The 144,179-nt window shown below is 36.7% G+C and overlaps 1 protein-coding gene and 2 long non-coding RNA genes across 6 annotated transcripts in view; 1 reads left to right on the top strand and 2 right to left on the bottom strand.

Annotated features, from left to right (window-relative positions):
- Positions 1 to 981, bottom strand: part of LOC116896900 — a 4,967-nt gene extending 3,986 nt beyond the window's left edge. Inside the window, exon 1 of the long non-coding RNA XR_004387377.1 lies at positions 809 to 981. This is a non-coding gene — a long non-coding RNA (uncharacterized LOC116896900). The remainder of the gene's footprint in view (positions 1 to 808) is intronic.
- Positions 982 to 70,186: 69,205 nt separating this feature from the next.
- LOC116896899 lies at positions 70,187 to 82,793 on the bottom strand. Of its 2 annotated transcripts, none has more exons than XR_004387376.1 (4): positions 82,690 to 82,793; positions 72,403 to 72,629; positions 71,195 to 71,318; positions 70,187 to 70,257 (listed from the first exon to the last, which is right to left on the bottom strand). It is a non-coding gene; the product is annotated as an uncharacterized LOC116896899 (long non-coding RNA). The 2 variants fall into 2 exon arrangements; XR_004387375.1 differs by having other exon boundaries at positions 71,195 to 71,333; positions 72,421 to 72,629.
- A 166-nt stretch (positions 82,794 to 82,959) lies between these two features.
- On the top strand, positions 82,960 to 142,137 carry Pcdh10 (protocadherin 10). Of its 3 annotated transcripts, none has more exons than XM_032898444.1 (5): positions 82,960 to 86,413; positions 87,996 to 88,054; positions 88,563 to 88,669; positions 97,092 to 97,397; positions 141,726 to 142,137. In XM_032898444.1, exons 1-5 carry the CDS (start codon positions 83,783 to 83,785, stop codon positions 141,794 to 141,796), a joined length of 3,174 nt encoding a protein of 1,057 aa, XP_032754335.1. In that variant the 5' UTR covers positions 82,960 to 83,782; the 3' UTR covers positions 141,797 to 142,137. The 3 variants fall into 3 exon arrangements, with proteins under 3 accessions (XP_032754335.1, XP_032754337.1, XP_032754336.1); XM_032898446.1 differs by lacking the exon at positions 141,726 to 142,137 and adding an exon at positions 123,842 to 125,306; XM_032898445.1 differs by lacking the exon at positions 141,726 to 142,137 and adding an exon at positions 104,368 to 104,650.
- Positions 142,138 to 144,179: the final 2,042 nt, after the last annotated feature.

The following is a 144,179-nucleotide window of genomic DNA, read 5'->3' as shown; positions in this document are numbered from 1 at the left end:
TCTCCTACCACTAATGCCACATAAGGCACCTTCAGCTCCTTCAGTCCTTCCCCTAACTCTTCCATTGGGATCCCTGTGATCAGACCTATGATTGGCTTCAAGCATCTGCATCTGTATTGCTCAGGCTCTGGCAGAGCCTCTCTGGAGACGGCTGTACTATGCTCCTGTCGGTAAGCACTTCCTGGCATCAATAGACTGGGTTTGGTGGATGCCTATGGGATGCATCCCTATGTGGGGCAGTCTCTGGATGGTCTTTCCTTCAGTCTCTGCTCTACTCTTTGTCCCTCTACTTCCTTTAGACAAGAACAATTCTGGGGTAAAATTTTGGAAATGGGTGGGTGGCCCCATTTCTCAACTGGGGGAGGGAGGGCTTGTCTAACCTTTGGATATGGTCTCCACAGGTTCTACCTGTCCTACTTTGGGTATTTCAGGTAATGTCATCCCCATGGGGTCCTGGAAAGTTCTTATTTTCCTGGCACCTGGGACTTTTCTTTATTACAAAATATCCATGGTTCACAAGGCACCATTGTTGATTCAGCCCCGCCGATGACAGAATTAGAGTCTGTTCAAGTTACTCCTTATCTACACACTAAGTTGCCTTCTGTGAGCAACTTACTCCCATGGCCATGTTGGAGGCTTTAGCCAGGAAAAATGCAAAAGTAGCTTTGTGTATGTGTAGTTGCACTGTGTTAATACAAGCCAAAGGCATACATTGCCTGCCATTGGATGTGGCCTTGAGAAATAATAGTGAGAAAAAATGTATTTCACAAGAAGAAACTGGAAAAGGTGCACGCAGTGATTTACTTACTGTGAACTCTGAAATCTTCAGGGTGGAAGTAAGTTATAAAAGCTTATCCACAATGCTGAACTGCCTGGCTGTTTTTATAAAGCACTTATTGGAAAACTCCTGTAAAATATAAACAGTATAAACATGTGGATGGGGTGATAGGTAGATGGATGGATGGAGACATGAGTAAGAATAATTCTGAATCTCATATTGTTAATAACTAGAAGATTTACTGTAAATTATTCGAGTAGTTGTCAGATGAATACACATATTTAAAAAGTAATTTAACTAATACTGCTACTACCTAAGAGTTGGATTCCATTCATTTTCTCCACCACTGAAGAACTGAAAAGCAAGAGAGATGCACAGGTACACCTCATAGCCAAGGTTTATTATAAACAAAAGTAAGCATAGCAAAGAAAGAGAAACTAACAGGACATGATCTGAAAACTAGAGTCCATTTTACTTCCTGGAGAGTCGAGGGTTTCACATTTGTAGTATAATAAAGCTCCCTTTCTTTTCTTTAGATTAGTTGTTTGTGGTTGTTTTGGTGGATTGGTTGATTCAGACAAAGACAGGGAAGTTTACTGGTTCCTGCCAAGAATAGTACAGCAAGAACACTGAAAGATCCAAACAGCAGTTTCCCATAGGCTGAGAAAGACCTATAAGTCTTTGTCTCAGGAAATAAGAACCCAGAAGACAACCATCTAAGTGTGACTTGAAAAACAGCTTTGTCTACCTATGACTCTCTTCTCATCACTCAAACTGTTCAGTCACTAACTGACTTCTCAATCATCAATACCAGATGGCCAGCCATAGACCATTAAACTTTTTCTCAAAGAGTAGCTTATTCTAGGTATGGCTTGCTTTCCAACGAATAAAGCCTAGCTACGCACACACACACACACACACACACACACACACACACACACACACACACACACACCCCTATGAAGCTATGGAGAACAATATAAATGAATGATATGAAGGAAAGAAGGACGAAATTGAGGTTCATATTATTACATGTATAGCAATCTCAAATGTATGTTACATGGTACAAAAGGTACAAGTTCACAGAACATGAAACTTTACTGTTATATATTTAGGAATTGGGGTTGAATCACTATTAAATGATAAATCAAAATAATAGGTAGCCCAATAAAACATAAAATTATGACAAATTAATCAAATTGTAAGATACAATATTTATAGATCATGAATTTGGAATGTATGTAAGATTTTAAGAATACAGTTGTCATGCCTTATCAAATACACACTAGAAATGTGTCTATGTCTGAGATTTTTGTATCCAATTTGAACATATATATATCCTGTAACATATTTGAGAAAATCAGTTCTGTCTTGAATAAATTCCAAATTCAATATTATACTGAATACACTTTATAAACATTGTGCAACTATTTTGTAAGCAGAAAATTAATGATATAAACACTTTTAAATTCCTTATCTGTCATCCAAAGAAATAATTAAAAATTCTAATTAAATGGATCAATACTTTGAAAAAATGCCCTCAAATTTAGATACAAAAAGAAACTTACAGGATGTGCTTATATTAATATATGAATGTGAGGCATGGTGGTGCATGCCTTTAATGCCAGCAGGCAATAGGCAGAGACAGGTGTAGCTTTGTAAGTTTGAGGCCAGGCTGGTCCACATAGCAAGTCCTAGGTAAGCCATGACTACACAGTGAGCCCTGTCTGAAAATATAAAAATTCATAAATAAATTAGTAAATAATTAAGTAAAAACGGCATTTTAAAAGTTTAAAGATGAAAAATCAAGAAAATTAAGAAAAACGCAGTCAATATAACTGAAACAATTGGTAAAATGAGCATGAAAATGTTATATGATGAAATTTAGAATAATATGTAGACTATAAAATAAGTAGAGTACAATAATAATAATTAGACTATTTTAGAAATGAGATGTGATACAGTGAAGGGATTCAAAAATGCAAAGTTTTATTTCATTCAAATAATCAAAGAATAAAAATATTATATTATACTTCCAATTAAAATACAAATAAGACTATGGGTATAGCCAATATTCAAATAGTCAATATGTAAAAATAAAGTATTGAAGAAATTGTATAAAAACCAGAAAATTATTTGCAAAAAGAATTATGAATTAAGTATGGCCAGGTGGTGGTGGCATGTACCTTTAATCAAATATTTGCCAGATTTTCTTTTTGAATTTTTAAAGTTTTGACTATAGTAAAGGTCATAAAAATTAATGTATGTAGGGTCAGGAGAAAGAGCTAAGAATTTAAGAGTACTGATTGTGCAAGCATGTGGACTGGATTACGGATCCCAGCAGCCATGTAGAATCCAGGCAAAGACTAGAGTCTACTGTGGTTCGAAAACATGTGTAAGTAGAAATCTTACTTAACTTATGCATCAAAAGCCAATAGTCCTGCAGGCATGTGCAAATAACATTACAAAAATAAAATATGTGGGATTATGTAGGTCCATGACTAATGAGTGTGCATACATAAAATACATTTAATGAAATTTTTCTTTATCTCAGGATCAATGATAATTTTCTGGTACATGATAAAGTATATTGTTTAATCATGGTCCTTGTACTGTAAATAACATATTGAGGATCTATGCTTTCTACAGCACTGTTTAAAGCCACAAGAGTAATTTTTCCCTTCATTATTTAAACATTCAAAAATATGGCCTATAGAATAAGTAGATAAGAACAGGACAGTTACAATTAAATTTATCCTGTATATTATATCAGTCAACGCCAACAGTGAAATAATGCCACATCAAAGTGCAAGGGTGAAAGAAAAATCACTGGATTTAAAATATTTGGCATGTGAAAATGCTGTTTACTCCTTTCCTTTGGAAGAAAATGAATCGTTTCCATTTCAGGTGATGAAAAGGCAGGGACATTCTTCTTCCAAGTAAAATTTAATAACCCCGTTTAGATTTAAAATTTCTCTTTCTAAATAGATTTAAAAGAAAGAAATAGTTTGTAGCAGCTAACACTATGGCTAGAAAATCAATGTTGCAATTTATGCTTACATGACAGTGTGTTAATTAAGTGACAATATGTGCACAGACATATGTGTATATGCATATGTACCTGTACAGAAATTTAATAAAAAACAAAAATCCACTCATCAAACTTTAGCTTTCCTCTCATTTTAAGTTTAGTACTCTACTATAACAATAATCACTACCACAACAAAAACAGCTTCAGTTAATGGCACTATTAACTCAAGAACCTAAAACAGCAACTACATTAATTATATCCATTATACTTAATTGAACATAATCATCAAACCTAACAATTCTTTGTACACTAATTAATAAAACAGCATGCATTCTGATATATATATATATATATATATATATATATATATTTGTGCAAAAACTACATGAAACACAATTTAGTTTATAAGAAGATATTAAGTCAAATATTAATATATTATATTTAGCAAGCCTTGGTGTCTCTGGTCTTTGTGTTGATAACTTGAGAATATGGTAATAGGCTTTCTCAGATGTGAACAAATGCATTCCAATGTTGCATTTGACTTTGAAGGTTTTTAATTTTCTATTATGACTTAGTGAGAAAGGATTGAAAGAACTGAGGAAATTTGAAACCCCATAGGACGAACAATAATATCAACTAACCAGACCCCGAGAGGTCCCAGGGACTAAACCACCAACCAAAGAGTTCACATGGAGGGACCCATGACTCCAGCTGCATATGTAGCAAAGGATGGCATTGTCAGGTCTCAGTAGAAGAAGAGGCCCTTAATCTTGTGAAAGCTTGATGCCCTATTATAGGGGAATGTCAAGGAGAGTAGGTAAAAGAGGTGTGGGGGAGCACCCTCATAGAAGCAGGAGGAGGGGGATGAAATAGGGAGTTTCTGGAAAGGAAACTTGGAAAGGAAAGGGGATAGCACTTGAAATGTGAATAAATAAAATATCCAGTAATAATGATAATAATAATAATAATAATAATAATAATAATAGTAATAGTAATAAAAGAAGTTCACAACTTGTACAGTGATTCCATGGTCACCTGGTATGCCAAACACATAACTAACACTTACCTTCAACATTCCAAGTCCTAGATTTCTGCCAGAGTCAAGAAAGCATTTTCTTCAGCTATGTCTCAACAAGGAACAATCTTGGCTACCAATGGCCCACCTCCAAGATATCTGTGCCAATGTAACCATTCCTGGAAGGTCAACAGTGACTGCCAAGATTGTTAAATATTCCTGACAGGATCGATTCCTTTCTTCTCCAATGATTTGTGGGTTTTCTTCTCAATCTCCTCTCTCTCTCTCTCTCTCTCTCTCTCTCTCTCTCTCTCTCTCTCTCTCTCTCTCTCTTATTATTTTAAACTGTCCCTCCTTCCTATTTTTTAACTCAATCTCTCCCTTTTGAGATCTATTTTCTGTTTATCACTTATTTGTAAATTTTGTTGCTATCATAAAACTTCCTGCCAATGACCAACTAAAAGAAATAGTTTACCTTGGCTGAGCTTGAGAGACAGACAGACAGAGAGGGGAGGAGGAGGGAGGGGAGAGAGAGAGAGAGAGAGAGAGAGAGAGAGAGAGAGAGAGAGAGAGAGAGAGAGAGAGAGAGATTTAACTCCTTTGGCTTCCTTTTATTTACATGTCCACCCCTGTATGAGACAGTGCAGATATAATTGCTCCCAGTTGCATGCGGACAAGAGAATTAAGAGAGACAACTTCACTCTCAGCCTGCTCCCATTAAGCACAGCACCAAACTATTGTACTTTCCTAAACTACAGCTTAGCCAACACTATGGCTAGCCCTGTGAATTCCAGTTCCAGGTAAGCTCCAAAAGACCCAGCCCTATGCTTTCCCGAAAATAAGACCAGTGCACACAGATTAGGCTTCAGATGAACTGTATATACTCAAAGAACAGATCTTCATGACAAACCCATGTACACAACTCATTTAATGCTGAGCCATGCAGCAGGAGAGCCTGGTTGAGAATACAAGAGCAAGAATGCCAATGGGTCCTGCAAGTAGGGCCACTCAGAATTTCTAAGTGAGGCATTTGCCTTTTTTTTTTTTTTTTTTTTTTTTTTATAAATCAGCCCATAGTAACGTGTAAAGAAAATAAAAATTTCAACTGAAAAAGAGAAAATCATTAAAAAATTCTATGAGACAGCTATCTAAAATAAATCATGGGTAGATATTCAAAAGAAATTCTATAAGCATATAAAAGAGATACATTCACTCCCATGTTTACAGCAGTACTGTTCACTATAGCCACAGTATAGAATCAATGAACTGTCCATTGAAAGAAAAATGGATAAAGAAAACATCTTTTGGTCTTCTTTGAAGGTCTAATAGAATTCTGCACTAAACCCATCTACTCCTGACCTTTTTTTTATTTTTTTATTTTTTGGTTTGGATATTTTAATGACTGCTTCTATGTCTTTGAGGTTTATGGGACAGTTTAGATGGTTTATCTGATCCTGATTTAACTTTGGTACCTGGTATTTGTCTAAAAACATTGTCCATTTTACTCAGATTTTCCAGTTTTTTTGAGAATTGGCTTTTATAATAGGATCTGATAATTTTTTGAATTTCCTCAGTTTCTGTTCTTATGTCTCCCTTTTTTACTTCTGAATTGTTAATTTGGTTATACTCTTTGTGCCCTCCGTTTAGTCTGACTAAGGGTTTATCTATCTTGTTGATCTTGTAGAATTTTCAGGTGTGCTGTCAAGCTGCTAATGTATGTTCTCTCCAGTTTCTATTTGGAGGCACTCAGAGCTATGAATTTTCCTCGTAGCATAAGTTTTGGTATACTGTGCCTTCATTTTCATTAAATTCTAAACATCTTTAATTTCTTTCTTTATTTCTTTCTTCTGAAGGAATTGCCATCCCTGACCTCAAGCTGTATTACAGAGCAATAGTGATAAAAACTTTGTCGTATTGGTACAGAGACAGGCAAGTGGATCAATGGAATAGAATTGAAGACCCAAAAATGAACTCACACACCTATGGTCACTTGATATTTGACAAAGGAGCTAAAATCATCCAGTGGGAAAAAGGTAGCATTTTCAACGAATGAGGCTGGTTCAACTGGAGGTCAGCATGAAGAAGAATGCAAATTGACCCATACTTATCTCCTTGTACAAAGCTCAAGTCCAAACAGATCAAGAACCTCCACATAAAACCAGATACACTGAAACTAATAGAAGAGAAAGTGGGGAAGAGCCTTGAACACATTGGCACAGGGGAAATTTTCCTTAACAGAACACCAATGGCTTATGCTCTAAGATCAACAATAGACAAATGGAACCTTACAAAATTGCAAAGCTTCTCTAAGGCAAAGGACACTGTCAATAGTACAAAATAGCAACCAACAGATTGGGAAAAGAACTTTTACCAATCCTATATCGAATGGAGGGCTAACATCCAATATATACAAAGATCTTAAGAAGTTAGACTCCAGAGACTCAAATAACACTATTTAAAATGAGGTACAGAGCTAAACAAAGAACTCTCAACTGAAGAAACTTGAATGGACAAAAAATACCTAAAGAAATATTCAATCATCAGGGAAATACAAATCAAAACAGAACTGAGATTCCACCTCACACCAGTCAGAATGGTTAAGATCAATGGCTAGGATGTAGAGAACAAGTTGGTGGGATTGTAAACTGTTACAACCACTCTAGAAATCTGTCTGTCAGTTCTTCAGAAATTTGGACATAGTGCTACCTGAGGACCCAGATATATCACTCCTGGACATATACCCAAAAGATGCTCCAACATAAAACAAGGACACATGCTCCACTATGCTCAGAGCAGCCTTATTTATAGTAGTCAGAAGTTGGAAAGAACCCAGATGCCCTTCAATAGAGGACTAGATACAGAAAATATGGTATATTTACACAATGGAGTACTACTCTATCAAAAACAATTACTTTATGAAATTCATAGTCAAATAGATAGAACTAGAAAATATCATCATGAGTGAGGTAACCCAATAACCAAAAGCACACATGGTATGCATTCACTGATGAGTGGATATTAGCCCAAAAGCTTGGATTACCCAAAATACAATTTACAAACCACATGAAGCTCAAGGAGAAAGAAGACCAAAGTTTGGATGATTCAGTTCTTCTTAGAAGGGGGAACAAAATACTCACAGAAGGAAATACAGAGACAAATCGTAGAGCAGAGATTGAAGGAAAGGCCATCCAGAGACTGCCACACCTGGGGATTCATCCCAAATGCAGCCACCAAACCCAGTCACTATTGCTAATGACAAGAAATGCTTGCTGAAAGGGGCCTGATATGAATTTCTCCTCAGAGGCTCTGCCAAAGCCTTACTAATACAGAGGAGGATGCTCGCTGCCAATGATTGGATTGAGAATGGGGTCCCCAATGGATGAGTTAGAGAAAGGACTTAAAGAGTTGAAGGGGTTTGCAACCCCAAAGAAAAAACAGCAATGTCAATCAACCAGATACCTCAGAGCTCCCAGGGACCAAACCACCAACAAAAATGTACACATGCAACAAATGATGGCTCCACCTGCATATGTAGCACAAGATGGCCTTGTAGGTCATCATTGGGAGGAGAGGCCCTTGGTCCTGTGAATGAGCATTTCCCCAGTGTATGGAAATGCCAGGGCGTGGGGGTGGGGGGTAGAAGTGGGTGTTTGGGGGAACGCCCTCATAGATACTGGGGAAAGGGGTTGTGATAGGGTGTTGCTGGAGGGGAAACCTGAAAAGGGGATAACATTTGAAATGTAAATAAAGAAAATATTCCATAAAATAAAAAAAGAAAAAGAAAAAGAAAATATGTGGTACATACACAATGGCAAGAAAAAAAAATCAATTCCTGTCATTGCCAAGAACTTCAATGGCACTGGAGAATATTTTGGTGGGAAAAACAAACTAGAAACCGAAAGACAAATATTGTATGTTTTTATTTTGGGGTAAAAAGATTTAAGATGAATCCATAAAAGAAAAGCGTACCATAGTGATCCCTGGAGGCACGGAAGGGTACTAAGGACAACAGAAAGTTGATGAATAACAGATATCAAAATGATGTCAGGCAGGACAACCAAATTCTAGGCTGCTAGAGCTTAGTATGGTAATAATAATTTATAACAATTTGTCAATTTGACAAATTGACAAACATAAAAGATAAATTTTCAAGGCTACTTAGCGAGTAGCATTTGGTCATACAGAGTACACATGTGGATCAGTACAGAGCTTACTTCTCAATTGCACATTTCTTTTCTATGAGAGGCTTAGAGATCGCCAATAGCAAGGCTAGCTGAACAGAGAGAGCCAGATCCGATGGCTATGTTTTCTCATCACTGGAATTACAGATACGAACTACAATATATGCAGCATTTTTGTGTAAGTTCTGAGGATAGAACTCTGGTTCTCATTCGTATGCAGCAAACATTTTACCAACTGAACATCTTCCTAGCCTAAGGCTTGTCTGGGGGAATTCATAGTTAAGCACCGAACAGCAGCATGTGATATATTACAGGCACTTTGACTGGATGGTGTGCAGCATCATGTGAACTATTAATAGAAGTTCTCAAATCATTTAAAACTGGAAAAAGACCCTGAGAAGGAGCCACATTAGATATAATTTGAAACCTGTGTATAATTTAAGGTGCTGAAGAAATGGCAGCAACAGACAGAAAGTCTGTAAGTAAGATAATAACTTTCTTGTTCTAGGAACTACAAGGATAGTTTAGGGGGACGGTTTAGAGTTGTTAGAGAACAAAACAAAGGAGACAATGATATCAGGCCAAATGATTTAGGACCCCGTAGGTCATCCTAATGGTCTGGAGTTTTATGATGAGTGTAATGTAAAGTCTGTGAATAATTTTTATTCAAGAGGAACAAAAAGATCAGTCTTCATTTCTCAAAGTTCACTTCAGTTGAACACCATAAATTATTTGGAAATTATATATAGATTTGAGGTGCCTAGTTATTAAGTAACTGCAGTGGTCAAGATAAGTTATGTATGTTGGCATTGAAGGTACAAAAATTGGAATGTTTTCAGGGATGCCCTTGCAGGAGCCTAAATCAGATTTGGTGGTCAATTAGATGAAAGTTTGACATGGGTAAAATAAAAGCAATTAAGAGCAATTACTTAAAGTTAGTAAATATGTATCTTTGATAAGAAGTGGTTTCCCCTGTAGATTGTGATGGACATCGTACAGGAAGAAGGTTTAGGTGCAGTGACTTTAAAGTATTTGTCAGTTTGCAGTTTTTGCATGAAGGAGAGGGAAGGCCGTGCAGCCGGTAAGTATAGATGTATTGATTAAACAGCCTACCATTTGTACTTTTACACCATTACAAGTGTGGGAGATCAAAATACCACTGAGTCACTCAGCTGGTAGGGACCAGCAAAGGGATTGCAGGGACAAGCAATTGAATTAGTCTCTCTAGTGTATTACAAGTGGTAGTATTGGACTGAAATAGGGGCTTCCTAATTGAAATAATGTAACCAAACTTCTTGGGATTTTTTTCTAGTATGTTCCAAGTTTAAGTCCCAAAAATGTCTTGAGTCCAGAAGTTACTCAGTCCAGAATACGCCTTGATGATTTATCAACACTATTGTCTAGAAAATATATCAAAAAAGGGAAATAACTTTGTGATATCAGAAGAGAAAATTGATTTGAGAACCCAAACTGGCTAGAAATAACAACTTTGAGGACTAAGTAATATAAAAATGCATGTGTATGTGTTTATGTGTATGCAGTAATAAAAGAAATACTTAGCGAGAAACACTGTGATTTATATTAGTGTGTTAATTCTGAAGCTATGGACAGTACATACTAGAGTACTTGTCAGAGATAAACTGTTAGATGTATGAAAAGCAAGGACCTGAAAATTCAGACTATTGGATGTGTTAAAGAGTTGGTGTCAGTATTCTGATCCATGAGACATTTGCTCAATAAAAAGAGCAAGCACCTCAGGTGCATGGATATAATGATATTTAATCTAGTGACATGAGCCCTGAAAACCACGAGTTCTGTAAATGACTGCATACAGGCACCAGAATGGAAGCTGCTAGCCAGCTCAGGACCATACATTACATATTTCTTGTCAGTGTCATTACTCAACAGCGAGGAATACTGAACTCACTCCATCAAGGTGGGAGGTGGACAACAATATTTCTCAAGATAGAATCAGGAATTTTTTATATGTGAAAGGTTAGTTGAACATACAAAGGACACAAAAGCCTTCAGTAATCTTGAAAATTAGTTCTCAGAGGAAAGAAGTAGATCTAATTTGTTACCAGATTTAGTTTTCCCATTGCATTTGTATCACAGCAGGTAATATACTTTGTCAGGAAGAATATAACAAATCTCAGATGTAAACACCTTCGTATAAAGGAAAAGTGGGACTATATTGCTATTTTCTATAAAAACAAAATCAAATTTCTTTTCATATATAACATGAGAAACTATAGATCTTATGCACAAGTAAGAAATAAAATTCACCTCTATAAATCACAAGTAATACCAGGGACAGAAACTTCATGGTTTAACTTTAATTTAGTCAACTGTCAATAAAAAATAATCTGTTCTTTTTCTTATTCTAAAGAACTAGTATTAAGTTTAACATGTTCCTTAATACATAAAGTTGGGGTTTCCCCTCTTGTATAAACCAGCATTTAGGTTAGAGATGGGTATCACTTTTTTTTTTAAGTTAAAGTGTACTGTCTCCTATAGCAAGAATGATTACATGGTGGTTTACTACACCAGCTCCAATTGGAGAAGACCCTGATTTTACATCCAGCTCTATTGTGTCAGCTTACAGCTTCTAGAAGAATTCCAGTTCTAGGAGATCCAGTGTCCTTTTCTGGCCTCCTTGGGTATCACATGCAGATGTATGTAGATAAGAGGAGACAATCCATTTACACTGAGAGTCCATTCTATCAATAGCCTGGAGCTCCAGTCTCTGTTCTATTGTTTCCTTTCCTTTTCTCTTTCTTTCTTTCTCTCTTTCTTTCTTTCTTTCTTTCTTTCTTCCTTCCTTCCTTCCTTCCTTCCTTCCTTTCTTTCTTCCTTCCTTCCTTTCTTCAGGAAGGCTAAAAGTGTGTTTGAGTCACAGGGCATAGAAAGCAGTCATAAAACACAGACAAAAAGAAGCAAAAATTAGTAGAGAAACTTAACATTTTTGTATCATATAGCTTATATTACAGTTTCTACTGATGATGAATTTCACATGAAAATCACTTGAGAACAAAGGGAATTTTATTTGTTTTCCATCTAATCTTTCCATTTCATTGTCTTGTTGCGCTAGGTAAACCTTCCAGTATACTCTTGGGTAGAAGCTTGGAAGGATGATGTAATGTCTTCTTTCTGGTCTTAGGGACAAAATACAGGGGCTTATTAAATTTGATGACTGCTCTAAGATTTGTTTTTAATGATTCTCATCCTGCTATGGATGTATCCTTTATCCTAAGCTTGCTGAAAGATTCTGTAGTGAATAGATGCTGAATTTGTCTTGTATGAACTAACGTAAATATTTAATCATTCTTCTTAAATCTTGAGTGATGAAGTAGTATTGATTTCCTGAAATAATTCCCACTTGATTATGGCATAAAATTATCTTTGTACACATTTTCAGTATTTTAAAAATGTGATCATGAAATAATAATGATTATGGTGTAAGTAAGTAGAGTGAAGTCCTACTACCATTACTTTCACATATACTGCATAATTAGTCATGCATATTTCAAGCCATTACATATGATATTTTGGAAATATAATCAAGCATATTGTAAGTACAAAATAAGTCAGATTACTTTTCCTCTCATTAACAAAATAAGTCAGATTTCTGTTGTAGAAAATTTTAATCCCAATCCAGGGTTTCTATTCCACCTTTGATCTTTCAGTTCCCAAATAAAAGATACATAATGTATATTGTTTACCATAACCCTTAAAAAGCACAAGAGTGGGGCAGATAACCTACCCTCTATGCTATTAGAATCTATTTTCCTATCAAAAACCAAGTTGTTATTTACTGTGTTTCATTTGTGCTGCTCTTAACTCTAATTGGCCAGTCTGCAAGATCATGTTGGTGTCTTTCTCGTCTCTTCACCCTTTTCTCCCTTTGTGGTTCTCTTTGGACCCTATACCCCACCCATGGCTCTTATTCCCAGCAACTTTGTTTACCAATCAGAAATTCTTAAGGGCAGGGGGGGTCAAGGTCACATAGAGTCACTTGGGTCTACCTGGGGACGCTCCAATCTCTGGGGCAGCCAGGTCTTGGGAACTAGCACATTGCATTATAATACATAGCTGCATACAAAACCTCAACAGACTCCATTTCCTTGGCCTTAACATAAAGGCTGAATGAAACTTCCACTATTATTTTTATTAAATATAAAAACAAAAACCATAGAATGAAATTGTTTCACAACAATAATATCCTAGTATAAGAAAATAATACTTAAAAAATAAGTCCATGATGATTTAAAATATGTTTTTAAATATCTTCATTTATCTAGCCCCTCGAGATATCATAAAACATAAAAAGTTTTAAATATTATTTAAATACAAACTGTTACATATCTTCAATTTTGTGAATTTTAAAGTATATAAAATCTAGATATAATAACTGAAGATAACACTCGAAATGTATATAAGAAATATTCAAGTTAATAAAAAAAGAATGCAGAAATAATATTTGCAAAATGGAAAAAAAATAACTGAAGATATCTAGAAGAAATTTTATTTCATGACAAGAAAATATAATCATCAAATCAATTTTTCCTTAAAACCAATACAATGCAGTATCATAATACATTAGTGTAACAGTAAGTTAAAATTGGCTACAATATTTTTAGCAGTTTGTCCCCAAAATAAGTGGTCTATTTCCCTTTCTGTTAAGTCCAGTCTCCATCTACTTTTCTTATCAACATAATACACAGCTGAGCTACTAGCAATGAATGAATAGGATGAGTCTTAAGAGCTATGCATTCCTTGCTGGTTTGTGTTAAGGATGTTTCCATAAGAAAATTTAAAATGAAGCAGGGACACTATCTGGAGGATGCCCAGATTCCTTGAAATGGCAGTCCCATATATGAATCCAGCCAACAAATCCAGCCAGTAAGGACTGGGCCTGTTGAAAGAGCCACTTTAGGTATCTCTTTCTAGTCAAGAAGCTTCCAATTGTAGTCCCCATTGGTACCACATAAAGAAACTCAAACCAGTTTCATCTAGTTACTATCCTACAAACATTCACAGACTCAAAGAACAAATAAATATGGTTCTATTTAAAAACCCCTTAGGGCTGGTTCGCTATGCAGAAGGAAAAGTAGAAACAAAGGGGAAAACTTCATTTTTATTTTAAGTGGGTAGTAATTCTGGACTGGTATGGCCTTTGATCCTTAGTCTGATAACAGCTCCATGACCTTTGGCAATTCAGAATTCACCCTTTGTCCCAGAATCTTGGTTTCAATAGAAATAAGGTTGTTGTGGGAATTGAGCAGTTCCTGCTATGCTCTTTCTCAGAAACTGGAGCCAAGGAAAAGTTCAATGAATGGAGCTGTTGTAGTACTGGTGCTCTTGAGAGAGTTGTTCAATTGCTCTGTGTTTATATCACATGAAGCTTTAGTCTTCGAAGGGGTAAGGGTGTTGAAAAATCAATGGAGATGAATAAAATGTCTAAGAACAGAGCTAGCCCCGTGAATACATTTTAAAGGAGAGAGCAGAGCTAGCCCAAGTGCAATGAATTCATTTTAAAGGATAGGATATCCTTTAAAAGTAATAGCAATACTTTTGGAAAACACTGTAGTTGTTAAATGAATAACATTTGACATATTCTTACAAGTTATTTTTTACACAAAGTATTTAACTTCTGCCTATCTTTCAGAAATGTTCAAAGTCATATGTTTGTCATTATGTTAGTGTGCAGCTAAAATACCTAAGATTAGTTACCTATACTTGAAAATAGGGGAATTGATATTGCTGTTTGCCTAATAAAAAAATATTGATTACCCTATTTACCATAAAACTGAAGTAGCTTCCTGAAAAAAAGCCCGACATCAATATCGGAAGTTATAGATGTTTCTCAATCATATTTCATTACATGTCTCATTTTGGTCTTCATTACTGAACTTAGATTTTAGCTTCGGATAAGAACTCTCGTTTGTACCAGACAGCCTAGCTTCCCCACTTAATTATATGTTACAAATTTCCTGATGGTATTCTCAAGCCAGCTCTCAATTTGACTTCTTATTCTGAATGGCTTTTCTATGCCCTTAAGGGAGAATTAACTCTGGATTGATAGTGATAGTTAGTATCTATTTATGTTATCCTAACAATAAGTATTTTTATCTTTATGTTGGACCAATTGCATATCCTAAACCATCAATTTCACTTGCAGAAGTCAAACTCTTAATTTCCTCAGCATTGGCTCTTCCTATCCCAGCAGGATATGTCTCCTCTCTCAAGCCTCTATCATAGACTGATATTGTTTAAGAGAGAACTGCAGTCATTCTGACATGCAGGCTGATGTCTGCTATTTCTGCTACTGCTTCTTATTAATGTGTACATAAAATCCAGTGGCCATTGCCCTCCTATAAATAAGAGGTCTCTTATTTTTTTGACTAGTTTTTCTAGGATTTGTGACATCAACATAAGGCAAACTTATTTTTAACTTAATGGAAGAAAAACAAAACAAAATTAATTACGAAAAAAAGTTCCTAGAGATAACATTTTATTCACTGTATAAGGTACATTGTTTATGATTTAATTTTTTTTAACTTCCAGCAGTTTAATAAAAGATAAACATAAATAAAAAAGTAAAAAAGCAAGGGAAGTGACCCCTATGTCAGGGTACTGGGATCCCTACTCATGGCACCAGACCTGGCTGCAAGGTCCCAGAATTGCTGTTGCTATGGGGTCAACCATTTTCATGTTGAAGCCAAGGTCTTCTGAATCAGGGCCCTTACTTGTGGGGTATGCTCAGCTTCTGCATGCCCAGGACAGAGACAAAGGCCTCAGTTGATTTATAACAGTCAACTGACAGATCCTTGACTCTAGCAAGCCTGGTACTAATTGCTTTCTGTATTCAAGAATCCATCAACCTCTGTCTCAAGCTCTGGAATCTCCTCTTCGCAGCAAAAGACATTTCCACCAGAGCGTTCTAAGATCTAGTTCTCCAGGTTGCAGCTCTTCCTTGGCTCCTAGCTATCTTGCCCACTACCCCCACCCTTCTCCCCAATGTCATTCCTTTCTAAAATTCAGTTTAGCTAGGACTTTATTTACCTCTAAGATCTTGTATCTGAGCACTTAAGTATCTAACTTGTTTATTTGTTCTCCACCATGTTTTTTTGATACCAATCCACCCGTCCTATCTCCAGCAAAAACAAAACAAAACAGAACAAACAAACAAAAATCTTGCTAGACAGGTTTATATAGACCTCCCCTGGTCTTCAGTGTTTCCTCTTTGTAATCCTCAATTCCTTTCTTACTTTCCTGTTACTAAACTATAAAAGTTAATTAACATATAAATGGAAATGTTTATTAGGCTATTGTTCGAGGCCTGGTTCTAAACCTGGCAGGTTCAGTGCTTTCAGACTCTGGGGAGAATGACAGAGAGGTGATGCCCTTGAGTGTATGTTGAAGCAATCTTAGCTCATGAGCTAGGAAAGAAAATGAGCAAAAAGGAAAAGGAAAAAATTCAAAACTGAAAATCCCATTTCATTGCATATCACACAAGACCAAGAACCCTCAACTATCTCCCACCATCAGACGTTTATACTACCTTGAACTTTGAAGATAGAGTTTAACCCACATAGTTCATTTCCTATTGTGATTAAAATACCTCCCAGAGGCAAGTAAGGAAGAAATTAGTTTAATTTGACTCACGATTCCAGATTATAGGGTAGGCATGGTGGCAGTCTCCTGAAGGACCTAGTCACGTCACCCATGCCATAAAAGGAGAGAGCAATCAATTATTACATTCCAGCTGTTAGCCAGATTTCTTGTTTTAATCTACTTCAAAACTTTAAGAACAAAGCAGAATTAAACAAAACAAGCAGAGATACACACATGAGCAAACAAAGAAATCTCATAAGAACACAAAAGAAGAAACCATGAAATATAAGTAAAAGGAACGGTAAAAGTAAAAAGAAAACAAATATTCAGACAAAGCATTATGAGACAAAACCAAAAATACAACTCCAAATGTACCATTGAGTTTATTTGTGTTGGCCATCTACTGCTGGGTGTGGGGCCTGCTCTTAAGTCTAGTTTGCATTCCTAGTGGGATTTTGTTGAAGAAAACAAATGTTTCTTTCATGAGCAGTCATCAATTGGTCATAGATTCTGAGATAGGGATGGCAGCTCCTGTCCATTTTCCCTCTCAGAGCTGACCCCATCTGACTTAGACCTATGTTGGTCCTCTGTGTGCTGCCACAGTCTGTGAGCTTATAGGTGAGGCTGATCTGTTGTATATAGAGAGCCTTGATGTCTCCCATCCCCACTGGTTCTTACAGTCTTTCTTCTTCCTTTTCTGTTGAGCTCCCTAAGCCTGAGGAGAGGGATCTGATGGAGACATCCCATTTAGGACTTTGTGTTCCAAAGTTTCCCATGCTCTGCACTTTGTATAGCTGTGGGTCTCTATGTTTGTTCCCACCTATTATATACGGAAGATTCTCTGAGGATGACTGAGCAAGACACTGATCTACCAGTATAGCAAAATGGTACTATGAATCGTTTTATTGCTATGTTTGCACTACCTTCCAACTATTTAGAAGAACTGTAGTATTGAGTTTTACTCTAATACCCTGGCCTAGTGTCTAGTCCCTGGTTCTTGGCAATGGAACAATGTTGGGCAAGGGTTCCATATATAATGGTGTGGGGCTTAAATTACAATTATATCTCAGTTGGTTACTTATGCAAGTTTTGTACTACCATTTTAAGAATGTATCATGTACACAGATCACCACTGTAGATCAACAGATTTTTTTAGCTGGGTTGGTGTTTATCTTTCTCTCCTGGTAGCAAGAGAATTTCTTCTAGTATTATGAACACTTATTAGTAGAGGTGGAGGTTTTCAGTAAGCATCAGTTCTACTTCTCCTTATTGAGTGAGATGTGAAAGTGTTGTTTTTAGTCATAGAACCTTGCCATCATTGTGGAGAGTAACTAAGAGCTTTGGTGATATCTGTATTAGTTGGGAGTTTTTGTAGGTCTCCTTTGACCAACAACTCTATTAGAAGTAACCTATTCATGAAACTGCAACTTTAATTTGGTGCCAAGAAGTGTCTGGTTGTGGCTTAGGATCCCCCAAAGTCTTATGATTTCATGTACATTTCTAGTAAAGTAGATTACTGTACGACCCCTCAAATGTCCCTTAGGGGTAACTGTTACTCCCTATATCCCCTCCTTTGTCCTTTTCTTTTGCTCCTGTTTCATACCTGAGTCATCCATCCAAGCCACTACACACACACACACACACACACACACACACACACACACACACACACACACACACACACGGTCTCGTTCCATCTATAACTATTCTATTTCCCTTTCCTAGAAAAATCTTTCCCTCCCCTCAATCCTTCACTCTTTACTAAACTTTGATAAGCAGACTATCGATGGCTTTTCTAACACTTAATAGCCAATATCCACATATAAGTGAAACATTTTTGTTGTTTTGGTTCTAGGTTTCCTCACTTGGGATGAATGCTTTTCTACCTCCATATATATGAATGGTATGTATATGAATTAATACTTCATGTATATGTATCACAAAAATGTATTCTTTGAATACATGAACATTTTATGTATAAAGTTTTTTGTTGGGAAATAGGTGTATATTCGGGTTATGTTTTACAGGCCTCATAACAAACCTCATAAAATTAATTCATAAAATATTTCCATATCTTTAAAAATAAATCAGTGTGAAAATGTTATTATGTGTTAACAAAATGGCTATTCAAACTTAATTCAGGGTTCTTTTTATTAGTTTGAAAATGAGAAAAGTTTATATTTACTAATGTGGCAGGACTATGAAACAATTATCAGCCAGTAAGATCCATTATAAAAATGTATAATTGAAAAGCAATAACACATCATATCTAATTATGTTTAGTAATGTATTAGCTATGAATACTGCTTTTGTTTATTCATGTCTGGCTGCAAAACATAAATTCAATTAAGGTCAAGAAGGCCCCTTTCTTCTTTTGATCTTTTGGATGAACTTACAAAGCCATGGGCATGGGGGCGTTTTTTTCATATTCTGATGTCTCTTTCAATTTCTATCTTCAATTTCTTATAAAGCTTTTGTTTTACAAGTCTTTCACTTGCTTGGCTAGAGTTCTTTCAAGTTTGTTCTTACTGTTGTTATTTGGTTGGTTGGTTTTTTTAGGCTATTGTGAAAGATACTCTTTCTCCAACTTAGGAAGACTGTTGAGTTTTCTATGTCAATTTCATATCCTGGTAAGTTACTGAAAGTGTCTGTCAGTTTTACTGTGCTTTTCAAAGGAGTCTTTAGGGTCTTTTATATTACAAAAAAATCTTATAATGTTCAAATAGATACTTGATTTCTTCCTTACCAACTATCACTCCCTTGAACCCTTTCATACTATCTTGTTGCTTCAGCTAAGATGGAAAGTATGATATTGAATAATGTAGAGGTTCTATACCAATATTCTGAGTTATTTTATAATTGATTTTAATATTGTGATGACCTGGATTTCTTCTTTATCCTTAACTTAGAATACACCATTGAACATATGACTTAAAATTTAATTTAAAACTCAAGTGAATCACTTAACATTTAAATTATTACAAACATGTTAAACAATACATAAATAGATCCTATTCAGTAACTGACTTTTTCCTGTCCATCCAATGTGTCCACACACACATGCATGCGCGCGCGCGCGCACACACACACACACACACACACACACACACACACTTAAACTTTAATAACAAGAACATTATTTGTCAATGAGCTACTTATAAATTATCCTAAAAGGAAGTGAGTGACTGACAGGACTTGTAGTCACTACAAACACAACAAATGTCAATAAGGCTTAAAATGGAGATCTTAGAATCTTAAAGACTCTGTAAAGTTAAACATGGACATTCTCTTATTTATAACTCTAACCACACACTTAATCAAAATAATGTAGCTGACAGATATCCTTCACAGAAGTACAAAGAGGTGATGCACCACATTCAAGTTGTTCCTATGGATTATAAAAAATGAAGATGTAAGAGATGGAGAAAGAGACAGACAGAATTGTATTACTGCAGAGAGACTAAGTCTTGGGACATTGCCTGTTTGTTCTTTACAAGTTGAAGTATTGTTAACAATATCAGAATTATTTTAAACTCTTTGATATACAAACACGCAACCTTATATATTGGTCCTTCCAAACTCAATAATGCAACTTACAGACTTTTTTGGATCTGAACTTAATTACTAATTTTTTGCAATTCAGAATCTAATTTAAAACAAGCCCTGACTCTGATTACATACTGATGCAAATTAGTTTGCCACAATTATGAGAAAATATATGCTAATCTATAGGCAAAGGCTGATGGGCTGATGTAATAAACATACTATTTTAATGAGTATGGTGTGAAATAGTCAATAAATAGTTAATATGACAAGAAAACTCTCTGGTATGTTTTTCAAATTTCAACACAAAAAAAAAAAAAAAAATCAATGAATTGGGAAAGACACCAAATGAAAATTTACTTTTAAAATAACAGCATTGCCAGTATATGATGAGTAATTATATTAACTATAATGCCTAAGAATATCTAACATTAAAAAATTCAGTTTAGAAGATGGTCGCTGGTTAATTCAAATTAATCAGTGTTTTTTTTCTTGGAGCTGGAAGCCAGAAGTTGTTTTTTTGTTTTGTTTTGTTTTGTTTTTCCCTTTCTTCTTCTTCTTCTTCTTTCTTCTTCTTCTTCTTCTTCTTCTTCTTCTTCTTCTTCTTCTTCTTCTTCTTCTTCTTCTTCTTCTTCTTCTTCTTTTTTTTTTTTTTTATTAACTTGAGTATTTCTTATTTACATTTGAATGTTATTCCCTTTCCGGTTTCTGGCCAACATCCCCCTAACTGCTCCCCCTCCCCTTCTATATGGGTGTTTCCCTCCCCATCCTCCCCCCATTGCCGCCCTCCCCCCCACAATCATGTTCACTGGGGTTCAGTCTTAGCAGGACCCAGGGCTTCCCCTTCACTGGTGCTCTTACTAGGATATTCATTGCCTACCTATGGTCAGAGTCAGGGTCAGTCCATATATAGTCAAGTTGTTTTTACTCTTGTTATTTACATTGCCAAGAAAACTACAATTTTTTAAACAGAAACAACAACAACAACAAAAGGTATCCCAAACTTAAAGAGAAATTGAGATTTTTTTTTCTTTTTTCTTTTTGACACTCGAGATTTTATTCCCCTCTTGGTCCATCCTGTCTCTTCCACATCCCATACCTTCTCCCCACTTCCCTGAAACCAAGAGGATGTCCTTACCTCCCACCCCCACCCCATCAGACCTCTAAACTCCCTGGGGCCTCCAGTGTCTTGAGGAATTGAGGGTTTTTATAAAGATGCCTGCCTCTTCACACTACCAAAGTATAGCAAGATAGTTAAATGTAGGTTGGGGAAAAAGCCCCAACTACATAAAATAGGTGGATGTTAAATGAACACTGCTCTAAGTCTTCTGAATATAATATTGATGTAGTGAAAAATTCTGTCACCAGTAGAATGTTTCTCACTCTGATAGGTTGAGTGGTATTTCCTTAAATCACAGTAAATGCAGCTCTTGTGTATTTAAGGATGTCAGCAAACAGCTAGTTGACAATATTAATAGAGTAGAAAATTCTTGACACAGAAGCTTCCCTGTCAAGGGCCTATGATGCCAACAGTCTAATTTGCTTATCATCCTTGGCCAGTGACATAAGTTAAGCACGGGTACAGAAATAGAGAAGTCTCAAACTTTCAGTAATATTCAACAGCATACAAATCTTGGAATGTAAGCACTCCTGCTAAGGAAAGGCGATACAGGCAGTCATCATTGCTGTGGTCACCTAAGAAGGAAAAGCATATTTATTTCAAGTCCAGAGAAAAATATTGCCAACACACCCCCAAGTTAAACACATGTACTAATTCAAATAGAGGTAATTAGTACCTGAAAATAACTCTTTTTAGAAAAGATGCCAAATAATATAAGTTCAGGGAGAGTAAAGCAATAGAATTTGTATATGGAAATTTTAACTCATTTCCTGAACTCAACTGTTAATTCTGAGTTTCTGAAACTGGAAAATGAATAAGGAGAGTTCCATGATACAATCCATATAGTATGTGGAACAAATAGAACCTTCTGTTCCTTGTAGCTATATAATACTTAACTCTGTGTTCTGAATTCTGTATATAGAAACACAAAAGCAAACTAAATAGTTCTAGGGTACTTATGACACACTGTATATATACAATAGCAGTTAGTGGTAAACACTTTGCAGTTGATTCAAATACATTAGTGTGTATATACTATACCTTGGACTACATGTTTTTTTTTCAGTATTGAGGAATGAATCTTTTTATGAGCAATTCTAGGTTGAAAGTATAGTTATTATTCCTCTCAGTGTCTTACGAAAGAACATGCATTGATATTCAGTGAACATTCCTAGTTTATTAAAAACTTGTTTAGTATATTAAAACCCTTAGAGAAGGTCATCAATATTTTATCTGTGGTCTTTAGTCCTTGAGTTCTATAATTCAAATCATAAAGAACAAGAAAGCCCATACTCTTTTATCAAAAAAAGAATTAAGATAGAGTAAGTGCAATGCTCCTTAAAATACTTTAATCACACTTCTTAGCTTCCTAGATGAAACATTTATAGAGGTCGTGCTACATAATGATCACTGTTCTTGGTACTTGAACCTTCTTACATCAAGGTTGGACTATTTATAATTGAGGAAAGGAGTGCATCCCTGTAGGTGTGCACTTGAACCAATGAATGGAGTTCTGTAGGGTGTAAAGGAAGCTCTGAGTACTGAAGTTCTGAGTGAATGTGTATTATTGACGTAGGTGTGGCCATGTCAAGGACTCTAATGTTCTAAGGGAATGACAAAGTCTTACCAGGGTAAGGCTGGAGAGGAATAGAAAGTTTTCCCTTGACAGTTCCAGTATGTATGGTTATGAGTAATGATTGGTGTATACAAAAGAAGGCAAGCACAGTATCCTCCTCCTGGGTATTTTTAGATTGAGACTGCTCACCTACAGACACTCTCTACTCAGACTAGCTAATCTATAGAAGTGTCTTTTATTCTCATAATAACTATCATCTCCCAGTCTCACTGCTTCTGCTTGCAAATCTAGGCCTAGTACTGGAAACTTCTATCCTTTGTACAATCTTACTTAGGCCTAAAATGTTTTCAGCCTCTGAGACGTACTGCTGAATAAGCTCACCCTTTCTTGTCCTTTCTGGCCTGTGGCTGGCTTATTCAACTCAGCTGTTCTGGATCAAACTCCTCTCCCAGATGACTTATTCAGTTTGGCTTTTCTCTTGGCCTCAGAATTTCTCTGCTTGCCCTTAAACTAACTCAAGCATTCTTTCCTAGTCTTCCAGCTCTCTCTCATTCTCTTGCTCATTTTGTTTTTTAACTGTGCCTAATTTGTTCTTTCTTCCATCTTTCCTTTTAAAACTCTCCTGGATAAAACTGCCTCCTTCTCCTTCTCTGTGCTGCTCCACTCTCCCTCTTAACTCTACTCTCCTCCTCTCCACAAATACTACTGCATTTCTATTCTGTTCTCTTTTCTCCCTGAATAGTCTGAATCTCCCTTAAGTAGTTTCTCTTTCTTCTCTCTTCTCCTGAGAGTTGGGCATGATCTTTTCTGTCAATTATTTTGTCTTCACCTTTCTACCACTCAGTTAGAGATCACTTTCCAATATGGGTACTTCCTTCTACGAACTAATATTATCTTTTTGTTTGGGATGAAAGGTGAATAAGAGGCCATGTCTCTATTTCAGCCAGGAGGATTAAGGGTGTGTGCTAAAATGAGCCACACCCTAACCGGAATCAGATTCGAATATCCTGTAACAGTAAACCCTGTTTCTCTGCTCTGCATAATAAACATGCTGAGGTTCTGTCTTGCCTATGTAGCCAAATGTGTATCTGTATGTCTATCCTGTTTTCATTTTCTATACACATCTATTGAGAATTCTAAGACCCAAGCCATACATTTTGAGAAAATACAAAATGGTTAAAATACAAAATAAAGTAAGTAAAAGACATGTGCCCAGTGCATATAGGACTGGATATTTTAGTACAACTCAGTGTTATGGTTTCTCTTTCTCTCTCAGCTCTGTACTTTCTGCTGCCTTTCCAACAAGATAGAAACATGTCCTATACGTCAAGAACTCAGAATGGTCCTAATGCCAGAAATAAACTGAAAAAAAAAAATAGTTTACCAGTAATTTCAATTTTGTAAGTCCGACTTTTCAGAAAAATGGCTTTTGCAACAAAATTACTGGGAACGTTGGAAAGCAGGAAACATATTGGAAATGCTCTTCAGTTTTTCCCCCATATAAGTAGAGGCCTAAAACTATTAACACAGTGACAGGAGAATTACCAAAGTGTTCTAAAAATGACTGTAGGCAGGTATGCTACTCTCTCCATAGAGACCCTAGCACTCAAGTTGGTATAAGAGCCCATGACAAGTGCCCAACTTAAGCAGACATTAGAATGAACGTCACCAAACAAGAGCCAACATCAGAAAGTTGCACCCCATTCCTAGAACAGTAAGAATTTCCCCAAATTCTAGAAAGAAATCAGCATCAGGGAAGAATGCTTAATAAGCCAGACATGTGTTTTCCAGTGAATCTGAATATCTAAAGGAAAAATAACTTTTGTTCAAAGAGAATAGAGTACTATTTTGTTGCTATCTTGCCATGCAGGTCGTAATTAATATCTGTTTGACTGTGAGAAAAAAAAAAACAACCAAAATTATGTGTGAAGCACATCAGAAGGAAACTAAATGAGTGACTAATGTGTCACAGGGAAGGTGGCATTTGAGTCAATGTTTGAAGATAAATAACAGCAAACACGGCAGCAGGAGGAGCATTGCAAAGTTGGAGGTAACACTAATATAATTATTTGGCCTGGGTTTTATCAGCAGTTCAGCAGTAAAGTGAAGAAATATGAAAATTCACAAGCAACTAGAGATGCAAAGCTGAGAAATGAACACAAACACACTCAGAGATGGTGTCCATATGCCCGGTACCAAAAGCAGAGACAAAATATTTCTAAGGACTTCAGGTTCCCTTCAGAAAGATCATGACACTGAAGTGTTGTTGTTTTGCATTGCTTTGCTTTTTTATTTTTAATAAGAACTGTTTATTTGATTGTTTTTAGTTTTTCTACTATAAGATCATAATAGAAAATTTCAAAGCTACAGGGTACAAAATATCACATCAGCCTGAATACGTAAGTCGGTATGTAAATTTTTCCTTTTCTTGAATCAACTGCACCACACTGACAGAAATGGAAAACAGTATCAGTTGTGCACAACTTTTCAATTGCAAAATTGATATTACTTTTTACAATATTCATGTGAGCCTTCTGTAAAAACAGGTTGATGATGTTTATTTTAATTTCTATTTCGTTAGATTCGGTAAGAAAAAGAGCCAATAAACAGAAACATCTTCAGGATGTTCTCAATAAGATTTGATAATGTGAAGTAGATTGAGAGCTACAGGGTAAGAACTCACACTGGAGTTTAATAAGGTCTAAATATATAGGCTCTATGTTTTGTAACCCTTAAATAAGTCCCATGAAAAAGTACAGGACATGAACAACCAATAGCAATACTAATCATAACCCACAAGAATGTAGAAGGGCTTCACAGAGAGTTGAAAGAGATTTAAGATAACAAGGCTGTGGAAATAGCTAATAGCATGCTTGCTGAGCATTTGTAAATCTCTGACTTTGATGACAAGTACCACACAAAACTGAATGTGGAACACACTTGTAATTTTAAAACTTGGGAAGTAGATGCAGGAGGATCAGGTCGAAGTCATGTCTGGCTGCATATTAAAATGGGGGTGGGGGGGAGTCCACACTAGCAATCTACTCTAAATAATAGCAATAAATAAATAAATATAAATATAAATGTAAAATGGAGCCTATATAGCATAAGTAATATTACTTTTAAGACCTGTAAAATAATAAAGTAGTTAGGAGCATTCGCAGTTTACAGTAGTATTATATTTTGTGTTACATGGAGGTTAGTTTGGTTTTGGACTCACTGCTAGTAATTTTGTTGAATGAGAAGTCAACGTGCAAGTTTCTGTGTAAATCGTAGGTTAAGTGTTATAAAGCCTTCACATAAGCAAGAAACCATCTAGTATTTAGTGTTCTGAAATGCATATTTTTACTCAAGATACAATCCACAGACCACATGAAGCTCAAGAAGGATGACAAAAGTGTAGATGCTTCACTCCTTCTAAAAAGGGAGAACAAAAATATTCATAGGAGGGGATATGGAGGCAAAGTTTGGAGCAGAGACTAAAGGAACCACCATTCAGAGACTGCCCCATATGTGGCCTATATATATATATATACAGCCACCAAAACTAGATAAGAATGATAAAGCTAAGAAGTGCATGGTGACTGGATATAGATGTCTCCTGAGAGATACAGCCAGTGAATGTCAAATACAGAAGTGAACGTTAGTAGCAAACCATTGAACTGAGAACGAGACCCACATTGGAGGAATTAGAGAAAGGATTGGAAGAGCTGAAGGGGCTTCCAACCCCATAAGAACAGCAATGCCAACCAACCAGAGCTTCCAGGGACTAAACCACTACCCAAAGACTATATATGGACTGACCCATGGACCCAGCTGCATACATAGCAGAATATGGTCTTGTTGGACACCAAACGAAAGAGAAGCCCTTTGGTCCTGTGAAGGTTTGATCCCCAGTGTAGGGGAATATCGGGGGGGGATAAGGGGGGTTGATGGGGAGGGGAACACCCTTATTGAAGAAGGGGAGGGGGAGGGGATAGGGGGCTTATTGACAGGAAACCTGGAAAGGGAATAACATTTGAAATGTAAATAAAAATTATATCCAATAAATTTTTTTTTAAAAAGGCCTTTAAAGCTTAGGAGAAAAAAATGCATGCTTCCAGTCAAATTAAAATGAGCAAAACAAACAAACAAATAAATAAACAAACAAACAAATAAATTAGCTGTGCACAGGAACCCAGTAGAAGTAGGGGTAGGCCCTTCGGGTGCCCGACCACAGGCACATCTGAAGGTCAGTGGACAGGAACTACTACACATTTGAGACCAGAATACTCTGTTCTCATAACTGTCTGAAAGGAAACAGGTCTACAGCACTCTTATAGGCCTATAGGAAGGACAAGCAACTGTCCAAAAAAGCAAAACAAGTAGCACCAGAGACAACCTGATGGCAAAAGGCAAGTGTAGGAACCCAAACAACAGAAACCAAGACTACATGGCATCAACAGAGCCCAATTTTCCCACCAAAGCAAACACTGAATATCCAAACAAACCAGAAAAGCAAGATCTAGATTTAAAATCACATTTGATCATGATGATGGAGGACTTCAAGAAAGACATAAAGAACTCCCTTAGAGAAATGCAGGAAAACACAAGTTAAAAAGTAGAAGCCCTTAGGGAGGAAACACAAAAATCCATGAAAGAGTTACAGGAAAACACAATCAAACGGGTGAAGGAATTAAAAATGGAAATAGAAGCAATAAAGAGAGCACAAAGGGAGACAACCCTGGATGTAGAAAACCAAAGGAAGAGACAAGAAGACGTAGATACAAGCATCACCAACAGAATACAAGAGATAGAAGAGAGAATCTCAGGAGCAGAAGATTCCATAGATATCATTGACACAACTGTCAAAGATAATGGAAAATGGAAAAATCTACTGGCCCAAAACATACAGGAAATCCAGGACACCATGAAAATATCAAACCTCCAAATCAGTTAACCTAAGGATAATAGTATAGAAGAAAGTGAAGATTCCCAACTCTAAGGAACAATAAAAATCTTCAACAAAATCATAGAAGAAAACTTCCCTAACCTAAAGAAAGAGATGCCCATAAGCATACAAGAAGCCTACAGAACTTCAAATAGATTGGACCAGGAGAGAAACTCCTCCCGTCACATAATAGTGAAAACATCAAATGTACAAAACAAAGAAAGACTATTAAAAGCAGTAAGGGAAAAAGGTCAAGTAACATATAAAGGCAGACCTATCAGAATTACACCAGACTTCTCACCAGAGACTATGAAAGCCAGAAGATCCTGGACAGATGTCATACAGACCCTAAGAGAACACAAATGCCAGCCCAGGTTACTGTATCCTGCAAAACTCTCAATTAACATAGATGGAGAAACCAAGATATTCCATGACAAAACCAAATTTACACAATATCTTTCTACAAATCCAGCACTACAAAGGATAATAAATGGTAAAGCCCAACATAAGGAGGCAAGCTACACCCTAGAAAGAGCAAAAAGCTAATTGTTTTGCAAGAAAACAAAGAGAAGACGAGCACACAAACATAATCCCACATCCAAATACAAAGATAACAGGAAGCAATAATCACTATTCCTTAATATCTACCAACATCAATGGACTCAACTCCCCAATAAAAAGACATAGATAACAAACTGGATACATAATGAAGACACAGGAAATACACCTCAGAGACAAAGACAGACACTACCTCAGAGTAAAAGGCTGGAAAACAACTTTCCAAGCAAATGGTATGAAGAGGCAAGCTTGAGTATCCATTCTAATATAAAATAAAATCGATTTTCAACTAAAAGTCATCAAAAAAGATAAGGAAGGACACTTCATAATCAACAAAGGAAAAATCCACCAAAATGAAAGCTCAATCCTAAATATCTATGCTCCAAATACAAGGGCACCTACATACATGAAAGAAAACTTACTAAAGCTCAAACCACACATTGCACATAAACTCACACAATCATAGTAGAAGATTTCAACACCAGAGTCTCATCAATGGACAGATCATGGAAGCTGAAATTAAACAGAGACATAGACAAACTAACAGAAATTATGAACCTAATGGACATAACAGATATTTATAGAACATTCTATCCTAAAACAAAAGGATATAGCTTCTTCTCACCACCTCATGGTATTTTCTCCAAAATTGACCATATAATCAGGCACAAAACAGGCCTCAACAGATACAGAAAGACAGAAACAATTCCATGTGTCCTATCAGAACTCCACAGGCTAAAGCTGGTCGCCAATAACAATAAGGAAAAGAATGCCCATATATGCATGGAAGTTGAACAATGCTATACTGAATGATGACCTGGTCAAGGAAGAAAGAAAGAAAGAAATTAAAGACTTCTTAGAATTTAATGAAAATGAAAGTACAACATACCCAAACTTATGGGACACAATGAAAGCTGTGCTAAGAGGAACATTCATAGCTCTGAGGCCTGCAGAAAGAAACAGGAGAGAGCATATGTCAGCAGCTTGACAGCACACCTAAAAGCTCTAGAACAAAAAGAAGCAAATACAACCAGGAGAAGTAGAAGGCAGGAAACAATCAAACTCAGAGCTGAAATCAACCAAGTAGAAACAAAAAGGACCTTAGAAAGAATCAACAGAACCATAAGTTGGTTCTTTGAGAAAATCAACAAGATAGACAAACCCTTAGCCAGACTAATGAGAGGACACAGAGAGTGTGTCCAAACTAACAAAATCAGAAATGAAAAGGGAGACATAACTACAGAATCAGAGGAAATTCAAAAAAATCATCAGATCCTACTACAAAACCCTATATTCAACAAAACTTGAAAATCTGGAGGAAATGAACAATTTCCTAGACAGATACCAGGTACCAAAGTTAAATCAGGAACAGATAAACCATTTAAACAACCCCATAACTCCTAACGAAATAGAAATAGTCATTAAAAGTCTCCCAACCAAAAAGAGCCCAGGTCCAGATGGGTTCAATGCAGAATTATATCAGACCTTTATAGAAGACCTCATACCAATATTATCCAAACTATTCCAAAAAATTGAAACAGATGGAGCACTACCGAATTCCTTCTATAAAGCCACGGTTACTCTTATACCTAAACCACCCAAAGACCCCAAAAGAAAGAGAAAGAGATTGGTATCTCCCTTATGAATATCGATGGAAAAATACTCAATAAAATTCTTGCAAACGGATTCCAAAACACATCAAAATTATCATCTATTATGATCAAGTAGGCTTCATCCCAGGTATGCAGGGATGCTTTAATATACGGAAAAGTAATCCACTATATAAACAAACTAAAAGATAAAAAGTACATCATCATTTCATTGGGTGCTGAGAAAACATTCAAAAAAATTCAACACCCCTTCATGATAAAAGTCCTGGAAAGAACAGGAATTCAAGGCCCATACGTAAACATAGTAAAAGCCACATACAACAAACCAGTAGCTAATATTAAACTAAATGGAGAGAAATATGAAGCAATCCCAATAAAATCAGGGACTAGATAAGGCTGCCCACTCTCTCCCTACTTACTCAATATAGTTCTTGAAGTTCTAGCCAGAGCAATCAGACAACAGGAGATCAAAGGGATACAGATTGGAAAGGAAGAAATCAAAATAACACTATTTGCATATGATATGATAGTATATTTAAGCGATACCAAAAGTTCTACCAGAGAACTACGAAACCGGATAAACACCTTCAGCAAACTGACTGGGTATAAAATTAACTCAAATAAATCAAGAGCCTTTCTCTACACAAAAGAGAAACATGTTGAGAAAGAAATTAGGGAAACGACACCCTTTATAATAGTCCCAAATAATATAAAATAGCTTGGTGTGAAAGATCTATATGAAAAGAACTTCAAGACTCTGAAAACAGAAATATAAGATCTCAGAAGACAGAAAGATCTTCCATGCTCATGGATTGGCAGGATTAATATAGTAAAAAATGGCCATTTTACCAAAAGCAATCTACAGATTCAATGCAATTCCCATCAAAATTCCAGTCCAGTTCTTCATAGAGTTAGACAGAATAATCTGGAAATTCATCTGGAATAACAAAAAACCCAGGATAGCTAAAACTCTCCTCAACAATAAAAGGACTTCTGGGGTAATCACTATCCCTAAACTCAAGCAGATTTACAGAGCAATAGTGATAAAAACTGTATGGTGTTTGTACCGAGACAGACAGATAGACCAGTGAAATAGAATCAAAGACCCAGAAATGAACCCACACACCTGTGCTCACTTGATTTTTGACAAAGGAGTCAAAACCATCCAAGGGAAAAAATACCATTTTCAGCAAATGGTACTTGTTCAACTAAAGGTCAGCATGTAGAAGATTGCAGATTGATCCATTCTTATCACCCTGTACAAAGCTTAAGTCCACCTGGATCAAGGACCTCCACATCAAACCAGATACACTCAAGCTAACAGAAGAAAAAGTGGGGAAGAATCTTGAACACATGAGCACTGGAGAAAATTTCCTGAACAAAACACCAATAGCTCTAAGATCAAGAATTGAAAAATGGGATCTCATAAAACTACTAAGCTTCTGTAAGGAAAAGGACACTGATGTTAGGACAAAATGGCAACCCACAGATTGGGAAAGATTTTTACCAATCTTACAACTGATAGAGGGCTTATATCCAAAATATACAAAGAAATCATGAAGTTAGTCTGCAGGGAGACAAATAACCCTATTAAAAAATTCAAGTGGTTTGGGAATTAGCTGGTACTGTTATAAGAGAAAATGAGGCAGGAAGAGAAAACACTATGATAAGAAAGATTCTATAAACTGTGAAGTAATTAGGTTCTTCTTTCCTCCTACCTCCATCTTTGATTTCTAGGTGACATCCCTCCCCTTTTCCCACCTGAAAGCTGGTTTGATGGTTTGCATATGCTTGGCCCTGGGAGTGGCACTATTAGGTGTGTGCTTCTTGGAGGAAGTGTGTTACTGTGGTAGTGTGCTTGGAGACCCTCCTCCTAGCTGCCTGTGGATGCTCAGTCTGTTCTTGGTTCTCTTTGTATGAAGATGTAGAACTCTCAGCTCCTCCTGCACCATGCCTGCCTGGATGCTGCCATTGCTCCGGCCTTGATGATAATGGACAGAACCTCTGAAAGTGTAAGCCAGACCCAATTAAATGTCGTTCTTTGTAAGACTTTCATTGTTCATGTTGTCTGGTCACAGCAATAAAACCCAGTCTAAGAAAAAAAGTGGGGTTTAGAGCTAAGCAAAGAATTCACAGCTGAGTAATTTGAATGGCTGAGAAGCACCTAAAAAATGTTCAACATCTTTAGTCATAAGGGAAATGCAAATAAAAACAACCCTGAGATACCACATCACAGTCAGAATGGCTAAGATCAAAACCTCAGGTGACAGTAGATGCTGGCAAGGATGTGGAGAAAGAGGAAAACTCCTCCATTTTTGGTGGGATTGCAGACTGGTACAACCATTCTGGAAATCAGTCTGAAGTTTCCTCAGAAAATTGGACATTGCACTACCTGAGGACCCAGCTATACCTCTCCTGGGCATATACTCTAAAGATGCTCCAACATACAACAAAGACTTATGCTCCACTATGTTCATAGCAGCCTTATTTATAATAGCCAGAAGCTGGAAAGAACCCAGATGCCCTTCAACAGAGAAATGGACAGAAAATGTGGTACAGCTACACAATGAAATACTACTCAGCTATCAAAAACAATGACTTTATGAAATTCATAGGCAAATGGATGGAACTGGAAAATATCATCCTGAGTGAGGTAACCCAATCACAGAAAAACACACATGATATGCACTCATTGATAAGTAGATATTAGCCAAAATGCTTGAATTACCCCAGATGTAGAGAACACATGAAAATCAAGAAGGATGACCAAAATGCAAATGCTTCACTCCTTCTTTAAAAGAGGAACAAGAATACCCTTGGCAGGGAATAGGGAGGCAAAGATTAAAACAGAGGCAGAAGGAACACCCATTCAGAGCCTGCCCCACATGTGGCCCATACATATACAGCCACCAAACTAGATAAGATGGATGAAGCAAAGAAGTGCAGTCTGACAGTAACCAGATGTAGATCTCTCCTGAGAGACACAGCCAGAATATGGCAAATACATAGGTAAATGCCAGTAGCAATTCACTGAACTAATAATGGGAATCATGTTGAAGGAATCAGAGAAAGGACTGAAAGAGCTGAAGGGCCTTGAGACCCCATATGAACAATAATGCCAACCAACCAGAGCTTCCAGGGACTATTCAAAGTCACTACTCAAAAACTGTACATGGATTGACCCTGGTCTCCAAATTGATAGGTAGCAATGAATATCCTAGTAGGGGCACCAATGGAAGGGGAGGCCCTTGGCCCTGCCAATGCTGGACCCCCAGTGAACGGGATTGTTGGGATGAGGGTAGTAATGGGGCAAGGATAGGGAGGGGAACAACCACATAGAAGGTGAGGGAGATGGGTTAGGGAGATGTTGGCCTGGAAACCATTTGAAATGTGAATAAGAAATACCCAATTTAATAAAGATGGAAAAAAAACAAATAAACAGATGAAAAATGAAAAAAACTAACAAGAAAAAATAAAAAATACATTAGCACTATTAACATATTCTCAAAAATTTGAAAAAATCCAATATAAAAACAAATGATATTTACATGATTGATACTATTGTAATATTCATATAATTTCTCAGTCAACTAAAATATTACAATGGATATCACAAAATTTACAGATGATAGTAACTGATGGTAATGTTTACCAAATGAGGGATTGGTTACTTTTCTCGTGGATGTAACCAAATATCTGATAACAAGCAATTTGCATTAGGAAGATTTAACTTGTGTATAATGGGTAATAAGGCATGGGAGTAGAGCAGTTCTTGGCAGAGGAAGCAAGAGCTATGGACAAAGAAGCAAGGATCTAACTGTGGGTAAGCCAGACTGTAAACTACAAGTACCATATGTCCAGTGGTATATGTCCAATTGGATTCTACCTCTTATAGATTTTGCAAGCCCCAAAATAACTCCCTTCTGGGGACTAAGTATTCAAATACATGAATCTAAGGAGCAGGAACTACCTTTTTGATTCAAATCCTAACACTGTGGCCTTAGCCCTATAGTTTCATGGACATCTCTTAAAGCAAAAATCCATACCACTTAACAGTTTCAACATATATTCATGTATAAACTCTCTTTCAATATCCAAACAATATATTACCTGTGGTCCTCTATAAAATCAAAACAACAAGCTTACATACAATGACATGAAGCATATATTTCCTTTCCTAAAGGAACCAATAAGGTGAAGCTATAGAATAGAAAAATCAAATGTGAACAATGTTTAACTCTAGAAGGATGAAGACTAAATCTTGAAACTCCATGTCCAGCATACAGAGCTGCTGGTGACATCTTCTGGGCTCTAAAAGGCTTGTGTGGTCCTACCTCTCCAATACTGGGACTTCAAACACATTTGACCTCTTCCTTTAATCAGTTCAATATGCCATAAAAAACACCATCTTTCCAAAAAAATAGGTTGACAAAACTTGACTTTCACATGCATTAAAATCAAATATAACCACTGCATTCACAGGTTTCAAAGTCAGCCTAAAATTGTTGAAGACTAAATATAAGCCCTAAAACTATGAAGTCTGTAGAGCACCTATGATGGGAATTTCAAAAAAAGTAATATTAGTGTGAAATGCTGGGATAGCAGTAAGGAGGGAATAATATGACACATTTATTGCCAGTGGAACCTAACATTTTCCTATGCCGATTATTATCATTCTGACAGAGTTTCAATTAGAATGAATTTTACAACATATCATAGGGAGAGTTTTTCTTTAGCTACTGTTCATAAAATACAAAGACGCATACAAAATATGAAGTTTTCCTTTTAAAACTTATTTTAATTTCAACATGTTTCTTATCTGCTTTGTATTTATCTGTATTCTGTGACACACTTCTCTCTGTATAAGAACTTAGTAATAATGTATCCCTAAAGTTCAATATCAGGAAACATATAAGTTTGCAACAATAATCTAACAATCTTTCAGGTCTTTTAATGTTTGTGAAAGATTCTTGTGTCGACAGATGACAGTTTTGAGTATTAAAGAACCTTGTAGAGTCATCTCAGGAATAGAGACTCCCTGGAGATGAAAGACAGATATGGGCATGAAAGCCAAGAATACATATTAAATTTAAAGCAAATTAGGTATATAAAATATACAATGCAACATGATATTATGTTTTTCTAAGGAATGTAGGCAGTGGGAATTTTCTTCTTTGTAACTATAAATTACTACCATTTTTTATAAGTATATCATACTACAAACTTTGAATGACACAGAAAACTCTGAAAACTGTTACAAAATTCTGTTGTAAGGAGTTATTATATGTTTCTTTTTCTGACACATACACTGACTTTAAACTGTGATTGGCAGGCAGCAAAGCAGAGACTGTTGGTTATCAAATACAAATAAATCCCCTTCCTTTCTGCCATAATAGAAGTGCCATTTGTAACAAAGTCCCCTTACACTGTAGATTCTCTTACCACTAGACAGAGAAATAGGTAACTATTTAACTATAGCACACATTTGAATTATTTCAACTGTTTGAATGCAAAATAAGTGTGTGTCGTTCCAAACCTGTACACCTGTGTTCACAATCTCCTATATCTTCCTGGGATACTGTTCACTGTGTACGTCTAGATTAGATTTTGGGGAAAAATATGTGGGTGCATGTACATTGATCTACTTTTTTATTTATATTCGTGTGTATGGACTTCTTGCTATAGCCACTATCAAAATTTAGTTCAGCTGAGAGAAACAGAGTCTCTCATCCTTACATTAGTTTCTCTGATAATAACTAAGCAGAGTTAACACATATTTCTTTCAAAGTACCATGCACTGATTCTCAAGTGATTATGGGATTAAGAATTGGATTTGAAAACACAGGGTTGTGATTCACCATAAATCAATTTACACAATAATTAACTAAATTTCACTCTAGTTCTAGCTTCCTCTCCTCTTCTCACACCTCTTCCTTTACTTCCAACATTAGAGAGGGTTGGCTTTCTGGGTGGTCTGTCTCCCTCTTTTCCCCTTCTTTAATAGCTGGCCAAGTGGTAAGTATTCATATTTCCATGGCAAAGTCATCAAGAAAAAAATCCTTCATGATCTTAAGTAAATAATAGCAACCTCATATGCCTTTAATGACTGAGAATATAAAGACAACCAATTAGCACACATGAAATGGAATAGAGAATCATCTGGTGTGGAAGACTTGTTTTGATTTTATTTCATTCTTAAAAGAAGTAACTAAAAACATCAAAAAATGATAGGCTGTTGAAAGCAATGATAGACTTTTGAATTAAAAATCGTACACAACTACTGTATAATGAACAATACTTAATATATTTTAAAAATTTAAGTTCCTTGGCTGTTAATTCAGTCAGTAAACCTAGAGTTATAAGAATCATCATTATAATTTATAAAAATATTTTCAGAGTGAAGCCTCTAGGACCAGTGATAATGTCATCTCAAGAAAAAAAATCAGTGTAATGTTTGCAAATCTGGGGATATAAAACTTAAAAAGGATAATATCCAATGACTACATTAGATCTCTTCCAGAAAATTCATGCTGTTTTAACATTAGCCATCCAATCTTAAGACTGTAAGAGCTTAAGACTGTAAGAGGGGAAATACCATATGGACATGCTTATGCAGATAGGCAAAATCTTTTAAAAATTTAAAATTAATTTAAAAATGTTAGAAGATGTTAGGCAAATTCTTTAAAATTTAAATGCATACAGAGCTGCATATAAACACTCTGACTTATTTGAAAGTGTTCCCTCTGAGACCCAGAACCAGGAATGGTATCTAGACTTGCTTGAAATGGGCAATGATATAATAGGTCATTTATATAACAAGGGTATAGTACGACTCTATAGGTTCTAATAAAGGTGGCAAGAACAAAGTCCAAAGAAAATACCTAACAGTTTGTATTGGCAAAAAGTTAACGATGTTGTAAGACATAGAAAAGAAATCAATTGAATTTCAGATTATTTCTAATAAATCACCAAAAATAATTTTGAGTATCATTAAAAAAACTGTCATAAGTTTAACTAATATATCACAAACTGTGACAAATTGTACAGGATTTTATTGAGTGATATGACAGAACCATATAAGTGTTAATGTGGAGTATAAAACCAATACTAGAGAGATCAAAATTCCCTCTATGTGTAACCTCAATTCATTTAGTCATAAGCCAAACATTCAGCTTTGTGGTAGCATGTGATCATTTACCCCACATAATTATATGGACATCAATGATTGAAAATGTTTAAATAATCATGTACATAGATATTAGAATATTAGGCCTCAATAATTAAGATAGTCTGCCGCCCAACCAACCAGAGCTGCCAGGGACTAAACCACCATCCAAAGACTACACATGGACAGAGCCATGGCTCCAGCTGCATATGTAGCAGAGGATGGCATTGCTGGGCACCAATGGGAGGAGAAGTCCTTGGTCCTGCCCCGGTGTAGAGGAATGTCAGGGTGGGGAGGCAGGAAGGGGTGGGTGGTTGGGGGAACATCCTCATAGAAGAAGAGGGAGGGGGATAGGATAGGGGGATTATGGATGGGAAACTGGGAAAGGGGATAACATTTGAAATGTAAATAAAAAAATTCAATAATTTAAAAAAAAAAGATAGTCTGCCGCAGAGACAAAGACAGACAGTGACCCAAGAATCAGACAGTCATGCATATGTGGATATTTTAAATGAAAATGTGAATGAAGATTACTATAGAAATAATTATAGGAATGATTAAATTTCTCGAGAATTAGAAAAAAGTAAGTAGAAAAGTTTAGTATAGGTATGTGAAAAACGATTATTATATAACAAACACACTATATAAAAAGGAACACTGGGGGATTTTAGACTTACATAGTTAAACCCTTATGAGAATAAGCCATATGAGAGTAACATACACTGAATCTCCTTGAAGCCCAGCCTAGCCTCAAATTTGCAATAATCCTAATATTACAACAATTCCCCAAAGCTATGAGTTTGATTTTTAATGGACTTCCACACTAGAAGTATATGTTAGTACTTTTAGAAAAAAAGTCTAAATATATCACAAAAAATCACTTAAATACTCATGAGTCTTTTGCTCTTTATTTCTTAAAGGTAACATAGAAAAATGGTTGTCACAGGATATAGAAGAAATATAATGCCAACATGTGATACTGAAATGAATCAGGACACTCACACACAACACAGAAAAAGTAAAAAAGAGGAAAAAGACTAGGAATAGGCAAATAGGCACTTCATAAAATACAGAACACAAGTGTCTAGAACATCAATCGTACCGGCAAACAAGGGACTTACAGAATAGTATCATAGCGACAGGCTACATCTACTAGTATTTCAGGAAAAGGAGGGGTTAGAAACACAAGCTTGTCCTGTTTGTTATGGCACCCAGGGATGCTGTAACTGCTGTGTGATGTGCAAAGGTCTTTAAAGTTCTTTAGATGTACACCATTGATCCCAAATTCCACTGGTGCACATATACAATGGTAAAGTATCTGTGAGAGCATACAAAAGAGATGTGTAGAGAAGGCTGCAGTGTGGTATTACTGCTTAATTTTCCAAAGCTAAGCAGTTAAACTGTTGTGATATCACTGTAGAAGAAAATAAAACACAGGACTAAAAAGGAGAAACAAACAAACAAACAAAAAAGGCAATAAAGCCATATGTAATAGTGGGCTTGAAATAGTAATCAGTCAAACTACTAATACACAAGACCATTCATTCAAACCACAAATTTTAAAGAGTCTAAGCAGATCAAACTGAACTATTTTATTGAACATTATTTCCTGATTTTTTTAATGGAAGATAATTCTTGCTAACAAATCTAAATTTAAAGAAATTCTTCTTGGGTTAGAGAATATATAAAAATCCTGGTACTGATAAACCTAGACACAGAGCCAAGCAGGTGCTGCTCATCATGGTCCCCTTCTGGGTCCTTTGATCTCTGATTGTCATCACTGGATTCAAGGCCCATAGTATTGAATTTGGAATCTCCATATTTAAAGCACTTCCCTTCCTTAATCTGCTATCCACCTCTGGGAAGGGGCACCTATCCCACCTCTAGGAACTGTAGCAACAGACAGATAGGTTAGGTTTTGTTGTTTTTGAATCTCAAAGAAATTGCTATTTAAAAATAAAACAAAAGTGACTCTGGAAATTGCCTTCAGGGCACTTCAAACCTTTCTTTCAACTAAGAAGAAAAAGATTTCCTAAAGTAGATTCTTTTTTTCTTGTCCTGTTTCAATGAGATCTTACATAAAGTCTATATGGAGAGAAAAAAGTACTAAAAGCTATGTGTTTCTTTTGTTACCTAAAAAAATTAAACATATCTGGGGCCTCTCTCAATCTCTCTCTCTCTCTCTCTCTCTCTCTCTCTCTCTCTCTCTCTCTCTCTCCCCACCCCTAACCCCCCCGGTTTCTCATGTCAAATTTTCTTTAAAAAATGTTTCATAAAAGTGCACAGAAACTTAATCTGCTTCTGATTATTGAAAAATGAAATATTTACATTTTGTGAGGTACCTTAACAATTGCATAGTTCATATGATTTCTTTGATAGTTTAGGAAAATAAATACATCCCAATACAAACTAAAAGATGAGAAGATTATAGTACCATAGAATTGGATTTAATTTGATGTTAGATAGTGTGCATGCAGCTTAGTAAGCAGGAGTTCCACCAATTAGAGGGATGCAGGCTTTGCTCCTAATTATTTTATTATTTGCTCTTCACATAATTAGATGCTGTGTTTGGACATCTAAGTTTTCTTATTTTTCCTATAGCTGTATATGTTTACCTATAAACCCCCTTCCTCTTTTTTCTTTTTCTTTATTTCACACACAAAAAAAATCCGAAAAAGCACAAAGCACATTCATACAAAACATAGATTAAAGCATGCATTTTCTCTTTTGTAAGTAAAATTACTATTCTTTTGAAGAAAAATTACTTTAATACATATGATTTTGTCTCCTAACATAATCCTGGTCTTGTCTATAAAATTTATGATAGGAGAGTTTGTTCTAAAACTTACACTTAGTTTTGGCATTCTGTTAGTAAATTCTTTTTTGAGTACATCTCTTTCCCCCTCTTTCCTTTATGTCACATCCACCCCCGGCCCCTTGTGGTAATATGATTGAACTCAGATTTCACATATGCTAAGCAAGCAATTTATCTCTGGTGCATAACCCTAATCCAGTTTTGCTTTGTTTTTGTTTTGTTCCTTTGGGGGATTAATAGTGCCTAATACTTGGCAGGAAACAAGTTACTAGGCTGAAAGCAGTGGATGCTGTTAACTGTGGGTAAGAGTATCCTTGGGGGCTTTTTCTGAAATGAGAAGCACTGTTTGGTTTCTTAATGAAAGACTGCTTTACTGGGTGGGTGTGTTATCCTTTACTTTCACACATTGTTTCCAGTAAATATTGAATAATTCATTTTGCTGTATTGACACCTATAATAAATAGTTTACAGGCAGTTTTGGAAGTATTTGCTACAATTTAGCCACAAAGATTAAGCTAATTAAATACTGTTCATAAACAAAAGTGTATTGGTAACTACAGCATGTCTTAAATGCTGTGGAAATCAGTCTATTAGTTCCAAAAGAAATGTAGTGTGATATTCATGTGAAACAAGTGACTTTATATTGACAGGATGAGAAACAGGAAGCTCTATTATCTTATAACAATAAGAAAATTGTCTAAAAAGTTATATAACATAGCATATAATTTTAGATACATTTGAGGTGATTGCAGTTGAAGTGTTCCATTTATGTTTTCAAAACTATTAAACAATGATGCGCTTTCTGAGTTTTCTGTGGGTTGACAACCTAGCAACTGCAAAACAGTTTCTCCATTAAACTGTAATTCCTGTACAATATACCATGAACTTGCACCTACAAAGAACAAAGTATGAGGTCCTATTGAGTTTAAGTCTTAGAATGCTTTTAGAAAATACATTAAGTCACCTATGTTATTACAGAAAATTTCCTGAAACATTTCTATGAAGAAACAAGTCTGTGGAGTGTCCATGACTTTATGTCATTCAAGACTATGCACAAGATGTATATGCCTGTGCTTTCTGTGACATGCACCCATACTGTGTGTTTGGGTGCTAATGACAAAAATGTTCAATGTTTGGAAAGCAAAGTGAAACTGTAAGTTTATACACATGTGGAAATCTTAGCAGACTCATCCCTGCAAGTACTCCCTGGAAGAGAGGGGCATTTCAACATTTCAAGAACGCCCACCCCCAAAAGAAATTAATATTTATAAAAATCATAAGAGTTAAGACTCTTTCACATCGATATAAAAATAAAGACTCTATAAAACATAGTAGCATCTAAAACCAGAGTTCTACATTTTATGTTCCTTGTCTTTCAAAGCAGGATATGGAAATGGCCATATTTGCTCTCACAGTCTAGGCTTCCAATAACATTCTGGAAAGAAATCAACAGTCTCTAGCAGGAGAAGAGCTGTTGCCTCATGATGCCACGACCTTTATTAATTATGTTCCCATAAACCTGAGAGTGCCAGAGCTTTAAGGCACTGAGTGAATGTTTTCTCCCTCCCCTGAATGACTCATTCCTTCTTTCATCCAGGGATCTGCCAAAGCACACCTCCCTCATCATAATGGCTATGTCCAATTTCTGCACTTAACTTGCCCAGCTTACCATTCCCTGTGCACTCCCAATTTCACTCTTAGCTACCAGATATTTAATAAAACATTTTGAAGATTTTGTAACTTTTTATCCTCATTGGCATGGATTCTGGTGGTGACAGCAACTTTGTTTTTCCTGACTAATTCTAACCCAGATGGTGTTTGAGGCAAAAACTGCCTAGCATGTAAGGTGTTAAATGATGCCTGTTTGTTGAGTTACTGATGCTTTTAACAAGTCACCCCATTATACTGAATCAATGAGGTAAGAATATCCTGGAGAAAGAAGATAAAGTAACTAGTCAGGGTCCTACTTGTAGAAAGGGTAGGACATGGATGTCATAGAGGACCTTCTATGATAATAACCATTTCTGTGTCAGTACTATCCAGTGAAGTAGTCATGAGCCATGTATAGCTTTTGTGGATATGAAATTCTGGTGCCTTGGCCAAAGGACTTATTCAATGTGTTTACATTTCTATGGAAATTAAAATACCCGCATTTGGCTAGTGACTATTGTTGCAAACTATCCCAAATAAGTGTGACGCTTACTCTAAAACTAATGGGGGACTTCATAGTACAATGTGATAACATAAAAAGTGATATTGAAATCTGCCTTAGAACAAGCTGATGTATAGAGGAATTGTAAAGCAAGGGGGACCAAAAACTTGCAAAACTCCCAATGCAATAAAATAAGGACCTGAAATTCAGGTAATGTCAGATTGGGTGATGGGAAAAACAGTGAGTAAGAAACATTAACCAAGCAAGTGAAAGATCTGTATTACAAGAACTTCAAGTCCCTGTAGAAAGAAATTAAAGAAGATTTTAGAAGATGGAAAAATCTCCCATGGCCATGGGTTGGCAGGAATAATGTAGTAAAAATGGCCCTCTTGATGAAAGCAATTTATAGATTTTATGCAATCCCCATCAAAATTCTCACTCAATTCTTCATAGAGTTAAAAAGAGCAATTTGTAAACACATTTGAAATGACTAAAACCATAGGATAATGAAAACTATTCTCAACAATAAAACAACTTCTGGCTTCCAGTCTGAATTAGTGCCCTGAGCAGACCTTGAGCACTGGCTCTAGCCCCACTGCTACAATATCTCAAAGAAGCCCAATTCTCAGGTGCTCTAACACGCCAGGAACAGAGGTGAGTAGGCCATAATACCTGTCCCAACACCCAAAATAACTGGGTTCCCAAAATCCAGGGACACTGGAAGCCCTACCCAGCGAGTGGCATGGGTTCCTTCTGATCTGAACCAGTGCCCTGAGCAGAAATTGGACACTGGCTCTGCACCCACTCCTATAATATCCAAAGGGAGACCAACTCTCAGGTGCTCTAACTGGATCACAGGATCACAGGATCACAGGATCACAGAAGATGCTTGACTCCCAGCAGATCAGACACAACCAGGATCACTGGAGCTCTGACACACTCAAGATCACAGTTGAAACCACAACATCTTTCCCAACACTCAGCATAACTAGGACCCCCACAAAACCAGGGAAACCCAAACCCTGCCAGACAGACACATGGGGTTTCCAGCTTGCACCTGGGCCTAAAGCAAACCCAGGGCTCTGGCTCCCCACCCATTCCTGCAACACCCTGAGAAAGTTTGACATACAGGAATTCTAATACAACAGGATCTCAGGAGCTTGATCACACTAGTAATTCAGGATCTCAGAGATAGCAAGGCTCCCAGTAGCTCTAACAGAGCTCTGAGAGGGACCTCAGAATCACAGAGATAGCTGGACTCAGAGGATTCCTGACACAACCAGGATCACAGGAGGGACAGGCTCTAGTCAGAGATAGCAAAGGCAGTTAGCACTAGAGAGAACCAGATGGCAAGAGACAAGCACAAGAATATAAGCAACAATATCTAAGGCTACTTGGCATCATCAGAACCCATTTCTCCCACTACAGCAAGTCCAGGATACCCCATGACAATGGAAAAGCAAAATTTAGGTTAAAAAATCACATCTTATAATGATGATAAAGGACTTTAGAAAGAGCATAAAAAACTCCCTTAAGGAAATACAGGAGAACACAGGTAAACTTGTAGAATTCCTTAAAAAGAAAACACAAAGTCCCTTAAAGAATTACAGGAAAATACAACCAAATAGGTGAAGGAATTGAACAAAACCATGCAGGACCTAAAACAAAAATAGAAACAATAAAGAAACCACAAAGGGAGACAAACCAGAAGCTGGAAAACCTAGGGAAGAGATGAGGAGTCATAGATGCAAACATCATCAAAATAATCACAAGAGACAGCAGAATCTCAGGTGTAGAAGATACCATAGAAAACATTGCCCCACTGTCAAAGAAAATGTAAAATGCACAAAGCTCCTAACCCAAGCATCCAGGAAATCCAAGACACAATGAGAAGGCCAAATCTAAGAATAATAGGTATAGAAGAGACCTAAGATTCCCAACTGAAAGGGCCAGTAAAATATTCAAAAAATTATGGAAGAAAACTTCCCTAACCTAAAGAAAGAGAGGTTGATGGACATACCAGAAGCCTACAGAATTCCAAACAGAATTACCAGAAAAGAATCTCCTTCTGTAACATAATAATCAAAATATCACATGCAAAAAACAAGGAAAGATTAATAACAGTAAGGGAAAAACCTCAAGCAACATATAAGGGCAGACCTATCAGCCTTACACCAGACTTATCACCAGGGTCTATGAAAGTCAGAAAATCCAGAGCAGATGTCATAAGACACTAAGAGAACACGAATACCAGCCCAGGCTACTATATCCAGCAAAATTCTCAATTAACATAGATGGAGAAACCAAGATATTCCATGACAAAACCAAATTTACACAATGTCTGCACACATTTCCAGCCCTACAAAGGATAATAGATAGGAAATTCCAACACAAGGAGGGAAACTGCACCCTACAAAAACCAGGAAAGTAATCTTCTTTCAATAAGCCCAAAAGAACATAGCAACACAAATATAACTCCTACTTTAACAAAAATAACAGGAAGCAACAACCACTTTTCCTTAATAGCTCTTAACATCGATGGACACAATTCCCCAGGAAAAAGAAATAGACTGATGGACTGGATATGTAAACAAGACCCAACATTTTGCTGCATACAGGAAACACGACACAATGACAAAGACAAACACTATCTCAGAGTAAAAGCCTGGGAACCTTTGCAGTTTTATGAGGTCCCATTTGTTGATTCTTGATCTTAGTGCATAAGCCACTGATGTTCTATTCAGGAAATTTTCCCGAGTGCCCATGTGTTCGAGATGCTTCTCCACAATTTCTTCTATTAGTTTGAGTGTATCTGGTTTGATGTAGAGGTCCTTGATTCACTTGGACTTAAGCTTTGTACAGGGCAATAAGAATGGATCAATTTGCATTCTTTTACATGCAGACCTGCAGTTGAACCAGCACCATTTGCTGAAAATGCTATCTTTTTTCCATTGGATGGATTTGGCTCCTTTGTCAAAAATCAAGTGACCATAGGTGTGTGGGTTCATTCCTGGGTCTTCAATTTTATTCCATTGATCTATCTGCCTGTCTTCTGTAAGGCAAAGGACACTGTCATTAGGACAAAATGGCAACCAACAGATTGGGAAAAGATCTTTACCAATACTACTCTGATATAGGACTAATATCCAAAATATACAAAGAAATCAAGAAGTTAGACTTCAGAGAGCCAAAAACCCTATTAAAATGGGGTACAGAGATATACAAGGAATTCAGAGCTGAGGAATATCCAATGGCTGAGAAGCACTTAAAGAAATGTTCAACGTCCTTAGTCATCAGGAAAAGGCAAATCAAAACAACACTGAGATTCCACCTCAGACCAGTCAAAATGGCTAAGATCAAATAAACAGGTGACAGCAGATACTGGCGAGGATGTGGAGAAAGAAGACTACTCCTCTATTGTTGGTGGGATTGCAAACTGCTACAACCTCTCTCAAAATCAGTCTGAAGGTTTCTTAGAAAATTGGACATTGCACTACCTTAGGACGCAGCTATACCTCTACTGGTCATATACCCAAAAGAAGCTCCAACATATAACAAAGACACATGCTCCACCATTTTTTTATATTTTATATTTATAATAGCCAGAAGCTGGAAAGAACCCAGATGCCCTTCAAAGAGGAATGGATACAGAAAATTTGGTATATCTAGACAATGGAGTACTACTCAGCTATCAAAAAACAATGACTTCATGAAATTCATAGGCAAATGGTTGGAACTAGAAAATATCCTGAGTGAGGTAACCCAATCACAGAAAAACACAAATGGTATGCACTCACTGATAAGTGGATATTAACCCAAATGGTCGAATTACCCAAGATGCAATGCACAGACCGCATGAAACTCAAGAATGACCAAAATGTGGATGCTTGACTCCTTCTTTAAAAGGGGAACAAAAATATTCATAGGAGGGGATTGGGAGGCAAAGTTTAGAGCAAAGACTGAAGGAATGGCCCTTCAGAGCTTGCCCCATATGTGGCATATATATATCTCCACCAAAACTAGATAAGATGGATGAAGCTAAGAAGTGTATGCTGACAGGAACCAGATATAGATGTCTCCTGAGAGACACAGCCAGAACATGTTAAATACAGAGGTGAATGCTAGCAGCAAATCACTGAATCTTAATAGGACCCCTGTTGGAGGAATTAGAGAAAGGACTGAAAGACCTAAAGAGGTTTGTGACCCCATAAGAACAACAATGCCAACCAACCAGAGCTTCCAGGGACTAAACCACTACCCAAAGTCTATACATGAACTAACTCTGGGCTCCAACTGCATATGTAGCAGTGAATAGCCTTCTTGGGGCACCAGTGGAAGGGGAAGTCCTTGGTCCTGCCAAGGTTGGACCCCCAGTGTAGGGGATTATTGGGGGAGTGGTAATGGGGGGTATATGGGGAGGGGAACACTCATATAGAAGGGGAGAGGGAGGAGTTAAGGGGCTGATGGACAAGAACCCGGGAAAGGGAATAATATTTGAAATGTAAATAAGAAATACTCAATTTAATAACAATGGAAAATGAAACGAAACAATACAAAACAATATAAAGCCTGGAAAAAAATTTCCAAGCAACTGGTCCCAAGAAAGAATTTGGAATAGGCATTCTAATATCGAATAAAGTTGAATTTCAACCAAAAGGTAACAAAAAAAGATAAGGAAGAACACTTCATATTCATCAAAGGAAAAATCTGCAAAAATGAACTCTCAATTCTGAATATTTATGGCCCAAATGCAAGGGCACCCACCTTCATAAAGAAACTTTACTAAAGCTCAAAGCACACATTGCACCTGACACAAAAATCATGGGGGACTTCGATGCCCCACTCTCATCAATGGACAGATCATGGAAAAAGAATCTAAAGAGAAACATAGAGAAACTAACAGAAGTTATGAACCAAATGGATTTAAAAGATATCTATAGAACATTTCATCCTAAAACAAAAGAATACACCTTCTCAGCACCTCATGGTACCTTCTCCAAAACTGACCATATAACCAGTAACAAAACAGGTTTCAATAGATACAAGAAAATTGAAATTATCCCTTGCATTCTATTAGATCACCATGGACTAAGGTTGGTCTTTAATAACAACAAAAATATCAGAAAGCCCACATACACATGGAAGCTGAACAACACTCTACTCAATGATAACTTGGCCAAGGAAAAAATAAAGAAAGAAATTAAAGACTTTTTAGAATTTAGTGAAAATGAAGGTACAACATATCCAAACTTATGGGACACAATGAAAGAAATTCTCAGAGGAAAACTCTTAGATCTGAGTGCCTCCAAAAAGAAACTGGAAAGAGCATACAATAGCAGCTTGACAGCACAGCTGAAAGCTCTAGAACAAAAAGAAGCAAATTCACACAAGAGGAATTGACAGCAGGAAATAATCAAACTCATGGCTGAAATCAACCAATTAGAAACAAAAGGAAATATACAAAGAACCAACAAAAACAGGAGCTGGTTTTTTGAAAAATCCAGTAATAGACTAAACCCTTAGCCAGACTAACCAGAGGGCACAGATAAAGTATCCAAATTAACAAAATCAGAAAGGAAAAGGGAGGCACAACAATAGAATCTGGGGAAATTAAAAAAGTTATCAGATTCTACTACAAAAGCCTATACTCAGCAAATCTGGAAAATCGTGGAAATGGACAATTTCTAGACAGATACCAGGTACCAAAGTTAAATCAGGATCAGATAAACCATCTAAACAGTCCCATAACCCCTAAAGAAATAGAAGCAGTCATTTAAAGTCTCCTAACGAAACAAAGCCCAGGACCAGATAGATTCAGTGCAGAATTCTATCAGACTTTCATATAAGACCTAATACCAATACTCTTCAAACTATTCCACAAAATAGAAACAGAAAGAACACTGCCCAATTCATTCTATGAAGCCATACTTACACTTATATCTAACCCCCACAAAGACTCTACAAAGAGAGTTTCAGACAATTTTTTCTCATGAATATCTATGTAAAACTACTTAATAAAATTCTTCCAAACTGAATCTAAGAACAGATCAAAATGATCATTCAGCATGATCAAGGAGACTTCATCCCAGGAATGTAGAGATGGTTCAATATATGGAAATCCATCAATGTAATCCACTACATAAACAAACTCAAAAGAAAAACCACATGATCATTTCATTAGATGCTGAGAAAGCATTTGACAAAATTTAACCCCCCTTCATGATAAATGTCTGGGAAAGATCAGGAAGTCAAGGCACATACCTAAACATATTAAAAACAATATACAGCAAACCAGAAGTCAACATCAAACTAATTGGAGAGAAACTTGAAGCAATCCCACTAAAATACAGAACTAGACAAAGCTGCTCACCCCCTCCCTCCCTATTTAATAAAGTACTTGAAATCCTAGCCAGAGAAGTTAGACAACAAAACGACATCAAAGGAATAAAAATTGGAAAGGAAAAAGTCAAAATATCACTATTTGCAAATGATATGATAGTATACTTAAGTTACCACAAAAAGTCCACCTGAGAACTTCTACAATGGATAAACAATTTCAGAGAGTAGGTGGATATAAAATTAACTGAAGCAAATCCATAGCCTTCCTCTACTCAAATAATAAAGAGGCTGAGAAAGAAATTATGGAAACTATACCATGTACAATAGCAACAAATAATATAAAATATCTTGGTGTGACAAAAAAGGGGAAATTTTCCTGAACAGAACACCAGTGGTTTATGTCTATGATCAAGAATTGACAGGGGTTGGGGATTTAGCTAAGTGGTAGAGTGCTTGCCTAGCAAGTGCAAGGCCCTGGGTTTGGTCGCCAGCTCCAAAAAAAAGAAAAAGAAAAAGAAAGAAAAAAGAATAGACATGACAAAACCAAATTTACACAATATCTTTCTACAAATCCAGCACTACAAAGGATAATAAATGGTAAAGCCCAACATAAGGAGGCAAGCTATATCCTAGAAGAAGCAAGAGACTAATCGTCTTGGCAACAAAACAAAGAGAAGAAAAGCACACAAACATAACCTCACATCCAAATATGAATACAACCGGAAGCAATAATCACTATTCCTTAATATCTCTCAACATCAATGGCCTCAACTCTCCAATAAAAAGACATAGATTAACAAACTGGATACTCAACGAGGACCCTGCATTCTGCTGCCTACAGGAAACACAGCTCAGAGACAAAGACAGACACTACCTCAGAGTGAAAGGCTGGAAAACAACTTTCCAAGCAAATGGTCAGAAGAAGCAAGCTGGAGTAGCCATTCTAATATCAGATAAAATCAATTTTCAACTAAAAGTCATCAAAAAAGATAAGGAAGGACACTTCATATTCATCAAAGGAAAAATCTACCAAGATGAACTCTCAATCCTAAATATCTATGCCCCAAATACAAGGGCACCTACATACGTAAAAGAAACCTTACTAAAGCTCAAAACACACATTGCACCTCACACAATAATAGTGGGAGATTTCAACACCCCACTCTCATCAATGGACAGATCATGGAAACAGAAATTAAACAGAGATGTAGACAGACTAAGAGAAGTCATGAGCCAAATGGACTTAACGGATATTTATAGAACATTCTATCCTAAAGTAAAAGGATATACCTTCTTCTCAGCTCCTCATGGCACTTTCTCCAAAATTGACCATATAATTGGTCAAAAACGGCCTCAACAGGTACAGAAAGATAGAAATAATCCCATCGTGCTATCAGACCACCACGGCCTAAAACTGGTCTTCAATAACAATAAGGGAAGAATGCCCACATATACGTGGAAATTGAACAATGCTCTACTCAATGATAACCTGGTCAAGGAAGAAATAAAGAAAGAAATTAAAAACTTTTTAGAATTTAATGAAAATGAAGGCACAACATACCCAAACTTATGGGACACAATGAAAGCTGTGCTAAGAGGAAAACTCATAGCGCTGAGTGCCTGCAGAAAGAAACAGGAAAGAGCATATGTCAGCAGCTTGACAGCACACCTAAAAGCTCTAGAACAAAAAGAAGCAAATACACCCAGGAGGAGTAGAAGGCAGGAAATAATCAAACTCAGAGCTGAAATCAACCAAGTAGAAACAAAAAGGACCATAGAAAGAATCAACAGAACCAAAAGTTGGTTCTTTGAGAAAATCAACAAGATAGATAAACCCTTAGCCAGACTAACGAGAGGACACAGAGAGTGTGTCCAAATTAACAAAATCAGAAATGAAAAGGGAGACATAACTACAGATTCAGAGGAAATTCAAAAAATCATCAGATCTTACTATAAAAGCCTATATTCAACAAAACTTGAAAATCTGCAGGAAATGGACAATTTCCTAGACAGATACCAGGTACCGAAGTTAAATCAGGAACAGATAAACCAGTTTAACAACCCCATAACTCCTAAGGAAATAGAAGAAGTCATTAAAGGTCTCCCAAACAAAAAGAGCCCAGGTCCAGATGGGTTTAGTGCAGAATTCTCTCAGACCTTCATAGAAGACCTCATTACCAATATTATCCAAACTATTCCACAAAATTGAAACAGATGGAGCACTACCGAATTCCTTCTATGAAGCCACAATTACTCTTATACCTAAACCACACAAAGACCCAACAAAGAAAGAGAACTTCAGACCAATTTCCCTTATGAATATCGATTTAAAAATACTCAAAAAATTCTGGCAAACCGAATCCAAGAGCACATCAAAACAATCATCCACCATGATCAAGTAGGCTTCATCCCAGGCATGCAGGGATGGTTTAATATACGGAAAACCATCAACGTGATACATTATATAAACAAACTGAAAGAGCAAAACCACATGATCATTTCATTAGATGCTGAGAAAGCATTTGACAAAATTCAACACCCCTTCATGATAAAAGTCCTGGAAAGAATAGGAATTCAAGGCCCATACCTAAACATAGTAAAAGCCATATACAGCAAACCAGTTGCTAACATTAAACTAAATGGAGAAACTTGAACAATCCCACTAAAAAAATCAGGGACTAGACAAGGCTGCCCTCTCTCCCTACTTATTCAATATAGTTCTTGAAGTTCTAGCCAGAGCAATCAGACAACAAAAAGGAGGTCAAGGGATACAGATCGGAAAAGAAGAAGTCAAAATATCACTATTTGCAGATGATATGATAGTATATTTAAGTGATCCCAAAAGTTCCACCAGAGAACTACTAAAGCTGATAGACAACTTCAGCAAAGTGGCTGGGTATAAAATTAACTCAAATAAATCAGTAGCCTTCCTCTACACAAAAAAGAAACAGGCCGAGAAAGAAATTAGAAATGACACCCTTCATAATAGACCCAAATAATATAAAGTACCTCGGTGTGACTTTAACCAAGCAAGGGAAAGGTCTGGACAATAAGAACTTCAAGACTCTGAAGAAAGAAATTGAAGAAGATCTCAGAAGATGGAAAGATCTCCCATGCTCATGGATTGGCAGGATTAATATAGTAAAAATGGCCATTCTACCAAAAGCGATCTACAGATTCAATGCAATCCCCATCAAAATACCAATCCAATTCTTCAAAGAGTTAGACAGAACAATTTGCAAATTCATCTGGAATAACAAAAAACCCAGGATAGCTAAAACTATCCTCAACAATAAAAGGACTGCAGGGGGAATCACTATCCCAGAACTCAAGCAGTATTATAGAGCAATAGTGATAAAAACTGCATGGTATTGGTACAGAGACAGACAGATAGACCAATGGAACAGAATTGAAGACCCAGAAATGAACCCACACACCCATGGGCACTTGATTTTTGACAAAGGAGCCAAAACCATCCAATGGAAAAAAGATAGCATTTTCAGCAAATGGTGCTGGATCAACTGGAGGTCAACATGTAGAAGAATGCAGATCGATCCATGCTTATCACCCTGTACAAAGCTTAAGTCCAAGTGGATCAAGGACCTCCACATCAAACCAGATACACTCAAACTAATAGAAGAAAAACTAGGGAAGCATCTGGAACACATGGGCACTGGAAAAAATTTCCTGAACAAAACACCAATGGCTTATGCTTTAAGATCAAGAATCGACAAATGGGATCTCATAAAATTGCAAAGCTTCTGTAAGGCAAAGGACACTGTGGTTAGGACAAAACGACAACCAACTGATTGGGAAAAGATCTTTACCAATCCTACAACAGATAGAGGCCTTATATCCAAAATATACAAAAGAACTCAGAAGTTAGACCGCGGGAGACAAATAACCCTATTAAAAAATGGGGTTCAGAGCTAAACAAAGAATTCACAGCTGAGGAATGCCGAATGGCTGAGAAACACCTAAAGAAATGTTCAACATCGTTAGTCATCAAGGAAATGCAAATCAAAACAACCCTGAGATTTCACCTCACACCAGTGAGAATGGCTAAGATCAAAAACTCAGGTGACAGCAAATGCTGGCGAGGATGTGGAGAAAGGGAACACTCCTCCATTGTTGGTGGGGTTGCAGACTGGTACAACCATTCTGGAAATCAGTCTGGAGGTTCCTCAGAAAATTGGACATTGAACTGCCTGAGGATCCAGCTATACCTCTCCTGGGCATATACCCAAAAGATGCCCCAACATATAAAAAAGACACGTGCTCCACTATGTTCATCGCAGCCTTATTTATAATAGCCAGAAGCTGGAAAGAACCCAGATGCCCTTCAACAGAGGAATGGATACAGAAAATGTGGTACATCTACAATGGAATATTACTCAGCTATCAAAAACAATGACTTTTATGAAATTAAGTAGGCAAATGGTTGGAACTGGAAAATATCATCCTGGTGAGCTAACCCAATCACAGAAAGACATACATGGTATGTACTCATTGATAAGTGGCTATTAGCCCAAATGGAATTACCTAGATGCCTAGAACAAATGAAACTCAAGCGGATGATCAAAAAAGTGAATGCATATGCTCCTGAGAGACACAGCCAGAATACAGCAAATACAGAGGCGTATGCCAGCAGGAAACCACTGAACTGAGAACAGGACCCCCCGTTGAAGGAATCAGAGAAAAGAACTGGAAGAGCTTGAAGGAGCTCGAGACCCCATATGTACAGCAATGCCAACCAAACAGAGCTTCCAGGGACTAAGCCACTACCCAAAGACTATACATGGACTGACCCTGGACTCTGACCTCATAGGTAGCAATGAATATCCTAGTAAGAGCACCAGTGGAAGGGGAAGCCCTGGGTCCTGCTAAGACTGAACCCCCAGTGAACTAGACTGTTGGGAAGAGGGAAGCAAGGGGGGGAGGGTTGGGAGGGAACACCATAAGGAAGGGGGGGGATGGGATGTTGCGGAAACAGGAAAGGGAATAACACTTCAGAAATGTATATAAGAAATACTCAGTTAATAATAATAAAAAAATTAAAAAAAAAGGAATAGACAAATGGGACCTCATAAAATTGCAAAGCTTCTGTAAGGCAAAGGACACTATCAATAGAACAAAACAGCAACCAACAGATTTGGAAAAGATCTTTACCAATCCTACATCTCATAGAGAGCAAATGTCCATTAAATACAAAGAACTCAAGAAGTTACTCCAGAGAACCAAATAACCTTATTAAAATGTGGTATAGAGATAAAGAAGCAATTCTCAACTGAGGAATATTAAATTCCCTTGAAGCACTTAAAGAAACGTTCAAGATCTTCAGTTCACTGTAATGCAAATCAAAACAACCCCGAGAATCCACCTTACATCAAGCAGAATGGCTAAGATCAAAAATCTTAGCTGACAGCAGATGTTGGCAAGAATGTGAAGAAAGAGGAACACTCCTCTATTGTCGGTGGAATTGCAAGCTGGTGTAACCACTGTGGAAATTAGTCTTGTGCTTCCTCACAAAATTGAACATAGTGCTACCTGAGGACTCAGCTATCCCACTCGTGAGCATATACCCAAAAGATGCTCTAAACAAGGACACATGTTCCACTATTTTCATAGCAGCCTTATTTGTAATAGCCAGAAGTTGGAAAGAACCCAGATGTCCTTCAACAGAAGAATGGATACAGAAAATGTACATTTACACACTGGATTACTACTCAGCTATTAAAAACAATGAACACATGAAATTCATAGGCAAATGAATGGAACTAGAAAATATCATCCTGAGTGAGGTAACCCAATCACAGGAAAACATATATGGTATGCACTAACTGCTAAGTGGATATCAGTCCCAAAGCTCAGAATTCCCAAGATATACTTCACAGACCATATGAAGCTCAAGAAGGAAGTCCAAAATGTGGATGCTTCAGTCCTTCTTGGAAGTGGGAATAAAATACTTGCAGGAGGTATAGGTTGAGAGGGACTTGGGAGAACAAGGGAAAGGGGAAGGGGAAAGGGGTGCAGGGATGATATAAAGAGGGTCAGACATTTAAACAGAGGTGCGTAGCAAAGGGGGATAGGGAACTGTGGGTAACAACTAGCAAGTCCCAGATGCCATGAAAGCAAGAGGCTCCTAGGACCCAACCAGGTAGAGATTAGCTGAAATGCCCAACAAAGAGAACCTGTAGAAGCCATATTCAGAGTTTAGGCAAGGCTCCCGTTTGGGGTATTGGGCAACTCATCTTCAAAGTTTCAACCCAGAATGGCTCCTGTCTAAAGAAAGTATGAGGACAAAGTATAAACAGAGACTGACAGAAATGCCATCCAGAGACTGCCCCACTTGGGGATCCCTCCCATATATAGACACAAAACCCAGACACTAATGCTGACGCCAAGAATTTCTTGATGACAGGAGCCTGATATAGCTGTCTTCTAAGAGGTTTTGCTAGAGCTTGACTATTACAGAGGAGCCAAATATTGGACTGAGAATGGGGTCCCCAATGGCAGAGTTAGAGAAAGGACTAAAGGAGCTGAAAGGGTTTGCAACTCCATAGCAAGAACAACAATATTAACCAACCAGATCCCCCAGAGCTCCCAGGGACTAAACTGCCAATGAAAGAGGACACATGGAGGGACCCATGGCTCCAGAGACATATGTAAAAGAGAAGGGCATCAAAAGGAGGAGAGGCCTTTGTTCTTGTGAAGACTTGATGCCCCAGTGTAGGGGAGTGCCAGGGCAGTGAGGTGGGAGTAGGTGAGTGGGAGGGGGAGCATCCTCATAGAAGCAGAGGGAGGGGAGGGGATAGAGGGTTCTGGAGGGGAATCCAGGAAAGTGGATAACATTTGATATATAAATACATAAAATATCCAATAGAAAAATTCTAAAAAAGGAATCAAATTTAACAGAATTTTCAAAATATTATGAAATGAATATTTCTTTCTCAGTCTTGTAGACAGCCACCTGGAGAAGCTAATGTATATATGAGGGAATATATTTTTATTCTGAGTGAACTCGCAAACAGTGAGCCCCTATGTATTACAACACAGGGGACAGTTCTCTGACATTGGCAACTGTTTTTATGTGTTTGGCAGGTTTCAATGAGTCTGGGCATGAATAAACCCTGGCTACAGCACAAGATAAAAAGCTCATGAACTTCCGCCTTTAAAGATGGGAAGCAAAATAACTGTCAGACGTAAAAAAGGCAAAGAGTGATTTAATATTTAACCAACAAAGAAAGTTTGACCCCCTCCTCTGAACTATTAAATCTCAATACCACAAAGTTGTATAACGGAACAGTTAGAGAGTAGAAGCAAATAAAATTTATTGGCAGACTAAGGCTTTTTATTTTTCCACCGGTACTTTAAAAAGAGAGGAAATATATAGTATGTTTAGGTTCTTTAATAAGCATATTAAAGCCAAACATGTAGTTAAAGATCCCAAATGAGAGCTTGCAGGGTCTATGCTCTGAATGAAAGTGTCCATACTTTGAACAGTTAAACTCCATACGACCATCTACTAATGATTTCGAAACTGAAAAGCATGAGTTTTAAAATGAATGCATTCTTTGGGAGATTATATATATATTTCACTCTAGTCACAATCATTCCTTCTACTACCAACCCTTGTCTTCCTCCTTCAAAAACAAACCTCATTTCCTTCCTCTTGCCCAGTGCCTATTGGACTTCAAGTCTTTTTCATGTGTTTGTTTTATTTCTGGTTTTGCCGTGTTACTCGCTGTGTTTGAACAAGGCCACTCTTGTGCTATGGTGGTTTACAAGAGACTATCCTCCATGGGACATTGGGTCCCAGTTGGTGGTGCTGTTCAGGGAAAATTAGTTGGTTCATCCTTGTTAAAGGAAGCATTATCCCTGTGAGTAGGTGTTCTTCACTGGGTGAGCTTAATGTATGCTTCAAGCTTGAGGCTTAAGATGTGAGATTGAATGCTCCTGCCTCATGCTTCCTCATCCCGCTACCATGACTGCTGCTGGCTGTTATGCCTCCCCACCTTGGTGGATTCTTAGCCTCTGGAATAAACCCAGCAAACTCTTTCTCCTTCATAGGTTGCTTTTGGTCAAAACATTTTATCACAGCAATAGAAAAGAAGCTAAAACTGTTGGGTTTGAGTGTGAAGCCATACACTGGAACATGAGAAGCTTAGCATTTGCTTCATCCATCACTGCAGACAATGACTTCATTTGTAGCAGCCTTCGACCACCTTTAGCTAAACCCAGGCAGGGCTCGGCAGGGGTTGGCAGGGCTCCACAAGTCTCATCCTCATCTATGGCTGAATGTTTACTGACTAGTCTTATGTGGATATTATGAGGGTAACCATAGCTGTTGTGGGTTCCTGTGTAGGGTAGTCATATCAGCTTCAAACCCAACATGAAAAGCATGGTTTTAAAGAACTTCCTACGACCTAGTAAAACAGTATGCATTTATTGGGATTTCCATCTCTGTCAACTAATAAATTATTTTATGAAAATACATGTGATCATGATTCTAAATATAGGAAAGACTAAAAAGTCACCAAATGAGAAATAATTGTAAGAAAGGAAGTCATAGGTAGAGGCACATGTGTAAGATGGTTTTTTACTTAATGGTTAACACCAAGTCAGACTAGTTGCCTTATTTCTAATAACATAATTTTTCACTAATGTATTTGTTGTGTTTCAGACCTGGGACAAGAGGCTGAGGTGCATATTTTACATACCAAATCAGACCAGGCCTCCAGTTTCTCCCAGTATCTTTCAGTCCCCTTACCTGGTATATCCTGGGTCCAACCCTGAACTCTTCAGCCCACGGCTGGACTGCCTTTCTCTCAAACACTTTTTGCTATATAATCCAGACACTTTGGTCTGTTCCTTCTTCTTCTCCCCCTTTCCTTTTCTTTGCACAAAGACTCTCTCTCTCTCTCTCTCTCTCTCTCTCTCTCTCTCTCCCTCCCTCCCTCCCTCCCTCCCTCCCTCCCCCTCCTCTTCTCTGTCTCCCTTGCCTTGGAAACTTCCCTGGCCAGTGAACTCACCAGACTGAATGAAGCTTTCTAATAAACCGCCATATATATATATATATATATATATATATATATATATATATATATATATATATTAATCTGGTTTGAGCTAGCTCATTTTACTGGCAGAGAAATGACATCAATATTCAGTATGATATAGAATTAAAATTCCTAAAGAAATATTTAAGGATTAATTTTGTAATTATTTTTATTTGGTAGAATGACTTTATTATAATTAACTCATAAATAAAATCATTGCACAGCCAGATTAAAGTCACCAACCAAACATTGGACCATTCCCAAACACTATGAATCATAGTGAATTTCTACCTAGTTTGAATGCATTGTCTTTCTGAAGGCATCAAGCTTCATTTAGAGGTTTTTACACTTATGCTATCTATAACATTTTGTGCATTTATCCACCACAATCAAACAACAGTAAAAAAAAATCTATGACAGAGTTGAAACCAGAAAAAAAAGACCAACAAACAACAACAAAAGAGTTTTGTATTCGCTTTCATGAGTCATATGTCCTTTTCCATATCCTGTTCTTACTCATAAATTAATATGAAAATTTCCTGGTAACCTTTCTAACTAATATACTACACCCACACTTACATCGGTTTACACAACACACACACACACAGACACACACACAGACACACACATATACATATATATGTTCATATATATACATATATATATATATATATATATATATATATAAATGGATAGGATCCTACAATACAATGAGGGAGGTAAAATATGTGAAATATGTGAGTATTTTTTTCTTTCTTTCTTTTGTCTTTCTTTCTGAGTTTGGGTGAAGCAATTTCCAAGTCCATCTAAAAATCAACTAAATAATATGTTTTTTGTAGACCTAATGTTGGGTTGTATTTTTTGGTGTGTTTGTTTGTTTGGATGGTCGTTTTGGTTTATGTGAGTCAAGGTCTCACTGTGTAGTTCAGGCTAGCCTGAAACTTGACTTGCTTACCAGTCTGGCCTTTAGCTCACAAAAATCTGTCTGCCTCTGCTTCCAGAATCCCAGAATTACAGGTGTGTGCCACCATTCCCAGTAAGCATACATTAAAAGGCAAATAAGGATTAGAGAATTTCAGCCTTTGTGCATACTTATGTAATACATATTAATAGAGATATTAGATTTTTAAATACTTTTTATCACAAGCTCTGTATATCATCTTTGAGATAAATCTAGTTTTATTTGTTTGTTCTTCTGTTTGCTGTTTTGTTTGTTTGTCTGTCCTTTCCTTTGCAGATCCTCAGCTATTCCTATGCCTTCCATCACTCTACTACACTTAGTAGAAGCATCTGGAACACGGAGTCAGTGTTGAAAGATTAGCTTCTAAGAGAGAGGGTTATAACTTACACATTACTAACATGTAAATTGATCTGCAGTGCTTTGAAGTAATAAAATTTGTGTGCTTTCAAACTGAATTAACCAGACCTAAATATATAGTAATAAATTTTCAGAAAAGGCAACCCTGGTAAATAACACTGAAGACAAATGGTCAACGAAATTGTTTAAATTAATCTTTATTCATGCCACTGATTTCCCTGGCCCACTCATATAACATCTATAGTAAGAAATAAAGAAGGAAGGAATAAAATCTCTGAGACAAAGCCCTCAGGCCTTTGTGAGGTGATTCAGGCAAAGAGAGAAAGGCTTTATTTGGGCTCACAGTTTTAGTTATATGTGCCCATAGTCAAGTGTTTCCATCACTGTGAGCCTACTTTGAAGGAGAGAATCATGGTGGAGTATAAATTGGAGAGCAACCCTGCCCCATCACACAAAGAGTGGAGAAGAGGGGAACAAGAAAGGGACTCATGCCCTCCAGTCCCCTTCCAGGGTACACTACCAAGTGACATGCCTTTCTCCCATAAGCTTTGACATGTTCAGAGATTCAACTGCCTTGTGATATCACACAGGCTGTTAGACAAGCCTTTAACATATGGCATTTAGGGAAAATTAATGATACAAACAATAACAGAGGTCTGGTTTCAGCAAGCTGCCTTCAAAAACACTCTCTGGACCACATCCACATAGTCCTCAAAGGGATGAAATGAAATACATTCAATTAATACCTAAGACAAGAATGACTTTGAGAGGTTTAAAAGGTAAATAATTCTATTTGAATCTGGATTACAAAAGTAATGTTCATGCAGAGAAATCCAGAAGCAGCTTAAATGAGAGCAGGGCTCTTTCATTTATTTTTAAAGTGACGATATCATTTAGAATAAGTAAATCTGTCAGTCTAAGACTTGAAGTTGCATTTAAAGGAACACATCAAAGGGAAGAGGGATGGGAAGAGACTTAAGTTTATATTTTGGTCCCTACTTCCTAGCTTGTTCTTGAATGTGTTATTTAAAGACCTGTAGTCCAATGGAATATTACTCAGCTATCAAAAACAATGAGTTTATGAAATTGTAGGCAAATGGTTGGAACTGGAAAAATATCATCCTGAGTGAGCTAACCCAATCACAGAAAGACATACATGGTATGTACTCATTGATAAGTGGCTATTAGCCCAAATGCTGAATTACCCTAGATGCCTAGAACAAATGAAACTCAAGACGGATGATCAAAAGTGAATGCAGATCGCTCCTAAGAGACACAGCCAGAATACAGCAAATACAGAGGCATATGCCAGCAGGAAACCACTGAACTGAGAACAGGACCCCTGTTGAAGGAATCAGAGAAAGAACTGGAAGAGCTTGAAGGAGCTCGAGACCCCATATGTACAGCAATGCCAAGCAACCAGAGCTTCCAGGGACTAAGCCACTACCCAAAGACTATACATGGACTGACCCTGGACTCTGACCTCGTAGGTAGCAATGAATATCCTAGTAAGAGCACCAGTGGAAGGGGAAGCCCTGGGTCCTGCTAAGACTGAACCCCCAGTGAACTAGACTGTTGGGGAGAGGGCAGCAATGGGGGGAGGTTGGGAGGAACACCCATAAGGAAGGGAGGGGGGGGATGTTTGCCCGAAACCGGGAAAGGGAATAACACTCGAAATGTATATAAGAAATACTCAAGTTAATAATAATAAAAAAAAAAATAAAAAAAAATAAAGACCTGTAGTCTTACAATATCCATAATAAAATTGTCATAGTTACGTTTATATATAATTTTATTGGATAATTAGTTCTTGTCCAATGTGTTATACATAAAGTATTTATATTAATTAATATTTTTTCCTCAATATCAGCTATTTGAGTCCCATGACTAGCTGTGACCATCCATAAAGTCTATTGGGGAGACTTCAAGTTCATTTCACACAATCAACTTGAAGGCTAAACTATTGTATTCATATTTACCTGGTAGGCCAGGACCTTGACATAGACTAACAGAGGAGATAGAAGTGAGAAAAGCATACCCCAAACCAGCTGAGGCATCACATTCAAGAATGCTGTTGCTTACCCTAAGTGACAAAACTGTTCTCAATGAAGAATTGATCACAAACCATTACTATTGCACTCTTTTTCCAAAAGAACACGCCAATCAAGGAAGTTTAACCTACTCACCTATGTACAAGAGGATTACAAAAATTAAAATAAAACCAGTAAGAAAGAAAGTGAAAAAATACCCAAAACATTAAGTATGATAGGAAAATAAGATTAAAAGTTATTTTTATAAAACAAAAAGTAGTTTGGGTTCACTGAAACACACTGTAAAAATAGAGAGTGAGGCTGGAGACATAGCTCAGCGCTTAAGAGCACTTGCTGTTCTTATAGAGGACCAGAGTTCAATTTCCAGCATCCATAGTGGCTCACAACTGGATCACATTTAGTCCCAAGAGCTCCTTTTCTGGCCGCTCAAGCACCAGTTATACATGTGGTACACAGACATACATGCAAGCAAGACACACAGAAACATAAAATTAGATCAATTTTTAAAAAGAGAGCAACGACTATCACTATAGAAGAGAAAAATGTTCTCTATATCTGAAATTGAGAATAGATTCCTACTCAGACAAACAGCAGAAGAAACAGCAAATTTAAAACTGAAAATAATTAGATGGATTGGCAGTATATAAAAAAGGTAAATATAATAAAAATATAAAAAATATGTTCAAGGGTTATTTAGGAAAATAGCTCAGTAGTATTGGAAGTTGTGGGTCCCAGTCTCCTTTCCCTATAACCATAAATTAGAGAAATATTAAAAAAAGAAAGATAATGACAGGAAAGGGGTGGAAGAGAGGGGAGGAGGGTAGAGGTTAAGGGATTGGAAGGTAAGGGAAGGTAGGGGAAGGTAGGGGAAGTAGGGGAAAGGGGTCAGGGAAAGAAAAGAGGAAGTTAAATAAACAGGAGAAGGAGAGAAAAGGAAAGGAAAAGAAAAAGAAGAAAGATCACAAATTTAACTGATAATTAGTAAAATTTAAATGAAAATCACCACACTGTGTGAAGAGACACCTATGAGATCAGCAGAGATCTGGAGTTTCAGCTGACTGCATGCCCTATGACCATGAAAGAGCAGTGGGAATTCTCAGGTGTTGCTAATAAGATGAGTATTAAGCCTATGCTTGAAAAACTATTTGTTATAGCCTAGCAAGCTTATACCTAAGATAAAAATGCATAGTCATGGCAAGAGAGAGACATATAAAATCATTATGGCACTTGTGTGTGTTAGCCTCTAACAGAATTTAATAGTAATACACAACCAAAGTAAAGCGTACAGGTAATTCAGAACAAAATAATTAGCCATAATTACCCTTGATGATACTTATCATTCTTATCATACTAGCTACAATAGAGCATGACACAAAATAAAATTTAATGGAATATTGTTATTTTAGTATAAAATTCAAAATGTGCAAGACTGTACTTTTAAATTATATGAGTAGTCAATTTGAACATGCAGGAGGAAATTGTTGTAAAGTCTAGTAAAGGTAGAAGCTTGTAGAAGAAACTCTCTTTTACTAGGGTAAGCCTTAAGTCCAGTTGTTTGGTAGTTAGTCTGATATTAGAAGGATTAGATAAAATAAGAGTGAAGACCCTCCCTCATAAAACTGCAAGAAACAAGACCTGGGTTTTAGGAATCTGATCACCAATCACAGGCATAGAATTCAAGTCTGAGTTTTTCTTCATGGAGATAAACTTGATTAGAGACTCAAGGTACCTATGTCTAATCAATCATATTGGTCAATATAGTCACACCAATTAATATAGAACAATTTGATTTTTGTCTTATGCAATTGCATGAGAAAGCATTAGTAGTATTGTACCCTGTATTTAGGTACTTGCTGTCATTATTGTCTGAGTTTTAGATATCACTAATGATTGTAAGAATAATGACATTATTTAAAGTCAGTAAGATTTTTTTATGTAACATTAAATCTCTCTAATTTTTAAATATGAGATATGTTACTGAAGTGGAAATTGCAAATAGAAGGTAAGTAAAAATTGTTTAATAGTAGTGTTACTGACTATATTCCACTACAAGTGAGAAAAATACTGTACAATAATGGAGCTTTAGTGAGAAAGGTGTATCTCTGACTCTTCCTCTGTTCATGAGACTTTTCCTCCTATTGGATTACCTTGTCCAGCCTCAATATGAGGACCAATATGAGGACATTAGCTTTTCTCACACTTGTTTCATCCTGTTTAGATGTCCTCTCTTGGAAGCCTGCTCCTTTCTGAGGAGAGTAGATTTGGGGGGAGAAGAGAAATGGGTGCCTAGGTAGAGTGGAGGGAAGGATTTGGGATGTATTTATTGTATGAGAGAATATTTATTTTCAATTTAAAAAAGAAAAAGGTCAGTCTCTTTCAGCATTGTTGTTTGATTGTGGAATGCAGTAAAGAATTTTAGGGAAGGCAAAGTTGAACATGGTTTCTGAAATAACAGTTTGTAAAACAGGACTAGAATTCATAAGAGATATCTGATCCAAATCTATGTAAGCAAACAGATTAGCTTGGTACTGATCAGAAAAATCCTCAGAGTGTTTAAACAAGATAGAAATCTGTTTTACGCAATGAAGAAAACCTGTAGGCAAGTACACACAAGCTCTACCACATCACTCAGGATCTGTCCCGAAGTCCTCTTTCTCATCATGGCATGTGGAATTCCTTAACAAGGTTGCAGATATTTTATATAAAATGCATCATAATAACTGTGCTCAGTAGAAAAAAAATGAAGGAAGGAAGAAATCACACTCTTTAAGTTTTAAAGAGAATTCACCAACCTCTAATATAATCTGTTTACCTCTCTTTGGCAAGGGTTTAGTTGTATCCCATCAAGTGATAAATGAGCCTTGGAAATGAGTCGTTTTTCTTTTTGGTAACATTCAAAGCTAAAAATCAACTTTCGGCTCTTAGATCAAAAATAAGGAGATGGAAATAGAATATCTGCTCGCAAGTTAGAAGTTAAGTCATTGGCATGTAATTGCGTTTTGAAGTGTGGATACAAATGAACTAGAGCAGATGTGCTACAGGCCTTCGTTTGAAATTGGAATTTTGGGATGACTAGTATACGGAGATGAGGAACCAAAAGATGTACTTATTAGTCATTCAAGGAGCTTGGATGAAACGTGAGAAAGGACAGCAACTTAGGTGGTTCTGGGTTGTAAGGGAGGAAGGTGAACTCATAGGGTGGTAAAAGACAGAGAGACGTTGAGGCATAACCAATTAATATTTATCAAGGCACCCTAGTATTTCTGGTAGGGCAAGGCTTATGCAAATGGGAAACCCTTAAGGGAAGCCAACTAGAGCACCGGAAATCAAATGAGCTGCACCCCAGCATGGGATTACAGGGTGTCCAGTTTGGCAAATTCAAAGCAGTCTCTGGAAAATCTAACTAATGAGTAAATGTTTTGTTTTCTATACAACAATTACTTATGCTATTTCTACTTCAGAGTCCCAATGTGATGTGACTCGGATGGACTGGACCAGGTGAGCAATGGCAATTGCTGCTTAGTCGCTTTCTTCCAGGAAAGGACTGGTCCACCATTTGACTTCACAATATCGCTGCTTCTCCCAGTCTGCTTTGCCTCTCCCTAAAAGTTCAATCTAACTTAGAGGATTCAAAGGGAAAAGACTCATTCCTTTAAAAAGTAATGAAAAGCAAGATTTTAAAATCGACTGATATCTAAATGGAGATTTGAGTTTCAGAAAAAGACTTAGCTGGAGTAGGTAACATTTGTTTCTGTCAACACGACAGTTACCTCTGAGGCTGAGTCGGAAGCCAGCTTTGCCCCAGGTGGAGTACAAAGGGTGATCTACTGGCGGCCTACATTATGAGCTTTTCAGTGGTATCAATATGTTACATCCATATTCTCAATGAGATACGATTTCACACAGGAATACTTCTTTACTGTAAAAATATGTTGCATGTGTTTCATTTTGTGGCAAAGGGGAAATTGATATGAACCGAGACACGATTATGAATTTAACAGCTTCAAAAATATTAATTATGTGTAAGTATATGGTATAGAATTTTTTGTTGAGCCACTTTGGAGGGGAAAAAAAGTCTCAACCAAAGAGAAATGTAAATGAGTAAGAAAATCCTTCTGACTAGATTAGCTAACGGCAGTTTCCTCATGCTCCATACAATTACGGATTCTTCTGAGGATAGGAATAGGCTAATTAAAGAGGTAACACCGTGCTTCTTAATTACTCTCATTTCTCCCCCCAAAAATATCTATTATATGAAATTCACTAACGTTTCTTCAAAAAATAAGTTACATGCTTCCAACTTTATGTGTTTAAATCAAGACATAAGCATAACATTATAGGTAAATATGTATAATAATTTCAAATACAGTGTAAATAGACATGAGAACAATTTAAACACGATTCTTCAAAGATTTTGAAGGATTAAAAGTTTATTCATCAGATGCACTGTAATTCTAAATAAAAAATCATTCCTTACTGAAAAATGACTGGAGCCAACAAGATGACTAAGTAGGTAAAAGTGCTTGCTGTTCAAGACTGAAAATCTGAGTTTATTCCCCAGAATGCATGGAAGAACCAACTTCTATCCTATTACTTCCACATTTACACCATGGAATGTAAGCATGTGCCTGCGCACACACACACACACACACACACACACACACACACACAACATATATGTATGCATTAATAATTTTTAAAATAGCTAAAAGAAATTGTAAAAGTAAGAACTTCCTAATGTACTACAATCATTTCCACTAATCTGTGACCTTGCTATGTATATACACAACTCAGCATGTTGAAATCATTCTGAAATATATAAAAATGTTTCTACCCTATATAAAAGGGGCAAGCGACAAGATATAAATTCTTATCATGTTAGTCTCACAGCAGTCATGGCATCACCAATATAGCATGCAGATGAACCACATCTACTTATATTTCTTCTCATAGCTTCACTAAGATCCATTTTTCTACTGTTAATTTATGTGCAACTATAAACCAGGAATACGTACATGTTAATTGAGATGTATGGCACTCATGCAGACACTGCCACCACTGTAGTTCTCCCAGGAGAGCCTCTCAATTTTCAAGACAGGATCTTAGTATGTAGCACAAATTTGGAACTTGACTGTTTAGAACATTCACGTATTTAACAAGAAGATTATCTGTAAGTAGTAATTATATTTCAGAGTGCATCATCCATCTTCTCTCTCTCTCTCTCTCTCTCTCTCTCTCTCTCGTGTGTGTGTGTGTGTGTGTGTGTGTGTGTGTGTGTGTGTGTGTGTGTGTGTGTTAAAAATCCATAAGGTTAGCAAACAAGTTAGTTTGAGTGATAAGCATGGTGGTAAAATCATGAAATTTTAGCAGAATAGAATAAAAATGTGTGGTGCACAGCAAGAAAGAATGAGCAAGGAGTAATTACAGAATTTGCTTGCATAGTTCTTGGCCTTAACTTGTAGAGTTAACTGAAATAAGAAAAACCTTAGCAAGCACATACAGGGAGGCCCATACATGGCCCATTCTAGAAGTGCTAATCACATGGACACGTGGTAATCTTTAAACCTGTTCATTCCCAGTTGACTGAAAATCAGATTTTGGCAAAAGACAATCAGAGGCTCATGAAGTGGGGATAATGACACAGCTCCCTGCCAGTTCTCCATGAAATTAATCTGATCAAACAATAACTAGATTCTTCTTTGCTTTTAATTCCTTTACTTTTATCTCATTGTCTAGCAACTTCTGATGGATAATAAGGGTTTTGTTAATGTAAATAAGGAAGTCTTGAAAGATCCCCACGGGGCATGCAACTTCCTGAATCAATGTTTTCCTCCTCTGTCACATTCTTAAAAAATTATCCTGTCTGTGCCAAAAATAAAAGTACATACACACACATGCAAGAAATAGGAAGCCTGTTCTATATCCAGACAGTTCTATCTTTATTTTAAAAGCTTTCTCGTCATCAGATTGGCACAGTTATTTCTATGGTTCTCTCACAAATTTTGTAGAGCAAAGGGTTGTTTAATGAGAAGTCAACCTTAAAGAAACTCATGGAGGAAATACTATAAAGAACAATATTATTATTTTTCCTGATGTATATTTTTCTCTTCTTAGTGAAAATCATTGTCTACTTTTTACTTTCTCTACCTCATCTCAATGTTGGTCACCCCTAGAAGTTTGAAAGTCCTTAATTTTAAATGTGTGTGTGTGTGTGTGTGTGTGTGCGTGCATGTGTGTGTAAACACATGTGTACTAGCTGCATGTGGGCATTCATGTGTACAGAGGTTAGGAGAGGGCCTCAGATACCCTCTTCCATCACTGTGGATGTCCATTAATGCAGATCTCTTCTTGAACCTGGGACTTGCATTTTATCAGCTATGCTGGGAGCTAACAATCCTTCTTCAGATTCTCTCAGAAGTGTTATAGCTGCGTGCGGGATGTCTGGCTTATTATGTAGGTACTAAGATCTGAAGTCCAGTCCATATGACTAACCTTAAACACTTACCCATGTCTCTAGCATGTGGAAGTGGTTAATTTTGAATCACACATGCCCTTTACCTAACTTTACAGTTCTTCACAGCACATTTTACCTTTTAGGGAATTATGTCACTTATTTATTGAGCACACTTAAGCCCCTCCTCGAATCTGCTCATGCATATGCAGACTCACACAGGCAAAAACACTGTTTATTGATGTAACAAGAACTTTGATATATTGAAAGTAGTCAATATGTATTTGCAGTTAGAATGAATTCACTGATCAATTTAATGACTTGCCATTATTTATTTTAATTTGAATTATATATTATTACCTTATTTTCTACAAAATACAAACATGCTTTCATAATAGTGAAGGTCCTGATGTCTGTATTATTGTTAAGGACTCATGCAGAAATTACCTAATGACTTGATATTTTCCCCAGGTCATAACCACATATGTAAAATAAAATAGCTGTACTTATATTACAGTTTCCACATTAGTTTGAAGATCTTGTTTTCCATTAAATCTAGACATGAGTAGAGGGAAAGACTGACTTTTTGGACTGCCACTTACAAATGCTTTTTAGAGTGGCATGTAATGAGAACATGGTGACTTTAGGTATCACATCAGTCTCCTATGCAAAGACCCCACTCTTTTTTTTTTCATTGTATTTTATTATTTTTTTTATTAACTTGAATATTTCTTATATACATTTCGAGTGTTATTCCCTTTCCCGGTTTCCGGGCAAACATCCCCCTCCCCCCTCCCCTTCCTTATGGGTGTTCCCCTCCCCACCCTCCCCCCATTGCCGCCCTCCCCCCAACAGTCTAGTTCACTGGGGGTTCAGTATTAGCAGGGCCCAGGGCTTCCCCTTCCACTGGTGCTCTTACTAGGATATTCATTTTTACCTATGAGGTCAGAGTCCAGGGTCAGTCCATGTATAGTCTTTAGGTAGTGGCTTAGTCCCTGGAAGTTCTGGTTGCTTGGCATTGTTGTACATATGGGGTCTCGAGCCCCTTCAAGCTCTTCCAGTTCTTTCTCTGATTTCTTCAACGGGGGTCCTATTCTCAGTTCAGTGGTTTGCTGCTGACATGCTGCTTGACTCAGGGATATCATTCAGATACAGTGACAACCAAATCCTTGGCTGAGTGATGTCTACAACTAAGAGAGTTTGAGATGACCTCCTATTTTTTCTAATATGCATGATTTCATTTTGTCATTAAAATGAATGTGACTCAATGTATGTGACCGAAGTTGTTGCATGTATCTAAAAGCTGTTGACAGAAAATTGTTCTTTCCCAAATGAAATAAGAAACCTCTTCCTCAGTTAATATGAGTGACTTAAAGAACATTGTTCTCAAATAACATAGCTGAAGGTGGAAATGGTTTAATTAACTTTTATAGTTAACTAAACAAAACAAAATTATAAATCAATGCACTTTTCAAACATGTTAGGCAGAATATCAAATAGATGGGCCACAACAAAGCAGGAAAATCTCTACCACAGTTTTCAGATACTATCTAATGACATCCTATGCTTTTGTGTTTGTGATCTGAAACTCAAAGGATTCAGATGATAATTACAAGTATGGTAGGTCGGAAGAAGGATTCTGTGAATACTATTAAGAAGACTAAAGATAGTCCATTTAGAGCCTGGAATCTGCAACATTTCAACACTTCATCTGTAAAAAGTTCTAACCTGCATTGTAGAATATGTAACATAGGTGCAAGGATTAGCTATTGTTGTTTTAGGAATTGCTATTCACAAAGACCTGATTTATTTTAATATCTAAACACTGAAGCACGTTCAAGACCTCCACATGCTGCAGGATTGTAACATAAAATTTAACAATAGATTATTAAAGTTTTCATGAAATACACACATGTTGAGAGCGTCTAATGGCTTTGAAAATGAGCTGGGCATAACTGAAGAAAGAATTCCTATCGGGATATTTCTGCAGTGTGTCTATTATACCATTTCATATTATAATTAGTAAGGTTTATGTATTTGTCAGTCCAATGGGACAAGTTGAAAGGCACCATGCACAGAGTAGATTTCCAACAATCATGTTAAGTATCTTAGAAAGCTAGACGAAAGACTGATAAAGAAAAAGGACAATTTCTTGATAGCATGATGTTTTTTACTCACCATTAAAGAACATATAAAAACTCATATCCTCACTTGACAGTCTATAACTACTTATCATTTCTATGACTTATCATTTCTATAATTTTTGTGACTTCAGGTATGAGCCAAGATAATTTTAATTTAATTTAAAGTAAAAGTAGAGCTAAGAGAAGTCTCAGTGGTTATGAATACTTGCTGTACAAACATTAGGAACTCAAACCATATGCCTCACACCCCTGTAAAGGTCCGGAAATGTCATCTTGTGGGCAAGCCTGGGAGGTGGTGACAGGTAGATCCAATTTGCTTGCCAGCCAATCTAGTGCATCAGGAAGCTCCAGGTTTGGTGAAAGACACTATCTGTCTAAGGGGACACTGACAGAGTACCACAACCGGCATCTTTCCTGGCTTCCACACATGCACATAGAGGTGTTCACACACATAAACACACAAACACACAAACACACACACACAGATGCACGCACCACATACACACACTATGTGTAAATACATATATGCACAACTGCTAACATACTTCATGTCACACACGCAAATGCAAAAGTAAAGGGACATCTACTTGAAGATGATAAGCTGTAAATGAGCTACAAATTTAATTCACCGAATGTGTTAAAATGGAAGCTAATTACAGTGACAAGAAGATAAAGCAAAACACATTCAAGAAAATACAAGTGAGAAGAAAGTAAATACTGCTTACTTCTCAGAGCAGTCCTATGAGGAGAATTTTCCAGTCCTCTTCTGTGCACAAGGAATGAGAATTAGGTAGAAGGACCTCACTGTAAAGGAGGAGGAGGAGGAGAGACATTTCAAATTATTTCTTTTTTTTTTTTTTTCCGGAGCTGGGGACCGAACCCAGGGCCTTATGCTTGCTAGGCAAGCGCTCTACCACTGAGCTAAATCCCCAACCCCTCAAATTATTTCATATAGAAAACATACCAGGAAAACTTCAGGGCATATAATCCAACTTGTATGTCTGGATCTCACTCAGTCCTGCCTATGTTTCCTGTCCATTCACCTTTTAGTGGCTTTCATGAGACATTTGCATATGTTCTGTGATCTGGACGGACAGATGTACCACACAGTCTTCCAATGGCTGACCTTATCCTCTTGGGATGCCTCCCTGCAGCAGTCAGTCATCAGCTCAATATTTATTCTGTTTCTTTACATCATATAACTTTATTATTTCAGGCTGTGTGCGAGGGCATAGGATGTGTGTTCCTACCTTTTAGAGGTAACAGAATTTAAGGTAATAAATCAGTCACGATTGTAAATGACCAAACAAATAACATTTGATTGTAACTTTAAACAGACAATGACCCAAACGGGATAAGAAACTGTCACTGATAATGTGTAACTGTTTTAAATTCTCTCTTAGTATTAGGTCTGCTGACTGCTGAATATGATTTGCCTGATGTATCTACATTCGCTTTCAAAAGTATTTAGTAAAGGTTTATAAGGCTTTTTTTTTCTGAAAAAAAAAGCTGATATCTAAAATATATCTCATTAACACACACACAAATTGCTTGTGACCATTTTCCCGTCCTCCCCCTCTTCTATTTGTTTGCTAATGTTATAAGGCAGTGTCTATAATAATATTAAACATATAGTTGCCAACCACAGCTAAAGTGATAGGTTGAATTTAAAGTATATTTTTAGCTTGTATGAAGCCCTGCATTAAAACCCAAATCCAACAGAAATAAATAAAACAGTTACCCAAGTGGGAAAATGTGGATGTCCTCGTGGTGTAACACATGGGACTCTGCCATGCACACTGCCACCTACGACTCGCTGAATGACAGCTCCTCTTTCTCAGGTAAAACCAGTTTCACGAAGGCATCTGAACATAACAAAACTCCAAAGAGACAAGGTAAACAGCAGTCACTTCCAACGCTAGTATCATCATATTCAGTATGTGTTAAACACCTTAGCTTTACTACTTCTCATCGATGTAATTCGCAGGTATTAAACTGAAAACATTTTACGACTCATTACATTCCTGGTTTGACATGTCAAAATTGTCTTCAGATTTATGAGTATAATTTGGAAATGAAGACAGAAATTAAGGTGTTCTTACAGTCTGCAACCCAAGAGTCAAACCAGATCTCACACTCCTTAGTATTCCTTTAGTTTGAGCATAAGGAATATTAAATTTGATTGATCATTTATAATAACACGATACCTACTGATTACCATCGTGAAGTCAGATATCTTTGAGCAAGTTATATGTAAGCTGGCTGTGCTTATCTCTGAGAACACTGTGCTTATGGCCAGCTAAATTCAAACTATAAACGTTGAGGAAGAAAGAAGGATTCTTTTTTGTGGACAAAAAAAGCATTTAATTTGTAACTTCAGTTTTCTCATATTAGCATAGCTTGATTTCTACCATGCTATTAAAACAACTATGATGTATTTGCGATTCCCAGCATCACAGAATGTTATTGATGTTACTAAGAATCAAAAAGATCAATGGGGTCCTTTAAGTAACCAAGTCATAAGCTCTGGGTTAAACATTTTACTCATCTGTGGCACTTCTGACATGAATATAGCTGTACATAGCTTACTCATAAATAAACATGTACTTAATCAAATAAAGAATAAAAAGTAGATCGCTACAAAAAATCCATTACTGAGATTCCAGTCAATAGACAACTTGGTCACAACCACTAGGGAATATCAGAGACACCAAGCACAGTTTCACAAAATGTCTGGCCATGGAGGCTGAGACTCCATTTGCTGGTTATGTCCAAGTCTAGCATTTCTGGAATCTCAGCACCCGATTACATATGCATAAGGAATTGTCTCACAAGGAAGTTAACCAACCAAAAAAGGAGAGGAATTCTCTTGACATTTTATTAAAAGACTAAGAGTTTCCAACTCTTCTGTACTGAGGTCAAAGGGACTTACAAGGGAGACTGTTCAACCTTACGAGGCATCAGTACCCCTTGCTGCATCTTCCTCTGTCTCCAAGGTCTGCAGCTGCAGTGAGAAGGGCCATCCAGCATTGATCCCTAAGACAGCACTTTTCTTCACTCAGTGTCTCTCATCAGAAACACTCATAGATTTTGCTTGATACATTTCCCATATTTTGAGGGATTTGACTTGCCTTAGTTTGCCTTACTTTCGGTTCTCTTCCTGCTTTCCAGGGTAGCTGTGAAAAGCACAAGGTTAAGACTGGATTTAAGAAACATGTCTGATGCACCTAACCTTCCAGAGACTTGAGGCCCCAGGGAGTTGGGAGGCCTGGGGGTAGGAGTGGGGACCAGAGGAAACATCCTCTTGGAGATGGGGTAGGGAATGGAATAAGGAACTATGGGAAGGCAGACTGGGAGTGGGGCAAAGACTGGACTGTAAAAATATAAAAGTAATTTAAAAAATGAAAAATAAAGTAAGAAAAGTCTATAAAAAAGAAACATGTCTGAGATTTCATAATATTTAGTACTGTAAACATTTACTTGTTCCATAGTTATGCATTTTAATTGGTGGTCAAACCCATCTGGAATTCATTTGCTCATGTTCTGCAAAGTAAAACCTAACCTTTCCACAATTATTCTGTACTACTCTGCTAAAATCAACAAAACTTGGACAAATGGGAATGTCTGAATTTATGTGATTTATTATGTTTTACAGATCCATTTTTATTTTACAGTGAAAACAGCTTAGCTACGAGTCTTCTTTTTTATAAGTACCTTAATATTTATGTTTATTTATCATTTAAATGCTTACATTATTCTTACTACCCCAGGCTATCTGCCCACGAACTTTCTGAACAATCCTTTGTAGTGAGAGTATAAGTAGTCATAATTGAACTCCGTAGATAAGAATTTCCAAGCTTCTGCTGGGCCATGGTGCAGATCTTTGATCCCAGCATTTGGGAGGCAGGAACAGGAAGATCTCTGTGAATTCTAGGCTTGGCTAGTCTACACTGTGAGTTCCAGGACAGTGAGGGCTCTCTCACACAGAGAAGCCCTATTTCAAAACACCAACAAATATACAATTAATTTACTGATTAATTAAAAATAATATCCAAACATTATAATATATAATTGTAGATGAAGATGATTGTAGTGGTTACAAAATAAAGATGCTGTCACTGTTCATCACACTCATAGAACTCTGTGTGCGTGTGTGTGTGTGTGTGTGTGTGCGTGCGTGCGTGCGTGCGTGTGTGTGTGTGTGTGTGTTTGCATGCCTCTTTGAATTAAAAATGTCTTCTTTTAGGAAAATGAAGAACACTGAGGCTAGAAATTAGCTTATGCACTTCTGCCTTGCAGTTCCAGACATTGCTCTGAATACATTGCTTTGAACAGACTAAGCCAATTAAATTTTCTCTTTAACTTAGTCCTGCCCTGTGTTTAAAAATTATAAAACAAAATAACTCCAGTTCAAGGGGATCCAACACCCTCTTCTGGCCTCCATGGGCACTGCATGCAGGTAGTAAAGAGATATAATAAAATAAATAATGTTTTTAATAAGAGAGAGATTACCTGGTTTTTAACACCTTGTGTGTTAGATTTTTTAGGTTATATAGACGTTTATTTGAAAATTTCGGACTTATAAAAATCCATTACCAAATATGCATTTTTGTGCTTATTGATATAATACCCAAAAACCATCTCTTGTTAAAAAATAGATGGTTATCCAAAAATTGAGTTAGTCTTTATTAAATGCTACTTGGAGTCTATAAGGTTAATACTTCTCTTTCTTTCATACTGTCTAGCTTAATGCATGTGTGTCTTGTTGAATTAGATGCTTCTCTGGGCATTATGTCAGAAAAGGATGTAGTTTTTGGAAAATCAGCAATTATCACTTTGCTATTAAAGTAGCAAGTTGCCAAACATCCCAAAGACACTCATGAGCAGGAAATAATCTCAGATTTTGTCAGAATCTTAAAACAGAATGTTAGCTCTTAATCCACAGTGCACCAAAAGCAATAACCAGCTTGTGTTGAACAAAAATCTCACCTACCACCCCTGACATTACATTTGGTCAGATGGAGAGTAGGCATCGTGGGAGGGATTAAACCCAAAGAGGCACAGTTGAGATCTGCTGGCATGTACATAAGGAGCTGGGTCCAAGGTCAGGATACTGCCTCAAGTCAAAGCCTGGCTTTCTGTGCTGATCGCTCCAGAAACGCTTGCCTTGTCTGTACCTTTACTTCTATAGTGCAAAGGGCACTTGATGGTGTTTATTTCTTTTCACCATTAGAAGGAATGCCTTCTTAATGTGTTATATTCAATCTTTGCTCCTCATACCGTGTTGATAGTCATTATGTTTTATATTTTCTTATTACTGTTGCCCAACTCTTTCATACCTATGTGTTTACAACGTATCATACTGACTGTGGGGGTCCTTGAGGTGTATTTCCACAACTAACATTAATTCCCATTCCCTCAGAACTGAGCAGTTTCATGACATTAGCTTCGGTCCATATTTTGAGTCTTTTTTTTTTTAGTTATAACGTGCAGTTAAATAGATTACTCTTATGTACTGTCACATCCAGAAAATGATAAGACAACGCCAAAAATGAAAGCCAAACACATGTGCTTTTAAAAGTAGATAAGTAGCATTTTTGAACTAATTTCATTTTTGTCAATTATCTTTTTTTGTGTTTTTAATATTGAGAACTTTAAATACTAGTCAGCACATGAGTTAGAAGAGATACAAATGAATATTTTTAAAAAGAACAGTACTGTAACACTGAAATATCAATAAATGTGGACAAAATAAAATATTTTAGTTCAACAATTAACTATCTCCCTTTTGAAATGAATGTTTTATTATGAGCACTATCAGGTCCATTGTATAAATGTAAACTTCAGGAGATCTTAATTTTTTTCCAGTGGAAAGCAATATAAATATAAAATATGGCAATATGATGTTGAAAGGGCTTCTAATCGATTTTCAAGGTTTGAAGGTATTACTAAATTGGCATTGACTTATTCTTCTATTGTTTGTATGTAGTCTTTAAAAATCATATTATAATTTCCATAAAATGTGTACAATCTAAGACAGTTTGGGGTCCAGTTCACTGAATAGATTCTGGAAGATAAGGAAATAAATCCTTGGTGAAACTGATGTTCATATTTCTCAGTAAATATCAGTGTATGGAATACTAGATTCAACACAAATTTATTTACTAATAGCATGTATTGGGACTCTTCTGTCTACCTTTATTTTACTTGTGTCATTTTAGATTAATCCTCACAATATACATATTATCACACTTCCCTAGGCATTTGGAAGGGAAAAATATTAAGGGACTTCAAAGAAGTTAAGTAGTTTGGTGAAGTTCAATGTTTGAAGAAGTAAGGAACTGAGCCTAACTTGTTTCCATTCCGGAGGCTCTCGTCTTTGTAATGTGTCCTATCTTCTCCCACCACAGATCAAAGAGCATCAGAACTGAGACGCTGTGTTACTCAGCCCAGAACCCACACTGTTCATACTCCAACTTTCTGAGTATATTTCTAGAGAAAACATGGTTCCTTTTTCCTTGTTATTTCATACTAAGAAAACTACTAGAAATGTCACATACCCCGATTCCATCATCAAAACAGTCTTTCTCTGATTACATTTTCTTTTTTGAGTTTATGGTTATTTTATTTTATTTTTCCTGGATCAAATAAATTTTGAAATTTTACAATAAATAAATTTAATTTTCAAATCTTTCCTTGTAAATGTTTTTAAAGCATAATTTAAGAAATTACTGCAAAATAAAGCATGAATATTTCCTAACAAAATATATTTGCATTTTCACATTAAAGACTAGTTTATAAATATATATATGTAAATATATATATATATATATATACACACATACAATTAACACCAGTATTTGCATCTTTTAAACCTCTTGTTTTCCTTTTCTTTAAATGTCCAGGTGAACTGAGGTAACAAAAAATGTCTCCAAGGCCATTGGTCATCCTGGTAATTTTCAATAACAGATGAACCAGAGAGGGCTTCTTTTGAGAAATATTTACCTCATCAATTTCTAATTTTTTCCACACAATAGATAATTCTCATGGCAGCCATATGTCACGAGAAGAAGCTAGCCACTTATAATCCCTTCCTCTTATAAGAAAATATATTCATGTTTGATTCAGTGATATATTTTAAAAGACCTGCCTCTGTGAATTCCTCATAACTCATAAATTCAGTGAAGTGTTAACTGTTTTTCACTAGGGTAGGATTAGAACTGAAATCAGTTCAGCACATGAATGTATGCATAACTAAATTCGAAACACTTTAAAAATGCTGTTTTCCACAGAGTTCACTCATCCAGATGGGCTTTGGAAATGCCATGGTGTTGACTAGGCATTTGGCCTATGACTTTGATACCAGCTCCTGGAAGGTAGAGGTAGACGGAGTCTAACTATAGCCTGGTCCACTTAGTGAGTTCCATACCACTCTGGACAACATAGTGAGTCCATGCCTCAGAATTCAAAATAAATTTCAAATATCATGTGATATTAAAATGAGCCTGGGCAGAAATATCAAAAGACCTGGGCCTGAAAAGTAGTTTCATGAGTTCCTTCCCATATAATCATCCTTTCTGGCCTTGTCTAAAATGGAGGGATGGTTACAGCTCCAGAATCCGGGAAGTGCAAATAAATCTCTGCACTTTTTAAAAAATAATTAGTTTCATTCATCTAAACATATACAGAAAAATTTAGTGAAATAAAGCATTGTAGAATATAGTACATTACTAACCCATTTACATAGGATAGTGCAGGAAAACAGTTTTTTGTATAATGACTTTCACTAACAAGTCAGTGAAACTGAGGATCTTTTTATTGAAGTATTAGATTCACTCTGTGATGTGATTTATTGTTGTAATTATTAATGCAATTCTGAAGCCACTTTGGACATTATTACTATTAGTCTAGCTCTCAGATTATTTTCAAATGATTCAGAACAGAACTGTGTGGCTTATAACCTCAATCACAGTTTGAGTCATCTCATTCTCTATCTATAAGATCAAGGGACTTCTCCTAAGAAAACAAGCTGTACTTCCTTAGCAAGTGCTAGAACTAAGCTGGCTTCCTATTTGTGTCAAATGATAACTCATGTCACCAGGGAAGAGAGAGGCGGGGCCCTTTCTGCATTTCTCTCTCGCTCATATAAACTTAATCGAGACTTGCAATTAATTTTTGAAATTGTTCTCTATCGACCCCAGTGTTTGAAGCTTCATTTTCTGCCTCTGGGTCCCATCAGTAAAAAGCACACATCTCCCTGTTAGTGGCACAGCTGGCTTTTAAAAGCTGACGTCTTGTAGTTCTTATTTACCATCCTAATCACATCACTGATTTCAGTAATCTTTTAGTAAGAGTGGTTATTAATGTTCTGAACGGCAGAAAGTGGAATCCAGTGTTTTCTTCCTTGTTGTTGCTGTTTCTTTCTCTTGTCTTTCTTTTCTCTCTCTCTTTTATAAGGATACTAGTAATTCAGATGAATCTTAATAAGTCACCTCTAGAGGCCTCTGTGTGATTAGCAATTTATCTAACCCAGCAAAGGCACCCCCTTCCTTTACAATGGTATACACCACCAAGAAAGACCCAGTCTGAAGTCACAAACAGTTAAAAGAAAATGCTGCAAGCAATGGCTAGCCACATCTCAGATGGAACTAAATATTTTAAGTTTTCAAAATAAAAGTACCATTACCATATAAAAGTTTATATGACTCCTAAAATAGCTGGAGACAGCTCGTGAGGGATGCTTTGTTCACACAGAGTTGCAGCACAATTTCATTAGCTCACATATGTTTCCAATGCACTAAAGAATTTTTTATCGTTAAAAAAAAAAGGATAAAGAGAAGAGGCCAAGAGACATTTTAAAGAAAACAGACTTCAATATCTAGCACAATGGGAGAAAGGGGTAAGATGAGGTAATGAATTTTTTTTTCCAGAAAAAGGGACAAAAGGCAATGAAAACTGACACTAAAACTCAGAGCTGTTGCTTTCCTTTTTAGAAGATGATGAGGCAGCATAAATGCTCAAAAGGTTGTTTCCTTTTTCTAAGAACAATGTGAAAGGATATGGCAAAACTGTTCCTTTGGTATTTATCAGTTCTCCATCCCCAGTTCAAGAGAAAGTATACATCTGTATGTATTTGGCATCACTAGCAAAGGCCATTGGCTAATTTAAAAATACCCCTGATCAATTTCTCTTATAGTAAGGAGAGTATGGTATCTGAACTGAAAAGGTATTATTAGAAAATGATATCTGGAGCATTAGGATGTATAATTCATGTGGCTTTCATTTGCTCAGACCATTGTAAAAATCCATAAATCATTTTCTTGCTCATGTATTGCTTAAGTGCAATTTGTCATTTTGCATTAGAGGCTTGCTTCAGCCCATCCAGTGCTTTTAATTCACTGTTTAGAGTTTAACAAAATACTGGCCCTGCTGGATGAATGAAAAGACACTGCAATGTGAAGCCATGCCAATACTTGCTAGCTTAAACAAAATACAGATGTACATTTCTACTTTGAGTATTAAGAACTTAGACTAGCTGGCATTTTTCATCCCCGAGAATAAGGACTCCCTGGTTTGTTCTCCGTTGGCTTGAGAGCCTTAGACAGTTACTCTTCACTCAAATAAGTGTAGTAGCATACAATACAAACTGTTTCCAAATGCTTCAACCCATACTTCCCCCTTGCTATATGTGAACAGAGCCATCACTGTGTTTGCAAGCTTAGTTCCAAAGACTTGTGTGCTCTCCTTTTAAGTTGTGTTTGTCTAGTATGTGTGTATGGACCTAGTTCTTGGCTATCGTTAAAACAGGCAGCTACACTGGATCTGTGGCATTTACACTGTGAGGTGGGTGTAAAAGTGGCACATGCAGGGAGCCATCCAATTCAATCCTGGTCCCACCTAATGTTTAAAACCTTCCTTACTGGTGCATTTGAAAGTACTCCTTCCAATTCCTAGAAAAATGGCAAAACATCAGATTCTTTTTTTTTCTCTCTCTCTCTCTCTCAAAGTTCTGAGCACAGTGCAATAATAAGAGGATTTTAAAACAGATTGCTTCGGAGTCATATTAAATCACGGCAAACATTCGTTTATCCAAAAGCTAGTTAACAAACCTGTCTCTCCTGCCCTCTCCGGCAAGAGGTGGTAGACAGGAAAGCCACCCTATTATTTAGTTTCCATGCTCTTGGAGATCCTTGGTGCCCTCTTACTTCTGTTCTGCCTCACACAGAGGGGGGGGGAAGCATTACCACATTCACATATAACCCAAGATTTTCATGAAAATTGATTTTTATAATCTCTTTACAAGTGATTAAACACCCTTCTCCCCCCTGTCCTGGAATGCAGTTTGTTACGGAACAGACAGCTGGTGCTTCCTGGCCTCAGAGGATGGGGGAGGAAGATTGCAGGCCTGTGTTTGCTTCTCCCACTTCAGTACTCCAGAGCCCAGGGACAAAGTCCGCTGCACTTCAAAGAAGCGGCTCCCTTGCCCAGACTGCTGGGTCTGTAACTGTGACTTCTCTAAACACTAGGATTCAAAGAAGGGTAAAAAAGGAAAGATTATGACAGGGTGGAGGGCGAAAGTATTTGCTTAATTGCTACGAAGACAGAAAACAGACATGTTTAGCTCAAAAGGTATTTTTTGAAAGAAAAATTTAAGTACTGTTTTTGAGTTCAAGATCACAGGACTGGTTTCTTTCAAAGACTTTATTATAATGCCCACCTGCAAAGGGTTAATGCGAACGAACTGCCCTTGCAATCTTCCTTGGCTTGAGCTTTTTCGGGGAGGGCAGAAGGCCTGGATTGCTTTTATTTGGCTAGGAAGACCCCATTGTCATCCTTATAGTCCAGGGGATGGTGCCTCAGAGACTAAAAGTCAGCAAGGCCAGATCTATGGAGGAGCCTGGCTTTGCTTAGGGGCCTTGCACTCAGGCCTCTGTGACCTGCAGAATCCAGCAGAGCCCCCAACAGGCAGACCCTACAAAAGCAGAAGGCGGGCTCCACAGCAAAATTATTTCTGCTTGCCCTATGCTCTTTTTCGCCGCTAGGAGACGCCTGTAACCCACGTTTCTGGAGATAGTCCCCATTCAAACACAGCTGCCACCATTAAAAAAAAAAAAAAAAAAAAAAAAAAAAGCGGCTCAAGTGTTACAGTGGATGCACTGATTATTTACAGGGAAATCTGGCCATCTCTTCGCGTTCTCATCTCCACCTCGGCAAGCTCACTGGCTTTCTGCAAACGCCCTAAGTCAGCTCAAACTTCAAGCTCCTTTCTGAGACACAAACCTCTCTGCCAGCACATCTGCACTGTCATTCCGCAGCATGTCTCTCGCATGAAAACACGCAGACACACAAGTGTTCAGTTCGTACAAATAAACACGTTAAAGCATTACCGTCGCGTTTTAATGTTTTTTAAAAAAAGGTCCGGGGTTTCTGATGAGTCAGCTAGGGGAGCTAGAAAAATTGCATTTTAATGCTATAGATCTGAAGGGAGGGGGAGGGGCGGAAAGCACAGATGGCCACGGTATATTAATATTCGGATACACTATGAGCCCCTTTTCATTGATCCACAGGTCCTTTTTCTGTTCTGCCGCTTCATTCTCCGCGGCAGACGTGAGGCTAAAATCATTTTAAACTGCAGCGGTTTGAGCTCGGTTTTGGCGGATGGTCAATTCACTGCAGCTGGAAAAAGGCTTAGCCATGTTTGCTGGCTCCTTTTCCACCTACCCTCTTAAAGGTAGAACCCATCTCTCAGCAAGAGGCAAGTGGTAGGGGTAGGGGATCAGGCTGTTAGACACAGGCTCTCTGGAGTGGTCAGAACATGCCTCGCTGCCAATCAAGCGTGGGGACCCGCACTCCTAATTTCTTTCCAGAAGGCACAGTGCTATACCTTGAGGGCGGAGTGGGGGTATTGGGGGGGGGTGTTACTATTCCTTCCCTCTGGTAGCACTGGCGTTACTCTTGGGTCATTCATTACCAGGAAGTCTCTAGAGAATCATAGTCTTTGGCTTAAAGCTCCGCCGGAATATAAACAACCCATTTCTTGCGGGCAGCAAGTTGATTAGTATTAAGACGTATTCTTCGATATTTATCCTTGAAGAATGGACATTCAGTGCGCTCTCCCAGCAGTGGAGAGTTCGTTCCCGCCGCCTTATAACTTCCCGGGAACTGGGCGTGTGGATGTACCTCAGGAGTGGGTACCCGTGGCTAGTCAGGCGCGCCGCTCCGAATCCCGGGGCTGCTCCCCAGGGATTCTCACAGAGCTGAGCTTGAGGCCAGCGAGGAAGAGGGCTAGCACCAGGAATGTGCAAATGTGCGGGTGGATTCCCGCAGCAGTGCACACTCGATCCCCTTGTGCAAGTACACCGCACTGCTCATCGCCCCGCCCGCCCTCGCGGCCACCCCACGGTCATTCTCCAGAGAGCTGTCCCCAGGCTGGTCATGTTCCTTCCTACACCCCCTCTAGTATGGACGCGGGGGGTGGGGTGGGTGGATCACCAGTTGTAAAAGAAAAATAAATAATTAAAACAGAAACCAGGCGATATAAAATAAAATAAAAGCCCGCGCTCTCCACTGCTGCCTGGCGCGGGGCCAGGCGAGGCGCAGGGATATAGCTAGTGCCTCTCAGTGATGGGTGGTGCTGGCTTCGGTGTCCTACAGTGGATTTGACGATGGCGGGCTCCCATGCAAAAACTACAAAGAAGCCCCCAGTCCTTGACTGGGGTACTCGCAGTTCGAAGCAATGTCCCCAAACGAGTTAATTTACTAAGCAAGCATTTTGTTGGTAGACATTAGGTGGGTAGACGTTCAACCATCTGCCCGTCTATAGGAGCTGAGCTGTCGCCCCAAGTCCCTTGGTCTGAATCCCTCCGCTTTAGGGGGATTCACCTCCGCACTCCCATTTCAGCCTGGTCTATCCTCCCCACGCCTCCCCTTCGGACCCTCTTGTTTTGATTGACACATGCCATGCCATTTCATGCCCGCCTTTAAATTGTCCGCGCGCATCTCTGCCCGAGTCCCTTCCTGTGGTAACCCCTGCTGACTATCGGCCCCAAGGCAACTTTCCCTTCTTCTTGGTGATTTCTTTCCACGATCAGCAGGAGGGAAAACACCTTAAAGGAAAAAAGAATGTTAGCGTCACTGGAAACCCCGCTCCTTGGAGAGGCTACCGCAGCTGTTGCTATTATGTTTTCGTATTTGCTGATGCAAACAGGGGAACCTCTCTTATTCCCTGCCCATTACCTGCGGCTGGGGACTGGGAACTTTCCGCGGCAGAGTCCCCAGCAAGCGCCTCGGGACCTGCGGGCTGTTCTTGCTCTCACACTCACACTCACTCGGGCAGCCAAAGCGAGAGTTCTGCCCCGCCCCGCCTGGCTGACGTGTGACGTAACTACTTGACGGCCACTTTACCCAACGAACAGTCTCTCGGTGGGTGGTGCTCCTTGTCGATTGGTTGGCAGAATGAGGGCGCTGCGCAAAAACAGAGAAGCCGAGCGCTCGGAGCTCAGAAACTGCCAGCCGAGATCACAAGCATTGGGGCTGAAGCAGGAGGCAGGATGGACTGAGAGGAAAAGAGGCAGGTTAGAGGGAGAGAGGCTTGGAAAGGGAACAGCAGAAAAGAAACCGCTGGTTTTGTTCACAGCAAAGCGAGAGCCAGTGGAGTTGAGGACACAAGACTGTGAAAGCCAAGAAATGCAAAGAGAGGCAGAGGGAAGAAAATGACAAGAGGAACGTCCATCCGGAGAAATGAAGAGAATGAAAGTTTTATGCTGCAGAACGGCTCCGTGTTTTTCCGGCACAAAATTCTCTCGCTGTCTTTAAGCCCGCTCGCGTTTGCCAGCCGTTGATATCAAGAGGCATGTTCAGTGGTGCCGGCAGCTTCTCCTCTTCCTTCTTTTCCTCTTCATCTTCCTCCTCCTCCTCTTCTTCCTCCTCCACATTCTCCTCCCATCAGCAAGAAGACAAACCTAGGACAGTCTTGAAATATCGAAATTTCCTCCTTGGGATTTGCCAGCGCCGCGTTGCGCCAACACTGTCGGAATAAAGGAGGCTGACTATTGTATGATCGTTATTTTATTAATTGGTCAGTGGGAAGATTACGGCTGAGCATAGGGGACATCTGTCACCCTTTCTGCGCTAAGATTGAAAAATGAGGCTGGATTTGGAGACGCTCTAAAATGAAGCAAAAGGAATAAAAATTTTTAAGACAGCCACAGAAGCCCCCACGCAGCACACTTTTATTTATATTTTTTAGATTATTATTTTTTTGGTGTTTGGGGGGAGGTGATCGGGTAGCTAACTGGCTACGGGGGAGCTGCTTCCTTTCCTTTTGGAAATGATTGTGCTGTTATTCTTTGCCTTGCTCTGGATGGTGGACGGAGTCTTTTCCCAGCTTCATTATACTGTGCAGGAGGAGCAGGAACATGGCACTTTCGTGGGGAATATCGCTGAAGACCTGGGCTTGGACATTACAAAACTTTCAGCTCGCAGGTTTCAGACGGTGGCCAACTCACGGACCCCTTACTTGGACCTTAATCTGGAGACCGGGGTTCTATACGTAAACGAAAAGATAGATCGTGAGCAGATCTGCAAGCAGAGCCCCTCTTGTGTCCTGCACCTGGAGGTCTTTCTGGAGAACCCGCTGGAGCTGTTCCGAGTGGAGATCGAAGTGCTGGACATCAATGACAACCCTCCCTCCTTCCCAGAGCCCGACCTGACGGTGGAGATCTCAGAAAGCGCCACGCCAGGCACCCGCTTTCCCTTGGAGAGCGCCTTCGACCCAGACGTGGGGACTAACTCCTTGCGAGACTACGAGATAACCCCAAACAGCTACTTCTCACTAGACGTACAGACCCAGGGAGATGGCAACCGATTCGCAGAGCTGGTCCTGGAGAAGCCACTGGACCGAGAACAGCAAGCGGTGCACCGCTACGTGCTGACCGCGGTGGACGGGGGAGGGGGGGGAGGAGGAGGGGAAGGAGGGGGAGGTGGTGGGGGAGTCGGCCTGCCCCCCCAGCAGCAGCGTACTGGCACGGCCTTGCTCACCATCCGAGTGCTCGACTCCAACGACAATGTGCCGGCGTTTGACCAACCCGTCTACACTGTTTCCCTACCAGAGAATTCTCCCCCTGGCACGCTAGTGATCCAGCTTAATGCCACCGACCCTGATGAAGGCCAGAACGGAGAGGTCGTGTACTCGTTCAGTAGTCACATTTCGCCCAGGGCTAGGGAGCTCTTCGGACTGTCGCCGCGCACCGGCCGGCTGGAGGTGAGCGGCGAGCTGGACTATGAAGAGAGCCCAGTGTACCAGGTGTATGTCCAAGCCAAGGACTTGGGTCCCAATGCTGTGCCTGCGCACTGTAAGGTTCTGGTGAGAGTGCTGGATGCCAACGACAACGCACCAGAGATCAGCTTCAGCACGGTGAAAGAGGCGGTGAGCGAGGGTGCGGCCCCTGGCACCGTGGTGGCTCTGTTCAGCGTAACCGATCGGGACTCAGAGGAGAATGGGCAGGTGCAGTGTGAGCTGCTGGGAGACGTGCCGTTCCGCCTCAAGTCTTCCTTCAAGAATTACTACACTATTGTGACAGAAGCCCCTTTGGACCGAGAGGCTGGGGACTCCTATACCCTGACTGTGGTGGCCCGCGACCGGGGCGAACCTGCACTCTCCACCAGTAAGTCGATCCAGGTTCAAGTGTCAGATGTGAATGACAATGCGCCGCGCTTCAGCCAGCCAGTCTACGACGTGTATGTGACAGAAAACAATGTGCCGGGTGCCTACATTTACGCGGTGAGCGCCACGGACCGCGACGAAGGGGCCAATGCAAAATTAACCTACTCTATCCTAGAGTGCCAGATCCAGGGAATGAGTGTCTTCACCTACGTGTCCATCAACTCAGACAACGGCTACTTGTACGCCCTGAGATCCTTCGACTATGAGCAGATCAAGGACTTCAGTTTTCAAGTGGAAGCCCGGGACGCCGGCAGTCCCCAGGCGCTGGCCGGCAACGCCACTGTCAACATCTTGATAGTGGATCAGAACGACAACGCCCCCGCCATCGTGGCGCCCCTTCCGGGGCGCAACGGGACTCCAGCCCGCGAGGTGCTGCCGCGCTCTGCCGAGCCCGGCTACCTGCTCACTCGTGTGGCTGCAGTGGACGCGGACGACGGCGAGAACGCCAGGCTCACCTACAGCATCGTGCGGGGCAACGAAATGAACCTATTCCGACTGGACTGGCGCACCGGAGAGCTCCGCACCGCTCGCCGGGTCCCAGCCAAGCGCGACCCCCAGCGGCCTTATGAGCTGGTGATTGAGGTGCGCGACCACGGGCAGCCACCCCTGTCCTCTACAGCCACCCTGGTGGTTCAGCTGGTGGATGGAGCCGTTGAACCCCAGGGCGGGGGCGGGGGCGGAGGTGGAGGGTCCGGGGAACACTTGCGCCCCAGCCGCTCTGGCGGCGGGGAAACTTCACTGGACCTCACACTCATCCTCATCATCGCCCTGGGCTCCGTGTCCTTCATCTTCCTGCTGGCTATGATCGTGTTGGCCGTGCGCTGTCAAAAAGAGAAGAAACTCAACATCTACACGTGTCTCGCCAGTGATTGCTGCCTCTGCTGCTGCTGCTGCGGCAATGGGAGCTCCACCTGCTGCGGCCGTCAAGCTCGGGCGCGCAAGAAGAAACTCAGCAAGTCAGACATCATGTTGGTGCAGAGCGCCAATGTCCCTAGCAACCCGGCCCAGGTGCCGGTAGAGGAGTCCGGAGGCTTCGGTTCCCATCACCACAATCAGAACTATTGCTATCAGGTCTGCCTCACCCCAGAGTCCGCCAAGACCGACCTGATGTTCCTGAAGCCCTGCAGCCCTTCCCGGAGCACAGACGCTGAGCACAATCCCTGTGGAGCCATCGTCACCGGGTACAGCGACCAGCAACCAGACATCATTTCCAACGGAAGCATTTTGTCCAACGAGGTAAGGCTGAAGCGAAAGAACCACCATCTCTCATCTCCTCCATCAGAAAGCCTCCTTTAGCCCGGCCCTGCATCTCCTCTGGTGCACTGTGTATTTTAAGGTGTTAGCGTGTTTGTGTAGCTGTGGGAAGGCGAGGATATTTGGGTCACCTTTTCTCACCTCTGGGTGTGTAACCTAACTTCCGTGTTGTTCTTGACTGCGCTCCACCCCCTTTAATTTTATTTTCATTCCCTCCCCCCATTTGCTTCTTTGCACCCTCGGAGCTTCCTCCTCCTTCTACTATATTTAAGGTTCTGCCTTCTTTCAAACCTGGGGGACATATGAGAAAAAGCTTGGAGGGAAAGGGAAGTGTGGGGGAGGGGCCTATCACTGACAAAGGTCTTTTTTCTCTTTGCATCTGTCCCAGGCATTAATAAAGTTGATTCAATTTTGGTTTGTTTATCGCTGTTTTCAGTCGCGTGTACCAGTGAGCAATAGATTGTTTAACTTTATATGGTTGCCTAAATTGGATTGCATGTTTAGTGATCAGTTCCTTCTCTGAAAAAAGAAAAAGAAAAAAAAAACAAAAAACAAAAAAACAAACCTCACAACCATCAAATCAATTCTGCTCTGGACAGCTTTAACACAAGCTCTTGAAGCCGAATGACCACACAGTGTGAATTTGAATGAAGTACCTTTGGCACAGAACCCTGTAAGAGTAAACTACAGGAAGTAAACTAAAGGAAGCTTGAACAATTGTCTTAAATCTATCGGTTCAGTAATAATTACTTTCTTGCCACTTTTTTATTCTTGTTTTGAAGGAATTGCCTACTGTTAGCTTCTTTCTTTAACAAAGAATTTGGCTTGTCAATTCCAATTTCTTTTTAAAAGGTAGAGACACAGTGGCAAAGATGAAGGGTGGGGAGTGGGGAAAACCGTGCAAAACTAAGTTTGGACTGAGAGGGTGTGTGGGCCTTGGGGAGCCTGCAGAGGGCCTCTGGAGGGAAGATGGGGCAGGATTATGACAGTCTCTCTTGGCATCTCCTTATTCTAAGTCTCACATATAACAATTTGACTTCACAAATATTTGTATAGCTCACTTGTATCCTAAGTACCTTTGAAAAATAAACATCGAAATCATTCGAGAAAATATCCTAACTTTTTCTTATTGAGCGTGCTGTTTTTTCTTGTGTCCATTCGTATTCACTTAAACACTCTATAGACAAATGAAAGAGAAGATACAGATTACAATCAGGGTAATTTTATGGGAGACACAACAGTTTATTAAGCCTAGGTATAAGGGTTTTGTTTGTTTTATCCTTTGCATTCTCCTTTTAAATAAGACACATTTACTGTGGGCCAGCAAGTCTGTTTATTTCTTTTTAAACCATTACACCAGAATTAGAGAAATCTAGATTCTAATGTCTCTCCACATTTCTTCTGTTCCTAGTCAGCAATCATCAGGCTGTGGTCTTATGAAAACCTTAAAATATGCACAATATATACATGTGCTTAAATCCAATAGAGTTCTTATTCTCAGAAGCAGGATGATCACTGCACCCTCTGAATTTTAGTGCTCTTTATTTATTTATTTTTTTCCTAGAATAAACACCAGCGAGCAGAGCTCAGCTATCTAGTTGACAGACCTCGCCGAGTTAACAGGTATGAACTATTTTCAATCCTTAGTTTTGTGTGTGAACATTGTCCTACCTCACATAAGTAGGAAGTAGGTGTATTATTTCATATAAAAAGGCACAACGTATAAAGCATTTTATCCATTGAGGCAGGCATAACTACTGTATATAATTTATTTACCTCTGTACTGTTTGCTATACAATATATTTTCATTTGTATAAAAATTATAAAATACTTCACTAGCTTCCATGACTTATCCACATACATGTTCATATATATCTTATTTAAAAAGACTTACACATGTACTTAGCTCCAGTCATAGAATAATGGGCAAACTTTGCATGTTTTATGTTGCAATTGACTGAAGGCTCCATTTTTAGGGAGTTATATTTAAGTGGTAAAATTGGGCTTCATGTGAAAATTCCAAGAGTCTGCAGCACACATCTGTGACCATGTGGTGGCAGAAGAATGTTTTCTGTGTTTCTTCAACTTTTTTTTTTTTTTAATTCTAACATTCTCCTTTTTATGTTTCTAGTTCTGCATTCCAGGAAGCTGACATAGTAAGCTCTAAGGACAGCGGCCATGGAGACAGTGAACAGGGAGACAGTGATCATGACGTCACCAACCGTGGCCAGTCAGCTGGTAAGTGTGATCAAAGAGCAATCCAAATACCCATTATATAGTTATTTATTTAAATGCATCTCCAATGGATGATGGGTTAGGTAATGATCTGTCTTCTATTGGTCATTGTATGCTCAAAGGAAAGTTGTGAAAAGTATTATATCTCTTTGGAGTGTTGAGGTTAGGAATTAGTTGACCAGTGGCCCATGATTGAGCCCTAAATTTAAACACCATGCATACCAGAGAAACATATTTTGCATACCAAATATCACTTGAGAAGGAATGATGTTAAAAGTCACAAATGGGTTGAAAGTCTAGTTTCCAGTTCTGGGTCTCTGGGCTTCAGAACATTAGTAACAGACATTTGATAATTAGTGTTGTTGAAGCATCTTTGATCTTCTCATATTTTGACAAGTATCAAAATCCGAACTCAAGCATTTGTCTATGTGGGCTAACTAATGGTCAAAGGAGGCAATTATAGTACAATATAGCTTTTATATTATATTTTACTTCAAATTTCAAATATGAATTTGTTCTTTAATGATGTATAATTTCTAATATTAATTACCAATACTAAAAGAACCCATAAGAAATAAACCATGTGCCTTAAGTTGATATAAAATCAGTTGTTGTTTTTTTTTTTTTCTGACTTCCATTTAGATTTCACCCATGAAAGATGTTTGCTGAATTCTTTCTTCCTAATTCTCTTTTTATTTGAAACACAAGGAGATAGGAAAGCCTGGGAAATTCTTGAAACATCTGAAAAATGTCCATCACTGGGCTGCCTCTGGGTGACACCTATTTCTCTTGACACTTGACCTTGATTTTATTCCATAAAATGATGGAGTTTTAATTTTCGAGGTACTACTAATCCTTGAGAGTATTCATTCCTTAACACACTTGGTAGCCCTGGGAATGGTGCTGAGGCACTATGTCAAAGGGCAGCCCACACCCAGTAAGGCCTGGCAGCCTTGGTGGCTACAAGCCTCTCAGTTGGCTAATGTGTACTCTATCTGTGGCTGCTTAGTCTTGGGAAACCCAGGCAGGAGGAAAGGGAAAGAAAGGCTGCTCAAGGGTCTCTTTATATTGCTGCAAGTCATTAATATGCAGACCTAATGAGACTTGAGAACTGCCAAGAATCCCCGGAGGTCCCTGCCCCTTGCGGGCCTTCACGCTAAGTGAACAGAGCATCTATTTAGTGTCTGGGATCCTGACAACAAACCAGATCTTGCCAGCAGTTTATATGTGAGTACAAAGTCCCTTTCATGTTTGCCCTATATGTGGTATATGATTTATTGTTATCATTTAAAAATTCTACGTTTAGAACTATTTGTTTCTATTTTCCGCAAGTTTCTAGTTTAACCCCAGCCTCTTACAACAAAAGGTTTGGCATCAGAAAAACTGCTACATGTTTCTTTGCATATATTTTATTTCTTTCCCACCCTCTCCCTTTTGTGGTTTTCTTTCTTTTTCTTTAAGTAGAACCCCAGTCCCAGTGAGCATTTTAGTAAGCCCAGTCACTTAGAAATACAAAATGAGCCTAATAATCTATGCAAAGGAAAAGGAATGAATAAAAGTTCTCAAGGCTAGGTTTGTTACATAGATATTCCTGGTAGCTGTCTTCATGCAAGCTCTTTTATTTCACAACACAGTGTTGCTATTTTGTTAATGATTCTTTCAAAGAATTTGGGGATTTTTAGAGACTTTTAAGGACCATTAAAATGCTAAAATGCGATCTGCCCCAGGTTTTAAGTAGGCAAGGCGGGGTGTAGTTTTCATCCTCTAAGTGCTGAACTTTTTGCCCCCGTATCTAAGTTGTTAAATGTGTAAAAGTGATATAGAATTACCACTCCATTTATGCAGCTCAGAGGTAACAGGGAGACACAATACACTGGGCACAATTGTTGCTGTTTTTCAGTTGTAAGGAAGCACTTACAGTGAAAAGTAATTGCACCTTTGTATTGAATTGTAATATGCTTAATTTTATAGTAAGAAGTATTCTGATTCTTTTGAAAGTAAAAACTGTGAATGCATAAAATTAAAATGTCTTTTACTATGTGATGTTTTGCAGCTCATATTAATGTTTTATATTATAAGCCTCACAGTGAGTAGCAGAAGTTATTTCGGAAGTCAAGGTTGTTTAAAAAAAATGGATTTATTTCTTTGTAAAGACAACCTATGGTGATCTTCCAAATGTTCCAAATTTTCTAGTTAAACAAATCTCACTACATATGTTAGGAGAAAATGTAAAGTGAATGGAGTCAAAGTGGAAAGATTGAAGATCCCGAATTCTCCCCTGAGCTGTGTCTCTTCCCAGGGCACAACGTGGCCTACTGTTTCACCTGTTCCAATTGTCTAACTTTTTTCCTTACATCTTCAATGTTTTCTATTGCCAACCTTACCTTATGCTTACATATCTGCACATGCAATCTATCCTTTCCTTAATTGTTTTCATTTTTTTGTCCTTTATTTTTCCCCTTCTTGTTTTTCTGCTATCTAAGCCTGCAACAGTCCCAAACCTTCACAGAAAGGCTGCTGACAAGAAGGCAGCTGCAGAGTCACATGAGCTTTCTCCGTTGGCCACTGCACCTGGCTCACAAAATTATTGGGCTTGACCACTGCTCCCTGGCACTCTGCTTTCTGTAGCCTTGTCAAGGTGCTTTCCGTTTTTTTCAGTGCACTATTGATGTATCGGTTAGATATGGCAGAGGTCCAGGAAGATGTGGTGAAGGCCTGCAAAAGCCATCACAAGAGGGAAAACTGATTAACCACAGCCAAAGGGCTAAAAAGTAGATTAGAAAAATTTCCAGGCTTCTTTAGTAAGTCAGTATATTAAAACATTTAGTTTTCCTATCTTAGAATAAGGATATAATCTCTTAGTTGTATGATTTTAAACATTATTAATATCATTGAGGTATATTTACACAAATCTATTTAGTTGTAAAAAAACTGGTCTTCATTAAATGTCTATGCTATGAAAATACTATAAGTTATAAATTTATTTTCATGCCTATCACTTTCAAAAAATATACTAAAAGGAGAATCCTTGGTAATTTAGTCACTTTTAGCATCTAAAAATTGCCAGCTTTGTCTTATACATTTTTTTGTTAAAAAATTTAAGGTATTTGTTAATCATGCATGGCAAACTATTGAATATGAATTTAAAAGTAAAATAACTTAAATTATCAGTATTTTAAAGATAATAGGTAAAGTATATCATGTATTATGTTAAACCATTGGAAGATAACAGCATCTGCAAGACAGTACTTAATTTTCATGAACTAAAATATTTTTTCTTAATTTCATTAAGATTTCAGATGTTGGCAAATAAAGCTTTGATTTATAAATAAGGGGAATTCACTCCAGTTGTTTACAAAAATTTGTTCAAGTTTCTGATGAATATATGAGATATATTCTGATAATGTGAAGAGGCTTATAACTTGAAAATATATAGAAGACAATAACTAAAAGTACGTGGTCAAAGGTATATGCATTTTGAATGGTGATAGGATAGGATAGAATTTTGATGTGCATTTTTTATTTATTAATGTTAGTTGTAATGATAAATATCTGTCCCTGGCATATTCTTGTAGTTGTAGTTAATATCTATGAAATGCTTTGAGATATCTAGAAAGATGGCTAGAAATTTTCTCAAAAATCGTTTGTTTTCTTTAAATTTGTTTTGTCAGACATACTGAAGGTTTGATTAGGAAAAAAGTATCGTTTTGAAAGGAACGCAAATTGGAAACACTTATAATTTTCTTAAGCATAACAGTTCCCAGCAGGACCATCTACTGCTACTGACTAAAATATAAATATGTGTATCTTAAAACTTATCTGGATCTATCTCTGTAAAACAGGCAGTTTCTCATATCCGCTGTCATAATTGCAAAATAGCTTATTCCTGAAGACTGGACGAAAATGATTGGAAATAATGATTGCAAGTAAACTCACATACTTTAAAACATTTAGTATTTGTCTCCAATAGCATTTGAATACTGAATACTAAACAAATACTAAGTAGTATTTTAAAAATGTGTCCTGTGTTTTCATGTCTGTACCCATAAAATAGGTTTATTTGTAAATGCGTTCGATAGAGAAAATATTAAATTAAACTTACTAAAATCTTGGGATTTCAATCTGAGCCCTAAGAATTAGTGAGAACAATGTGGATGCTCGGATTCACATCACAGGTACTGGAATTAGCTGTATGTCCTGTGGTCACGTTTTTCAAAACAAGTTAAATGCATTTCTATGTATTTCGTAATTACAGTAACAGAGTCAATGTGACTAATGATAAATCATAAAAGAACGTTGTTAGTCATCTACCGGCTCTCCCGTGTGAGGACCCTTAATGAGATACGTTCATTTCATTCTCAAACTATTTATCTAAGTGACAAATGAAAAAGTCCATTCTCTATTAATTTCTCTGTTGCTTATTTGAAGTTTATTGATTATTATGTGGTTTTCATTTTCATTTCTGTATCTGATTTTTCCTCATGAGAAATAGAGCCACTCATTTTACTGATAAAACTGGTGAAATACTCAGGCCCTATTCGAGAGACCTCACCTTCCTCTCCAGTCATGTATAAGGATATATAATATTGCCAAAAACATCCCACGCTATCGGTTTATACATTTATTGAAAGCATCGCTTAACAATTTTCTCTCTTATTGAGTGACCCTGCTTTTGCCAAGCTTTCAATGTTCCTTAATTTTTGTCAATAACGTGCAGTGTGTACTTTTTATATATTCTCAGTTCATACAAATTTTTATAAAATCTGAGAAAATTTTAACCAACCCTTAGTAATTAGCGGATATAGAAAAAAATCACCTAGTTTCAAGATGAAAAAAAAAAGGTACAATTAAATATAAAATTATATATAAAAGTAATTTCTACCAAATATCTTCTGGTAACATTGAGAAATATCACTGTCATTAGTTTATTACTAAGATGACAGCAACCTGAATTACAATGAATACTTGGACATGAATACATAAAAAAAGATTAATGATAAAAGAACATTGTTAGTCATCTAACAGCTCCCCAGTGTGAGGACCCTTAATGGGATACATTTATTTCATTTTCAAACTATTTATCTAAATGATAAATGAAAAAGTCTATTTTTATATATTTAGATGTATTTACCCATTTAAAATGATATGCACCAGTTATATGAAGAAAATATTACATCAGTGCCTGTTTTTCAATGATCTAATATAACAATTATAAATTAATTTTTTAACGTAATCATCTACAGTTATTCAATTTATTATATTATATTTATTTATTACAAGTTTTATTTTCTCTCATTAAGTTACATCTGACTCAAGTTTTCCCACATTCCTCCTAATCCCTCACACTACCTCCCTTCTTCATTCCCCCATTTCAGTTCCCTTTTTTTAAAAAGCAGACTTTCCAGGAATATCCACTCAACATGGCCTACCAAGATATGATCCGACTGGGCACAAAGCCTCAAATTAAGGCTGAATGAGGCAACCCAAAGAGATGGAAAAGGTTCCCAAGTGTAGACAAAAGAGTCAGAGGTACCCCAACTCACACTGTCAGGTGTCCAGAAGAACACCAACAAAACAACATTAACATTAACGTATTTGCAGAGGACCTAGCTCAGGCCCATATTGGGTTTGTGGTTCTGTGCACCATGAACAAAATGGGTCCTATTTAAATTTAAAATAATTATACATAATTATTTTTATCCTAAATGTGACTTCTGTGACACAGAAGAGCCTTCTTTTTCCCACCCACCACTGTATCAAATTAATGAAATTTAAGCCTCAGTGGACCCAAATACAAGGCATGTTCCTGGGATGCTGCCTGCACACCATATGAACATATAACATGAATGTTCTTTTTTTCTTTGAACATGCACATCTTTTTGCAGAAAGAAGATGTGTATAGAGTGCAGTAAAACATCATCAGGATTTTTATTGTGTTTCATGTCAGATTTTGTAGTCCCAATTTTAGTATTTAAACTCGAGATTACCTGCTAGTTGTTAACTTTCAGGCTTGTGAATGACAGTCATTCATAGGATGCTATAATCAGAGGTGGACTTAGCATTATACATAGATTTGTATAAAATGAAAAGACATTATTTAGTGGGATTAATAGATGGTAAACAACTTGGTGTTGTTTCCTCAGAAATAGTTTTGTAGTTAATGGCCTTTAACTCTAAAACTATTGTAGAAGTTCTACAAGTTTTATTATTTTGAAATATTTATTATTTTCTATAATCATTTTCAAGTACACTTGCATGTAAATCAATGTGTAACACAGTACTTCAGTTGAAACATTAAAGCTTCTTTTGCGAGCTCAAAGATTTCTAGATACTTATGAAATTAAGAATAAAAGGTACTCATTAAATAAATATTCTGTGTTAATTTTTAATACCACAGTTTTTCATGCATTTCAAAGATTTTATAATATAAATTAATCATGCTTTAGTTATTTGAAATTAATCAAAATTATATTTGCCAGATGTCTCAGTGGGGAAAGGTCCTTGCAGCTAAATCAATGAACTGAGTTTCATCCTTACTAACCACATCATGGAAGGAGAGAAACTACCTATACAAGTTGTCCTCTGACTTGACCCTGTGCCTTGGCATGTATATACACTCACACAAACATTCTCTCTCTGCCTTTCTCTCTGTGTCTATCTGCCTCTCTCTGTGTGAATGTCTATCTGTCTCTCTGTTTCTCTCTCCTCTGTCTGTCTGTCTGTCTGTCTGTCTGTCTGTCTGTCTCTCTCTCTCTCTCTCTCTCACACACACACACAAACAAACAAAACAAATAAAAAATGGATATAATTTTAAAACACTAGAAAATTTTATCAACATTTAAAGCATTCAATAGATGAAGTGATCTTTTTGTTTAATGTTCTTTTCGGTGTTGTGCTATACACCAAACGTGTATCAGGCTTGGCATGGTGGAAGGGAACTGTAGCCTCAGTATTTGGGAAACTAAGATGGACAATTAAGAGCTTCAAGCCATCCTAGACTACTTAGCAAGTTGTAAGTCAGCCTGGGCTATATGGCAAATCCCTGACTCAATGATCAAAGCAATTGAAACAAAATGATATTTGATACTATTCCGTAGCTCTCAAAACTTCTTAGACTAGTGAGATAGCTAAGTCAGGCAAGTGCTTGACTTGGAAGCCTGAATGTAAACCCCCAAGTACATCCAGCCATGGATGTGTTCCTGGGTACTTGTAATCCCAGAGCTGGGGAGGAGGAGACAGACAGAACCCTTGAGGTCACTAGCCAGACAGCAGAGCTTTCTTGGCAAGTTCCTGGTCAGTGGTCCATGCCAGACTCGGCCTAGCTCTACCCTCCAACCCCCCAAAAAAACCCTCAAAACCCCAAACAAAACACAGTGGATGCCATCTGATCTGCACAAATATTTACACCTGGACACACACACACACACACACTACACACAGTTCTTGTATGTGATTGAAGAACTAGACTTCCTTGGTCAGAATCCGGTCAGATTTAGCAGTCTTCTCAGTCTAAAGAGGGTAGCAAAATTTGTGGTAACATTTTCAATCTTGTTACATATTAACTTAGTGTTGACTCTGACAACTAGTTATGTGCAGGAGAGCATTAAGGAATATGTTGATATTATTTGTAGCCAATTCCCACCGCATTTGGTTACATTAGCTACACTAATTATAGTCATTTGTTTGGGGTTTGTGCAGGGTCATAAGTAATAACCTCTTTATAGGCCCATGGATTGTCAGCCTTCTGGTGACAGATATCTTTAGAAACCCATTTTCCAGGAAACTAAGAACCATTCTTTTCCTACTCATGGAATGTTCAGAATTCTAGATTTTGATTGTTTGTCAATTTGGGCTGACTCTCTGTCCAAGTTCACCTCCAGTTTGAAATCCAAAGTCTGTAGTCTAACTGTTGCCAGTGCTTGGCATAGCTTCCCTGTGGTGGTAGGAATAGTACCTGGCAGACTGTTAAGGACTGTTGTTTAAGATGCCTCAGTAGCTGGGATCGCTACAGTACCAGACCCACAGAAGGTTTTTCAAATATTTCTCTTCTACTCACTATTTCCTCAACTTTTAAGAAGTTAACACCCAGCCCCCCCCTTTTTTTTTGCCAGTATTCTGATTTGAGATTCCGTATCTGAGATTTCTTTGCCACTGAGTCTTATCTTTTACATTTGCAGATCCTTTTTGTTTGTTTCTTTGTTTGTATTTTTTGTCGTTTTGTTTAAATCCTGTTTAATTCACAGGAGAACTGCTGCTAAGCGTATTTGGTTTCCATCAGATTAAGAGAAAGCATATTTGGGCACATGTCTTCACCTATCACCACTACATTGCCTGACTTTTCCCCGATCGTACATCCAGCCACGTTGAATACATCTGGAGTTCCTTGTCTTTTCTCCTTTCCTTTCTATGACTTCTCTTCTTTCAGGTATGGATCTTTTCTCCAATTGCACCGAGGAATGTAAAGCGCTGGGCCACTCTGACCGATGCTGGATGCCTTCTTTTGTCCCTTCGGATGGACGCCAGGCTGCCGATTACCGCAGCAACCTGCATGTCCCTGGCATGGACTCTGTTCCAGACACCGAGGTCTTTGAACCTCCAGAAGTCCAGCCTGGGGCGGAGCGTTCCTTCTCCACTTTCGGCAAAGAGAAGGCCCTGCATGGCACCCTGGAGAGGAAGGAGCTGGACGGATTGCTGTCTAATACACGAGCGCCTTACAAACCACCATATTTGAGTAAGTATCACACAGAAGCCTACATCAAAGTATTTCCTCTTGAGAAGTGAAGTTCCACATTCTTATTTCAGTTTCAGTACTTAGAAAATTTGATGACAATTGTTTTTAGGTTTATCCAGTATTCTAGGATGGAAAACTGAACAGTTAGCAGGACGATGGGCTCTGACGTTAGGGTTCTATTAACAATAAAACATATGCTTTAGCGGCTTTATACGGAAAATATTCTCAGATGTTCTTTATTTGTCTAGAGTGTGGCACTCTTGCTCACTTGATTTCTGTGGACGGCTATACCAAAGGCAGAGGAACCTGAGTCTTGAATTTATCAGTGGAGTCCTTTTGGGAATTTGAGGGATTGTGGAGATCAAGCTGAGGGATTTTTGTGTTCCAGGCAAGCATTGTACCTCTGAGTTATGTCTCCTGGCTTAGGCTCATGTTTCCTAATGATATCGGCTGCTATCATCAACTAATTGTGATTTTATCATAGGATATTAAGCACCTAAGACCAAGTTTAGAAAGCAGTGTAGACTTCATGTTCAGTTTTCCCTATAGATATTAGTGGTTTGCTGGTGAGGACTCACGTCCATAATCAGAGCCAGAGGTACTGTGCGGCAGAGGCAAGGATGATTTTGGAGCACTGAGACTGCAAACAATATCAGTTCAATATTGAAACTGTATTTTCTAAGTGAATTATCTTATACAGTAACTATGACCAGTAAAAATGCTTGGAGGCTATATGATAGGTTTCCTTCAAGGATCTTGGTAATAAAATTATCCCATTTAATATCTGTCCCATGACATCTTTTCCTTTTATGCAATGGATGAATACTATTTATTTATTCAATCTTGGTTAAGCCAGGCAAGTAATAATTGATAGATGTAAAACTCCTGCAACTTAATGAAAAATCAAAATCAACCTGGTATTGAAATATCCATTCCATTTGATATTTTTCATCTTCTCATATCAAGAAAAATATTCTTTGCGGTATAAGCCAGAAATAATAAATGAGACATTCTGGAGATGTTATTGTTCCTACTGGGGCTGATAAAACAGAAAAAATAAACCTCAAACTGAACACACACACACACACACACACACACACACACACACACACACACACACTCATTTAGCCCTTAAGACTATGTAATGTAAAACCACATAATAAACCTATAAGGCCATGGCTTCTAATATCAGGCAATAAGAAGCTCACTGGGGCTCTTATCAGATTCACAGAGATGACAATGGTGACTATGCTGTGTTTTAGAAAAGATTCTATTCGGATTCTCAACTTACATAGAAACACCATTGACTCCGTGGGAGATTCTGCTTTAGTATTTCAGAGCATGTTAATTACGCCTTTTGTGAATCACTGATATTTGAATAGCCTTCGTCTTATTTTTATTATACGAAGCATAAGTGCATAAATTATTGAGAGTCTTAAGATCCAAATTTAAACATATTCACACATTCTAGTTTATTCAAAGTGAGCAAAAGAATCAAAGTTTATAATGGAGAACCATAGTGAGTTTTTCCTCAAACTCAATTGTAGATTTGAAACTTTATTTGCTCTTAAAAATAAAATGTTTCTAAAGCAGTCTGAATATTCCCTCATTGTTTTGGGCAAATCTATGAATCCTTATCAGCAATTTCAATAGGAAAAATCAAAGGATATATGATTCTAAGGAATCAAAGTTTATACTTTTAAATGAATGGTAATATTTTATATAAGGATATTTTGTCAGGGAAATACACTACACTAACAACCGAAAAGCAATTCCCTTTTATAATAGTAATGAGTACAATACTTGGCAAATTACACTTACACATAAAATTGTTACATGTAAGAAAGTATTAACTGACTAGTTTTTATTTTTAATAATGATCATAGTAATCATATTTATATATATAAATATCAGTACTGTTCTGATTTTACTGTAAATTTTTCTATTTCATCAGAATCTATTATTCTCATTAGAAGCCTGAGTTCAGGGACCATTGATTTTATTAGTATGTGTGCTAACATAATCAAATTAGAAATCTATTATTGTATCAGATAAATTTATATTTGTTTTCTTATTGTTTGATTGTGTCTATTAGATCAAATTAGTCTCTAATCACAATCTATATATTTTACTATCCATTTTAGCCCATTGACACTGTTCTAATACCTCAGTGTTTGGATTGAAATATGGCCTAAGTAAAGAATAAACACAGAAAAAATAATTGTATTCATAATATAATTAATCCACCCAGGAATTTGTCTAAATTTCTTCTTTTACAATTAATATTTTAGAGATGTATGACATGTTAGACTCAGATAATTATCCTTAAATTTACATCTTGACCCTAACTTAATAGACTATTCAATTTTATCTTTAGTTGAATAGTACGTACTTTATGCCCAAGCTGTTCCTGACCATCCTGTCATATGGTGAGAGGATTTAACACTATGTCATTTATCATCAGGAATGGAAATATTCTCATCTTCTAAATTAAAAACCACATCCCTCATGTGATTTAAAAAGCTAAAAATTGACACTAATTACTTGCTTTTAATCAGAATGTTTAGATAATTATTGAGGTTGCTGTTTTACTTTTGTTAACTATGCATTTAGTTTTATAATGAGTGTAATGCATATTTGATGTTCAGGGAAGTAGCTACATATTTAGTAATTTTTGAAAGTTTCCAAAAATGTCTAGTGAGAAAGCTGCAATTTATATAATAATGATGAAGAAAGGACAACATGGATAAAAATACAAGTTAGATCCTTGTCTATGCCAGTAACTTCTGAATATCATATGTCGTATGGTTTTCCTTAATTTTTAAAACTCTGTACTAACTTTTGAAGAAAAAAAGAAAAGGTACAAGGTGCTTGCATGCATTGAAATTGGTTTTCACTTTGAAGTGGCCATCTTAAAAACGTCAGACCTTCTCTCTTAACACATAAAACAGCATCCACAAATCTCGGCATGATCTGCTTTCTCGAGAAAAACTTAAAACAACTGGAATCAAGTTGACCAATTAACTTGACCACATCTACCAACACTTCCATAATCGCAAACATTGTTGCCAGACCTGTTTTCCTACTTATATTACAGAACTATCATGGCAAACCTGTAGCAAAAATATATTGTGGAAACAAATATACCCAGATTTTCCTGAACTATTTCTTTTCGTTTAGCTTAGCCACACTTGCATTTTATTAAAGTAATAAAAATTCTAAAACACAAGTTTAACTTTTAACTAAAATTAATAATCGATTTCACCAATTTAAAAAAAAACAACTTAAAATGAGATAAGGCATTCTATAGAGATTAGACATGACATTGAACTTTTCTCATAAGTGTTCTTATGATAGGTTTTTAATTATAGACATTTTATTTAAAGCATTCACATCCTTCAAATGAAACAATGTGTCATTTGAAAAATTCTGGCTAATATCAGAAACTAGGAAACAATAATAATTTGTCACAGAGAAGAGATAGATGGAATGAAACAAAGTATTATTTCAAACAATCTGGCTAGTATAAAGAAAGGAGAAAAAGGAATACTTTACCATAGAGAAGAAGAGATACATCAGTGAGAAAAGTGCTTGCTTTGCAAGGAGGACAGCCTGGGACTGTTAAAACCCAAAAGCTGACAATGGCGAGGCTGAGAAGACTATGCCCCTGGGCTTGCTGATTAGCTAATCTAGGTTTGTTCCAGGTTCAGTGAAAGACCGTATCTCGGAAGAATGAATAAATAAAAGAAAATAATGAATAAACGTAAAAAAAAATAAGGTATGCTAGTGATTGACGAACACAGACAGTGTCAACATGTGCTGCTTTGCTCGTGAGCCTACACACATGCACCCCACATGGATGCCAATGTGTATGCACATGTGAACAAACACACACACACACACACACACACACACACACATACAGAGGCACATAAAAATTAGCTTGAGGAATTCAGTTGTTACAATATGTGTTACTTATGTAATTGACAAAACCCTGAATAATTAAAACAATATTTGGAACTACTCCTGCATATATTTTACTATTACCTTGTTTTCCCTTAAGATTTTTGTCAGTGCATCAGTGTGGTACAATTTAGACAGCTGAGAAGCAAGGCAGTAATAAATGCCTAAGAATAAACAAAGAAAAGTTCTAATGATTTTTTTTTAATTTAAGAAATGTTCATTTATGTCCTCTTTCCCTCAAGCTTCCTTCTATAAACTGTGATATAGATTTTTGACATCTCAACACATTGAAGGAAGTAATTCAGCTTCACTGAAGTAATGGTCTCAAAAACTTCTTAAACCCCATGGAGTTTTCTAGACTTATCAGTTTAGATCAGTGGTTACCTTCTTATGCTGGGACCCACCAATACAGTTCCTCATGTTGTGGTGACTACTGACAATAAAATTACGTCGTTGCTACTTCATAGCTGTTATTTTGTTCTTGCAAATCGTAATGTAAATATACAGTGTTTTCTGTTGGTAACCCCTGGGAAAGTGTCCTTTGACCCAAAGGGGTTTCAACCCACACATCGAGAACAATTTGTTTAGGGGGAATAACTTCGGTAAACTTTCTTGAGTCCATGGGTCCTTGGCATTAGAAGCATCTAGACTAATCCTTAAACAGCAAGAGATTACCTCTCCTACTCTTTTTTTTTTTTAATCAGCTTGTGAATTATTTTAAAATTTTGGAGCTCACTTATACCACTACAAAAAGATATCAAAATTTAAAATCCTACGTCTAGGTTATTGTTGACAGTGTACCTAGATATCTTCTTAGTAAATCCAGTTTCCTTAAAAAGATCTTATTGGCATCTCTTTTTGAGCACTTCAAGCCTAGAGCTGATGGGAAGTGAGGAACATGCTTTGTTTAGTAACATCTTTCCCCATGTCTTCATTATCTCAGCTTGCCTTCTGTGAGTTTTCGTAATTTGCTGAACTCAATAGTGTGTTGAGAGAATATACAGAATTCAAAGTCAAATGACTTTTCTTACTGATACTCATTAGCGGCACATTTATATCCCCTGTGTGGTGTTATCTTTGGGATAGCTCTGTTCCTTTAATGCCATAGCTATAGCAGTGCATCCAATGTTAAATCTACATATTAACTATTTTTTATTAAAGTCTTTTAAAGGGACATTTCTGTCATATAGTTGCAACCATAAGTAAATGAATGAAAGCCTTCTGAAGCCTTCTAAACATTTTGTTTCCTTTCCTGCAAAATACATTTTTGTATTTTCTCCTTTTCTCCAAGGTCTGTTACTTATTAGCCAAATATTTCCGAGAGGATTGTTGCTAATCTCTTGTTTTTCTTTCCTCACACCCAGATCCTTGAGCCCAATTTACTTAAAATTTCAATTTATCCCTTTTTGACAAATCCAGGGTCATCGGGCTCACTCTCATGGTGCTATTGTTTTACTAAATTCCTTGACTCAAGGATTATGAGGAAATCTCTTGTAAACAAAGAGCTTACTCATTTTAGCAGGAAACAAATTGCAGCACATACCCAGATGCAAACCCTGTCCATATCTCTCTGCTACTGCTAGAATTTAATATTCACTGAATCCCTGTAATATTCTGCACCTGTAGAAAACATTAATCTATTCCCATGTTCCATCATTAATTCACTTAACTGAAGACAGTAGCTGCCCGGAGCCTCCCCGTAACTCTAGGGACATGAAATAACTGGTCCTTACTTTGTTCTTTAGTTCCTTGTTTCTGGTATATCTTAACTAATAGGATTTACAGTTATGAAAGCTCTTCTGAGAGGCAGCTGTGAAGCACAGTGTTTTGCTTAATATACTCACATCCATCGCTGCCAGGGGTGTCTTACTTAGACATCATGCTTTCCAGAGCCAACCCTATGTCTTTGAACAACATTTGGATGATGTAAAAATTAGTATGTCCAAGAAAGCTCTGGTCTCTTTGCTAACGAACTTTTATAGCTACTTTAGTCAATGCACTTGCCTTCTTTATAACTGCAACATTGAAAATGTCATTTAAATACGTCTTAAAATTCAATAGACTTTATTTTGATAATCTGATGAATGGTTTACCAAAACCATCAATTCTGAGAACAAACTTAGATAATCATTGTTAAAGATAGTTTCCCAGCAGTTAGAAATGTTGCTGAAATTTGCTTCTGTCCTATAATGTTTTTCCCTGATACAGTTATCCTTTTGTCATATCCAGATCTACTATGAAGCAATGATATTATATATTAAACCCCTTATGAACTATAAAGAATTGACACATTTTAAGTATGTGGATTTCATATATGCTATTATCACTCATTCACACATCTGAGCATAAATATAATTTCTGTTAGTTTTAAAGCAGAAAATTGCTTTTATATTTTAAAATTTTAAATTAGTTTAATCCCATATCTAGATGGTATATATAGGTATTTTAGATGGCAGTAGAATTTGAACTGATTTTAGATATTGAAATACACTTACTCATGCCATCTAAATTGTAATTTAATTTTCAATGTTTTCAGAGTTTACATTTCTTTTGGTTTGGTCTTATAACACACTGCAGCCAAAGGATATGTAAAAAGTGATTCATAACTATTAGAATTTTAATTGTGTGCATTTCTTACTTTGTCTATAGGATTTCTTCCAGCATCTTGTTTGGGAGTACTTTATATGTTATTCTCAATCGTTCATTTTTCGATGAAGTAATAAGTACACAAGTTCTTCTAGATTTAATCTTTCTTTATTTTACTTCTGTATTTATTCAGGGATATTTATTCAGGCCATTTATAATTATGGTTTTGAGCATATGTACATAGTTAGCTAAAATGTTGCCATTTAAGAATATAAAGAGGAGGGAACAGATAAAGTTGGCTATTTTTTTTACATAATATTTCATTTGCTGTAAGACGTTGTGTAACCAAGGGAAATGTATTTCCTGCACACTTTCACTTTTAGCATATTAACATTTTTGTATACCTCGTTTTATGTTACAGATCATTTCCACCCTCTTTCTTGTTTTGCACATTGGAAGTAAACCCATTTAAGCATTTGTCCATCTTAAGAGTCTAACAAAAGAAGATTATCAATTAAAATATAAGTAGAATTTGTTAAATGAAAAGGAACGCCTACATATGGAATTATTTTCCCTGCTGCATCATACTGAGGAATTCTGAATCAACATATGAAATACTTTAAGCTATAAATATCTTGTAGATAATTCTGGAATATGCAAATTGATTTGCCTATAAATATAATTAAACTATTCAATACTCAGTGTCCTAGACTCTTCTTGGCTGAGTGTGTCTTTTAAACTCCTTTTTTTTGTGGAGTTAAAGTCATTTAGATACTGTACCTTGAAAATGATGTAAGATTGTTCCACTGATTGTTTAAGATTAAATAATTTTTAAACCTGGGCCTGACATAGAATCTACTGCTTAATATTCTGAGGCAAGATCTGGGCCAACCTGGTCTGTAAAGAGTGTTCAAACCCAGCCTGGATGACTTAGAAAGACACTGTCTCAAAACAGAAATTAAAAGATGTTGTGTCATAGTTGCCTACAATTTGCAAAACTACACGACAGGGGCAGTCTCCAGCATAATAATTAGTTGTATAGATAAATAAATAGATGCATAAATACAAGTGAATAAAGTCTAAAGTCAGCCTGATAAGAATTACGTTGGTGCTACATAAAGGATAAAAAGCACTTGAAGTTTGAGTCTCCCTAAGACTACCCAGGCACTGCAAAGAACAATCTAGGTCAATTCAGGTGGAGAGAGCATGCAAGTTTGAAAGCACTGATTATTTTTAAAAAGACATGGACAGAGCACAAAACAAATTGTAGCTAAAAATGAAATCTGTAGCTCTGATCCTAGAGTCAATCCATCGCATCACATTCAATACGCACCTTGCGTTACACGGCAATGCACTTACCTGTAAGCTTTATTTCAGAGACACAGGTTTAAACTATGTGAAGGCATAATGGTGACTGTAATTTTGACAGTTTCTGTGTCAAATGGAGTACTGTGGTCATTCAAATGATCAGCCAAAATGATCAATTATAGCTTTAAGACATTGACCTCAACCAATGATCATAAACAGGCATCTATGATCTCTCTTCATGACTAAACTTTGTGGACACATCCACTCACATAGAAGCACTGTCTACCCACATTACATACTCACACAGAACTATCGTATTTCATTAAATTTCATTGTTAATTACTTCTCTCAGCTATCAGAGGTAGAGCTTGCTGGCGTCATATTTGACAGAGGAGCACATTTGATCAGCTCCTTTCTCATTTGCAGTCCCTAACAGGACACATTGCTTGTCAAGAAACTGATAGGTAATGCTGATATTGTAGTCTGTCCAGTTGCTATTTAAGTTCAGTCTTATTCTTTTTAAAACAACAGTTCATAATGCCCAAGAATAACAGCAAATTAACTATGACAACATAGGCAGACTGCATTTCTATTTTCAGTCTCATGTTTTGCAACAAGGCAGTTAATTTAGTTAGTGTCACACGTTTTTCTTTTTAATGTTGATATTTGCCCAAGTCGTACATTAGATTGTCATAGGCCTTGTGTTGAGTACTTAAATGTTACATGTTTTATGCACTGGAAAGTTATCAGCTTATCAGTAACTATTTTAAGTTTCATGTATATGTCAGTGGCTATATTTGGGATAAAAATTAGATACTATTTTATTATACAAAACCTTATGTATGAGACGAGGTACTACTTTGTAGCTTAGGCTGCTGTCTAATGCATGGTCTTCCTACTTCAGTAACCTCAGGCTGAAGTGATAGCTCTGTGTGACCAGATAGAATCTACAAAATTGTGTTTGCTTGTTTTTACATATGGCCTTGAAGTATATTTTAAGTTGACCTCTAACTTGGAAACCAAGTAAACCCTTCCTTCTACAAGAACTCATTTTTATAAATGTTTTGTCATGGTATTTAGATACATTTTATAGTTCAGTATGGGCAAGATTATCTACGTATAGAAGTAATGTATAACGGGTGAAATCAATTACAGATGTTTTTGCATCCTGATTCTTTTCTCATCTCTAATCAAAGATGCAAGTGGGTGCTTTTTGAAGTACCATTTGTCATAAGATCAGGAGTCCATTATGACATTAATAAACTAAATAAATATAACAAAGACATCTTGATGGTATGGACTTATTGAATTTTTAAGCTAAAAGTGTTTCACAGGAAGGGTTGTGGGAGACAATCCATAAATATGAGACTTACTGTGATCGTCTTTCAGCTGCTGTACATCTTAAGTCTAGAAAATTTGTATGGAAAATGGTCAGGTAATCTGAAATGAATGAAAAGTTCTAATAGTGCAACTTTGAGATTTATTACATATAAATATTTATAAATTTTACATGAAATGATTATGTTCAATGTAAATGTAAGTATTTATCTGTTTGTTACTGATTTAACTTAGTCTTTCTAGGAAAAACAATGGTCACAAATATATTACATAAAAGCCATTGTCTTCTATTAAGCTATATTTTACATGTGTTTAGTCATATCAAAGTATAAAGAAATTATATACTGAATATTATGTTTTCCATCAAGTCTTGGCTGAATTTATCTCATCCAAAATCCAATATAACCAATTTTTCAGCCAAACATTTAAAAGTAAATTCAGAGACCTTGTGTAATTTATATTTAATCATGAAACAGTTAAAAAGATAATTTTCTTCTAAGACAAACACAAGACTAATAAATACATGTAGACCAAAAATTAGATACTGCCTAATTCTATAATAACACATTTATAAATGTTTTGTAAATACTCTATCCTTTAAAATAATACCTTTTTGTTATTGATTTTCTACCTGTTCATCAAGTTCCCATTTGTTGCATCAACATTACTTATATTTACAAGTAATTTGTTTACTTTTGGTTTAAATGTGCTTTAAAACATAGGAAATATTTTATTATTTTAATCAAAATATCATGTACATATTGAACTGAAAATTCCTAAATATGTAACTTAAGAACTTTCCTCACTATGAGAAACCCCCTATGTAATCAGTGCCCAAACATCTCTCGGTATTATGTCCAGGTTTCAGAACATGGAAGTGTCCCAAGGCTTCTCCAAGTCCCTACCACTTCATGTTTTAGGACTGTTTCAGTCTCAAATCGGTGGTTTTTCTATTTGTATTCAAAAGCTTCTGTTATTGAAACAAATGAAATAAATGGAGTATGAAATTCTACTAAAATGTATTAGCAATCATTGTTCTGATAATATTGGAAAACTCATCAGTAAACCTTATTATCTAGTAATGTGTCTAAAAGTACAATTTAGCGAGGAGGTATTTTTGAATATCTAGTATATTGTAGCTCTCTGTGTGTTTAGTATATTGGATGTTAGGCTCTTACCTTCGTATATTGTTATTGGCTAAAGTACAATATATTGTTGATTCAGTAAATTTTCAAGAAACCTAGAGTTGAAGATGTCAACTTAACTGCAGATTGTAATGAAAGAGAAGTAAAATCAAGATGCTCGAACTTTACATGTCTTTGAGAACACATTAGAAAATTATCACAAAGACCTTACAAAGGTTTATTATGTATATGAGTGCTTTATTCGCATACATGCCTTCATGACAGATGAGGCCATCAGATCCCATTACAGATGGTTTTGAGCCACCAGGTGGTGGCTGGGAATTGAACTCAGGACCTCTGGAGGAGCAGCCAGAGTTCTTAGCCACTGAGCCATCTCACCAGCTCCTTTTAATAATGTTTTAAGGAACTTACAATTAAGGAATGAACATGATAAAAATCAGCACATCTGAAGAGGGTTAAAAAAAACCTTAGTGAGCAGTCGATAGAGAAGAAAAAGGGAGATAAAACATAAATGTTAAGTATTTAAACACACACTTCAGTGATCACTCTCTTCCTCTCTCTTCAGGAGGACAGAGAAGAAAGCTTTCCGACTCTTAAAGGCTAAAGTAAAATTCTGTAGGCAATGCCCAGGCCGGAACACTGGTGTTTGCTCCTGACAGAGGGAGAAACAGCTCACAGGAAAAGCTTTATAAACCACAGACATATGCAGACGCCATCTGTGATTTGACAGAATCTCACTTTCTAGACCCTTGATGTTGCTTTTCCCCACAAAATGTTATTCTCTAGCTGAGCCCAGCAAGTTAACGAAACGGTTCAGCTGTCCAGGGGAGAAGTTTTGAGAAAACTGCATTTTATTTATTTTTTTCTTTTACTGTGGTTGACTTCTTAGATTTCTTTCTTTAGAATTTTAAAGAAAGAAACATTTGAGTTTCTTGAGGCGTCTGTCTTCTTTACCTGGTGATTAATGGTTGACAATAAGACATATAGAAAACCACCTGCAAAAGCATTATACTTTAAGCAAAAGCTTTGGGAGTTGTCTAGAGTTCAAACAAGTATTCATGTGTCAACAATTCTATGCATGTATGGAATAAAAAGATCGGATATGTTAAAATGATGCTTCAGACCACTTAAGATGTCTCATGTTAACTAACTAGTGAGTAGAAATTTAACATATCTTATTTTGGGGCATTCTTATTATTGGGTTAATTTATTGGTTTTTTTTTATTTTATTTTTTGAGACATGATTTTTCTCTGTAGTCCTGCTGTCTTGGAGCTCACTCTGTAGACCATTCTGGCCTCAAAGTCAGAAATCTGCCTGCCTCTGCCTCCCAAGTGCTGGGATTAAAGGATTGCACTACCAATGACCGGCTTAATTTACTTTTTTCTTCAACACCAGAATTTTCCCCACTTGATGCTCTATTATCCCTCACTGGATTAAAAACAAAAGAAGAAGAAGATCTCCTTTGGTAGTGTGTAAAATAGATCACAATTAAATAAAACTACAGCACTTTTGTCAATTGTCATAATCGAGTCACTCATACAATAAACTTTCAGCTGTAGTGATCATGCTTTCCTTACTATGTTGACAGTGAGCAGACTATAAAGGGCATATATAATCATTATATTTCAGGGTAGTGTTTTAGAGAACTTATTAAATGATTGCTTTAATCTAGCAAGGCAGAAATTTAAATCAATCGTGAGTCTTAGAAGTATGAAGTAAAAGAAAAAAATCATCAAAGTGGTCCAAAAGCTCAGTAGGCATCAGTCCAGGGTTCAGGACGAAGCTTGTGAAATTCAGGCTACGTAAATAATTTTGGAATCAAATTTATGAACATTTTGGTGTGCGACAGTATATAATCATAATATGGATACTTAATTTCCTATCAACAGAAGGGTTGTTTGGTAGTAGACAAGATGAAATAGCTTTTGTTGATTAGTGGAGTTAATACCAATTCTTAACAACTCGAATTAAACTGAGGAATTGATTATCTGTGACTTTTCCTCTAATAGAAAGGTATGAATATATTTATAGAGCTATAGCAACACTCATTTAATTTACAGCATTTTTCTAAAGTAAGGATTATTTGTAGGAATTACATGACATTCAATAGTTTAATTTTCTTCTCTCTTAGACTGTTAGAGTTTAGTAATTTGATCTTTGAATATTTCAATTATTTATTTTGTCATGATAGTTATTTCATTTGTAGTGATTGTATTTTGATAATGACTACCAAAGGTATCTAATGGAGTATTATACTCTCTTTAAATTAAAAACAGATTATATTTCTCTAGCATTAATTTTAAATCATTTTTTAACCTAACGTGAAGATATTTTACTTATTTTCTAGCTTTAAAGGAGTATCAGTGGTACTATTATTTCTTTATATTATTTCTAATAATTTATTATTCATGACCCTCATGATAGTGTAAAATTATAGAAAAATAACAATAAGAGAGGGGAAATGAGAGGAAGATTGAGAGGAGAGTAGAAGGTACTGGGAGAAAGAGAGAGAGAGAGAGAGAGAGAGAGAGAGAGAGAGAGAGAGAGAGAGAGAGAACCAGTGCTTTAAGCTACTCTGTAAATTATTGAGAACAGCACAATCCATTTTTTAAAAGATTATATTTGAATACTGCTTCATTTTAGGTGTTTTGTTCTTCATTTTTCTCGGTATAGAGTTGTATTACATCAGTGTCTCAAGCCTCAACGGGTATATAAGAAAAATACACCTCAATCACTTAGCACAGATATGCGAGTAAATAGAAAGACCAATAACTTCTCTGAAAATATAACTAATGTACTAAGTAAAGAAATTGTAATATTTTGAGAAATCTTCAGAGGAAAAGTAAAACTTGTAGCAAAACTCTGGCTGAAATCACAAGGGGGCACAGGTGTCTTCAGTGACTCATGATTGTGCATAGCAGAACTCATTCCTGTTTAATGGGGATGAGCTTTTCCTACCCAGGATATCATGATGGTCACATAAGGTCAGGTTCCTGCCCCTCCGTCAGTCATTCTAGACAGTGTAGAAGCATGGTGTGGTCCTCACACTTGTTCTTCACAGGCCTCAGGCGAACACCCCGCCTTTCTATTAGAAATAAATATCATAGCTAATGGTACTTCAAGCTAGCCATCTGTATGTATATCTAAACTCTGAAAAATAATGTATAGCCTTGCTACTTGCCGAATGGGGGTTCTGACCAAATTTTATTAATTCTATCTTTTTGATTTTATTCTAACTTGGAACACTGTATCTAAATGTGTGATTTTTTTTATATTCTACTCACCATATTCATTTTTATTTTATCTATTCTCAGAGCATATGGTGATTTCTCAAGGGTGTTCTTCATGCATTTCCTCATGTTCAAGGTGTCATGGTGAGGTAAAGACCTCCGGTTATGTGGACAGGCACGTTGAGGTTTCCCCAGCCAGTAACTATGTGATCTCCAAAACTTCAGTTTTCCTGTAACTCTTCCCTATCTGTACCACAGATTGGCAGGAGCTCCTTGTGGAGATTAAATGATTTAGCATATTTAAAACACAGTGGTCCAAAGGTAGCACTCATTAGGTATTGAAAGCAACCAACCATATATATTCAGTTAAAACGGGAACAATGGCATCAGCCGGAATATGGACAAAATTAAAATCCTGAGCTTAAATAGAACTAATTATGCCCTCTCACTCGGAGAGAAAAATCAGACACCAAGTGTTCTTTTCACAATAAATCACTATTTTGGTCTGCAGTTAATGTGTTCTTTCACAGAGCACACGTGTTAAAAGTACAGTATTACCACCCTCCCCCTTTATCCATTAAGATATTACAGAGTCAAATGTCTAACTTGCAGCAGACATTAAGCTTCATTCATACTATAATGTTGCTAGTTAAAGGCCAGGATTACAACTTTTGAAATTTCATTGTCCTTTTATTTTACTCAACTTGTGTGTTTTTAATGAGAGAGATACTTGGTTATGTAAAATAAACAGTGACACAAAATCATTTTGAACACATTTTGAATTTTGATTTAGTATGTGACATAACGTTAGATTTTTCTGAGTATAGAAAAGAACTAATTTGCATATTTCCTGGCCAAAAATGAAAGGAAATAAAAGAACTAAACAAATCAAAGTCAAAAACAATATATCTCATCTGTATGTTGACAATTGTGATTGAACATTAGTGAAAGCTCTGACTACCTGTAGGATATTGTTACCCCCAAATATAATTACGAGAAACACAGATACTTCAAATCTTCAGGGAATGCAAATGGCTGTTAGAATGGAGACTCGCATATTTCTGTGAGGTAGAGGAGATATGTTTGTGTCTACTTAGGCCAGGGTCCAAACACATGAAACTAAGGATTGTTGTCAACTTATTCTTTGACTAAATCAGTTAATGTACCTGATTCTCTTGTATTTGTGTTTTGTGCCATAGTCTTTCTAAGTCCAACCAATTACCAAATGGTGGCAAAAACCCATTTGAAATACCCCCAAGAAAGAGCACAGTATTTACTTCTGTAACAGGCTTTTAATTGACCTTTTTTGAACATTCTCACTAGTTTATGATTCTTTGTGTTTTCTGTCATCTTGCTTCTACTTCATTTTTACAGATGTATATGAATTTATTTCACAAATAACTCAACTCCCCAAGAGAAATATCTGTCTCATCTACCTGTCTATCTATCTATCTATCTATCTATCTATCTATCTATCTATCTATCTACCTATCTATCTTTCTATCTGTCTATCATCTGTCTATCTCCATCTTTCTATATGAATATCACTATTTTTTCCTAAGTAACCAAAAATCTAAATACTAAGGTCCAGTGCCCAATTCTCTACTCAAAGACCATCATATTCTTACACCTACGTCACATTCATACCTCATGTTCATAAATAAGTTATATTTTTCATAATGACCCATCTTTTAGCATTTAATAGTGCTGTTTCCAATGACAGAAATACAAAATGTTAAGACATATTTACATTTTTGTGTTTTATTAGCTTGTGAGTTTTATTGCTGTAGGTTATGGATTTAAGCATTTTTTTCTCTTCACAAATTGTTTTCAATCTATGTCATTTTAATTTCATCATATCAATAAAAGAAAAGATGGTTACTTTATAAGAATGACCCTTGGGAACAATTTCTTCTAATGCAGTCAATGAAGGTGCTATGTACTGCAGTTACTATATATTATCCACACGTGTTTCTTGATGGAGAGCAAGGACATTCTAGGTGTTGGGAACTATGTGAGCAAAAGTAAGAATTTGGAAAGCAACTGTCATATATTTTGAAACAAAAGTCATAGAATGCTTAAACTCTCACCTACATATCAAGGCTTAGTGCAAGTTTGTTTTGACTAAGTTACAGAATGTTATGTTTTAGATAAATTAAAGGTGTTTTAAACGATACCAGGCAGAAAGAGATAACCACTATTAAGATCCTATTATGATCCTGGTACATTTCTTACACATGAATGTATTCAAGCATGAATACATCTAAATCTCATTATCAGATGTAGACATTCTTGCTGTCACCACATTAGAAATTGTTAAATAAAGATCATTTTCTGTCCCTTCCTCAAAGCTGAAGGAGGGCCTTGCTTTTGATCCGGGACCATTCCACTTCACTCTGAATGTCTGTAATTCACACTGGACTCCAGTGTGAATGAAACAATTCCAGTAAGAAATGACACAATTGAGATGGCCGATGCAGGCACTGTGCATTGTTTTACTGCTGTGAGTTAGACTGGTGCTGCTGTGTGCTGTGGCTCTTAAAGCCTGAACAGTGAACATGAAGGACAGGCTTAGTGCAACTTAACCAGACACTGTAGGAGAGAATGGATAAAGGCAGCAAGTGTAGAAAGTAGTTAACAAAGTGATTTCTCTGGTCCGGGCACTGGGTGGCTGAGATGTTGGTCTCATCATGAACAATAATAAATGATGTACTGATGAGGTCAATTTTTGTTAGAAAACTGATAACAGAGGTGGACATTGTGGGACAATGACTAAATGTTTGACTAGCATGCGTGAAGCATGAAATTAAGCCTCTGCATCCTCAAGGAGGGAGGAAATAAGGAAAAAGAAAGGGGGTAAGATGAAAGAAAGCAAGGGAGGGAGGAAAGACGGAAAGGAGGAGGAAAGGAGTAAGGATGGACAGTTTAGAGGAAGGTGACCTTTATTGCTTTAGTGGCACCATAGGGAAAAATATTACTGAAAGGGTCATGTTATGTCTGAGAGAGTTGTTGCTGCTGTGTGTATATTAATGTTAGTGTGTTTTTAAAAAAAAAAATTAAAAGTTTAAGGTATGGAAAATATGCAAGTGCAGACAATTTGTGAAACTCCTAGTAGACTATGCTACATGGTTATTGCCACATAGTGACACTTGATCAAAGGTTGCTGACTTAATCTCCTAGCACAGTTGGATAGAACGCTATAGTCACTGTCGTCCTTCTAACTTCAGTAATCCCATGAATCACAGACTCTAACTTCTCAGAGTAAGACTTACATATGTCTCTCTGTAAAAGAATAAGCCTAGAAGCAATATTTTGTGAGGAAAAAAAAGACTCAGTCTCAGTTATAGAGTGAATTTAATATTAGTCTGTGATTATTATCTGCCTTATTTTTTTTCCAAGTTAAAATTTATAGGGAAAACATGCCAGGCTGTCTTCCGTGGAGTCCTAGCTCCATTGCAGCTGACATTACCTCGGGCTTGTGATACTGAGATAGCAGGATAGAATTTCTCCCTGAGAATCACACCTTACTCCCCCATTCCTTCCACAATTATCCTTCGTGGCGAGCTGGCTGCATGAGAGCAGGACAGCCATTCTCACTGCAGAACATTTTACTGCTCTTTGAAAAATCAGAGCAATGGAAAGCATGCCCGTTCCAAAGACGTTAAGTATAATCCTATGGTTCTGTTTTACACTCTGACACAATGGCAGACTCCCTCAAACCCAGAATTTTCTACCTAGCCTACTGGAATCAAGAAGCAGTTCTCTAATCTCCCTTCATTTTCAAGTGTTTTCCTAATACATTCTAGTCTAATGTTCTTATTAAACACTTTTAGGAGATGCTATGACATGGTGACAATTGCATCTTATGTCACCAGTCCTCTTAGAGTTAAGCCATGACTTATTTTGCTTTGTGTCCTTTAATGATCCTTATACTTTTGATCTATCATTTGTCTCAAGATCTTGGATGTTCAATCATTCTGTTGTATTCCAGGATGAGTGCTTTCCCGTGTGCATTCTCCCCGTTCCACAGTGGCAAGGCCACTTCCTGCCTGTGAAGCAAGACACAACTAACACTTCCTGTGAATGCCAGCCGTTCCACACAGGCATATACATTTCCCCTTAATAACTTGTAGATTCTTATGCACAAGAATGTTATACTTAAAACAATCTGTAAAACTGTTTTGCCCATTTTTGGTACATGTTTTAGAATATAATCCCTGTTGCCCATGTCCAGAGTTACATTTTAAGCTAGCACACACCCACAAGATTTATAAAATTAATGTTATTCACTCTGCATCCTAGATGGAAGACATTTCAGTGTTGAATAAATGTTCTGTCCATCTTCCCTGATATCACTGAATGAATAATCATAGTAGAATCCTCATGTTTAAACAACTGAAAACAAAATACAGCACCATTTCTGCTTCTGAATATTTCCCCTTGTATTTCAGTATGCAGGATATCTATAATTTCACAGATTTATTTACTCTTGGCCTCATGGTTCTTGCTTTAATTCATTTTCTTCTGAGACAGTATTTTGTCTCCTTAAATCTCATACTTTCCCAATGTCCAAATCCTAATTTCACAAATCTACTTATTTTCCATTGTGACTAGCATATCATTTTCATACATACTCATTATTAAGACATATGAATTAAATGTAAATGTGAACAAATGGGGGGCACTGGGAACTGGGATTAAAGGAAAGAGGTGTTTGATCATCACCAGAAAATTGATTTAGGTAATTAACTTGATTTTATTCGGATTTCTTAGATCTTAGATTTTAATATAACCATCTTTAACAGTCTAGAGCTGAGTGTGTGTATGTATGTGTGTGTATGTGTGTGTGTGCGCGTGTGTGTGTGTGTGTGTTTGTGTGCATCTGTGTGTGCTCCTGATGTGAACATAGGTGGGTACAAGTGACATTGAGATCAGGTGTGTTCCTTTATTGTTCTATACTGCATTGTTACTATAATAATGATAATAATAATAAATTATAATTATAAGTATAATAATAATAATTGTTATTATCAAGAGAAAAGTCAATAAACCTGGAGTCCATCTGTTTGGCTAGGCTAGTGGGCAATGAGTTTCAGATCTGCCTGTATCTGCTCGTGATGTTATAGATGTTTACTACTGTGTTCTGCTTTTGGAATCAAATTAGGTTTTTTTAAAAATTTATTTAATTTTTAATTAATATTTATTTAACATTTAACTTTTAATTTATTTAATGTATGAGTGTTCTGCTGCATATACAACCTCCTGCCTGAAGAGGGCATCAAATTTCCAGATAGGTTGTAAGCTACCATGTGGTTGCTGGGACTTGAACTCAGCATCTCTGGAAGAACAGCTCTTAACCATTGAGCCATGTCACCAGCCCCCTCAGTGGGCTTTTAATGCTAGTGTCTCAACCATTTTGCTTACTGATCTGTCTCTCTGTGGGGAATTCTTACCATCATAGCATGAGTAACACAATTTTTTTTGTTGTTGTTTTGTTTTGTTTTTGTTTTTTTAATTTTAGATTTTTGTTTCTTTACAGCAAAATAGCAATCAATGGGTATTCTTTGTCAGTTCCTAATATTGTCCAGTAATTAGCAAACAGTCAATTTTATGTGATTTTGTATATTTCTGCCCTTGCTAATTTTGATAAAAATAAAGGTATTTTGTATCATAATATACAGTATAAACACATTTAGCCAGAATCTATTTCTGGTACCAAGAATGGTTAATCTTTGAAATTCTGAACTTTTTCTTGAATTTGTTTTGCCTTTCATTGACTCAAAGTGTATAATATAACTTTTTAATTTGCTATAAATCTACTATTTGCAATAACTAAAATAAACTTGAATTAAATAGATAGTTTAATGTCATAGAAGAAAAATGCAGACTTAGGGTCTAAACTTGGTATCAAATTAGATTATAACTAAAATTAGCTTCAGTTTTTAATAAGCATGCTAGAATATTACTTTAGCAATTAGGATTTTAAACCTTTTAAAGCTGTTTGATTCCCAGGATACCAGTTTTTAACTCTCTTATTATTTAATGAAAGAGTGGATTGAAGGGACATAAGGGTGTATGGCTTGGTGAATATATGATATAACTGAAACTAACGTTTATATTTTGACTTGCGTTTCAAGAAGGGTAAGTGAAAACCATGTTTCTTATACAAAGAAGAGAACATTTCCTAACTATGCTATATCTCATAAGACCATACATCACTCAAAAGCTGAGGTGAAAGTTGAAGCATAATTAATACATAAACATATTTTTGTGAATATATATTCATAGTGATAATCATCACTCATTGAGTATGAACTTAAATTCTAAATAAATGAATTTTGTATTTTATCTGTTTTTGTTACATAGATCCTCAGTATTGGTTTCCATAGACATGTAGAAAGCTTCTCAAATAAACCATCATTACAAAGTATGTTTCTAACTTTTATGGTCACTAATGACATCTAGGCCATAATCAAGCAGAGATTCCTTAAAGATTGCCAGACTGACTAACACAGATAAATGTATCACACCTAAATATTGTACAGGAAATGTATATATTATCATTTTTTTGTCTAATTGGAGACATAGCTCTTACTGGGAACTCTTTACTTTATCAGTCAGTGCTGCTGAGGAATATTAAATCCTGCTGTGTTAGGGTTCCTAACTTGCTTTATGTAGGAATGTTACTACTGCATTCTTCTGGGCTCCGTTTCCAGGGTTTCTATATTCTCAATTCTGCTCTGAGCCTGCTCAAATATTATTAGCGTGCTACATGCTAAATAGAGAGCTAATCAAACACCATTAGAGGGGCATTGATAAGCACACAGATTCCAAGTCATGTATGTTGACAGGCCTTTGAAAATCATGCTTGGCTACACTGTATTTAGTTTTATATTTATTAATCCAATTATGCTTTTATGGATTGACTTTCCCAGATTGTGCTTGAATTGTTGTCAAGGCTTAACCCTGCTTAAGAAAGGAATTCATTGGTAGTAGAGCAGACACATGAATAAATTAAGTCACCCATTTAAAAATGTTAAATGCTCATTTATTTTTGTATCATATGATACTAAATTTATGCTTGGCTTTAATATAAATAAGCAACCATATGGGCCTGGAAGAGTTGACATGAATGGCATGTAAAGATGTTTGACACACAAAGCTCTCTGTATCTGTAGTATCCTTGTGAACACAGTGATGACCAACCTTATTCTGAAATGGCTCATGCTTCCTGCTGTGACTAAGGAGGCTAATTTAAATCATATAAAGAGGTAACTAATTTTCTGAGGCTTTGAAGAAACCACTTGAAGTATAAGTGTTAAAAGGGAACAAATATATTAGACTTATTTTAAACAACCATTTACGTTTTGAAGAAATATGAGGGTATTCTTTTTTAAAAATTCTAGTTGTATTAAGTTGGAAGCATTTCAAGTTTAATGCAATGAGTAAATTGTCTTCAGAAGTTGCAAAGGTTTATATTTAAGTGTAAATGATGCTTTTAAATAGTTCTAACAAAACATTCCACATTTGAGCATATTATGGTATGTTAGAAAACCCATGTTTATTGTCACTGAGAGAAATACACATTTATATTTTGTAAAATATATACTGAGCTATTGCCAGAATGAGTGAATCTCTGAATTTAACTTAAAGAAACTAATGTAACATTTTTTTGGCTTTGTTTATTTTCTCAGAAAGCCTAATACAATATCTACCGAATAAGAGCCATACTCCAATTTCCCTTTTGCAAAATCTAGCTTGAAATGCATGTTTCCATACATACTATGCTGTTTTATTATTTAAAAAGATTTTATTTTAATTTAATATTTTATTTCATTTATTTCATTAAACATATTTTATTGTATTTCTAGATGGGAATGCCCATAGATGATTGTTAGAAACCTGTTCAAATAAAATTGAAATCATCATCAAAGATGTTAATGCACTATCACTAGTTTTTGTCATAGCATATTGTCAACCAATATGATGAGTGTGTTAATATTAGAGGTAGATGACATAGTTGCAGTAAGTCACACAGATGATATTTGCATGTGAAATAAATATACACTTGGTGTTCCCTGCCCATGGGTCCTCCATCTGTGGGGGAATCTCTGGTATTAAGCTATCTATCCTATGGCAAGGTTCTGAGAGTTCTTCATGTAAAACTGTGTGACTGTAAAGATTGGTGATGATACTACATTGATGGATAATGAAACACCTCTGTTCCTAAAGGTGTAATCTTTTCATAGTGATAGCATAGAAAATACACACTAAGCAAAGTGAATTGTGAAATCTCCAGGCAATAAATTCAGGAGTTCTTATAGGCTGTAATTTTACTTGAATTTGAAGCTGTCTTATTGATTATAAAATAAATTCCTTCACTGATCACACTTTGCTATGTGAGAAAATTGGGCCCAGGTTCCCCTTTAATCCCTTCTTTAAATTATAAATGGAACTGATGATGGCAGACCTGGGAGCACCTTGCTAGTAAGGTTGATTCTAAGCAGAGTTCAAAAGAAAGAGAAGCTACTATAATTTTTCTCTTCCTAGAAACGATCCTTTATGCACTTTCATTATTGTGCACATGTGCTTCAGGAAACTATATTTTATAGTTTTCATATCTTTTAAAATATCCATGGATTTATATTTTGGGTTAATAAGTATTAGATGTAAAGGATGTGTTAAGAATTATTCACATTCATAGTCAACTAAAGATAAATATTATTCTTACATTAACAGTCTAGAGGAGTGCCACAAGGATTCATTTTAAAGGTTTTTCTTTCCAAAGATAGACACTTTACATATAGGTGGTAGCAATGCTGTCTTCAAGCACACTCCTGTTTCTTATCTACTACATGGTCGATTTTATGCTGCTATGAAATAATAAAGGTCATATGACTTGATAACAGGATAAAGCATACCTTGAAAGGAGATCAAGTTGACATTGCACTTTAAATGTAAACTCAAGCACTTCACTGAAGTGTTATCATTAGTCACAAAAATAACACACTACATTAAGAAAAGGCTTTGTCTTTAACAATAGACTTTAAGCTCATGTAGCACTCTCTCACGGCACATGACTAAAAAATCAATTTGTACCTTTCTATATGGTGATAGAGAGCAATGCACAATATCTAAAATATGAATGTGTGCAGATGGGAAGTTACAAGAAAAATGAAGTAGTTACTTTCCTTTAGCGTTTGAGTACTACAATACTACTGTCTCTCATTTTCCAAGAAAGGGTTAAACACAAGGCAAAAAGTCCTTAGAAAAATTATAAAAGAGATTCCTTATAAGTAGTTCAAAAAATAAGACAAGAAAGTTAAAGGAACTGATTATTCAACTGGGCAAATCTCTAATGGAAACTTACCTTTAAACTGTCTTTAAGTTTATGATGTGCTTTTACAGAGAGAACAGAGGGCAGGTGTATGAGACTCCCACAGGGGGTAATGAGCTCAGAATCTCACGGGCTAGATTTGCTTTATGTGTGGAGAGTGTCCTGACTGTGAGGCTCATTAAACATTTCAATGAGCTCTGAGTAGGTGACTGATCTCAGCTCCTGGAAAATTCTCACTGCAGTGGGGTCTCAATCATTGCAGATTATCTGAAGGTTGTTTTTATTCCCTCTGCAGACACAGATTAGACTGCTTAACAAGTATAATTTATTTTTGTAGGTTTCTTTGTTTTATACTGTAATAAGGCATAAGATACATTTGTGATTCTAGCAATACAAGTGTTGAAATGTGTTGTCTTATCAATTATCATTTTAACATATGTCATACTTAGTTACGTTAGGCAACTAACTGTATGGCACAAGTATTGTGTCGGTTATGGTAATTTTACTATTATATAAAAGCATGCATGTGACAGTCATTCGTCTTAAGCCATTACTTAATCGGTTTAATGAACATGCAAATTAATCTAAATGTTTTAATTTTTGCCCATATTTTAAAAAGTTTTTCTTGCAACCAGAAAGGCAATAGGATTACAGAGATTAAAAAATAGACTGTTTCACAACCCATTAAAACCACTTCTGATAAATTCTAAGGTAGATATTTGAGTATTTCTTTCCAGAATACTTTTTCATCTCTACTCAGATGTCAAGATAAGTGAAAAATGAAATTTTCTGACTCACCAAGAAAAAAAAATGCATTCAAAAAAATAGAGTGTAAAAGAAACAGTCTTTAATTTTTGATCACAGCTTAAAAGAAAGTTTTATCTAAAGTCAGGCAACTGATTCAATGCATACACTGATGTACAGCTTTTAAAAATACATTTGAGAAATGAAAACTCAGAAGTGAAGTTCTCCAAGGAGGCTTTGATCATACTGTGTACAGAAGGATGTCAGGGAGCTAAGAACGTCAGCATGTGTGCTGAATTCTTCCCACCCTGAAATAACACCCAGAAAAGAGAGTTATAATAATTTCGACACTGGTACGGCCACTATCACAAGCATTGAGTATGGGTTGCTATTGCTTTTCTTAAAATACTGTCTGCATAACACTTGTCTTAAACCATACATATTGCCGTTGAATTATGACTACCCAAGGTTAACCTCACCTCTTAAAAGTGTGGAAATAAAGTGGTGTGCCTACATCACAAACAGTTGAGAGAATTTCTTCCATGTCCTCTCCACTCTTATCAGTCCTTGAAGATTTGTGTGTTTCAATCAATGAGTGGAAAGAAGAGCTAAAATTAATAAAAAATGGAAACATACAGCTAACAGCGGAAGCAGAGGGATGACTTCAAACATAAGGAATGTAGGTGCAACTCAAAAAAGCCATTAAAAGACATCTATTGAGCTCAGTTCTTTACTCGTAGTTTTTAAAATTATGCATGCTAATCTCTTAACTCTGAACCATATGAATAGTACATATATATTGTACTTTGAACACAATTTACCTAGTTCAGTGACTTTCTCACCAGTAGTATTTGAACCTAATAAAAAAGGGTATTATACTCGTTAAAACATTTGCCCATCGACTCATTTCTACTCTAATGCAATAAGCACTTTTTCCTCACAATGTATTAGGTTGTATGTTGAGAATAATAGTACCGTCAAGTTCTATGTTCCTTTTGTCTTGAAACTCCTGAAATAACATTTCTTTAAGACACAAAGGAAGAAAAGAAGCAAGCAAGGAAGGAAGAAAAACAACTGCAGTGGAAATCATCTTATGTTGAAAACTTAACAGTTTTGAAGTCAGAATATGTTTCTGGGACACGTGGGAAAATAGATGATCTTGCCAGCATCCCTGGTAATTCTCTGCATCACACTATTATGTCCAGTTCACACAAACAGTGACTCTGGTCACTTTTGCAATTTGCTCAATTCATTGTTAAACCGAATTTCTCTGGCTGTACATGACTAAACTGCTAAAAAAAATTTCATTTCTGATTTAAAAAATATCATATTGTAACTAGTTAAGTTACTATGTACTTGTGCCAAAAACCAGGAAATTAAAGTCAAGGATAACAAAATGGAATTTAAATCTATTAAAAGCGCCATTTCTCTTTGCTTGGAGAAAACTTGCTGTGACATTATAATTATGCACTAGTCCAGTGTTACACACACACTGCATCGTATCATGAGATGCAACGAAGCACTGCATTAAAAAAATTAAGTTTAATTCTTGGCAACTTCCATAATTGTTACTATGCAGTATGTACCTAGCCTCACATCGGATCTGATTTCTGTTCACAGGACTATCTGATATTTACAGTTCCAGCAGGCATGTGTGCAAACAGTTGAAAAGGGGCAGACTGCTTCACTGATTAGAAGAATATGAACAAGAATCAGGGCAAAGGAACAGAAAAGATAGACCGTTTACTTGAAAGTAGTAGAAACGTCAGCATTAAACATCAACAATAAACCCATCAACATATTAAAATTTGTTTAAAGGAAAAGCAATTTCACTGCACTAAAGTAATCCCATTCCACCTTCTGAAATCCTTAGTTTCTAATTAAATACATGCATTTTTTATTTGATTTTAATTGAATTATTTAATATTTGGTATATCTTTATATCTAAGTTTTTTTCAGTTTAGATGCTGAGTTAAGGGATATAATTGCTATTTTGAATTTTAAAGGTAAAATATTCTGAAAGCTATGTATAAAGAAAAAGAAATATTTTTAACACTACTACTATGTAATCTACACAATGAAATCTAGGCATTGTTTTTTTATACACATATTTTATAGGACTGGAAACAGGACATAATATATTTTCCCTCATATGGCTATTAGAATTCTTCTGAGAAAAAGTGATTCTGATTACAGACAAAGCTGCTTAAAATGACAGCCCATGAAAATATTTTAGGTAATTGTATCAATACAGCTATTATATAATGTTAAAAAATGAGATAAAACTACAGAATGTGACTCATCTTTGAATTTTGAACACCATAAATATTTTCCTAGTTTGAGACTTAAACATGCATAATTTTAAAGTTTATTAAAACTAAATTTAGATATAAAATTATTCAGTTTTTAAAAAAAACGTGTTCTAGCAGTATAACTTTTATACATGTATTTTTCTTAACTGTGAATATATATACACAAACAGTAAAGCAGAAATTGTTCTATAGATAGTTTAAAAATTATTTTTGTATGATTTGTTGTCGCTATGCTAAATATGTAGTTCCCATCCACACTGGATTTCTAAAACGTAAAAGTGTAAATTTTAGAATGCCAAAGAACTGAACTGCAGTGACACCTAGAAACTGAGATGTTTCTGCAGCTATGTGACACAATATGGATCCAACCCATAGTTACCCTGAGTTTTCTCTTGTATGATTTCGTATGCAGAAATGTGCAGTTCTAAACTCCAAACGTCAACCACTTTTTCTTAGAGTATTTTTCTTTCTTTTTCACAGCGCGGAAAAGGATATGCTAGTCAATTCTGCAGCTTACCTGAAGCAGTATGATTTGCACAGAGTCGACCAACAAAAGCATCAACTTTTCAACTTCATTATCTTGGCCATCCAGTTAGTTGTGTGTAGCTGAGTGTTAGATTTCCAGCGGATTCATCGTGGCCACGTGTAGGACCTAATTGCTCTCAGCAGGCCTGAGAAATGAGTTGAAATGTGCAGACTGTAGAAACTCCATAGGCAACCGGCGTTGCCTCCGATCAGTGTGTGCCTGTTTACAGCACTATCTATCCTTCTCTCTCCAAATGTCACTGAGCCCTTTAGATGTTTATATTCACCATGAGAAGCCAGTCATCAAGATAAAAGAAATTTGTGCATTATAAATGCAATATCACTGTTTTAAACTTGACTGTTTTATATTATTTTTGTGTGACCAAGTGTTCCCCAAACTATCCCAACTTTACAAGAGAGATGTGACTATGTTCTTTTCATCTGTGGGCTATTAAAAAAATGTTGTATTCTAAAGACCCACAAACTATCAAAGACATTCTGTAGTTTATACACCGTGTTGCAAAGTGTTTACTGTACTATTTCAAAGCTTCTAAATAAATATAAAATATATATTATATTATATAATTTTCCTAAGATGTGATACAAATTAGTTGGTTTTTAAATGGATTCATACAGCCCTCACCATACAATAAAACAGAAGGCAATTCAGGGTCCCTAAGATTAACTGAGAAACACTATCAATAGTTTGTCCTAATTTTCATACCTTGCTCAATCCTGTATTCTTCTTTCTTTAAAAGAAAGTGAAGTTCTAAGCTGCAAAATTTTGTCAAGACTCATTGTGAATTTTCAATGCCAAAGATGTAGCTGTTAATATTGTCAGGCGGAGCACAGAAGATGTAGTTTCAAAACATCAAGCAGTCTACATGATTCCGATTCTATTTCCACGGCTTCTGAATTTAGCATCACTTAAAGCTTTTATAAAGAAACTATAAATTCACCTGTATTTGTTGTTAGGAAAAAAATCTGGGTGTCTGTACATTTTGTGGTGTAAAATATGTAACTGAAAATTACTATTTTAAGACGTTCTCATCATATAATTCATAGCATTTTATTTTACATAGTTTTACATAGTTTTGTGACTCTTAAGTAAACATGAATAAAAATCTATAACTCTATATATGAATATATAGAGGTATATATAAAAATAATTATCTGAGCTGGTATGTATTAACAATAAAAATATTTAAAAAATCTCTAAATTTAAAAGAGCTAAATAAATTTGGAGATAGAAACATGATACATTACTGTTTCAATATTATATGTGAAATTTTTATAGCTTAAATGTAGTCAGTGATTTATTAATGAGAGTATTCTTCATTGGTCAGCCTTGAAAAATTAATTTTGTCTTTTACTTTCATGTTGACAAGGTTAATTATTAAATTCAGAAAGATGTATTTTCCTTTAGTTCACATATTTTTTTTCTGCTGTTGTCTGTTGCTTGTTGAAACAGGGGAGGGATAAAAAACAGAAAACGTGTGAGAGATTCGTCCAAGCAAGTCATGGAATAAATTTAACTACCCTCTAAAAAAGACTCCAGAATGATATCAAGATATTTGCCAAGCCCAATTATAGGCTCATATTGAAATGACAACCTTTCTTTTCATCTGGTTATATTGTCACTGTTAGTTTGAGCTATAGAATGATAAGGAATAGACTAAAATGTAACACTTAATAAATGGGCTTCATCTAATTTCATATGACATAACATGCACTTTTAATTAAGATTGATCATTAAAATACATACATGCAGTCATTAGCCCTTCCTATATTAGTTTAGAGTTGTATCCCGTGTCATTCTTTTGATACTATCGAGTTACATAATAATGCATTATAATGCTAATTAGCTTATAGCAACAAAATGTTAACATCACTCTGTGTCTAAGGGACCATTTGAAAAAGAAACTAGATTTTCATGTGTGATTCCAAAGCACATACACTCACTGAGTGCCGTAGCAATTTTTCTCAAGTGTACGGCATACTACATGATAGACTATTTAGTAAGAAGATGTTTGTATAATTTAACTGGGAAAAGGTTTGTTTTTTCTAATTGCTTTTTAAATCAAACAATTTTTTTTGTCCAATCACTTAGTATTAATTAAAACGATTTTTGTTTCAATTTACACTCCTGAATTAACATCCACATTCAACTTTCATGCTCGCCTCACATACAATGGTTGTACTAATTCATTCGATTTAAAATGTTTTTTTAAAACTTTCATGTCATATGCAATATAACTTATACATCCTTTTCTGACATACAATTGTGTGCTAGCAATTTTTATAAATAATAGCAACTCTCTAGAGTAATCTGTACTATAGTTTTAAATTGTGTCACCACTCTACCAAAACGTACATAATTTAACAAACCAGATTATTAAAACACATAACGTTAAATGCTAGTATCTTTCATCAACTACTGCATGCGGGATAAATTAGAAGTTACACTGGAGATGCGATTTCAGTAAATTGGCTAAAATATAATGTTTCAATGACAAAGCCTAGAATAAGGGAGAAGTGAAACAAGAGAACAATGGAATACTAAAGGTGACTTCATCAAGCACATCAAGGAGAGGGAGTGTAAGTTTCACAATTAATCTGATCGTTTCAGTATCCAGTCTGCTATTATTCTGTACATGCTCAAGGAAATGATAGTATTAGACACAGTTTCAACCATAATATACTTCCAATAAAAAATGGAATTTACTCCTTATTTAATCTCATTAGTTTTAGAGCAGTAAAACTCAAAAAAATTTTCCTGTGGAAAGAGTGTTGTACGTTTTTAATGGTATGTCAAATGACAATTTTTAGAAATATTTCATCCACATCTAAGATTATAATTTTAATCTGTGAGCATAAGTTTGTAAAATCACCTTAAGTCAAGTATATAAATATTGCATCGTAATGAAATCAAAGATCTGACAATGTCAATGATATAAGTGTGTTACGCTTTTAGGAAATATGTATATTTAATTTTAGGAAACTATTAAATGCAATGCCTTTATCCAACATTGTGAATTAGAAATTATTTAGAAGATCTAAATATTTTCATTATCCATTCTCCTTTCTTTCTAGCATGTGCTATAATTTGTCCTCAGATGCTCTGAAAGTTTGAATTCCTTTTGCTTTTCCATGAAATAGAAGAAAAATCTTCCCTGCAGTTCTTAACACAAGGCTGTCAGAAGTAGGCATTGATATTACTGTAGAATCTTGCAAAGTTGTATATGGAGTTTGGAGTTTGGTTGATCCAACTGAATGTGATTAATGTTTGCCAAGATAAATAAGGTATTTATGGTATTGAAAGATAATGACATTGGTTTTTTGCCATTGTGTTTAATTTCCCCTGCATAACAATGTGTGGCATAAATATGCACAGAATGACAAAATCTTTAATATTGGTATATTCACTGATTTTTCTGGAATCTTATATTTTGTCATTCTGGAAATTTTTGGGTTCTTAATCCTTCCTCAAGTCTAATTTTATAGTGGTAAAGGCTTTGCATTAACATCCTTTTTATGTTCCTTTTTTAAACGAGGAATACCAGAAAATTGCTAAATTCAATATTTTTTACATCCCGAAGTAGTAAAGTTATTTTGTATATTGTTAGTACTTCAAGAAATCTCCCCCTGAGAAGTCGGACAAAACCCTTATGCAGTAATCTGTGAAACTGTTCAGTAGAGAATATTTTCTGCAAACACTTGGCTTAGATTTTAGATCTTAGCATTCTGTCAGAATGCTGGTAGCTGTGTGCCGCCAGAGTATAGCAGGCAATAATATGACTTTGATTCTAATACTTTTAGTGTGCATGCATGTGTTTCTAATCACTGTTATTTTTTAGGTACTTGTAAAATTAGAAAAAAAAAATCCTTTCTTGAAAACTCGTCAGATGCTTAGTTTGAAGTTTTTCTCCCCAGATGTTTTTTGAGGAGTGTGAAAATACTGCATTCTGGATGCAGAAAATATTACATTTTCACATGCATCTTAAAAATTTCTGGAAGATAGAGCTCTCACTTCCCAAACATCTGGATGTCCTTGAGCTGAATGTGAGCAGGGCGCTGCCGTTCTGTGGACATGTCTGATACAATTATCTGTGAGTGAAAACAGGGTATTATAACACATGAGTTTCAGTCTTAATTGCAGTGTTGTTACTGTGAATGCTATAACCATACATAAGTAAAATGTGTGTAAATGTAATATATTATTTTATACTGCTGTATACATACAAAATAAATAAAACTAGGATACATATCACACCATCTTTCCATGCATGGATCTTCCACTGACGTCATGGGAGCTTTGAATAAAACCATCAGTGGCAAAACATGGCCCTATGTATAAAAATGACTGATGCTGATTTAGTAACTCCAGTAAATTTAGTCTTAATATCACAGGTTGAAGGGACATCTGCTCAAAACTGTCTATCACTTGAAACAGCAATATGTTAGACTTTAAGAATTTTGTTGTGTTTACAGATCGAGTGTAGGCATTCAATTCCACACGAACCTCAGGATTATCCCAACAAATCTTTTAAGGCAACGTCTTCTAATTAGTGCTGGATGATTTTAACTTTTGAAGTAATATCAAGGGTTCACAAATGTTAACGTGTAAATTGTACATAAAATATGACTGCCTTCAATTGATAAGGTAAACACTTTATCTAAAATGAGAAACCTGTCACTTCATAATCAAAGTTCATGGAAACACAAGGGGAAAAAAAGACATCTGTGTCACTTTCAGTGAGGAAACTATGAATGACAGGAAAGGTGCATCTTATATAATGTAAAAAGCATCTAAATTAGCTCTATAGAAACTTAACTCTCAGGGAACCAAAGATAGAAACAATGTGCTTCTTATTCTCATATGTGATTAATGTTAGTTAACATGCACATACTCAACCTAAAAACTTCATCCTATCAGACAGCAAGTAAAGGGCTAGGCGCTTGTTTTTCTCTGAACTTCTTTTCTATAGAAAGAATTAATTGGAATAATAATTCTTGATAAAGTGCTATCAGTAGTAATTATGGGGTGCCTACTATGTTCCTTCTTAGCCTTGTCATTTCTTTCTGATGACCATAGCAACAGTTTTTACGTTAAATACAATACATCTTAGAGGTAAAAATTTCTACTTACTGACCTAGTTTTGGCCATCACAAGCCATAAGGATATATTATATACTTTCCCAAAAAGTGTAATTTAATTACAAAAGCAAACAAATAAAAATAAAATATATAATGGTGAAACAATGAAAATTAAGTGATTGAAATAACTGGTGAATGCTGAGACTGACTTAGAATAAGTTATTAACCTAAAAATATATAAAGCAAAAATAATTACAGTAAGAAAATAGAGCTAGAATAGTATCAAAAAACATCATTTACAGGGAAGAAAGACAATAGTTTATTTTGAAACATTTCAGATGTATGTGTGAAATGGGGTACACTGTGAAATACCATTTTTAAGATGAATCATTCCCCCATATGTTTGCAACACACTGAACCATATGACCACTATCTCAAATTTAAACTACTTCATGAAGCAGAAAGTGAAGGACGATATTTTGAAAAGTCACTTCACTCTGATAGTAGCCAGATTCTCTGCACAATATGGATACATATTGTTAATTATAGGACTTTTTTTTCCCTGAGAATTAAGTGAGCTCCTTTATAGGAAATTCTTAGCACAATGGTAAACTATCAATGGGCTGTTATTATGATCATCAGTTTTATTATCATTTAAATCACTTTATCACCATCATTGGTTTTAAACACTGTAAAACACAACCTACAAATGGAAACCACCCCAGTCTACTGGAGAGCTGTAGTTAAGCAAAGATCATTTCAAACCCTCAAGGTGAGTCTACGCTTATCTGAGTATCCATTCTCAGCTATATCTCTCAGTTCGCTTGCAGAATACAGAGCAGGAAGTAAACTCAGTGCTACCAGAGGGCTGATCTTCCTTCAGGTTCCTCAGCAACGCTAACAGAATAAGTTATTTCTATGATGGAAAAATGAGGATCGGAATGTACCAGAGCTACCCACTTCATGCCAATGGCCTTTCTGAACATTTTTTTGGGGAGTACTATACATTTGGTGGGAACTTTCTTCCACATAATTATCATTTTTACATGTTTTCTATTCATCTTGAAAATCACTTGAGGCAGTCTTCAGTATGTGCTCAATGCTATTGGACTGTTTAATGGTTCTAATTGGAGGCCTTTCCCTGGTAAGAGCCTGCTTCCTTCATGTTGCCCTTTGATGTTTAAAACATTTCTAGAATTCTCTTATGCTTTGAATATAGTAAATTTCCTCATCTTTCCCAATTAAAAGAATGCAATCTATACTAATCAGTAATCAAATCGAAGCTTCCAAAGGAGCATTTCCATTTTAAAAGGACTTATTAATTCATCTGGAAATTTAAGTGAGGCCATCATGTGGATGATGATAAGTATGTGATATTTTGTCCCTTTATTTTCCTTTGATGATTATTCTAAAATTCTTTAACCAGTCTCTGGAGACAAAGGACCCTGTAGTCACACAGCAGTCACGTTATGGGAATGAGAATCCTTATCCTTTTCTTTCCCTTCCCTTTTTGTAAGTAACGTTTCTCTGTACCGTGAGAGACAGGACAAAAACAGACAGGGGCATTCACGTGGGGGAATACAGAAGCCAGAAAGTAAGCTTTATTCGAAAACGAGTGAAATTTATTTCCCTTTTTTTTAAAAAGATTGAGTTTTATGTTATTTATACTTATGTTTTGTTTGAAAGTCTACAATGTATTTTCTAGTCCCTGAGAAGACCAGAAGAGGGCTTCAGATTGCATGGAGCTGTGGTTACAGGCAGTTGTGATTTTCTTTTATTTTATGGATGTTGGTAACCAAATTTAAATAGCAAGCACTCTTCACCTCTGAGCCACCTTTCTAGCTCAGTGAAAGATTTCTTGTCCTCATGTTTTAAAAGTACAATTAATATTGCAACAAATAGCTAACTTTAAATTTCTCCACCATTCCATTTCTCTTAAAAGTGTGGGTAATTGGCGATGTAGAGGGATTTTTAACAAGCACAGCAGAAGTCTGTAGAACCTCAAATGACCAAGGTACTGAATAGCTTTTCATGATCACTAAGCTGACTTAGGATTTTTGACACCATGAAGTAATTCCAAGACGAATGATTTTTATGGTATTATTTGAAACTTACCATTTATAAACGATGCATAAAGGAAGATATCAGACAAATACCAAGTAACTTTTAAACAGAAATGAGTGTTTGAAATGTGTGTGTGTGTGTGTGTATGTTGAGAGAGAGAGAGAGAGAGAGAGAGAGAGAGAGAGAGAGAGAGAGAAATTGAACATGTAAGGTTAATGAAAATAGATATTAATTAGGTAATTTTAGTTCAACTCAAACAGGAAATTATATTTAAGGATACACTATGTAAACAATTTATAGAAAGAAGATTTACATTGCATTTTAAATTATAAAAATATTAAGTGATCTCATCAGCATGGTTTTACAGATGCTTACTTTTGACCCTTGTTTGACATGTGTCTATAACCTCACAAACGTGTATACAGGGTTGGAAGTACAGTGCAGCTGTAAAGCACATATCTGGTATGAGGGACACTGGTCACCAAATTCCCAGCATCTCAATGAAAAAGTTTGAAAACATTATTCACTTCAAAGATGCCACACTGATTCTAAAATATCATGTACTTATAATTTTAACCAAAAGAAAACTGGGTGAAAGGGTCAGCAGACCAAGTAGTACACGAGACACTCTGCACTACTTGATCTAGTCATTCGGTCATGCGAAAAACTGTGTTATTCACTCAGGTTTGCTTCTATGATGGAAGTGTTTTTCCAGATATAAATAATGTTGTGGTGTCAACCAGGGACATTAGGAGGTTGTGAACTTTAGGTGTCAGCACAGAGATTGAATATAACATATAATCTTCTATTGTATGAAAACTTTGGTGCATTTGTGTGTAGTGTACATTTTTGTTCTCGTGTTATAGGAACATTTTTATGTTAGAACATAACATAACTTAGAGGTCCACATAGAATCTTTTCCTCACTCTGTACCTCGTTTCTTTTAAAAAGGCCCCTAACTGAATCAAGCACCCCATCAGTTATGCTGGCAGGCCAATGAGCTTCAAAGAGCTATGTGTCTCCTTTGGCCTCTGACTACTCCTGCTACATTTAAGGGCTGATGTGTTCTCTTGGATTTTTCATCTGTGCTTGGGACTCAAACTCAGGTCCTTACGCAGCATACAGTGATCCACTTTCTCATCTCAAAGAAAGAAACAAGTTCCAACAACTCTTCCCTAGAAAAGAGTAGATCTCATTATCACACGCAATAATGATAATGGAAACAAATACTGAAGATAACCAAATCACAATTCAATTTTGCTAAAATAAGAGAAAAACATTGGTCTATTATAAGGTTATTGTGACCCTGTAGCTAGGGTAACAATGTAACAATTTTTTTTTTCTGAGACCAAACTAATGAAAATAGAGGAAAAGGAAAGACTGTATAGACATTTAGGAAGACCAGTAGACCCCAGTGCCTTACTGGTAGGTGGTCATCTGCCTGACAATGGGTGGGACAGAATAAAGGACTAGGTTTTGCTTTTCTTGAGTAAATCAGGCTTCCTTTAAAGGACACATTATGGAAGAAAAGAAAATGTGTCTATAGGAATGTAAGCTTGTTTGTAAACGGATTTCCAGTTTTCTTTCTCATTTAAAGTTTCGTTTAAACTTTACTGAGGTGGCTACTGAAGATCAGACAGGCAAAATATACTAACAGTACAACATAATTTTGGAGTTTTACCCTGGGAGCAAATGATAGCAGTTAGTGTGCATTCTTATACTTTTTGTGTATTATTTGGTAGTTATTGACATTTTTGTCTCAGTTAACATTTTTTCATGAATCATATTTGCTTGGAAATGACGTTGGATATGCTGTATGTCAATTTTGAATATCTTTATTTTTTAAAAACATTCTGAACAATTTGTCTAGAGCATATAGAAGAAAGCATGCTTAACCAGTATAAAATGATAGACATAGAGTAAGTGAATTCCTCTGTCATCTGTTGTGACATACACATAATACCACATAACCAATATAAAGAAATATTAGTAAAGATAAAACAGTTCAAAACTTATTTATCTTTCCTTTTAACGAGTTCAAATTTTTTCTTTAACTATTTTACGGCAATCAATTGTTTATACTTTTGAATTGTCACTTGTTAAACCTCTGGTAATTGATACCATTTCTGTGTGTTTTTAAGTGAGTTTTCCCCAGAAGCAGTATTTTAGCACTTGTTGCTATCCATGTCCTAATATTATGGATAGAAAGACAAGATAAATGATCTTAACTTTGACACCAAATCTAGCCCAGTATCTTTACTCTGAATTCTCAACCTATACCAAACTAGTTTTGCATTCTTTGTTCCTCACTGAAACACCAGGAGCCCCAGGATTATATATGATAATATTCAAATAGGTTAAAATATCAGCACTTGCTTTACAGTTTAAATTTTCTATGTTTTTTCGGGATCACGAATTCACATATATATCTACATCTATATACATATATATCTATATCTCTCTATATATTCCTCTTAATGACAGATGCTATAGATATTTAATAACCCTAATCTAGAGTTAAATAACTAAGAGTGCCTCTCCCAGAGGAATCAGACCAAACAATTGACACTTCACCAAGAATAAGCTTGAGAATCCGACTTAAGGAAAACATCATTATTGTGCCTAGTCTACTCTGGCAACTGAGTTTATTGGATGATGATAGTTCTGGCGAATGTCAACCACTTCACATAGGCAGTTAACAGACCAAAGTTCCGGTACCACTACAGTCCAACTTGGTGAATGAGTGAATTTTATTGGATCATTTTCAGGATTATGGGTGAGGCGTTACTACGTACAGGAACAGAAATGACCCAAAAACAGCTACAAAATACCAAAGCCCATCTTAGAATCAGCAACAGCTCATGAAACATGAATACATGAAGTGGACTGTACACTCTGAAGAGAAATCAAAATCTTGATTAGTGTACTTATCAATTGACTCAACTGGTCTTAAGAGCAACATAAATTTCCAACGGTCTCTGGTTTTTTCTATGCCTTTCTGGGTCTGGAGGAGGTGGGTCTCTGCTTATTCCAGGAAACTTGGTTTACCTGAGAATGACTCTCAGTAGCTGGGCCTGGTACTTATGCATTCTTTTCCTTTTCTCCATCTTTATTAAATTGGGTATTCTTATTTACATTTAAATTGTTATTCCATTTCCCGGTTTCCAGGCAAACATCCCCCTAACCTCTCCCCCTCCCCTTCTATATGGGTGTTCCCCTCCCTATCCTCCCATTATTGCCCTCCACACAACAATCCCATTCACTGGGGGTTCAGTCTTAGCAGGACCAAGGGCTTCCCCTTCCACTGGTGCTCTTACTAGGCCATTCATTGCTACCTATGAGGTAGGAGCCCAGGGTCAGTCCATCTATAGTCTTTGGGTAGTGGCTTAGTCCCTGGAAGCTCTGGTTGCTTGGCATTGTTGTTCATATGAGGTCTCAAGCCCCTTCAAGCTCTTTTAGTCCTTTCTCTGATTCCTTCAATGGAGGTCCTTTTCTCAGTTCAGTGGTTTGCTGCTGACATTCGCCTTTATATTTGCCATATTCTGGCTGTGTCTCTCAGGAGAGATCTACATCTGGTTCCTGTCAGCCTGCACTTCTTTGCATTCTTTAGGAAAAAGGAATCCTTTGAATCTTTTCAGGTTAGGGAAATCCCTGAAGTGAGTCCCCTGCTACCTGGGCTTAAGAAGCTTCCTTGAGGGATGGAGTGTTTCACCTTCTCTTAACAGTGGTTCTCAACTTTCCTAATGCCTTTAATACTATTACTCATGTTGAGATGATCCCCAGTCATAAAGTTACTTCATTGCTGCTTCATAGTCGCAATTTTGCCACAGTTATAATTTGAAAGGTAAAATCTTATATGCATTCCTGTGGAGGTTGCACCCCAGAATTTGAGAACCACTGCCTTAGAGTATCTTATTTTACTTCCTTGTAAATAGGCTGTGCCTCAATGAGCTGCTTTTTTTAAATAAAAAGGAGGTTTTTAATATTGCCGATAACCTCTATGCAAGACAACTTAATATAGTTCAATTGATTTAGTGGAATACATAAGGAAAAATAAGAAAGGGTGGAGAGTGTTCTTGAAATTCACTACCATTCATTTCACTAAAGAAGAAGTTCTACCTTTAGATTATAGGATCAGATAACACATTTACCTAATATTGGATAGACAGCTGAGAAAGATAGGAAGGTGTCACATGTGTACAGACACAAACAGCACACGGAGAGTCACTGAGGTTGCCTCCAGGGACAGAAAATCAGGTAAGCAAGATTTCAATATCAATCCTAATTGTGAGCAAGAAGAAACAGTTTTGCCCAAATTCCTCTGATGGAAAGAAAACAAAAGAAAACAACAACAACAACAACAACAACAACTTATTTGGCTATGTTCTAGTCATCAAGAATAGGTAAACAATGGCACAGTACTGTTGGAAGCTCCCTTGAACATACCAGTTATGGAGGCTCTTGACTCCAAGACCTTTAAAACATTGACATGAGTTTATAATTTGAAGAGAAGCTGAGATTTCTAGAAAGCACAAATATCTCACTAGGATGAAAAGTAGGTACATAACCTAGAGGAAGAACAGGTTGATACCCAGGCTTGAAAAACATGCAGTTGATAGATGTTCTCTGGCAGTGAGAACAAAGAAAAAAAGACCGGTGGGTCATTAGTTTATCCAATAGAAACTACAAGGGATTTATATACTTATAACTCTAACAAAGAAGGATTTGCCTTTCACTCGTAAGCTTGAATGTACATATTCTAAGGAAGTCATTATTTATCCCATTTAAACTGACCATCTAGAATCTAGCAGGACTTGCCTTTTGATGTGTGCTCTTTTCAAGAGCATAACATTGTTGAGTCAAAGAAGATGGCTCAGTCTGTAAGTGCCTGTGACACATTCCCAGCACTAAGGCAGGAGAACGGGTACACATCTATAATCCCAATATAGTGAAAGAAATTACAGAACAATCCCTAGGGCTGACTGGTCAGTGAGGTTAACTAAATTTAGAAGTTATAGTTTTGGTCAGACACTTTGTCTCAAAAAATAAGTTGGAAAAAGATAGAAGACAATCAATGCTGACTTACAGTTTCTACATTTGCACATGTGCCCACACCACTTAGACACAAGCACGACTTAGTATTGTCTATTTTAAGAAATAAAATAAATGTCATTGTCATTCTCAATAATACCTCAGTCCATAAAGTGCTTGAAAAGTGTTCCGTATGGCCTGGGTAGTGATATCCATCATCTTGTACTATTGAATTGTAGCCAAACCAATACCAAGCTGTTCACTGTAATCATGTCCAAGTCCAGATTTTTTTTTCCTGTTACAGAAATCAAATACAGTTTCCAGCTGCATAACAGGCCAACTAATGTGAGGTACACGAGACTGAGAGAAGGAAGACAATTTTATTTGGAAACATGGCTGAAAGGGCTGGGGATGTAGGTCAGTCAGAAGTGAATGATAAGAACACATAATTCCCAGAATGAAGTCACCACTGTGTGCACAGGTTCATCCCCTCACACACAGACTCAGTCATATCTTAGGAAAATTTAGTCATCTGAGAAGTTGAAGAACAGTTGTCCACAGTGCATTTGGTCTGTAACATTTCCTAAGAATGGTCTATCTACCCATGTGATTGGCATTTATAGACACGAAAGGCTAGGCTATGGGTGGCTTTGATTTTGGACTTCTGCTACCTCTCCTAGATTTATTTCTGTTACTGTGATAAATTGCCCTGATCAAAAGCGAATTCAGATCAGTGGTTTGATGATGGCATTCTGCTATGTATTTGCTGTATTCTGGCTGTGTCTCTCAGGAGAGATCTAAATCTGGTTTCTGTCAGCCTGCACTTCTTTGCTTGAACCATCTCATCTAATTGGGTGGATGTATATGTATGGGTCACATGTGAGGCAGGCTCTGAATGGGTGTTCCTTCTGCCTCTGTTCTAAACTTTGCCTTCCTATTCCCTCCCAAGGGTATTCTTGTTCCCCTTTTAAAGAAGGAGTGAAGCATTTGCATTTTGGTCATCCATCTTGAGTTTCATGTGTACTATGCATCTAGGGTAATTCGCGCATTTGGGCTAATAGCCACTTATCAATAAGTGCATACCATGTGTGTTTTTCTGTGATTGGGTTACCTCACTCTGGATGATATTTTCCAGTTCCAACCATTTGCCTACGAATTTCATAAAGTCATTGTTTTTGATAGCTGAGTAATATTTCCATTGTGTAGATGTACCACATTTTCTGTATCCATTCGTCTGTTGAAGGGCATCTGGGTTCTTTCCAGCTTCTGACTATTATAAATAAGGCTGCTATGAACATAGTGGAGCATGTGTCTTTGTTATATGTTGGGGCATCTTTTGGGTATATGCCAAGAGAGGTATAGCTGGGTACTCAGGTAGTTCCATGTCTAATTTTCTGAGGAAGCTCCAGACTGATTTCCAGAATGGTTGTACCAGTCTGCAATCCCACCAACAATGGAGGAGTGTACCTCTTTCTCCCCATCCTTGCCAGCATCTGCTGTCACCCGAGTTTTTGACCTTAGCCATTCTCACTGGTGTGAGGTGAAATCTCAGGGTTGTTTTGATTTGCATTTCCTTTATGACTAAAGATGCTGAACATTTCTTTAGGTGTTTCTCAGCCATTCGGCATTCCTCAGCTGTGAATTCTTTGTTTAGCTCTGAACCCCATTTTTAATAGGGTTATTTGTCTCCCTGCGGTCTAACTTCTTGAGTTCTTTGTATATTTTGGATATAAGGCCTCTATCAGTTGTAGGATTGGTAAAGATCTTTTCCCAATCTGTTGGTTGCTGTTTTGTCCTAACAACAGTGTCCTTTGCCTTACAGAAGCTTTGCAATTTTATGAGATCCCATTTGTTGATTCTTGATCTTAGAGCATAAGTCATTGGTGTTTTGTTCAACCCCCAATGAAGGAATCTTAGAAAGGACTGAAAGAGCTCTAAGGTGCTTGAGACCCCATGTGAACAACAATGCCAACCAACCACAGCTTCCAGGGACTAAGCCACTACCCAAAGACTATGCATGGACTGACCCTGGGCTCCAACATCATAGGTAGCAATGAATAGCCTAGTAAGAGCACCAGAGGAAGGGGACGCCCTTGGTCCTGCCAAGACTGAATCCCCAGTGAATGTGATTGTTGGGAGGAGGGCAGTAATGGGGGGAGGATGGGTAGGGGAACACCCATAGAGAAGGGGAGGAGATGAGGATGTTGGTCTGGAAACAGGGAAAGGGAATAACAAATGAAATGTAAATAAGAAAAAACCAAGTTAATAAAGATGGAAAAAAAAAGCGAATTCAGGGAGAAAAAGGTTGATTAGGTTTCCACTTCTAGCTCACAGTGTATTAACTGAGAGAAGTCAGAGCAAGAACTCAAAGCAGAAGTGGAAGGCAAAAGCACGGAGGAAAACTGCTTGCTGACTTACACACTCATCTTGGTGAGCTTAACCCAGGAATGACTCCTTAGGACTGGTGCCTCCCACAATGGGTTTTGTCATTTTATATCAATAACGTCCCCACAACAATAATCGAGAGTGTCCACAAAGACACACCCATGGTCCTTTAAGATATAGGCAATACCTCAGCTGACATTCTCTTGTCATGTAACTTGTACTTGTGTTGACAGCTGGTAACTAAGATAGAATTTTTGGAAGTGAGAAGAACCATTTGAATCAATAGCATAAAGACAGCCATCAAGCTGGCCTGAACTATCATTCATTAGGTTTTCTGAAAACCAGCACTACCTGCCATGAATAATTCTATAGTCTTAGATTGTTGGAGATGGGTTAAAATGCTGTTTTCCAAGGTTTTGATCAATCATAGCTTTCTGAAGGTCCTTTAACATCTTGTAAATGTATGGAATGGCCTCTTTATCATCAATTTATGGAAGCTCATAATATCATTTTAGGTATGGCTATTTTAATTCATACTAAACGTATTTGGTAAATGATTTCGGATTTTAAAAAATTTCTTCAATTATTATTTAATCATGTTTTGCTTACTTTCCTTCACCACAGATACCTTATTTCTTAAGGTAGTTTCTCTACTAACTGCTATTTTTGGTTTGTTTGTTTGGATTTTTTAAAAAAAACTAGTTTGAAACTGCTTTCTAAGATAACATTGGGTCTGTTTATTGTTTATCCTCTAATCTTTTAATATTTCCATGTTCTAAGATCTTTACCAGCCAAGTTTCCACTGGCCTTAAAATTTCATTGTTACATTTATAATATTTTCTAAGAAGTTTTCTTTTATAGTCTTCAATACAATCATACCAATACTTTTCCTACATTGAATATTTTTTCTCATTCACATGAATGTATGAGATGAGCAAAATCTCAATCAATAGTGTCTCTTTCTTGGAACTGATATAAAATATTACATAAATGCAGATAACGTGGTGGTACAGATTTTTTGGCACAAATAAGATTTTTGGACATAGTTTCAATAAGGAAGAATAGAAATGTATCATTATCATTACAATAAAATTTGAACTCAATGTATTGGTGAGAAACATATCAAGGAGTAGTGTCTATTTCTTGGAACTATGGTAAAAATGTTATATAAATGAAGGTAGCACAATGATACAGATTTTGCTGGCACAGATAAGATTTAATAAATAATTCTAAATGAAGTTAGAAATTTACCACTTGGCTATCTTTACGATAAAATTTGAATAGTAAACTGTTGGTGAGAAATGTTTATTGGGTATATTGGTATTTTGAAACATTTAGAAAAATCATTTAATTATAGAATCTATCTTACTGTGTTTAGGTATATTTTCCTTAAGTAAGTTAGATGCTTGAGAGAAGTATTTTTCAGATCTTCTGCCTAAAGGCATAACCCTGGGTACTTAGACTCTGAAAGTTAATTGGGAAATGAAACCTGAGACTAAAGTCCCAGCCTTTTCTAGTATGATGGTCGGACATTAAGCTCTGCCTGCTGTCTCCCATTCTAAACACTGTGTTAACCTCCAAGAGGATAAACCTCTGTTCTAGCTGGAGCTCGATCACCTACCTGTGCAGGTAGATGGGGGCATCTGTGAGTCTAACGACTTCTTGATGGCATTTTAAAGTCCTGCCTGTGATTTAGTTTCAGTCTTGTTCCTCAGCTAATTTGCTGAATCAGTATTTGAGCCTTTAGAATTTTCTGCGGAATTAATTTTAAAGTTTCCTCCTACTCCCGTTGTCACTGAGAAGTAAATGTAAATATTATGGCATCACACCCAATGATGCTTAAATGTTCCCCAAATGTAAGAAATGCTTTCTGACACTTATTGCTCCTATTGGGTTGACTTTTCTTTTCATATAAAAACCTTTAAGAGGAAGAAATATTAGTATAAAAACTAAACTCTTCTGTTTCTTTAATGAGAAACTTGACAATGAAGTTTCCACATAGTGAGGTACTGAACAAGCCCGTGTGATACTCATGAAAGGCTAGAAAGAGATAATCATAGCCTTGAGGGGTATGATTACATAGCTTTGAAGCCTTACATGTAAAATCCTTATTAATATAGTATGATTATTGCCATGGTTTTACTGGAACATGCTACTATGTTTGAGATGGAATCATATTTTGAGTTAAAATCAGAAATGTAAAAATAAACAATGTATTCTTTTTTCAAAATATATCAACCACTAAAATGATACCATATACCATTCGTTTGCCTAAATGTCACTTTCAGAACAATTTATTTTTTCCTTTTTTTTTTGTGAATACTTTACCCATATTAGATGTAGATTAGATGGTCTTATGGACATCTAATATATGTGATGTACTTTGTTGTTTGTTATATCTAGCACTAGTGATTATTTAGAGAATTCTTTTTAAAGTTATATTTCTACATGAAGATCTATTTTTTAAATAGCATATACTAGCATTTTTTTTTCTTTTATTATGCTGGTTTACTTGCCATTTTGGTCTAATTTGATTAGGACCCGAATTAGTGTCTAAATAGTAACAGGAAACTAGCAAGCTTCAACACTGGAGGTCAATTTAATTACACTGTGCATGACAGAAACTAGGCCATGTGGGTATTGCCTTTGCCACCAGCAATTGACACCTGCGTGTTAATGAGCTGGTAATTAAGAATTGGCACATGCAGACACAGTTTACTGTTTGGGGCTAGGATAACCATATGCTGCTCAAGTTTTCTGCTAAGTACTTTGTTAGGTTTAGAATCACACAATTAGATTGGTGAGGTTTCTTAAATGCTAATTCTCCCCTCAAAGGATAACTTTTCTTTATTTAAAAAAAAAATCATATCACTTTTTCAGAACTTAAGTGTAAAAAGCTTTATGAATTCAAAAAGTTTAATTTGAAAAGCAATATGTTTGAAAAAACACAGCTGAAGAGTGTGTTTAAAAAACTCTATGTTCCTTCAGTTTGTAAGTCTTCATAGGACTTCTATCTTAAAAGGTCATTTGCATTTTTAAAAGGCTAAAAATGACATTGCGTGAACATACCCATGAAGGGAGACTGCCTCTGTCACTCAAGGCTTTCTGTTGAATGGAGGTGGTAAACAGCAAAACACCTCTGAGATAGCCCAATGGGAAGGAGGTGGCAGGGGACACCCCTGTACAGGGTAGAACAGCGTCTAACGTTTCCTTTCGGAGAAGCCCCTTGTATACCGTTTCCTTGTTTCTGTGCTGTTTGCAGAAATGCTGTGGATGCAGCTGCGTGGAGAGGCTCCTTTGACGAAAGACGGAGGCAAACAAACAACCACATGACAGAGCTCAGCAGCAGATTTTCAACTTGAGCTTTCAGAGGAGACTGCGCCCCAGCCAACAGCGTGACTGCAAAGCTCAGAGACTTCAGCCAGGCACTAACTGAGCTGCACTAATTCCAAACCACACAAACTGTGAGATAAATATGGGAAGATTATGCTACTCTCTCCTTGGGAGTCTTGTTTCGCAACAGTAGATAGCTAATACAATAGATACCCGAGAAACTCATTGTCTGCTTCAGTAGTATGAGCATTGACTTCTCTCATGTGACGTGGCTATTTTTCCAAACAACATATTTAATGTGCACTTGCTCTTTCTTTGCTTTGCTCCAATTGTCTCTTCTGTTTCACCTCATCATTTCACACACACACACACACACACACACACACACACACACACACACACACACTCCCTATGCTTTTCTGGATTAATATATTGGCTTAAAAAAATAAAATGCTTTCATCAAATGAAATATGCATTAACTTTGGTGACTTTCAGTTGTGGGAATTACTTCTAATTTTCTTCTTTGAAAGCGTTTGCTTTTCTATAAAACCCTCTGTAGGACATATAGCCTTTTATATGCAGATTGGTATAATTACACTTTGAAATATCTTTGAATTCCCTGTAGCTTAAACGGAGAACATGAAAGGCCAAATGTTATATTGAACTGAAGGATATAAAGGTGCGAGCACATCAATCCAAAATGAGATATAGAAACGACTAGCTCCACACAGCACTGCTCATTTCTGACAGATTGTTGAAGGATCTTTAACTGAAAAGACTGTTTTTCCTAGCAGTTGAATCCTGGGAAGGGCTTCATCCATTCAGATTTGTTATTGTGAATGCCTGTGATGTGAAACAAGAGACCTAGTGCAACAAGAGTTTTACCTTTTTCCAGAATAATCCATCATAAAACGGAATATTATAAGGAAGGAATTATCTACACAAACTGTCATGCCGGATGTGATGAACATCACATTTCATGAAGTCAATAGAAAATTCACCTTTCCAGATCTCAAAAACAAACGAAGGGTTCTCTTCCACCTGGGAGGATGCTCAGCTGGGGCCAGCACAGACATATTCAGAGTATTTAAAAGTAGATTGCTGTAGAGATGGCTTAGCAATTTAGAACTTATTGTTGTTGCAGGGGACTGGAATTCAGTTCTCAGTGGACACATGGAGGGTTACAATTATTCCTAGTTCAAAGGTCAAGGGACCATATGCCAGCCTCTGGCATCCCTAATCACCAGGTACTCACTCAGTGCACATACACATACACAGGTAGAGCACCCATACACTGAAATTTAAATAAATGTAGTTTTTATGAAAATTATTTAAATCCTCATTCTTTATTACCAACAATGGGAAGTAAGGGAAGCTAGTGTGTCTGTGTAAAGTCAAATCTTGCCATCAACATTTAACTTATTAAGAACAGATTCCATGCAACTATTTCAAGAGTGTGTGCTGTTAACTTTTAATATTCTGTAATTACCCTGATTGCTTTCAGTTAAATGGCTCTCATAGTTACTCTTTAAAACTAGCTATACTTAGATGTTTTTTTCTCTTTTTATGTAAAAGGCATGCCTTCTCATAAAATTATATTTTATATAAATTAAAGAGAAAAGCCACCCAAACTGTTTAAAAAAATAAAATTTTAAGTTTAAGGCAAAATGCCCTAAATTCTGGTGTCTCCAGAATGCAGAGATACTAATTAGCTCCAATTGAAATAAAAAATAAGAACACTCAGAAGCCAACTCCAAGTCATAGAGAACTGCGGAGGCAATGGAACGTGACGGTCATGTTTGCAACCGAGGCTAGGGAGTTTTACCATTTTTGGATCTTATAAAAACTGTCACTTATTAATCTTCCAAATTCACATGGAGGGAAATGATGATAATTCAAGTTGTATACTGGAAGAAAATATAATTGTCAATTTGCTCTGAATCTGTCATTTTAAAAACACAATATTCTTTTTAAAAAGATTTGAATATACATATACACACACACGCACACACACATGCACACTGTTGCTGACACACCAGAAGAGGGCATCAGATCCAATTATAGATGGTTGGTTTCTGGGAATTGAATTAATGGACACTGGAAGAGCAGCCAGTGCTCTTAACTTCTGAGCCATCTCTCCAGTCCTGAAACACAACATTCTAAAATGTCTTTTTACCCTGCAAATTTGAAAATTTATGTTTCAGAAATATTCAACCATATTAATGTATATAGGACTTTAGAACCACTATTGATAACCATTCCTGAACAAGTAGGAAATAAACAATGTACAATGATGCTAAGATTCTTGAATCTCCCTATACTACTTGAAAACCATGTGTCCTTCCAAAAAATGTGTGGTTAATGCACAGATTCAGATTAGTTC

Source organism: Rattus rattus, chromosome 3 (genome assembly GCF_011064425.1).
Source record: "Rattus rattus isolate New Zealand chromosome 3, Rrattus_CSIRO_v1, whole genome shotgun sequence".
NCBI classification, from domain to species: domain Eukaryota; kingdom Metazoa; phylum Chordata; class Mammalia; order Rodentia; family Muridae; genus Rattus; species Rattus rattus.
Note: the sequence above shows the minus strand (reverse complement) of the source record. Positions and strands in the feature narration are given on the sequence as shown.

Excerpts from the sequence above, each read along its gene's own strand:
- Pcdh10 (XM_032898444.1), top strand. The coding sequence starts at position 83,783 with ATGATTGTGCTGTTATTCTTTGCCTTGCTCTGGATGGTGGACGGAGTC. Across the intron at positions 86,414-87,995 it reads GAAGCATTTTGTCCAACGAG|AATAAACACCAGCGAGCAGA; the intron begins GTAAGGCTGAAG and ends TTTTTTTCCTAG. Across the intron at positions 88,055-88,562 it reads AGACCTCGCCGAGTTAACAG|TTCTGCATTCCAGGAAGCTG; the intron begins GTATGAACTATT and ends TTATGTTTCTAG.